We start from the raw sequence: 138,778 nt of genomic DNA on the forward strand, positions 1-138,778 counted from the left end.
AAACGATCAGAAAATCAAACAAAAACCCCCTGAACCTCAAATAATTCTTTTAAAAAGACACAGAAGGGGAAGGTTGACGTGTCCCACGGGGCAGAGCTGGAATTAAAAATCTCCTCCTCTTTGTATCTCCCGAGTTTGATCCAAATCCCTGTGTTCCAACTGACCCAGGGCCCACAGAGTCCCAAAAATCAAAGCATCAAACAAAAGGTATAAAATAGAATAAATAGAATAAAATCATGAAACTAAGTAGAATCTCAATCTATTAAAACTAAGAAGCTTCTGTAAGGTCACGATCGTATTTAGCAACTATGGGGAACATGGGGGAAAGTTTGGATCTTTATTTAAAAGCAAATTTTGGAGTAAACTTTGAGTTTACTCTCAGGATTTTGCTGTGGTAGAGCTGACATAGCCCAGACCAGTAAAAACCTCATGAGAGCAGCTTTAATTTCATAATTCAGATTGTGAAACGAGAGCTTGAGCAAGCCAAGGCTTCTCCCTTTCTCAGCTTCCCTTGTGCCACTGGTTTGCTGCTCAGAATTCCTAAAAAACCCTCAGGAGCTGCAAAAAACTGGGCCTAGGGGGTGGAGTTCTGCAAAAGGGAAGATTTAGTCAAGAAAAGAGAAGAAAAAAAGAAAAAAACCCCCACAGGTTTTCCTCATCTTTGTGCCGGCTTGGGCTCGGATTTGTAATTCATCAGCATCTGCCAGGCTGTGCTACAGCACACACAGGCAGGAAAAAAAAGAAAAAAACCCCATCAAAACCCATTAAAACTCGCTGCAAAATGCACGAAATTTAACTCGAGGAGAAGCTGCACCCCCAAAAAAAATCCATATTTAAATGAAGAGAAGCACCAAAAAGGAAGTTCTGAAGGGTGGCACAGCTCTGGCTCTGAGGGGAGGGGGCTGAACTCTTCCTCCTTCAATAATGGAGATTTTTTTTCCCTGTGGAATGTGGGGGACATTTGGTGTTTCTGACCGCCGAAATTAAGCTTTAAATGCTGGGATGTGGAGGCTCTGAGCACAGGGCTGTAATTACAGCAGCCACCTGAGCTTTGCTGCCTTGTCACGGGCAAATCTCCCGGCAGGGAGGATCAAGCCGGGCTCGTTCCGTGACACATCCCAAAAAAATGTTCCCCGGGCATCCAGCACCGGGGCTGTCACCAGGAATTTCCTCCCGCTTTCGGGTACAGGAGCTGAAAAGTTGGGTCTGGATGCAGCTGGAGCTGCAGGTGTTGCCTAAAACAACCCAAATTTCGGGTGATCCTGAGGGGGAAGAAGGGACGGGAGTTGTTCGTAACCCGATTTTCTGGGATTGGGGCTCCTGCACACCCAGCACATGGCGCTGGCTCTGCTGCAGGGCTGGGCACAGGGAAGAGCCGCGGTTCCCTTGGGAAAACACACCAGGAACCAGCGGAGAATTCCCCCGGCTCTGCCACCAAGGCCATTTCCTCCTTGCTGTGGCACGGGGACAGCGCAGAGCTGCAGCTTCAGGCTGAGGATTCCACAACTTTGGCAGGCAAAAACGGTGTTTCCCCCTCTCCTGGGCTTCTCCCGGGATTCCAGCATCCTTGGATGGCCCTGGGCAGCTCCCAGGAGCCGGGATCACGGCACAAAGCTCCCCCAAAGAGCCTTTCCCCCCGTTATCTCCCCACTGAACGGTGTTATCTGTCTCTTAGGCCTGCCTCATGCTCCATAATCCCTGAGGGTCTCCCAGACTTAAAGATTCCCTCATGGAATCTTCTGCTCTCCTCCCTGCTCAGGTGCCGGGGAGCACCACCCGGGGTAGGTCCACCTTGTGTTTTTTCTGCCCCAGAGGGAGGAATGTGGTGGGAATGTCGCTCCCATCTCTGCCATTCCAGCGGTGGTCTGGTGGGAAGGGCTTGGTGGGGGATCTCTGCGGGTTCCTTGGCTCTCTGCAGGTTTGACTTCACCTTCCAAGCTTCCCAGAGGTTCCCTGTGACCTTCCCAGCTCTGCTCCAGGCTCAGGATGCAGTGGAAGTCACAGAGTGCTCTTTGTTCCTTTAAGGGGTTGAGCCCAGAGCTCGTGTTTCCACCTGGTTTAAAAGAAATCCCGTGTTCTCCTTCTCTTCCAGAGTCTCCCAGGGCTCTGTTCCTCTCCGGGGGCTCCATCATGTCCTGCTTCTCCCAGCTGTGGCACTCCAGCACTCCGGAGTCTCCCACCAGCCCCGTGCCGGCGTCTCCAGGAGAAATCCCCATCCCCATCAGCCCCATCGTCGTCACCTCCCCCACAGATGGCAAAAGGAAGGGCAGATCCCCCACGGGCTCTCCCAGCTCTCCAAATCCCACCTCTCCCAAGCCAACCTCGCCCGTGGAATGCTCCATCTGCTTCAACACCTACGACAACACCTTCAAGACCCCCAAACTGCTGCAGTGCTCCCACGTGTTCTGCCTGGAATGCGTGGCCCGCCTGAGCACGGGGCTGCCGCCCAACCAGCCCGAGGACCTGCTGCCCTGCCCCTTCTGCAGGCAGCTCACCAACATCCCCCAGGAAGGAGCTCCAGCCCTGGAGACCAGCAAGGAGCTGCTGGCCACGCTGCCCCCGGAGCTGCAGCAGGAGAAGGTGCTGTGGATGGAGGGCACCAAGCTGTGCTGCCGGCGCGCCTCCGACGACCCCGAGAACCCCGAGTCGTGCATCTCCATCGACGTGGCCATGAGCAAACCCGAGAGCACGGAGGCTCCTCCCACGGGGCTGGCGGGGAGGCTGTCCCGCTGCGACCTGTGCGACGACTGGAAGCGCATCGTGCTGCTCTCGGCCCTCATCATCATCCTCTTCTGCATCATCCTGTGGCCCGTGCAGTGCGCGCTCAAGACGGGCAACCTGCGCTGCTTCACCAGGACTGTGGCCATGAGCAGGCCCGAGTACCTGCCCCCCAAAGCCACCACGGCGGCGGCTTCGGTCACGCAGCCGCCCTTCCAGTAGTGCCAGAGCCCCTGGATGTGCTCAGGGGTGAGGAACAGGGACAGGAACTGTGACAAAATCGCCTTCCAGTAATGCCAGAGCCCCTGGATCTGCTCAGGGGTGAGGAACAGGGACAGGACCTGCTTCTGGGACAGGAACTGTGACAAAATCCCCTTCCAGTAGTGCCAGAGCCCCTGGATCTGCTCAGGGGTGAGGAACAGGGACAGGACCTGCTTCTGGGACAGGAACTGTGACAAAATCCCCTTCCAGTAGTGCCAGAACCCCTGGACCTGCTCAGGGGCGAGGAACAGGGACAGGACCTGTGACAAAATCGCCTTCCAATAGTGCCAGAGCCCCATGATCTGCTCAGGGGCAAGGAACAGGGACAGGACCTGCTTCTGGGACAGGAACTGTGACAAAATCCCCTTCCAGTAGTGCCAGAGCCCCTGGATGTGCTCAGGGGTGAGGAACAGGGACAGGACCTGCTTCTGGGACAGGAACTGTGACAAAATCCCCTTCCAGTAGTGCCAGAGCCCCTGGATGTGCTCAGGGGTGAGGAACAGGGACAGGACCTGTGACAAAATCGCCTTCCAGTAGTGCCAGAACCCCTGGATCTGCTCAGCTCAGTGGGGACACAGGACAGGACCTGCTGCTCTGGACAGCTTCTGGGACAAAACCCTTTTCCAGTAGTGCCAGAGCCCCTGGATCTGCTCAGGGATGAGGAATAGGGACAGGACCTGCTCTCCTGAAAGGATCTGGGATACAACCCTCTTCCAGTAGCACCAGGAGCCCCTGGATCTGCTCAGGGATGAGGAACAGGAACAGAACCTGCTGCTCTGACAGCTTCTGTCACACAACCCCCCTTCCAGTAGGGCCAGGAGCCTCTGGATCTGCTCCAGGATGAGGAACAGGACCTGCTGCCCTGACAGGACCTGTGACAGAATCCCTTTCCAGCAGCACCAGGAGCTCCTGGATCTGCCCGGCTCCATCCCCTCCACGGGGATGACGAACAGGAGCTGCTGCATTCCTTGGATTGCTGGCAGACCCCACATCCCGCTCTCCCCACACTCCTGGGCCTCTGGAAGGTTCCCTCCGCATCCCGCTGCCACCTCTCCATGGAAACCGGGGCTGGGAAATGCACGGAGAGGTTTTTTCCAGGAGTGGCACAGGGCTGGATCCCCCGTGGCAGGGGGAAGCACCATTCCTCGAGCTCCCGAGGGAATAAAGGAATATTTTCTGCCAACTGGAGCAGCTCCATGATTATTCCCGTGAGGAGCTGGGATAGGGAGGGCGAGGACACGTCCGAGCTGGATAAACAGAGGGGAAACACCCGCATTCCACGGGCTGGGAAGGTTCCCGTGGTGCTGAAGGTGGAGCTGCTGCCTCCTGCTGACAACCCCGGATCCATCCCCACGAGCATTCCCACAGAACCCAGCACCCATTCCACTCATTTTTCCCAAGAAGATGCTTAAAAATCCCTCATTCCCAGCTGGAAGGTGATTTTATACCCAGGGCTGAGCTCTGAGAGGCACAAACCCAGCAGAGCCTGGAGTCACCACATCACCAAACCTCCCCCAAACCTCTCGCTGCTGCCAAAAAAATTCCTTTTTTTTTTTTTTTGGACAGCTTTTCCTTCCTCATCTTCCAAAGTGTCAGTACTGGGACCAGGCCAGTGGCTGACATTCCTTTTTATTGAACCAGGGATGTGCCAGGGATTCCCAGAGAATTCCTGGCAATGCTGGCTCCCAATTCCATGTTTTTATGCAGTATTGTGTGCAAGGACCACACTGGGATGGATTAAATTATGTTTTCTACAATTCAAGGTGTCCCTGTGTGGAATGACTCCCTGTTATCCCTTTTCCCTTGCAATTCCAGCTGCATTCCCAGGTCACTGTGAGCCTGCAGCTTTATCCTGAAAATTCACACTTTCTCCCGTTGTCCCAACTGAGAATTCCCTCTGTGCTTCCCTAATTTAACCTGGAAAATGAGAAGCTGCAAGACCTCTTCACCTTTCCCAGCTGATTGATGCTTCCAGTCTCCTTTTCCAGCAAAAAAAAAAAAAAAAAAATCTAATTTGGGATAAAAAAGGGCTGAAGGAATGGCAGGAGTAGCTCGAGTTGGTGCTGTGTGGATTTTTTGTGGAAAACTGGGCAGGTGTCGGCCACAGAAACGGCTCCAGGCACTGGAAAATCTCCTGCCAAAATCCCTGGGCTTGCCAGGAATCCTGAGGGGTATCATCCCACCCATTCCCTGTGCTTCCCAAGGAAAGGAAACATTCCCAGCACCAAATTCAGTGGGAAAAGGAACTCACCGAGGCTTCAGCTGGAGAAGGCACTTCCATTTTTCCTCAGTAATTTGGGATCAGCCCAAATCCCTGGGAGGGATTTATCATTCCATCTTCATCAGCACCTCCCTCTGAGGAGACCAGGGGAGAGGGAAGGAACAATCCCAGCCTCACCAAATCCATTTTTCCCATGGAAAAGGGGCCGTGGTGTTCTCACAATTCCAACAATTTTCCCAGTTTTCCATCACAGCATCCTCAGGGATGTTGTGTCTCTGCACATTCCCAGCTTTCCACGTCCTTGGAAATAAAGGCTGGAGGTTCAGCTCAACTTCCCACTCCTGGAGAGTCCAGGGAAGGGGGAAAAGGAGGGAAAACAAATCCCTGGACAGCAGAATTCGGCCATGGGGACATCCAGGATATGGCATGGGGAAAAAACCCATCCCAAACCCCAAACTACTTCAAAGAAACGGGAAAAAAAACCCTTGGGAATATCCAACATTTATTAAAAGTGCAATAAAAACAAACAGTTCTGACCCTGGGAGCAGGGAGAGGGAAAATCAGCCAGGAATTCCAGCCCAGGGATGTGGGGGATGTCCAGCCCTTGGGTTTGGCACTGACATCCCACAAATGCAGGCTCCATCCCACAAATGCGGGCTCCATCCCATTCCAGGGAAGCAGGAGGAATTCAGCACCAGCCCTGGGGCTGCTCTGGGGCTTCAGGCTGAACTTCAGACCCCAAAATTGCTCTGGGGGTTTAGGATTGGCCCTCAGACCCCAAAACTGCTCTGGGGGTTCAGGCACTGAATTTCAAACCCTAAAACTGCTCTGGGGGTTCAGGACCAGCTCTGGGACCCCAAAACTGCTCTGGGGGTTCCAGCTCTGGATTTCTGACTCCAAAACTGCTCTGGGGGTTCCAGCTCTGGATTTCTGACCCCGAAACTGCTCTGGGGGCTCAGGATTGGATTTCAGCCCCAAAACTGCTCCAGGATTTGGGCTTAAATCCCACTTGGAGCTCTGAAATGCTGGACCTGAGGAGCACATGGAGTTTCCCAACGTTTTACTAAATCCCTGAGTGGAAAACCCTGGGAAAGCTCGGAAGCAAAAAGCTGTTCCTGTTCCTTTCAACAGCTTGAGTGTAAAAAATACGGATTTAAATTAAAATAATAATTAATAATAATTAAAAAAAAAAAACATCAACAACAAAACAACCCTGAAGCTGAGCTTGGAGGCTCCAATCCATGTCCAGAGGCACTTCCATATAAATATCGACCTGCAGATCCTTTGGGAGAAGATCCTTCTCAGGAATAAATTAGGATAAGGCAGATTCCCAGGTGGATTCTTCCCTCCTGGCCAGATCCAAGGGGTTGGGGAAGGCGAGGCAGGCAAAGAAATCGTCCTCGGCTGCAGAACTTGGGAAGGGTGGATGTAAACACTGGAATTCCTGCATTCCAGAGGGAGGAGGAGGAAGAGGGAAGGGTTAGGAATGGGAGGGAAGTGCAGGGATGGGGTTCCAGAGCTGATATTCCCAGGGAGGGAATTGTCCCCGCTTTTTTGCACTCCCAGCAAAGCCTCATTCCCAGAATCCCTCAGAAAGCAGAATTCCCCCCTCCCTGTGGAGATCCCATTCCCTTTCTCCCACATTTTGAAGTTCCATCCCACTCTGGGATGTGCCCAGGTGGTGCCAGCAGGGTGGTGCCACCCGAATCCATCCACATTCCCACATTCCCACCTGGATATCCCTGCCCAGCTCACCTGAAGCTCCGCTACCGCCCGGAGCTGCTCGTTCCCGGAACCTTTGGGCTCTGGATGTTGAGGTTCTCGTAGATGGAAGCAGAATCCTCCTCCAGCCTGTCCAGGAGCAAAGCCCTGGCATTCCCAGCCTCCCCACTCCAGAGCTTTTCCCAGAGGGATGAAGTGGGAATGGCCCCGACCTCGTGGATGAGGCAACAGCAGCTCCCACTGCTCCCATTCCCTGTTTCCCCTCCCTCCTTGGGAGTGGAGCCTGTAAATGACACTTCCTCCCACTCCATCCCCCTCTCAGATATCCCATTCCTTAGGGAAAGAGGGAAAAAAACACCATTTGGGATCATTTATCCCTGCTCATGGTAGGAATTCACATTCCTCAGCCCACGTTCCCCTTCCACATGGATGCAAATCCACCTCTCCCCACCCTTGTCTCATCTTCCTTCGGATTTTGCTGGAAAAGTGACGGAGTTTCCCTCTCCAGAGGGAAGGGCGTTATTCCCTAGAAGTCAGGATCCATTTCCTCCCCTCCTTTCCCACACCACATCCAGCAACTGCTCAGGGTGGGATTCAGGGCTGGAAAAGGGAAAAATCCTGGGAAAACCCTGAGCTTACCCAGGCTGGCTCCGTGGGGCTGGGGGCTGCCCTTTGGCTCTGCCCTTTTCCACAGCAGAGTATCCAATGTTCAGGTAATCCCGTTCTTTCCTTTTATTCCTCTGGAAGAGAAAGCAAAGCCAAACAAATCCCACTGGAAGCAGGTCCAAACCAAACTTCCCGAGATCCCAAAAGCTTCCCAAGATCCCAAATGCCAGAGGGGGATGATTTTTGTGTGTTCAGGAGGTGCTCAAGGACGTGGCGGGGATCGATCCCAGCTTGGACTTTGCCGATTTTAACGATCCTGGAATGAATTCCAGGGAGAAGGTGGGAGTGGCTTTTTCCAAGGAATCCAGGGCTCACCTGCTCCTCTTCCAGCCTTTTCTGCTCAGCCTCGATGAACTGCTGCACTGCCATGTAAACGAACTTGTACTGAGCCTCCGTCTGCACCATGCCCGAGCGCTGCCTCCGGACCATCTGGATCGTCTTGGGAATGTCGATGTCGCAGTCCAGACCTGCCCAAATCCCACGGGATCACGGTTTTGGAATGGGAATTCACCTGGGAAAGTGTTTTCCCGTGGCAGCTCTGGGAGCTCTCAGGATGTGGGTGCACACAGTGATGGTGCAGCACTGGGATATTGGGAATATTGTGGAATCTCGGGGTCCAAGAGGATTTTTTTTAGCCCTGCCAGAGGATAAAAATGGCCTGGGAATGGTCATGGAGTGGGAATTCACCTGGAAAGTTGTTTGCCTAAGGCAGATCTGGGAGCTCTCAGGATCTGGCTGCTGTGAAGCCCTGGGATACTGGGAATATTGTGGAAGGATTTGGGGAATCTCTGTGTCCATGAGAGGATTTTTTTATCCCTATCTGGGAATATTGTGGAAGGATTTGGGGAATCTCTGTGTCCATGAGAGGATTTTTTTATCCCTATCTGGGAATATTGTGGAAGGATTTGGGGAATCTCTGTGTCCAAGAGAATTTTTTGATCCCTGCCAGAGGATAAAAATGGGAATGGCTGAGGTAGGATTGCTTGGAGCAGGAGGAGGATAAGGGAATTGGGTCTGTCCTGCAGCAACTTCCTCCAAATCCAGAGTTCCCACCCTTGGGAAGTTCCTGGAATAGGCACAACCCCTGCTGCCTCAGGACTCCTGGAGCAGACCCCAGGATTCCACAGAGATTTCTACAACTTCCAGGAAAGGGTGACAAAACCCTTCCACAGAGAAGAATTTGGGGGATTCCTTTTGAAATCCTGGCCCTGCTGATGCCACCAGGAGACTCCCTGGAGCTGCTGGAAGCACCTCCCTTTCCAGAGGGCCAGGGATAGGGATACACACCTTGCCTGTGGATTATATCCACCAGGATATCGATCACTATGATGGTGCCTGTGCGTCCTATGCCAGCACTGGGAAGAGAAAAGGGAAAAATCACTGTGGGAAGAAACATTCCCAGATTTAGTTCAGCTCCCAAACTCCTCCAGGTGCCTGGATTTGGCATGGATGGTGGGAGATCCAGAGCCAAGGACCCAGGGTATTATTCCCGAAGAGTCAGGATCCATTTCCTCCTCTCCTTTCCAAGGAAAATCCTCAGAATTTGTGAGGCTGCAGGAGAATTACTGACTCCAAACCAGGGCTGCTTTTCCCTGGAGAAGGGCTGGGATTTCCCAGGTGTGTTTTTATCCCCCAGATTTGGGTGGAACACAGAAAAAGAGGGATAATTCCATGGGCTAATTCCATGGGCATCCCACTGCTCCCTACCTGCCGTGCACAACCGTAGGCCCCGAGCCCGGAATGCTGCGCTGGGCCCGGTTCACCCGGCCCAGCTCTTCCCTGGGCTCCAGGGAGGCTCTGCAGAAGGGCTGGGATTTCCCAGGTGTGTTTTTATCCCCCAAATTTGGGTGGAACACAGAAAAAGAGGGAGAATTCCATGGGTGTCCCACTGCTCCCTACCTGCAGTGCACGACGATGGGCCCCGAGCCCGGAATGCTGCGCTGGGCCCGGTTCACCTGCTCCAGGAAGCTCAGGACCCCCCCGGGCTCGTTGGGAACGCCGTGGTCGGGCCAGCTGAAGTACTGGTAGTGCCTCACCAGCCGTGGGAGCTCGTCCTGCAGGGGGGAGCCAATCCCATGGAAATCATCCTCAGGGATCTGCTTCCAGAGGGGATTCACCTTCCCCGCTCAGGGACTTCCTCCTTCGCTCCTTGGGGACCTCCTTCCAGGGGGGATTCACTTTCCCTCCTCAGGGATCTCCTTCCAGGGGGGATTCACTTTCCCTCCTCAGGGATCTCCTCCTTCCCTCCTCAGGGATCTCCTTCCAGGGGGGATTCACCTTTCCTCCTCAGGGATCTTCTCCTTCCCTCCTCAGGGACCTCCTTCCAGGGGGGATTTACTTTCCCTCCTCAGGGACCTCCTTCCAGGGAGGATTCACTTTCCCTCCTCAGAGATCTCCTCCTTCCCTCCTCAGGGACCTCCTTCCAGAGGGGATTCACCTTCCCTCCTCAGGGACCTCCTCCTTCCCTCAGGGATTTCCTTCCAGGGGGAATTCACGTTCCCCGCTCAGGGATCTTCTCCTTCCCTCCTCAGGGACCTCCTCCTGGGGGATTTCATTTTCCCTGCTCAAGGGTCTCCACTTTCCCTGCTCAGGGATCTTTTTCTGGGAGGTTTCACCTTCCCTATTCAGGAATCTCCATGTTCCCTGCTCAGGGATTTCCTCCTGGGATGCTTCACTTTCCCTGCTCAGGGATCTCCTTCCAGGGGCTTCCCCTTCCCTACTCGGGGATCTCCTGGGATGCTTCCCCTTCCTTCATTCTCCTCCAGCTCATTCCCAGTGCCCCAAAACTCCACCAGGGTGACTTTTCAGTGGGCAAACCCAGCAGGGGGAAGCTCCAGAGCCCCCTCCCTGTGGATGCCAGCCCGTTCCTGGCCGGACTCACCCTGTCTGGCCGCAGGATCTCCAGCTCCCGCAGGAGGTAGCCCTGGGCCTCGCGCTCGCTCACGTGGTGCACTCGGATGGCCCCGAATTCCTTGGAGCAGCCCTTGTCCGGCCAGTACCGGAAGCATTTGTTCTGCAGGGACACCAGGGAGGGGATCCTCAGCTGAAATTGGGGAGCTGGAGGGGGATCCGAGCCCCTGGGATCTGGAGGGGGCAGCTCCAGCAGGGAGGATCCCAGTTCACATCCTGTGAACTGGGATGAACTGGGAAAGGCCGTTCCTATGGGATGTATCCCTGTGGGAATCTTCTGGGGAGAGCCTCTGGTGTGTAACGGGGGCTCCCAAAGCTCGAGAGGGACTTTTCACAAGGGATGGAGTGACAGGACAAGGGGGAATGGGCTCACGCTGACAAGGAGCAGGTTTAGGTTGGATATTGGGAAGAAATTCTTGGCTCTGAGGGTGAAGAGGTTATTCCATGGATATCCCATCCCTGCGAGTGTCCAGGGCGGGGCTTGGAGCAGCCTGGGATTGTGGAAGGTGCCTGTGCCCATGGTGGGAGTGGGATGGGGTGGGATGGGGTGGGATGGGGTTTAAATCCCTTCCAGCCCAAAGCATTCCATGATTCCCTGCAGCTCACCCGGCCCCTCTCCACCTCCCTGGTGGTCATGACGATGACGTGGGAGTTCTCCTGGTGCACCATGGCCCAGAAGTCGTTGACGGTGCCCTGCAGGCAGCCCTGGGTGGCGATGTAGACCTTGCAGTGCTCCGAGCTCTTCCCGTCCTCGGGGATGCTCTGAGAGATGGGAAAAACCCACCTTCAGCATTCCCAAACTTCCTGATTCCCTCAATCCTCCTCCAGTCTCAGCACCAGCCTCACCAGAGCTGTCAGCAAATGCTCTGCCAGCCTCTCCAGGGACATTTGTGCTGCTGGACAACGTCCCTGTGCCACAGAGCCTTCCCAAAAGGTGGAGGGGGCTGGAATGAAGCTGCCTTCATGGCTTCCCAAAGGATGGGGTGTAAATTCCAGAGCTGCCTTGCTGGAAACGCAGCTTCAGGCAGCTCTTGGCTGACAGATTGAATCCCAATGCTAATTTAATCCCATTTTTGATAATTTTCCATCACAGAAAGGCTCTGGGAATGGGTCAGGAAAGGAGGGGATGGAGATAAACTGAGATCCTTTGGGATCCCCAAAAAACCCCAGATTTGGGCTGGATCCAGCTGATCCTGAGAGTTTATTCCCTCAGATTTCCCACCTGGGGGATTCCCTTCCCCAAATACCTTGATGTAGTTGGCGTTGATGTAATCGGAGCCGGGCACGGCCCCGTCCACGTCCCGGAGCGTCACCCGTGTGGTGTCAACTGTGGGACAGGAGTGACAGCGGGGTCACACTGGGGTCACACTTGGGGATAGGAGTGACACTGGGGTCACACTGGGGGATCTGGGGTCACACTGGGGTCACACTGTGGGACAGGAGTGACAGCGGGGTCACACTGGGGGATCTGGGGTCACACTGGGGGACAGGAGTGACACCGGGGTCACACTGGGGGACAGGAGTGACACTGGGGTCACACTGGGGCTGGGGTCACACTGGGGGACAGGAGTGACACTGGGGTCACACTGGGGGCTGGGGTCACACTGGGGGACAGGAGTGACACCGGGGTCACACTGGGGGACAGGAGTGACACTGGGGTCACACAGGGGGATCTGGGGTCACACTGGGATCACACTGGGGACAGGAGTAACACTGGGGTGACACTGGGGGCTGGGGTGACACAGAGGGGGCTGGGGTGACACTGGGGTCACACAGGGGGGGGCTGGGGTCACACAGAGGGATCAGGGGTGACACTGGGGGACAGGAGTGACACTGGGGTCACACAGGGGGCTGGGGTCACACAGGGGGCTGGGGTCACACTGGGGGCACACAGAGGGGCACACAGAGGGGGCTGGGGTGACACAAAGGGGGGCTGGGGTGACCCTAACCCTAAACCCAGAATCCCACCCTGCGCCTGATTATTGATTCCAGCCTTTATCCCTGCACAGCCACCCCAAATTCTCACCCTGTGCATCCCTGGGAGTGTTGTCCAGACACTCCAGGAGCTCTGGCAGCCTTGGGGCCGTGCCCATTCCACCCTAAACCCGCCCTGGCTCAGCTCCACTTGAGCTCTGAAGCGTTTTTGGATTCAGGGAACAATTTCCCAGTTCCCAGGATAAAAAGGGGATGGAGAACACCATGACTGGACCATTCCACCTCCTCCCACCCCATAAAAAGCTGCAGGAATTGGGATCTAAACCCCAAAGCAGTTTCTGGTGGCTCCTTACAGGGCAGGATGTTCTTGTAGCGGTTCTTGGCCTTGTTCTCCGGCCGCTGTCCCTCTTTCCTGGGATACAGGAGCTTGCATTCCTGCTGCTGCAGCATCTGGGGGGACAGCAGAGGGGAAAAGCTGTGCCTGAGGCAAAGGAAAATCTCCTTGGAATTGCCAGTCCTGGGAAGAGCTGGCAGGAAGGGACAGGGAGCCGAGAAGCAGCTTGAGGAGAGAGTTCATGGAGGGAGTAAAGACAAATTCCTGCAGGGAATAACGGGAGGAACTGCCTGGGAAAGGAGTTCTGAAAGGAGCATGGAAAACAGGGAAAAGAGCAGGAATTAACACAGAAAACAGGGAAAAGGAGCAGGAATTAAATCAGAAAACAGGAAAAAGGAGCAGGAATTAACACATAAAACAAGGAAAAGGAGCAGGAATTAACACATAAAACAAGGAAAAGGAGAAGGAATGAACACAGAAAACAGGGAAAAGGAGCAGGAATTAAATCAGTTAACAGGCAAAAGAGCAGGAATTAACACAGAAAACAGGGAAAAGAAGCAGGAATGAACACAGAAAACAGGGAAAAGGAGCAGGAATTAACACAGAAATCAGGGAAAAGGAGAAGCAGTGCTGAGCAGAGAGCTGGAAAACCACAACATTCCCACCCAACCAGGATGTTCCTCACCCACAGGGATAACTGGGGAAGGATATGGGAGCATCCCATACCTCAAACTCTTCCCAGAATCCCTGCTTGGCCTTCTCACTGGGATCTGCCATTTTATTGAGCTCCCTCACCCTGTGCTCGATGTTGGCGGCGTTGATGCGGGTGGCGTTGAAGGGCTGGAAAATGGACACAAATCACTGCCAGCAACAGAAAACCAGGGAGTTTTTCCCTTGGAAAAAGCTGTTCCCAAATCCCTGGGGGTGTTTGCAGGAGCTGGGGTCATTCCTGCAGCTGCAGGAGCAGGGAGCAGCAGGATGAGGATTTGCTGGCAGTTCCCAAACCCAGCTATCCATGCCCTCTCCTGGGAGTTTGGGTGAGCCCAGAAGGAGGCAGAATTCCCACAGGAGCAGGAGTTACCTGCTTCAGGTGAACCACAGCTCCCGATTTCTCCACCATGGGGTTCTTCTTGTAGTGCTCCACCAGGTCCGTGAGGGTGTCGAACCTCTCTCCTCCGCCCACGTCGTACTTCCCGTCCAGCTGGGGGACAAACCCCCAAATCCAGGGTGATTTTGGGATTCCCAGCTCCCAGTGGGATCCCCCCAAGCCCTATTCCCACCTGGAAGTGGATCATTACGTGGGTCACGTGTGGCTTTCGGTCGCCGCTCTCCGTCTTGTCCTCGCTGGTGAGCACGGACAGCACGAAGTCTCCAGGTTTGCTCTGGCTCTCCCTGACCAGGAAACTTCCCGGTTTTCCCTTCTCTGTCAGCAGCTTCTCCGCCTCCTTCCCACTCAGGTGCCCGTGGTACCACCTGGGAGCAGCCACGGAGCCAAGGTCACCTCAGGAATGTCCCCAGACTGGGGCTGTGCTGGAAAATCATTCCCAACTCCCAGAGCCACTGGGGTTATTTTAGGAAGGGGTGGAGAGGTCCAGTCATGGTGTTCTCCATCTCCTTTTTCCCCTGGTTCTTTCCTGGGAAACTGGGAAATTGTTCTCTGAATCCAGAGAAGGGGGAGCCAGGAATTTTCCTGACCAGGACACTTCCAGGTGCCTGTGGGAGCAGCCTCGGAGCCAAGGTCCCCTCGGGAATGTCCCCAGGCCAGGGTTGGAAACCCATTGCCAACTCCCAACCCCACTGGAGTTATTAACCTGGGAATTCCTGGGAATGGCTTTTCCAGCTCTATCCTTGGGGTTAAATTCACAATAACCTGGGAATTCCCTGGGGGTTGCTTCTCCTGCTCCATCCTTGAGGTTGAACTCACAATAACCTGGGAATTCCTGGGAATGGCTTTTCCAGCTCTATCCTTGGGGTTAAATTCACAATAACCTGGGAATTCCTGGGAATGGCTTTTCCAGCTCTATCCTTGGGGTTAAATTCACAATAACCTGGGAATTCCTGGGAATGGCTTTTCCAGCTCTGTTCTTGGGGGTTAAATTCACAATAACCTGGGAATTCCTGGGAATGGCTTTTCCAGCTCTATCCTTGGGGTTAAATTCACAATAACCTGGGAATTCCCTGGGCATGGGTTTTCCAGCTCTAACCTTGGGGTTAAATTCACAATAACCTGGGAATTCCCTGGGGGTTGCTACTCCTGCTCCATCCTTGAGGTTGAACTCACAATAACCTGGGAATTCCTGGGAATGGCTTTTCCAGCTCTATCCTTGGGGTTAAATTCACAATAACCTAGGAATTCCCTGGGAATGGGTTTTCCAGCTCTGTTCTTGGGGTTAAATTCACAATAACCTGGGAATTCCCTGGGCATGGGTTTTCCAGCTCTAACCTTGGGGTTAAATTCACAATAACCTGGGAATTCCCTGGGGATGGCTTCTCCTGCTCCATCCTTGAGGTTGAACTCACAATAACCTGGGAATTCCTGCTTGTGGCTTCTCCAGCATTATCCTTGGGCTTAAACACACAAAAATCCCTTTCAAACCATTCCACGATTCCCTGTTCCCTAAAAGCTGGAGAAAGCTCATTGTTATGTGCTAGCACTGAGCAAGCAGCAGCTCCTGAGCCTTGCCAGCTCCTGACCCCCCCCAATCCCTGAATTCCTTGGAGGCTGGAAAAGCCCTCCAAGACCACCAAACCCACCGAGCTCCACCTCCACGCGTGGCCACACCACACCATCTGAGGGAGTCACAGACCCCGAACCTCACCAGATTCCAACCTCCTTCCCAGATCCAGCTGGGAACGCAGGGATTTACCTCTCGGAGGTGGGGTCCTGGCAGTTGAGGGGGTACTTGAGCTCGATGACGTTGCTGTTGCGCTCGCGGAGCAGGCCCTGCTGCTCGGTGTAGTGCTGCACCAGCTCGGCCAGGGTGGCGAATTTCTCGCCCCCGTAGAGGTCGTAGTAATCCCCCGTGTTCTGGATCTTGATGTGCGTCACCTCCTCGTTCCTCCTGGGCAGGGGAAGAGGTCAGGGAGCAGGGAAAAGCAATTCCGGCCTTCTGGAGAAGCAGCTAGTCCTGGGGGAGGAGGCTGGGGAAATTGATGGCTGGAGACATTTTGGGGGTGTGTGGGAAGGGCCTTGCCTTGCCCTGCCCCACAGCTCTCATCCCCACAGCCTCTATCCCATCCCTGGGATTCCACCACCACACCCAGCCCTGGAACCTGAATCCAGCCCCAAAGTAGCCAAATTCCCGGAATTCCCACCTGGGGGAAAGGCCCAGGGGGATTTAAGGCCTAACACAGAGCAATCACATCTTGGTTTCCCTCCTCTTGGAATTTTATCCTCCCTCCTCTTGGAATTTTATCCTCCCTCCTCTTGGAATTTTAATTTCCAGGAGTTGGTAGCTCCATGTGTGCTTTTCCATACCTTTTCTGTCTTTCTCTTCTTCTAATTCCCTCCTCTTGGAATTTTGGAGTAACTTAAAATTGAGCAGGAGGGAACAGGGAATCATTCGACTTTGCAAAGCTGCATGAAATTCCCAAATTAAAGCTTTGGGAAGTGTTTTATGTGGATTTAATGCTGCCCTAAACCTTTTGCCAAAGTTCCTCTGATTTCCTAGGTTTCCTAGAGGCTTTTTTTTTGGGTGTTTAGACCTTTTGGGGAATTTCTTGTAGGGATTTTTCCCATCTAACTCAGAGTAGGAACAGCCACTGCCTCCATCCCTGTTGCTCCAGAGGATTTTGCCAGTGTAGGATCAGCAATCCCAGTTTGTTCTGGGATGTTTTATCTGGCCCTGAGGAGATTTCCAGCTGGTCACAATTCAGTGACAGCTGAGCACGGACAGGGGCAGCATCCAGGGATGAACAGGGAAACACAGAAAAATGGGAAAAGCTGCAGCTGGATCCTGGAGAACAAGGCCTTGGAGACTGAACCCAGCCACCTGCAATAGGGGAAAGCGTGGGGTGGCACCTCTGGGTGCTCAAGGAGACAGGGACAGCTCCTCCTGGCACATCCCACTTGGCCTCCCACCCCAAATCCAGCTCTTCCACAGGCAGGGACCTCCAAATCTGCCAATATTTCCCTGCAGGAGCAGAACTCCGTGGCTGGGGATGAAACCTGGCTGTGAAATCCCCATCCCATCCCATCCCAGTCCCGTGGCAATTCCTGTTCTCCCAGAGGACTGGCACTCCAAGAGCTGCTGCCACTCACGGATTCCAAGCACAATCTGTTTTTTCCCCGAGTTTCCAATGCTCCCTTCCCTTCCCAGCCCCATCCCAGCCCACAAAGGCTCCGTTCACAGCCCTGGCCCCGAGGCCTTGGAGCCCTCCAGGGCTGGAAACCAGGGAAATAATCGAGATCCTTTATCCCAGAGCCCTGGAGGTCACCCTGAACACAGAGCACATTGATGCATCCCCATTTCCTTCCCATTTTCTTCCAAGCTGGGCTGCACATCCCGGGAATGAGGCCTGGAATCCCCGGCAGGGGGAATAAAGCACAAAGGAGGTGCCCAAAGCCCTGAGCTGCTTTCAGAGCTGGGAGAAATCAGAGCTCATGAACAGCAAATCCCATATTTTTTTCAGGAGTTGCCTCCATTCCCTGCTCAACTCCTTCCCACTATCAGCACTGATATCCAGGAGAATTTTCCTGGATCAAATATTCCCATGTGGGAATTGCAGCCCATGCTGCAGTGCCTGCCTGGTTTGGAGCAGAAGCAGTAAAACAGGACTCACAAAACACCCCCAAACAGACCCTTTTTTGTTCCTAAAGGCAGAAGAACCACTTCAGAAATCCCAAATATCTTTGTTTGCTGTGGCCCCAGAAGGATTTTTTCTGTCCAGGCCGAGCTGAGGGCTCTGAGAAGCTGCAAAAAGCAGCTGAAAACACCTCAAAAGCAGAAAATTCTCCCTCAGGGTTTGGAAATGTCACTGAATGTTTGGTTAAATGAGAGTTTGGGGCTCTGTGAGAGAGCCCATCAGCACAATCTGATCCCAAACTGAACGAGAGTAGGGTGAGATGGGATATTGGGATGAAATTCCTCCCTGGGAGCTGCTGGGATGGAATTTCCAGAGAGAAGCTGTGGCATCCCTGGCAAGTGTCCCAGAGCACCCTGGGACAGTGGGAAGCATCCCTTGGGTGGAACAGGATGGGCTTGAAATCCCTTCCAACCCCAAACCATTCCCAGATCCTACAAAATCGCCCTCATTGCATTCCTAACCTGCATCCAGAGTGGGTTTGCACAGGACTTTTGGGAAAAGAAACGAAATAAAAGCAGCTGGCAGCTCCAGGAATGCTCCGTGTTAATGGGGAAATCACTCCCAGGGCTGAGCTCCACAGGGAATTCTCTTCCCAGCAGCTCTCTGTGCACATCCAGGAGCCAGGAGAGGATCTGTTCCCATAAAACACATCCCAATTATCAAATTAATAGCAGCTCTGAGGGGTGGCTCTCAGCTCCTGGCATTTGTGGTGGCCACAGGCCAAGCCCCGCTCAGGCCAACTCCCAGCGTTGCCTTTTCCTTCGTTCCAGCTTTTCCCTGGCTCTGGGAGAAGCTGCTCCTGGTTTTTTTTCAGGAATCATTCTCAATATTTGGGCTCTGCAAAGGAGCTCTGGCAGATCCAGGTGAGGAAAATCGGGACAGCTGGAGAAATGGGGCATTCCCTGAGTGGGCTCCCACATTCCTGCCCCTGCAGCCCTCACTTTAAATGGATTTGGGATACAAATCACTCTTAAATTTTGGGATATTCCCTGGAAAAGCCAACTCACAACCAGGTCCCTGGAGGTAAAGAGATGTGACCTAGCAGAAAAGACAGGTGAGGATGTTTCTGCTCGCAATGGGCACAGAAATATTCCTCAGATCCTCCCAAAAATTCTGCTCCCAGCACCCAGAAGGGCTCCTAAATATTTATTTCGGGTAAATAAACACTGAAACACCTGCAGGGAAAGCACACAGGTCACCTGTAGACTCAGCTGAGGTTACTACAGCTTTACTCACAGCGCTTGCTCCACCCCTACTCTGCACTGAAGCTGCCAGACCCCTTCCCTCCCTCCAAAGAAATGCCCCAAAAATTAAAATGAGCCCAAAAAACCCCAATTTGGGCCCATGGTTTGAGCACCTGCCAGCAGTGTGGGATCAGAGCTGAGGGAAGAGGAGGAGAGGGGAGGAAAAAAAGGAGGAGGGAGGGGAAAAAAGGGAAAGACAAAGGAGCCCCCAAGGCTCAGGGCAAAGCTTTTCCTGATTCCTGCACTGCTGTTTCCTCTGGACATGCAGCAGGACGTGGGATGGAATTTGGGCAGCCCAAATTCCATCCTTTCCTGCATTTCCCTTTCCCTGCCTTTCCCAAGGCCTTGGAGCAGCCTAAGGGGGGTTTCAAAGGAGCAGGAAGAGGATTTATTGTTTGCTTGAAGGGACTTTCTCCTCCTGCCACCTCTATTTTCGGGACTTTCTCCGAGATATCCGAATTGTTTCCTCTGAAAGGCTTTGATTTCTCAGAAAGGAGGAAATGGAGAGAGGGAGAGCTGGCCAGGTCAGAGATAAAAACCCCTGGAAGAGCCCTGTCAGGATACAATTCCAGAGGGAATAATGACACATTGTTCATGTGTGCAACAGGGCCGGGGGGAAGGTGGCTGCCCAGGCTCTCAGCTCTCAGTTTTTATTCAATTTTCCAGAATTTATGCCCTTTTTTGGGGCCATAATCAGTGGGGGAAATGAATGAAATAGAAGCAAAACTGGTGCAGCTTCAGCCAGATAAGCAGTGAGCACCTGGCAAGGAAATTTTCCAGGCCCAAAACTACAGAGCAACCCTCAAGCAGGGATTTGGGAGGTAAAATTTTTTAAAATAATAACAGAGAGGGGTAAAAAAAATGACCTTTTTTGTAACCAAAAGCTCGACACAGCACGTGGGCCATGTGAAATGTCCTTTCCTGGAAGGTGTCACCGCTCTGGGGACACTTTTATGTCTCAGAACTGGGTCAGATTTTCCACTGCTGATGCTGCTCTGCTCTTAACTTGCATCTCATCGTTAATTAAGGGCATTAATTGGCTCCATTTGTAATCAAAATGTTATTAAACATAAAATGTTGAAGGAGGAGGAAGTGCTCCAACCTCCTTCTGGAAATGTGATTCTCCCTCCTTTCATTCCTCTCTTCTTTTTGCCCCAGAGAGAGCAGAAATGGGGAAAGAAATAACAGAAATGGGGGAAAATAATAATAAAAAAGGGGGGGAAATAATGATAAAAAGGGGGGAAATAATGATAAAAAGGGGGGGGAAATAATGATAAAAAGGGGGGGGGAATAATGATAAAAAGGGGGGGGGAATAATGATAAAAAGGGGGGAAATAATAACAGAAAAAGGGTAAAAAAAATAACAGAAAAAGGGTGAAAAATAATCACAGGAAGGGGGAAAAATAATAGCAGAAAGAGGGAAAGAAATAACAGAAAAAGGGGTAAAAAAATAACAGAAAAGGGGTAAAAAAATAACAGAAAAGTGAAAGGAGTGAAAGGTGATCCAGCTCCTCCTCCCCTCCCTGGGATCCCTCACGGACACAGCAAACAAACCCCAAAGCAGCCACGTTTAGGCCCTTTGGAATTTCAGGGAGGGGATTCATCCCTGCTGGCACCGAGCAGAAAATCACGGGGCCGCTGCTCTTCCCTGCTCTGGCATCAGCGTGGAATCACTGCCAGGAGCACGGGGATGGACAATCCAAGCTGGGAGATCTGTGGGGCTTCTGGGGAGATCCTACAGTGATCCTTTTATTCCAGGGAATACCTGGAAAGCTCCATCCAGCTCCTCCTCACCTGACAGAGAGGGTGAAATCCCCGGGGTTGCTCTTGCTGGGCCGGGCCAGGAAGCTGCCATGGACACCCCTGGTCAGGAGGAGCTTCTCGGCCTCAATCCCGCTGATGTTGGGGTGGAACCACCTGGAAAATGCAAAAGGGACACGGGAAATGAGGGATTCCTGCAGGCACGGAGCCCTGCCCGGCTCCTCAGCCCCTGCCAGGGAGCAGGATGTGGGGAAAAGGGAAGTGGAGAGGGAAATGCAGAAATGGAGGCTGGACAGGGTGGTTTCCACCCAAAAGCTGGGTTTAGGTAGGGATTAACTAAACGACGTTGCTAAGATCAGTTTTATGACCCTGTCATCGAATTCCAGCTTCAATCCCATCCCTGGAGACAGGAGGGAGGTGCTGGCCAGAGCCTCAGGAAGAGTAGAGTGCACATCCAAACCCCAGGGAGAGTAGGAAAAGCACTCCAGGAGCTTTTTCCTTCCAGAAGCAGGCACCACCCTCCTGGCAGGGACCTGGAGCAGCCACTTCCATTTCCAGGCTCTGGAGCCTCAGCTGGCATTAATTGTTAATTAATATAAATTCACAAGCAGGAGTCTGCACTCAGCCACTCCCGGTGATTCAGCCCCTTTTATCTCAATTATTCCAGTCCACGCTTGCCCCCTGGCACAAATCCCTCTTCCCATTCATTCCCCTCCTGGAAAAGCAGCAGCACATTCAGGATCTGGCACAGAAAAAGGTGGTTCAGGTGTCCAAAGCAAAGATTTTGCCCAGGAAATTCAAGTTTGTTCAATGGGGGTGACAACGGAACAGCCAGGAATCGCTGCAGGGGCGAGTGGCACGAGAAATTCCTGTCAGGAACAGCAGCCAGGGAAGGGGTGGAATCATCAGCAGGGCACAAAAAGCACCACCAGGACACAAAAAAACCCTCATCAGGAGACAAAAAAACATCACTAGGGCACAAAAAGCATCATCAGGACATGAAAATACCTCACCAGGGTGCACAAAAAACCATCACCAGGACACAAAAATACCTCACGGGAACACACAAAAATCATCACCAGGGCACAAAAAACCATCATCAGGACACACAAAACCATCACCATGACCCAAAAATCCCCTGTGCAGACAGGAAGGCCACATAGAACCAGAGCACAGAGGCCCCAGAGCGTGAGGGTGTGACCGGGGTGTCCCACAGGGGCTCAGAGGTGGCACCTGCAGCAGGAAATTCCCAGTGGGGCTCTCCCAGAGGATTTCTTTCCACGTTCTCCCCGTTAAAAAGGTGCAGCCCAGGCCCTCGTGGTGGTTTGGATGCCTCAGCCCCGAAGGAGTGGGAGATTGGCAATTTTTTGCCTTCGTTTTTCAAATGTTCTGATTTAATTCCCTCAATCCAACTGTTGAAATCCCTCTTTTCTACTCACTGTGCTCCACTTTAACCTCAGCCTTTCCCACTGCTCTCCAAAGCCCTAAAAGTAGGGGAAAAAATCCTTTAAAACTCCCTCTAATCAATGCAATTACCAGCCTGTGCATTACAGATGTTTTTATTCTCATCAAACAATTTAAAATTCAATTGCAGGCCCAGCTGGAGCATTAAATCACCACCCCAAAAGCAGCCCAGGTGTTGTGTGAGTGCCAGGCTTCCTCCTGGGGCAAAAAAAAAAGGGGTTTTTGAGCTTTTTTAGCTGCTTTGCTCTGGTCCAGTGGAGCAGAACAACCCCAGAGAGAGCAGAACTGGAGGAGCTGTTGAGATGCAGCGAGAGGAATGAGGGTGGTACAGAAATTTGGGATGCTCTGGAGGTGAAAGGGAACGTAAAACACCAATATTTCCATCCTCTGAATCCCTGGGAGTGCTGCAGGGAAGGAGGGAATGAGGGAACAAATTCTCAAGGAAAACTCCGCTTTCCACTCAGAGCCCCGAGGCCTCAAACGAGGCCTCAGCCACAGCCTAAACCTTGCCCCGGCTCCATTCCCGGTTTTCCCACTTTTCCTCACCCCTCATCCCTCCCAGCCTGGCCAAGGGATGGTTCCCCACCCCATTCCCTGCTCCAGCAGAGCCTTTCCCAGCTCTCACCCCACAAAACCTCGCTGCCCTGCAAGTTCAGGCCCCACAGAGCCCTCAGCACCTCCCACACCTCCCCGCTGATCCAATATGGTCATTTCTTCCACTTTTTCGCTACAAATCCCACCCGGAGGTGCCTCAGCACCCCCAAAATCAGGATGTGGAACCCCACGAGGGATTTCTCAGCACATAAAAAGGACGCTCAGGTGGGGCAGAGATAAAAGTCGAGTAACATCGTGCCGGGGCAGGGATCGCCTCTGCCGGGCTGCAGCAGCACCGAAACCCCCAGGAATTCATTCCTTAATCCCAGCACCCCCTTTCCCAGCACAAGCAGCACCCAGAGGGAATTTTGTAACTGGAGAACCATGCAGGGAATTCAGCGGTGATGCTGAGGAGCTCAGTAAACCCCAATTTCCACCCCTAAAACTCCCAGCCCTCCCTGATGTGCTCCCGTTCTGCCGCAAGTGTCACCTCCCTGTGCCACCCCACAGCCTCCCCACTCGGTCCCCTCGGTTTTTCCCCCTTCTCAGAGCAATCAAATGAACGAAAAACGCAATTCAGAAACACACAGAGAGAGCAGCTCCTACCTCACCATCCCCGGGCACGCCTCAGGGGCTCCTAAATCCACGGAAAACCACGGGAGAACCCCAAAAATCTGGAGGGGGGGGGCAGAGCTGCTTTAGGATGCAGGAGGAAATTTGCTGCTTCCTGCGGACATCGCAGCCTCCAGCATCCCCCAGGAGCGAGTTTCCTTGGGATTCTCCTTGGGATTCCCTGGGTTTCCTTGGTGTTTTGGGGTTTTTTTTTTTTGGTTGGGCTTTTTTTTTTTTTTTCGGGTACGGTGGCAGCAAAGTTTTCAAGCGAGGTGGCAGCGAGTTGTTGCCCCAAAAAAGCAGCTCGTGGTGGCAGGGACAGGGGTGGGGACAAGAAAAGGAAGCTCTGGGTCTCTTATCTCGGTCTCGGAGCTGTGAGCTGAGCGCTGAGGAGGGGACAGGAGGTGACAGCAGCTGCCGGGGCTGGGGGGAAAAGGAGAAAGAACCTAAAAACCACTCCTGCAACCAGCACTTCTCATCCCTGGAACACGAGGGGGACGTGGATTTCTCCTGAGATTATCCAGCTTTTCCAAAGAGGAAACAATGCCGGGAATAAAATCCTCTCTCGTGTCATTCCAGAGCTGAAACGCTGAAAACCAAGGAAGAGCTGAGCTGGGATGTGCTGATCCCGCTGTGCCCCAATCCTCCGGGGCTTTCCTAAAACATCCCGGCTTCCCTGGTGGCTTTTTGGGGTTTTAGTTTCGGTTTGCAGGGCCCTCCCTTTGCTCCCCTGAGCGGGGATCCAGCCCTTCCCTCTGCTCTGGGAGGATTTGGGGGGGGGATAGAGGGATTTTGGGGACACAGGGATTTTGGAGTGGGACACAGGGATTTTGGAGGGGGACACAGGGATTTTGGGGGGACACAGGGATTTTAGGGACACTGGGGTTTTGGGGGGACACAGGGATTTTGGAGGGGGACACAGGGATTTTTTGGGGACACAGGGGTTTTGGGGGGACACACAGGGATTTGAGGGGGGGGCACAGGCAGAACCCGTGTCCCCAGCCCTGCAAGAAGCCAAAAGTGACCGAGGACAACCCCAAACTTCCAAACCCAGCCCCTCTCGTGGCTCGGCCAGTCCCAGGAAATTTGGGATCATCCCAACCCTACTGATCCAGCATCTCCCTCCTGCCTAATCCTGCCCGTGCCTACTCTTCTTATTAAAACAATAATAAAAAATCATGATTAAAAAAAAACCCATATGAAAACCACACAAACCCTATTTTTAGGATGATGCCAAGGACAGGAAAATCCCAGAGGGGCTTTGAGCAGCCACCAGGCTGTGAGCAGGTTCCTCCTCAAATCCCAATTCATTCATTCATTAATTGATTAATTAATGAAATCCCTGGCTGAGGGAACGAGGCTGGAGCATCCCAGCTCATCCCACTTGGCACCGGTGCCAGAGGGAGGCCGGGACATTCCTGCAGGGTCATCCCTGCCCTGTGACCCCTCTGTGCCCCAGGAATCCTCAAATCCCGGGATTATATAACCCCGAGGAGCTAATTAAAAACCGGGAGCGTTATTCCGGCCCTGGGCAGGGTGACAGGACCAAAAATACGGGACAAAAATCCCGGAGAAAAATTCCCATCCCCTTTGAAGGGTGGCCAGGGCTATTTTTGAACCTGGCTGCAGCAGGAAAAACTGGAGAAGGGGGGGGGGGGGCGAAATTCCGTGGTTATAATTAGAATTTATAATTAGAATTTAATCAGGGATTCCAGAGGCTGCTGGGAATATTTTGGGAGGGTGGGAGGAAGCAGGAGCAGCAAACAAATAAATAAACACCTCCCAGAACAAATCAGATCCGATGCAGGGATGCTGCTCCAGGAATTTTTTGCTGCTTGGGAATCAAATCTTTGTCACCTTCCCACCCTCTGGAAATCCCCCGTGGCCAAAGGACACATCCCAAGGGGTAAAGAATCTCAATGATCCCAATTTTTGAGGTGTTTGGAGCTGGAGGAGGTTCCCAATTCCTGTCCTGGGGGTGATTCCATGATTGATTATCCCAGAGGGAACATCTCCAGGGGATGTTGCTGCTGCTCACTTGGGTTTTCCTTCTGTTTCTCTGCCTGGAGTCCTTAATGTTTAAAACACCTTCAAATCCCCTTCCTTTGGGATGTGCCTTTCCCTGCTGCCGGGGGTTTCCTCCCAGCACAGCAAATCCCAAATCCACAATCCCAATTCCCTTGGGAAGAGGGGGAGAGGCAGCAGCCACAACAAGGATCTGGTGGGATCCTCCCCACATGGAATATCCCCCCCTCATGGAACATCCCATCAACAAAATATCCCATAAAATATCCCATCAACAAAATATCCCATAAAATAGCCCATCAACAAAATACCCCACACATGGAATATCCCAGACACAGAACACATGGAATATCTCATCCACGGAATATTCCACGCATGGAATATCCTGGAATATCCCTCACACGGAACATCCCATCAACAAAATATCCCACACACGGAATATCCCACACAATCCCACACACAGAACATCTCATCCATGGAATATTCCACGCACGGAATATCCTGGAATATCCCTCACACGGAACATCCCATCGACAAAATATCCCATAAAATATCCCATTAACAAAATATCCCACACACAGAATATCCCAGGAGTGGAATATCCCACACATGGAATGTCCCGGAATATCCCAGACACGGAATATCCCACACAATCCCGTACATGGAATATCTCACCCACGGAATATCCCACACATGGAATATCCTGGAATATCCCACACACGGAACATCCCATCGACAAAACATCCCACACACGGAACATCCCAGAATATCCCATCCACAAAATATCCCCCTCCAAAATATTCCATCCCTGGAAGTGCCCCTGGATGGGACTTGGAGCACCCTGGGATAGTCAAGGTGTCCCTGGATGAGTTTAAATCCCTTCCATCCCAGACCATTCCACGATTCCATGAATTTTCCTACAAGGAACAGCCCCCTACTCCTCTGAGCCCCCCCAAATCCTGCCACTCCCAGTCCCAATCCCCAAAAAACCCCGGAGAGATCCTTTTCCTGCAGCTGGATCCTTCCCACCTGCCCGGGACACCGTGACAGCCACGGGAATTCCAACAGCCCAGGAGGGAATTCCAGGATTCCAGGTCCATCCCTGCCCGTGGCAAAGAAGATTTGGGATCAAACTGCAGCCACAGGAGAAAAATCCACATCCAGGAAGTCCCAGTTCCTAATTTCCAGCCCTGGCTCATGCCAAGAATTTCCTGCTTCCCTTGGATCCGTGCAGGAAGCAGCTCTGGGATGTGATCCCACACATTTCCTGGAGCTGGGAATGGCACTGAAGGAACCATTTTCCATTTTCCATCCCTCCCCAGGGCGCTGCTTTTGCTCCAAAGCCCCGAAATGAAACATTTTTTTACTGCAGGGAAAGGGTTCATTCATCCTTAAAGAACTTGGGAATGTTTCTTCCCATCAAATATCCCGGAGTGTGCGGCTGGGAATGGGGATTGGGGTGGAAATACAAACGGCAGGGTTTGGGAGATGAAGTTTTTAGGGATTGGGAAGCCCAAGGAATGAGGATCAGGGATGCTGTGGAGGCAGGGATGGAGAGTAAGAAATCAGGGGAAAATCAGGGAGAAATCCGAGGAAAACCAGGGATAAATCATGGGAAAATCAGGTATAAATCAGGAAAATCAGGGATAAATCAGAGGAAAATCAGGGATAAATCAGGGGAAAATCAGTGATAAATCAGGGATAAATCAGGGGAAAATCAGGAATAAATCAGGGGAAAATCGGGAACAAATCAGAGGAAAATCAGGGATAAATCACAGGAAGATCAGGGATAAATCAGGGATAAACCAGGGATAAACCAGGGATAAATCAGTGACCCGGGACAGGAAAGCTCCCAGCTCCGGGTTCCCACTCCCAGGACCCTCTGGAGAGGGACCAGGTTTGCTCATGGGGCCACAAAGGCCCTGGAAGAGATTTCCCAGAGGGAAAACCGGGAAAAAAACCCAGCTAAAATGTTGCTGCCCCATCCCTGGAAGTGTCCCAGGCCAGGCTGGGATAGGGGAATGTGCTGGGGTTGGAGCTGGATGGGCTTTAAGGACCCTTCCAACCCAAATCCAGGATTGGGAGAATCCCGAATCCAGCCTGGGATTCCCTGAAGTCCGTGACAGAAATGGGAACACTGGTGGCATTATCCCAAAAAACCTGGAAATTCGGTCCCTTCACTCCCAGCGTCACATTCCAGCCCCAGCATCCCACGAAAAACAGCTGGAAGGCAAATTCCGTCCCCAGGGCTTTCCAGGTCATCCTGAGGTGGGAAAGGACAGCCAGGAATCCCCCAAAAGCCCCGAACCCGGCTCGAGGAAACCCCCCCTGGAATGCAGCAACACGGAAGGAAAACCCCATTCCTTGGATATCCATCCATCCATCCATCCATCCATCCATCCATCCATCCATCCATCCATCCATCCATCCATCCATCCATCCATCCATCCATCCATCCCTTTGGAAAGCACGGCCGGGAAGGAGAAGCGGGCAGGGATGATGATCCCAAGTGCCCCCGGCTCCTGCCACAACCGAGGAAATGAAGGAACAGATGCTCCAAAGTCTCTTTTCCCCCCAGCTCGCGGCCCACGAGGAGATTCCCAGGAATTTTGGGAGCTCGGTGCCGTTCTGGCGGCCCCGCTCCAGCATCCCGAGCCTGCGGGATGGGATGCTTGGAGCTTCCAGAGGTTTTGGGGTGCTCCGGGGAGAAACCGCCGGGGCTGCGACTTCAGCACGGCCACCGAGCCCCGAGCGGCGACACCGGGAACACCGGGAATACCGGGAACACCGGGAACATGGGGATACCGGGAACACGGGGATACCGACACACGGGAACACCGGGAACACCGGGAATACCGGGAACACGGGGATACCGACACACGGGAACACCGGGAACATGGGGATACCGGGAACACGGGGATACCGACACACGGGAACACCGGGAACACCGGGAATACCGGGAACACGGGGATACCGACACACGGGAACACCGGGAACATGGGGATACCGGGAACACGGGGATACCGACACACGGGAACACCGGGAACACCGGGAATACCGGGAACACGGGGATACCGACACACGGGAACACCGGGAATACCGGGAATACCGGGAACACGGGGATACCGACACACGGGAACACCGGGAACACCGGGAATACCGGGAACACGGGGATACCGACACACGGGAACACCGGGAATACCGGGAATACCGGGAACACGGGGATACCGACACACGGGAACACCGGGAACACCGGGAACATCGGGAATACCGGGAACACGGGGATACCGACACACGGGAACACCGGGAACACCGGGAACATCGGGAATACCGGGAACACGGGGATACCGACACACGGGAACACCGGGAACATCGGGAATACCGGGAACACCGGGCACCGACCGGCACACGGGTAACACGGGTACACCGGGAATACCGGGAATATCAGGAACCCCGCGGAACTGCCGGGGGAGCGGGGACAGCTCCGAGCCGGTGCCAGCGGTGCCCGGGGGCCGCTGGTGCGGGACGCGCTCGCCGCGGGTCGGGACGGGATAAATTGGGATGGGATGGGATGGGATGGGATGGGATGGGATGGGATGGGATGGGATGGGATAGGATGGGATGGGATGGGATGGGATAGACTGGAGTGTCCGGCTGGGTGCGGGCTCGCTCCTCACCTGCGGGAGGTCATGGCTCGGTCCCGCTCCCGGCGCCGCTCCCGCCGCGACTGCCCCGCTCCGCGCCCGGCGGGCGCTGGGCCCGGCCCGGCGAGGAAACCCCTCCCTGTGACGCGAGGGAATCCCCGCCCTCCGCCCCGCCCGCATCCCGAGCGCCCATCCCTGAATCCCGAGTACCCATCCCTGAATCCCGAGTACCCATCCCTGAATCCCGAGCGCCCATCCCCGAATCCCGAGCGCCCATCCCTGAATCCCGAGCGCCCATCCCCGCATCCCGAGCGCCCACCCCCGCAGCCTCCGACCCGTCCCGGTGCCCGAGCGCCCACCCCAAAATCCTGGGCGCTCATCCCCGCAGCTTCCATCCCGTGCCCGAATCCTGAGCATCCATCCCCGCAGCCTCCAACGCATTCCCGGCTCCCTGAAGTCGTTCCCCGTCCAGCCCCGCGTGTTCCCGGTATCCAGCTCCATCCCACGCGGGGCTCGGCAGCACCGGAGAGTTCCCATCATGAACGGAGTCATGGAATTGTTAGCGTTGGGAAAGATCCCATAAAAGACAGAAATCCTCCCAAAGAAATGCCCCGAATCTGGCACCTCCCACGAATCCTGGGTGAGACAACAAAGCCAGCTGTCCAAGAGGGAATAAAAACCAGGACACAGCCACTGACACCCCCCCAGTGTCCCCAGCGGGTCAAAAATAGCAGGTTTGGAACTATAAAAAGACCCAGCGGATTCTGTGTCCATTCGGGGAATCCCCAGGGAGCTGCCAGGGCAGGAGCCAGCTCATTCCTCAGGGATGAGGGCTTGGAGGGTGGCACAGCTTCCCTGGATTGCTCCCGGGCCAAATAACAACCCTGGGAAAGGTGACCCCTGTCCTGCCCTTCCTGGTGTTCCTGGCACTGAGATTCCCAGTCCTGGGAGCTTCTCCCAGATCTTGGCTGGCTTGGTTTTGTCATCCAGGATTCGTGGGAGATGCCGGCTCCTGGGCATTTCTTTGGGGGAATTTCTGGCTTTTATGGGAAGCAGCATAAATTTGACACGAGCTGGGCCAGCCTGTACTCAACCCCCCTCCGGCTGTCTTTTCCCTCTTTTCCCAGGACAAGGACGGGCTTTTTCAACGCCCCTGGAAGAGGGAGAAGCTTGGCAAGGGTGGCACAATGAGGTCATTGTCACCACGAGCCTGGGGGTGCCTCTTTGTCCATTGAGGTTCCTCCAGAGCCGGTGGGGACACAACTCCATCACTGCCAGCATCCCAATGACGCCTTTTCCCAAATTAGCAGCTCCCAAATGGCAGGAATTCCATAGTTTTGCCTCACTTCACTCGGCCTGGATGGAGCTGAGCTCTTTGCTGGACAGAATTCCCCAATTCCCATCTTTTCTGGCAGGGAGGTGACAGCAATTCCAGCGGGAAGAGCTGGTCAGAGCTGGAATGTGGATGCTGGAATGTCGTGGGCGGGGGGGGGATCATTCAAATCCAACTCCTTTTCCTTGCATGGGACACCCCAGAAATCCCACCTGGAAATGTTTATCTCAAACCATGTCCTGCTCGAGGCTGATTTTCCATGGATTTCCAGCAGGGAAAACGCTGCCATCCATGAGGAAAGACCCCCAGGGGCAGCACCTCAGTGCTGTGAGATCCATGGGATGCAAAAATTCCCTGGAAAACGCCGGTAAAAGAGACAAAGAGGGAAAAGGGGAGACTCCCAAGAGCTGAAACCACTCCCTGACCACAGAGGAGAGGAAGGAAAGGCACAAAAATCCTGCAAAACCCTGGGATTGGGGTTGGAATTTGTGGGAAAAACTGAATTTAGGAGGCACCTGAAGGAGCCCCTCTGCTTCACCCCCTCTGCCCAGCAAACAGCACCCAAAAAAAGCAGGAATTTCCTTTTATTTCCAGGGAAAAAAAGAAGCACCAGGCCCCTTAAAAACCTCTTTAATCGTTTCCAAACTTTATTTCTGGGTGATTCGACGAAAGACACGAGTTAGTAATGGTTACATCATGCTGCTCCTCTACCGTGCATCGCCCTTCGGAATTCAGCCAGCAGCTCCCAAAGTCAGGAATTCCTGAAGCCACACGGACATCTCGGGGGTGTTAAATTAAAGAAAAAAGCCCCCCCCCAAAAAAATCAAATCTGGAAAAAACCCCCACGACCTCAATGTCCTTTTTTTTTTTTTTTTCTTTTTTTTTTGTGGTTTTGTTTTTGGATATAATGTTATGGAAAAAAAAAAAAGCCCACGGCCCTAAGGGCGCTGCTGGAAATTCCGGCTGCTCCCCCACGAGGACACAAAATTCCTGGTTTAAGGCATTTCCAAGCCCCAGTGAAAGCAGACGGAGTTTTTCGTATTTATTTTTGTTTGGTTGTGGGCTTTGTGTTGGGTTTTTTGTCGTTTCTTGGCTTCATTTCAGCGGCATTCCCAAAAATCAGCAGCTTCCCCGTCCCTCTGGAGCTGGCACATCCAGCCCTGGCTGAGCCCAGCTGGGAATCTCATTCCCAAAACATGGACTGGGAGCTCCCAGCTCCCTCCCTCCCATCCCACCCCATCCTCTTGGGATCAAAGCCCAGCATTTCCCACCAGGAATCCCAGTTTGGAGCCAGCAGCCACCAAAATTGGGGATTTTGGCACCCCCCAGGACCCCCCCAGCCACAGCAGAGCCCCCCTGGGAATATTTAACCCCTGGATTTTCCACAGGAATGTCACAGGTTGGGAATTCTATTTTTTTTAAAATCAAATTAAACAAAATAAAAGCAGATCCAAGTGGTTTTTCCATAGGTTTTTTCCCCCTTGGTTCCATCTTTGTTCAGAGCTCACCCTGAGAAAAGAAATTTCACTTTTCCTGGCTCAAAAGTTGGTGCCAAAACCCCCATTTTTGACAGAAATTTAGGGGGAAAGTGCCCAATTCTGGCACCTTGGGTGGGAATTACCACCCAAAACCCGGTGGGATCCTGCAGATGAATTCCCTAAAGTTGTTTTTCCACGGAGCAATCCCAGCTGCCAGCTGAGGGTGGGAAAGGGACACAGAGGCCCCAAAACACCAGGAAATCCTTCCCATGGAGAAGGAATCCCAGTGGAGGATGGGATCATTTTTCCAGAGCTTTGATCCATCTGTTCTTCTCCAGCTTCCAGGAGATCTGGAGGCTCCAGGCAGAGGTGCTGCCACTCCCAATCCCACCCCAGAAACTTCAAAACTGGCCTCAAAATTTTCCTTTCCAGGAAGAAAATGCTTAAAAATCCCCCCAAACACTCTCCAGCCCCATTCCCAATCCCTGTTGGAGCCATTCCTGCTGGGCTGGCAGCATCCAGAGGAGCATGGAAGACCCAAAAACTCCAAGTCCAAGGTAAAAATTCCAAATTCTCTTTGTGGGAGAGGCTCCGGTGGCAGCTCTGCATTCCCAGGCTGGGAGCCAGAGGCTGGAAAATGCTGTGGGTCATGGAAGGACACATCCAAGAGATGCCTGAAAAGGGAAAAGGGATCCTCCCAGCCCCTTTGGAAGAGGCAGAGCATTCCCAGCTCGGGGAGAGGAGCTCCAAGTGATCCCCAGCATGAGGGAGGCCGAGGCTTGGAGGCCTCGGGAAGAGCAGCCGGGGAGGGTTGGGACACGTCCGGATGAACACAAAGTGTGGGAATGAGGTTTCCCAGCTGCTCCTGCACGTGTCCAAGAGGAAGAGGAGGAGGAGAACCGCTGGAAAAATCCACATTTTTCCCCCTCCTGGCACCTCTCAGTCCAGCAAAGAGTCACGAGACAAGCGCAGAGCGAAGCTTTGGCCGCCTGGCCGGAGCAGGCCCGGCTCTCTCCCTTCCAGTGCGTGGCATCCCTGATGTGAGCAGAGCTCGAAGGAGAAAAGCACTTGAGATCCTTACACACATAAATTACAGTGAGAGGAACGGGGGGCAGGAGGAAATCGGGTGAACACAGCGCCAGGAGAAGGTTTGGAAGAGCCAGACCCCGGAGCAGGGCGGGAATTCCCCACACGGGAGGGGTCGGGGCCAGGCCGTGAATCCGTGAAGGCCTCGCCAGCACCAGCAGCGTTTCCCCCACAGGGGCACGAACAACGCCCCAAAAACACCAGGAAAAAGGAGGGAAACCCCCCCCCCCCCAAAAAAAAAAGAAGCTTCAAGTATGAAGAAGATTTTCGCTGCAGTGGGAGAGTTCTTCTGTCACTTCTCAGAGCCTCGAGGTTTGTTCTGTGTCGCTGCTGTTCGGGCCGAGTCTCACCGCCCCGCACGGGCTGCAACCCAAAGAACCCGAAAGAAAAAAGGGGTTTCCTGCCCTCCCTGTCCCCCCCCCCCCCCCAAAAAATATAAAAAGCAATAAGTTTACAAAAATAGAAAATAATTACAGCAATAGGCAGGAGGGAGGGGGAGGGAGGGAGGTCCCTGGGCTCTATTTGGCCGAGCAGTGCAATATCCGGGGCTGGTTCAGGGCGTCCTCCAGCAGGTGCAGCTCCCGGCGATCCACGAGCACGTCCCGGATGCAGCCGATGAAGCCGGTGCTGAAGGCCTTGGGCAGCCTGTGGGGCACGCTCGGCTTGTCCAGCCCCCCTGGAAAGGGCACGGGGACAGGTCAGGGCAGGGGACAGACAGACAGACAGACTGGGGACGGCACAGGGGGCAGGGGACAGATAGACAGACAGACTGGGGACTGGTCAGGGCAGGGGACAGACAGACAGACTGGGGACAGCGCAGGGGGCAGGGGACAGACAGACAGACTGGGGACAGGTCAGGGCATGGGGCAGGGGACAGACAGACTGAGGACAGGTCAGGGGGCAGGGGACAGACAGACAGACTGGGGACAGGTCAGGTCAGGGGGCAGGGGACAGACAGACAGACTGGGGACAGGTCAGGGCATGGGGCAGGGGATAGACAGACAGACTGGGGACAGCACAGGGGGCAGGGGACAAGGGGACAGACAGACAGACTGGGGACAGGTCAGGGACAGGGCACAGGGGACAGACAGACAGTCTGGGGACAGTGCAGGGACACAGAACAGGGGACAGACAGACAGACTGGGGACAGCACAGGGGGCAGGGGACTGACAGACTGGGGACAGTGCAAGGACAGGGGACAGACAGACTGGGGACAGGTCAGGGACAGGGCACAGGGGACAGACAGACTGGGGACAGTGCAGGGCACAGGGGACAGACAGACAGACTGGGGACAGGTCAGGGACAGGGCACAGCGGACAGACAGACAGACTGGGGACAGTGCAAGGACAGCCAGACCAGCCCCAGTGGTGGCACACACTCACAGTCACACACAGACTGTCCCCGGTGCTGTCACACACTCTGTCACACACTCGCCCCCAGGCACTGCCTCCCAACAGCAGGGAAAACCCCCTTCCCTGCCCATTAATAAATATCAATTAAATGAATTCATTTTATAAAAATTAAGTCGTTGTTTCCACTTAAATCACATCAGTTCCAACCAATGCCTGTCGCTTTCCTGAGGACACTTAAACCACTGACTTCTTTCTACTGGTATTTCTGTTTAAAACACTATTCTATTTCTACTCTAAAATACCGATCTGAGTCTCATCTCCTTGGAATTTGGCCCCAAATTCAAGCTGCATTTTGGTTCAGTGACTGCACTGCCGATGGTGGCCCATCAAACACGCTGAAGTTACAAAGGGCTGACTGCCAACACAGCCTGGGGAGGCCCAGGAAAAATTCCTCATGGAAAAAAAAATTCTGCTTTGCAGGTAACTTCTAGGTGGGCTTCAGAAGGAGAAATTTTGGAATATGAACTCCCTGTAGGTCAGATTAGACCTGAACTACAGGCTCAGACCAGGGAGATAAGCACAGATGCTTCCAGAAAGTGTGAGTAGAATCCAACCCTGTTCTTCCCTGTGAGGGTGGGGAGCCCCTGGGATGGAATTCCCAGGGAAGCTGTGGCTGCCCCATCCCTGGAAGTGTCCTAGGCCAGCTTGGAACACCCTGGGATAGTGGGAGGTGCCTGGGAATGGCACCGGAGGGGCTTTAAGGTCCCTTCCAACACCAGTTATGACTCTAATTCCCGGTTACCCCCTCAGGGGACACGGTGCCATGGCAGGGAGAGGCACTGGTCCCTCAGCATTTGTAGGAATTTTGAGGCCACGGTGTGATGCTGAAGGAAGGGAGGGACATCCCCATCATCCCATTCCAGCTCGGAATGCTCAGCCAGGGACACGGGAATGCTCTCCTTTCCCCCGGACTCACCCAGCCACAGGGCCCCATCCGTGTCCAGCTGGGTGGCCCCAAGAGGGGAGGAGCCGGCGATGGGAGCTTCATTCCCAACCTGGAGGGAGCCTTCCCTCTGGACCCTGCTCCCGAGGGAGAGAGGGAGGAAAACCAGCAATTAATGAACAGCCTCAGAGGGAAGGCCCGGAGCTGTTCCCTGCAAATCCCGACACCGGGAAGCACCAGTGCTTTTCCAGCTGCGGAGCTGAGCATCCCTCTGGATACAATCCTTGCCCCAGTGCCACCCAACCACGGGGACTGTCCCCTCCAGCAGCCCTGTGGCATCCCACAGAGCCACCACCCCAGCCCTGCCAGATCCCGTGGCAGGAATCCCTGGCACTCCAGGGGTGTGATCCCTCCCCGCTCCCACCTCCCATAAAAATAAAAAAGGGCCGGCTTGCTCCCACTGGGAACAGAATGTGAAACCCTCAGAGATCTCAAATCCAAGGCACGGCCCTTCCACACCTCCTGTCTGTCCCCTCTGACATTTCCCGGCGTGTCCCAGCAGGGCAGGGCCTGCCCTCTGTTCTCATCCAAGGAGAGATCCTTGGGGATCACCGCGCCGTGACTCAGCCGCCTCATCCCCATCCCCATCCCCATCCCGCTGTCCCCCCTCACCTGGAGGCTTTGATGTGGATCCACTGGTTGGTGTTGACGGGGACTGTGGAGCGCAGGGTGACGGGTTTGGAGCCGAGGTCGTAGCTCAGCTGCACGAAGCCATCCACGATGGCCAGGGCGATGTAATCCGACTTTTCCAGCCCCTTCCCGCTCCACAGGAGCAGCCCCTGCGTGGCCTCGGTTTTGATGCTGAGCTCGAAGTGGTTGGACTGCAGGGCCTTCTCACTGCGGGGAGAGCAGAGGGAGAACGGGGCTGGAAAAGCGACAGGCGGCTCCTGAGCAGCTCCTTGGAGCAGCCTCTGCCTCCTCCCAGGGAGCTGGGATAGCCTCCGTCCCATTCCTGGGATTGGGATACATCCATGGGGTCTGTCCCCACCTGCTGCCCTCAGGGGTGGCAGATTTTGGGATAACCTCCACCTCACTCCTGGGATACACCTCAAGAGTGACAGATTTTGGGATAACCTCCACCTCACTCCTGGGATACACCTCAAGAGTGACAGATTTTGGGATAACCTCCACCCCACTCCTGGGATTGGGATACATAGGATGGATCTGTCCCCACCTGCTGCCCTCAGGAGTGACAGATTTTGGGATAACCTCCACCCCACTCCTGGGATACACCTCAAGGGTGGCAGATTTTGGGATAACCTCTACCCCACTCCTGGGATAGACCTCAAGGGTGGCAGATTTTGGGATAACCTCCACCCCACTCCTGGGATACACCTCAAGGGTGGCAGATTTTGGGATAACCTCCACCCCACTCCTGGGATAGACCTCAAGGGTGGCAGATTTTGGGATAACCTCTACCCCACTCCTGGGATAGACCTCAAGGGTGGCAGATTTTGGGATAACCTCCACCCCACTCCTGGAATACACCTCAAGGGGGGTGGATTTTGTGCGATCAGAAGTCCTGTGGGAGTGGATGGGAAGCTCCAAACCAGGCCAGAGGATCCAAGGAGCAGCCCTGGAGGTCTCTGACCCAGCTGCCACTCTTGGGAACACCAATCCCCATCCTCCTGCTGCCCTGAGCGGGGCTGCTCGGCTCTCCTGGGATTCTCCCCAAGATCCAGATGGAGATTCCTTGTTTTTGTCCTCGTGGAGCACAATCCCTGCCAGCTGTGCCACGGCAGCCTGGGCACCCTGGGACTGTGACAGGAAGGGGATGGAGGCAACAAAACCTTCTCTAGGTCTTTTCCCAAGGGAGCAAGGAAGGAAAGATGGGATTTCCCCCATATTTGCATCCCGATTTTTGCCTCTGGAACAGGCACGAGGCTCCTGGCACAGAGACACAGACTGGACAACAGAGACAACACCGAGAGCTTTTTATCCCCATGGGATGCTGCATCCAGAGGGCAGGACAAGGCCTGGTGTCCTCACAGGGTCACTCAGCCTGGGTCCCCCCTCTGCAGAGCTCATCCCTCAGGGATAAAAAGCAGGGGTGGGGACACACAGGACACACACAGGGACACGGGGACATGCTGAGGCACGGGCACGGCACGAGACAGCGGCAGCCTGGCACACTCACCTGGGCTCCGAGGGGAAATCCAGCGCCTCGGGACTCGGATGGGGGAAAAAAGGGGAGCGTGCCATAAGCGCGGGGCAGCGAGGAGACCCTTCCCTTCCTGCCTTCCCTCCTTCCCTGCCTTCCTTCCCTCTCCCACCCCACTGGGAACAGCTCTTCACCCCACACAGCTTCCAAGCAGGAACTGCCTGGAGCGAGCAGGAGAGCCGGGAATTGTCCCCTGGATGAGCCTCCTCCAGCCATGGAAACACCTGTGGAAGTGGGGGCTGGGGCAGGGAGAGCGGGAGAATGGCAAGGAGGGAATATCCAACCTGTGCTGTGCACGGAGTCGGGTTCAGAGGGGCTGAGGGAGTGGAGGAAAGGAGCTCAGGAAGGACCTCTTTGCTCTCCACAACTCCCTGGCAGGAGGGGACAGCCAGGACGGGCTGGGGACAAGGGACAGAGGAGAGGAAATGGCCTCGGTGGAGGTTTGGATTGGATATTTGGGAGAATTCCCTCAGTGGAGGTTTGGATTGGATATTTGGGAGAATTCCCTCAGTGGAGGTTCGGATTGGACATTTGGGAGAATTCCCTCAGTGGAGGTTTGGATTGGATATTTGGGAGAATTCCCTTAATGGAGGTTTGGATTGGATATTTGGGAGAATTCCCCCAGTGGAGGCTCAGATTGGATATTTGGGAGAATTCTCTCACTGGAAGGGCTGCCAGGCATTGGAACTGGGGTGGAAGATGGAAGTGTTCACAAAACCACATCCAGAAGTGCCACATCCACACAACTTCTGAACACTTCCAATCCCTGACCGCCCTTCCAGAGAAGAAATTTTCCCAAATATCCAACCCAAACCTCCCCTGGTGCAGCTTGAGGCCGTTTTTCCTCCTCCTGCCCTTGGGATGCTTTGGGATGAGCTCCCCTCTTGGACGTGGAATTGTCACATGTGGCCTCTGAGTCAGCCCTGGGGCACTCGGAGGACAGGGAGTGCAGGGAAAAGGGGAAATCCAGGAGTGCAGCTGTCCCTGCAAGTGTCACAGGCTCCAGGTCCTGCTCATTCAGCCCTAAATAAACGTAAACTATAAAAATGGATGTCCCAGTAAAAACCAGTACGGGCATGTCAGGGCTGGAGGAGCCATGGGAATGTTGGTCCTGCCCTGGGCATGCCCTGGAGGAGAAAAAAATCCACTTTTATGGGCAGCCCGCAGCCTGGCAGGGCTGCAGCCAAGCCCAGCAAGGGGAACTGGGAGAAGATCCCTCCCAGGATGGGGCAGCACAGCCCAAATTGGCTGGGAAAAGGCTGGGAATGGTGACATTCCCTCTGCAGGGCACTGGGCCAGGCAGGGTCACTGGCAGGGCTGTGGCTCGGGGCGGGGAGTGCACAGGGACAGTTGTGAGGCCACAGTGCTGGAGGGCACTGCTCAGTTTAGGAGGACACTCAGGATAATCCTAAAAATCCTAAAAATCCTAAAAAAGCCTTCCCAGCCCCTCCCGGTGCTGTGAGCATGCAGGTGATGACCCTGCAGCCCCCCATGCACAGGCACAGCTCAGCCCCCACGGCCCTGCCCGCACCCAGTGGGCACAGAATGAGGTGGGATGGGATGGGATGGGATGGGGCAGGCAGGGATCCCTCCAAATTCCCCCTTCCCACAGCAGGGAATGCTCCTCCTGGAGCAGGGCTTCCCTTCCGTGCGGGACAGACACGCAGACAGCACATCTCAGCTGCCCAGGCATTTGGACTTCTCCCCATCCTCCTGCCCTGACCCTTTTTCTGACCCCTCATCCACACCGGGGATGTTTTGAGGGGTTCCCAGTGCCCAGCCCGGCCTCCTCCAAAGCCACATCCATGCTGGAAAAATCAGGGCGGGATCAGCATCCTGAGTTTGCATCGCCAACACCTTCAGCTGCTGCCGGAGCAGGGAGCCACAGGAGTTTTCCTTCCCTATGCTCGTCCTTAAACTCTGTTCAAATCGTGCTTACTAATTAAATTAAGGCATGCTGGGGGGACAACAGCTGGATGTGGCAGGGCTGGGACAACAGCTGGATGTGGCAGGGCTGGGACAACAGCTGGATGTGGCACATCCAGGTGAAGCAGCTCCTGTACAGCCCCACGAGCTGCTGTCAGCACCCGAGTCCTCCTCCCCCCTGGAATGGGAATATTTTCCCCCAAAAGATGCCGGGAGCAGCCCCAGATTCCTCCCCCTCCTCCTGCCCGGAGCTGCCCCGGTGTTTGGGGTGGCAGTGGGGACGCGGTGAGGGCGGGTGGGCGCGGCGGGGCCGTACTTACGCTGGGATCTCATTGCTCAGGTGGCTTGAAAACAGAGAAACAGCGACATTGAGAGGGGACAGACACACAGACAGGGACAGACAACAGCTCCACACGGACACCCCCCGCAGGGCTGGGAAACTGGGAATGGGACAGGCAGATGGATGGGATCCCATCCAAGACCCTCTCCCAGCGCCCTGGAGGTGGGAATTAACCCCAGTGGGGGGGAGGAAGGGCACTGAGCAGAACTCCCAGGAGTCTTCTGAAGGAGGAATTTGCAGCCTGGAGGACCTCAGGCAGCATTCCCAGAGGGAATTCCCAAGGACCAGCACAGCCATGGACACCACAGGGTCCTCCCCAGCACGGGGGACGAGCAGAGGTTGGGACAGTCACAAGTGTCCCAAAGCAGAGATGTCCCATGCTGCTGGCAGCACCATCCAGCCCGGGACACGAAGGATCCGGCTCCATCCCATTCCCAAACCCGGCTGGGCTAAGCCAGGAGTTTCCTCCAGGCAGCAGAACCACAGCCAGGCCTGGAGCTGGGAATGTGGGGGGAAAACGCTCTGCCAACAGGGCAGCTCTGCAGGGAAGGACCGGGAACAACCAGCCCCGGTTTGGAGCTCCTGGATCCCAGCTTTTTCTCCTGGAATCAGCCCGAATTCCTGGTTTGGGGCTCGGCTCAGGCCAGCAGCCAAGGTACCTCTTGGTGACGGCGTTGTGGTACTCCAGGTACGTCCTGCCATCGAAGGCCACGGCCTCGGCATCCCCTGCTGCCTTCTCGATGATCACTGAGGGGGGAAGAACAGGGAGGTGGGAAAAGGAGCTGCCAGGGAAAGGCAGAGAATTCCTGTCCATGCTGGGACTCTGGGAAAATCCCCCGTTCCTCACTGAGCATCCCTGACACACCCAAAGCTGTGTCCCCTGCGAAATGTCACCCCCTGAGAGGTCTGAGCGGCTTTAGAACCTGGGATTTGCAGCATTTCCCCATTTGGAAGCCAGGAAAGGTCGGTTTGAACTGGAATTTTGATTTATTGGGTTTAAATGGAGAGAGAGGAGGTTTAGGTGGGATATTGGGAAGGAATTCTTCCCTGGGAGGGTGGGGAGGCACCAACACAGAGGAAGTGTAGATGGCCCATCCCTGGAAGTGGATCGGGATTGCTGGAGCAACCTGGGATAGTGGGAGGTGTCCCTGCCCATGGATGGGGTGGGAAACGATGGGATTTAAGGTCCCTTCCAACCCAACCCATTCCATGATTCCCTAGCCCAGCTCTCCAAGGGTTTTTCTCTCAAAGAACATCCTGATTTGTGCTCCTTTTCACCCTAACCCTTGCTGGATGCGCTGAACTTCTGCAGGAGCTTTTCCAGGTTTTCCATCTGATTTAGGATCCCTGGGACAGTGGGAGGTGTCCCTGCCCATGGAACGAGAGCAGCTTTCAATCCCTTCCAACCAAACCATTCCGTGATTACAGGAAGGACAAGAATTCCAGCTTGGCCTCGACGTTGTCCTGCTGCCACCAGGACAGCTCCAGTGCCATGTGGGTGAGGGGCCACCTCCAGCTCCCTGTGCCACCTCCAGCTCCCCATGGCTACCTCCAGCCCCCCATGGCCACCTCCAGCCCCCCATGGCCACCTCCAGCTCCCTGTGCCACCTCCAGCCCCCCATGGCCACCTCCAGCTCCCTGTGCCACCTCCAGCCCCCCATGGCCACCTCCAGCCCCCCATGGCCACCTCCAGCTACCTGTGCCACCTCCAGCCCCCCATGGCCACCTCCAGCCCCCCATGGCCACCTCCAGCTCCCTGTGCCACCTCCAGCCCCCCATGGCCACCTCCAGCCCTCCATGGCCACCTCCAGCTCCCTGTGCCACCTCCAGCCCCCCATGGCCACCTCCAGCCCCCATGGCCACCTCCAGCTCCCTGTGCCACCTCCAGCCACCCATGGCCACCTCCAGCCCCCCATGGCCACCTCCAGCCCCCATGGCCACCTCCAGCTCCCTGTGCCACCTCCAGCCCCCTGTGCCACCTCCGGCCCCCCATGGCCACCTCCAGCCCCCCATGGCCACCTCCAGCTCCCTGTGCCACCTCCAGCCCCCTGTGCCACCTCCAGCTCCCTGTGCCACCTCCAGCCCCTGTGGCCACCTCCAGTCCCCCATGGCCACCTCCAGCTCCCTGTGCCACCTCCAGCCCCCCATGGCCACCTCCAGCTCCCTGTGCCACCTCCAGCCCCCTGTGCCACCTCCAGCTCCCTGTGCCACCTCCAGCCCCTGTGGCCACCTCCAGCCCCCCATGGCCACCTCCAGCCCCCTGTGCCACCTCCAGCCACCCATGGCCACCTCCAGCCCCCTGTGGGCCCTCACCCTTCTCGCAGTGGGCCCCAGAGAAGCCCCTCTGGCAGGAGCACTCGTAGCCCTCCATGCTGGGGCTGCAGGAGCCCCCGTTCTGGCAGGGGTTGGGTTTCTGGGTGCAGGGGTGGCCCCGGAACGGCGAGATCTCCATGGCACTGCGGATGTTGTGCTCCATCAGCACGGGCACCCCCTGGACTGAGATCTGCAGGGGGGAGAAACGGAGTCAGTCACGAGCTGCCCAGGCCCTGGGATGGATTTCCCGGAGGAATTGTGGATGTCTCATCCTTGGAAGTGTCCAGGACCAGGCTGGATGGGGCTGGGATGGTGGAAGCGTCCCTGCCCATGGCACAGGATGAGCTTTGAGGTCCCTCCAACCCAAACCAGTCTGGGACCCTCTGATGGTCCTTCACCGCCACCTCTGGTGCCGTGGGGGCACCGGGCAGTGTCCTTGGGGACGAGAGGAGACGGGAACCCTTCCCTAAGATGGGAATCCATCCCCAATTCCCACACGTTCCTGTGACCTCATGTTCCCCTCCTGGCCACCACTGGTGCCACTTTTCGACCAGGTGTGCTCCACATGCCAGGACAGCTCCCAGCTCCATCCCAGGGCAGGTGGGACAGCTCCCAGTGGACACTGGGCTGGCCACCAGCACCTCAGCCTCTCACAGCTCCCAGTGCACACTGGGCTGGCCACCAGGACCTCACCTTCTGCACAGCTCCCTCGAAGCCGCTGGAGATGGCGGCTGCTCGAGCCAGCCTGGAGAAATCCGGGGCTCCCCCCACATAAAACGGCTCCTTCAGGTTCAGCACCATGTGAGGCACCTGGGGAAACAGGGAAAATCATGGAGAAGGTGTCAGGGTGTCCCTGGATGTCCTGGGCGGGGCCAGGAGTTGGGCTTGATGATCCTCGTGGCTCCCTTAATTTGGGATATTTTATGATGTTTCATTTTATGATGTTTCATTTTATGATGTTTTATTTTATGATGTTTTATTTATGGTTCTATGGATGGAGCCTCCAGGAAACCTCCTCATGCCAAGGACTGCGAGGTCCCACCCCCGGCGGGCACCTGGGAAAGGTTTCCCATGGATTGAATTTTGGGGAGAGGCTGTCCCAATGCCCTCGGGCCTGGAGGGGGGCTCTGGTTTCGTGCGACCCCAAAACTCGGGTACCCAAACATCGCTCCGAGACTCTGCAGGGCTGGAGCTCAATCCCAGCGCATTCCAGAGGGATCCATCCTGGCTGCTCCAGGTTTGAGGGGGTTCTCCTGCACCCCATGGCTTGAGGAGGTTCTCCTGCACCCCACGTGGTGTTTTTGGAGGAGGAAATTCCCTCCTTGCTGTCGCTCCACTGGAAAATCCCAGGTGAGGCTCCAGCCCCAGGAGCGATGCCCATTCCTGGGAATGCTCTGGGATGGAGCCAGGGCCACAGCAAAGACGGGGTGATATGGATCACTAACGAATGTTCCGTGGGATTAACACAAAAAAAAATGACCGGATTAATTGGAATGCTCCCGAAACAGAATGCAACAACTGGCTGGGAATGAGGGAGGAAAAGGGAATGAGCGGCTCTAAACTACAGGGATCCTAAATCAGACGGGAAAGGGACGGGGTGGAACACTGAGATCGGGATGGAAAACACAAAAAAAAGGAACGAGGTGCCAATGGCAGATGAGATGGAGGCGTGGGGGGGGTCATACTTATCTGTACCTTACGGGATTTCTGGGATCCAGACAGCAGGGGAGGGAAAAATACAAAGGAAAATCAAAGGGAGAGAGAGAAAAAAAAAAAAGAGAGAGAGAAAAGGGACATCAGTGGGGTGACATGGCAACAGGCAGGGCTGCCACACCCCCGCTGCCACCGCGGCTGGGTGGCTCAGGGGCTGGCAGGAGGTGGCAGGAGGGTCACTGCCACCCAGGGAGCTCGGAGAGGAGCTTCAAAAGAGCAGAGCGAGGGGAGGAAAAATCCCTGGTTTTGCAGGAATGCTGCGGTTCCGGGTGGATTTGGGGATGAGTTCAGCGGCAAGAGGGGCTTTTCCTGCCTTCTCAGCTTCCTGGCTGGAAAGGGGCAGGGAGGGAACCCCCAGGAATGCAGCGACAGAAGCGCGGAGGGACAGGGGATGGGGAGAGGTTGGAGCTGGAGAGGGAAGCTCCAGCTGGGACAAGAGGAGAGGAAGCACCCATGGATGCAGCAGCAGCAGCAGCACGAGGCTTTCCCTGCTCCATGAGCTCCTCCCTGTGCTGGGGGGCTCCTGACACCCCTTAATTAACGATGCAATCATTGACCCACGGGTGCCTCACGTACCTGTCCCAACACAGGGATCTGAAATAAGGGATGGGGGCTCCGTGTGAGTGTGGGGGGCTCATCAAAGGCATTCCTGAAACCTGGCTGAGCTCTGTGTGCAGGGACAGGGAGGGACAAGGGGCTGGAAGCTCCTGTCTGGCAGGAGATCCTTCCCTTCCCGGGTCCTGCCCACTCCTCCACCCTCAAAACCACGACTGAAAACCCAAGAGCCTGGGGAACTCCTCCCACACGTGCCCAGAGCCCTCCCGGAGCCCCCAACTCACCGGGGACTCCCCCATCACCCTCTCGCCGTTGTTGACCCTCAGGACGCCCTTGCGCCCGCTCCTCTCCAGCAGGACGCTGATCCAGGTGTTGAGGGGCACTGGCTCCTTGCTCCTGGGGGGGAAAATGGGAAAAGAAGGCTCCCAGGTGAGAGCTCTGCCCTTGGAGCCTGCAAAGACAGCACTGGAAACCTGCCCTGAGCAGGCAGGGCCGCCCCAGCTCACCTGAGCACGGCTGCCCCTTTGCCCAGGTCGTATCTGTACTCCAGGTGCCCCTCGTGCAGCGCCAGGGACACAAAGTCCCCTTTGCCATCGGTCTTCTGGCCATTGTAGAAGATCATCCCGCTGGGGTTCTTGGCCAGGAACACCACTTCCATGGACATCTTGTTCCTGACAAACAAGGATTATGGATACCCTCCCCTCAAGCCGCCCTCACGCTCGGTTTCTCCATCCCTGTCTCCCTTGGGATAACCCTGCCAGCCTGGGACTGTGGCCATGGCACGGATGCCAGCCCTGCCAGGTGAGGGATGACCCTCACGCTCAGGGCGCTGTGGGGTGGGGATTTCCCCCTCTGCTGCCCATCCCTGGCACTTACTGCAGGTCAGGCACGAAGCTCTGCAGCCCGTTCAGCTCCAGGTAGGAGAAGCCGTTGAACTCGGGCAGGAAGGGCATGGAGTGGTCCTGCTCCGTCACTGGGCACACAGGGGGCGAGGTGAGCGACACGAGGCACGTCCCCAGAGCCTCACCAGGCTGGGGACATCAGCACCGGGATCCCGCCCCGCCCCAGGGGATGCCCCGTCCCACCTCGCTCGCAGAACTCCCCTTCGCGGCCCATGGGGCAGGCGCACAGGGCCCCCTTGTCGGGCAGCACCAGGCAGGTGGCAGAGACGTGGCACGGTGAGGGCTCGCACGGGTTCCTCTCGAAGGCGCACGTGGGCCCTGCGGCAGGACAGGCAGCTCGGCACCAACCCACGGCCACCAGCACAGACCCGTGTCCCCAGTGCCCCCAGTGTCCCCCCTCCTGGCTCAGGTGGCTTTCCACGAGCTGGGAAATCCCACAGAATCCCAGAATGAACCTTTGGGATCATCAAGTCCAACCTATGACCCAGCACCTCCTCACCAAGCAAACCTCGGCACTGAGTGCCAGTCCAGGCTTTGTTAAACCCCTCCAAGGACGGTGACTCCACCCCTCCCTGGGCAGCCCATTCCAGTGCCCCATCCCTCTTCCAGTGAGGAATTTCCCCACAGTGAACCCCACAAACAGCAGGGCACCACACCCCTAAAATACCTTATGGGGACATCATTTTACTGCCTCTAAAGGGGACTTTATTTGGGGCACGAGAACACCCAGATCCTGACCCTTATCACCCTCACCAGACATGGCTTCACCCTCCACCACAATCCCAAAGGTTCTGGGATCCTGGGGCGGGGGGGGGTGAAGACCCCGCAGCGCCCATCCCCGTACCCGTGTAGGCGTCGCGGCACTGGCAGTGGAACATCTCTGCCTCCTTGGCGTGGCAGATGCCGCCGTGGTGGCAGGGGTTGGGCTCGCAGGGGTCGTTGCCGCACTCGCCCACGGCGCTGCCGTAGAGGACGTCGCCGGCGCCGTCCCGCAGGTCGTACACGCGGTTGTTGATGCCCAGCACGCGGATGCAGCCCCGCAGGCCGCCCGTGGCCGTGGTGCGCTCGGCCACCCTGAGGGGACACGCGACGGCGGTTTGTGCCCATGGCACGGTGGGCAGTGGGGTCGGGCTGTGCTGCCCTCACAGTGCCAGGGGTGGGAGAGGCTCCAGGGTCGAGTTCAAGGTGGGAGCTGTCCCTGCTTTGGCACACTCACAGGGGCAGTGCCACCCTGACGGGGACAGTGCCACACTCATGGGGACAGGGCCACCCTGAGGAGACAGTGCCGCACTCATGGGGACAGTGCCGCACTCATGGGACAGTGCCGCACTCATGGGACAGTGCCATGCTCATGGGGACAGTGCCACCCTGACGGGGACAGTGCCACACTCATGGGACAGTGCCACACTCATGGGACAGTGCCACCCTGAGGGGACAGTGCCACCCTCATGGGGACAGTGCCACACTCATGGGGACAGTGCCACACTCATGGGGACAGTGCCACCCTGAGGGGACAGTGCCACCCTCACGGGACAGTGCCACCCTCATGGGAGCAGTGCCACCCTCACGGGACAGTGCCACCCTCACGGGACAGTGCCACCCTCATGGGACAGTGCCACCCTCATGGGAGCAGTGCCACACTCACGGGGACAGTGCCACCCTCATGGGGACAGTGCCACTCTCATGGGGACAGTGCCACCCTCACGGAGGCAGTGCCACCCTCATGGGGCAGTGCCACCCTCACGGAGGCAGTGCCACCCTCATGGGGACAGTGCCACCTCCCCAGGCCCAGTGCCACCCCGCAGGCCCAGTTCCACCCCCCCAGGCCCAGTGCCACCCCACAGGCCCAGTGCCACTCTCATGAGGCAGTGCCACCCCCCCAGGCCCAGTGCCACCCCCCCAGGCCCAGTTCCACCCCCCCAGGCCCAGTGCCACCCCGCAGGCCCAGTGCCACCCTCACAGTGCCATCTGGTCGTCGGGCGCTCCCCCGATGAACAGGTCGGTGTCCAGGTTGAGGCCGTCGGTGCCCGGGGGGCTGTCCCCGCTCACGTGGGGCTCCCCATCCACGGCCAGGGCCCCGCTGCGCCGGTTCCGCGTCACCACCAGCTGGTGCCACCGGCCCGGCTCCACGCGGACCCGGCTGGTGACGGTGCCGGTGCCGGAGCCGGTGTTAAACCTGGGGGAAAAAAGCGCTGTTTGTGCCCAAAGGTGCCAGCTGGGCCATGCCAGGGGTGGTGTGGCACTGGGAGCACTTGGGGACCCTCTCCTTCCCTCTCTCCTTCTCTCCCTCTCCACCTCTGCCCTCCCCATCCCCTCATTCCAAACCCATCCCATTTTGGAATGCAAAAAAAATCCCACTCTGCTGCTTTCCTCCCTTTCCTTCCCCCCCCCTCACTCTCTGCATTTCTTTTCCCAGCTAAAAAAAAAACCCACCAAAAAAAGATCTCCTGCTTGCCCAAAACAACCAACCTCCCACACCTCGGAGCTTTCTGAAATTCAGAGGGAGCCAAGTGAGTTCACTGTGCTGAGAAGAGGGAATGAGCTCCCTCAGTATTCCAGCCACATCCCAAACCAAAAAAACCCCTGATTTTTGTCCACTTTGAGGCCTCTTTGGCTCAATTCAACCCAAATTCCCCCTCCTGGCTGTGCCTCTCACCTGAGCTCCACGAAGCCGCCCACGAGCGCCAGCGAGATGAAATCCTTGCCGTGGTTCTGGGCGTTGTAGAGGAGCAGCCCGCTGGGCTCCAGCGCCCGGAATTCCATGGAAATCCTCACCGTGTGGTAGGCCTTCATCATCTTGAAGGCCAGGTAGGACTTGCCCCCGAAGCTGGGGATGAAGTACCTGATGGCTGCGGGGCCGGGGAGGGGACACAAGGACAGAGCAGTGAGCGCCTGGCACAAACCCGGGAATGTTTTCCTGCCTGTGCAGGAAAGGCCAGGAAGGGCCCTCCGAGGCCACATTCCTGGGAAATGATCCCCCTGAACGCTCACAGTGCTGCCCACAGACCCCTCCGGTGGTGCCATTTCCCCCAAAAATTGGGATTACTTCATCCAGAAGTTTCCCAACCAGTTCCTCCCAGTTCAAAATCAGCGCTGCTGGTCCTTCCCATGCCCTGCTCCCACAGCTCCTCCAAACTCAGCTTCCCTGCTCCTTAATTTTCCTCTCTCGTCCCCAAAAACCTGACAGATTCCCATCCATCACTCCTGACTTTTCCTCACTGCAGCCGACGTTTTCCAAAGGATCTGGGCGGCCAAATCCCATTAAAACCAACAGGGCTGGACACCCACGGCTTGGAGAGCTCCAGGTGACAGCTTTAGGGACAAAGCTTTTTGGGAATGAGCCCACCCAGAGCCCCCGGTGTGACCCCAAAGTGCCTGGGGGAGCTCCCAGTAAACACCAGCAGTGCTACTGGGATCCAGCTGCTTCCCGAGCTTCTCCATGGGCTGGGAAACGAGCCTGGATCAGCAGCACCCCAGTCCTGGTGCTGGGGAGGGTGGGCAGAGCCTGGCTGGGTGATGCTGGGTGACACTGGGTGATGCTGGGGGACGCTGCCACGAGCTGGGACAACAAAGCAGCAGCTCCCAACCTCCCAGTGCTTTGGGATCAGGACAGAGCCAGGGAGGAATTGCTCCTCACTCTTTGCAACCTCTCTGCTCACTTTTTCCACCCACTTGTACCCACACAAGCTGCAGTGGCAGAGCTGGGACAGCCGGTGACACCAACCCCTGCCATGCCAGGGCCGATTTTGGGGCTGGTTTGCACGTCCCCCCCATCCCTCTGTCCCTGCTCAGTGGTTTTGTGCTGTTTCCCATCTCTGGAAATGTCCAAAGGTGGCATCCCTGCCCCAGGCAGGGGCTGGCAAGTGATTCCTCAGGCCCTAAATTGGGGATTTTTGGGAGCATCACCTACGTTTCTCACACACAGCCCCTCCTTTCCCCGCCGGGCAGCTGCAGGTGAAGTCCTGGCCGTCGTCCTCGCAGGTGCCACCGTGCAGGCAGGGGTGGGACTCGCAGGGCCGGGGGGGTCTCCTGGTGGTGCCAGGGGGCTGCCGGGTGGGCTTCCTCCTGCCGCTGCCAGGGCTGCTGGAGCTGGGCCTCCTGGTGCTCACCACGCCCACGGCCTTGGGGCCGGCTCTGCCCGCGGGGTCCGGCCGGTGGCCGAGGGCCGTGGTGGCCGTGGGGAGGCGGCGGGTGGTGGCCGGGGCCATGGTGGTGGCCGGGGCCATGGTGGTGGCCGTGGTGGTGGTGACGGTGGTGGTGAAGAGCCGGGGGATCCAGTCTGGAACACGGCAGAGGGGTGGGGTCAGGTGTGGGTTAGGATTGGGGTTAGGGGTAGGTGTGGGTTAAGGTCAGGTGTGGGTTAGGATTGGGGTTAGGGTCAGGTGTGAGTTAGGATTGGGGTTAGGGTCAGGTGTGGGTTTGGATTCGGGTCAGGTTTGGGTTAGGATTGGGGTTAGGGGTAGGTGTAGGTTAGGATTGGGGTTAGGGGTAGGTGTGGGTTAGGATTGGGGTTAGGGTCAGGTGTGAGTTAGGGTCAGGTGTGGGTTAGGATTGGGGTTAGGGTCAGGTGTGGGTTAGGATTGGGGTTAGGGATAGGTGTGGGTTAGGGTTAGGGTCAGGTGTGGGTTTGGATTAGGGTCAGGTGTGGGTTAGGATTGGGGTTAGGGGTAGGTGTGGGTTAGGGTTAGGCGTGGGTTAGGGTCAGTTATGGGTTAGGGTCAAGTGTGGGTTAGGATTAGGGTTAGGTGCGGGTTTGGGTTAGGGTTAATTATGGGTTAGGGTCAGGGTTAGGGTCACATGTGGGTTAGGGTCAGGGTCAGGTGTGGGTCAGGGTTAGGGTTTGGTATGGGTTTGTTTTAGGGTTAGGGTCAGTTATGGGTTAGGGTCAGTTATGGGTTAGGGTCAGGGTTAGTTATGGGTTAGGAGCAGGGTCAGGTGTGGGTTTGGGTTAGGCGTGGTTTAGGAGGTGGATTACGAGCAGCCAGGGTGCTCCTGGCAGGACACCAGGAAGGGGAATTTGCAGCCTAAGCAACCTCAAAGCAGACAAAAATCGGTGGTTTTTTGGGATGTAGCTGGAATGCTGGAGGTGAGGGCTCTGCCTGTTCCAGTCTCTGTGTCCCTGCTTTTCCTGGGAATTCTGGGGTGTGTGGAGTCCCACACTGGCCACCACCTCCGGAATTCCAGGATGGGTTCCCTTTCCAGGGCAGAGCTGCATGTCCTTGAGTGGCACTGACCATATTCCATGGAAAAGGGGGGGAATTTTAACCCTTTTATGGTTTTCCTGAGGGAAAAATAATTCCAGGCCCAGGGATTTTACCCAGAGGGTGGAGAGGCCCTGGGATGGATTTCCCAGAGAAGCTGAGGCTGCCCCATCCCTGGAAGCATCCACGGCCAGGCTGGAGTACCCTGGGACAGTGGAAGATCCCTGCCCATGGTCCAGCTGATCTCTAAGGTCCCTCCCAACCCAAACCATTCCATAATTCCATGATTCCTCTGCGCCCTGGCACCGCCTGGGGAAGCTTTTGGTGCCACAGCTGCAAAGCCCTGGCAAGGCCAGCAGAGCTCCCCTGGCATTTTGAAAGCCTAAACCAAACGAGGGGCAGTCGGCACAGCCCCAGGGACTCACCAAAATCCATGAATTTGATGTGCTCCTGCTGGGGCTTCTTCACCAGGATGGTTTTTTTCTTGGAAGCTCGGATCTGCTTCAGCAGGGCCCCCTGGATATCGGCGGCCGTGTAGGACGTGGCTGATCCCAGCCAGGAGGGGGGAAGGAGGGAAGGAAGGCAGAGTGAAGATTCAAACAGGAATTTCCCTCCCAAGTCCCTCTTCCCAAGGAAAAGAATCCTCCTTTCCCAAGGAAAAGAATCCTCCTTTCCCAAGGCAAATGCTCCCAGCTTCCTCAGGGAGCAGCTCCTCCCAGCTCTGCTCACACTGAAGTTTTTCAGGACAGAAGGCACAACCCCAGGGAATTTTAGGATGGTTCTTTCCTTCTCCTCCCCAGACAGGGTTCTCCAGCTGGAATTCCCGCTGGGAATGCCCCAGGGAATGGCCCTACCTGGGTCAAAGTGGGCCTCCACGATGACCCTGACGGCGCTGCTCTGCCCCAGGTCCCGCACTCGGATGCTCTTGAAGTCCTTCCTCACTTCAGAGCCACGGAAAAGCTCATCCAGCTGTGGGGGAAGGAGGAAAGGGAACATCCTGGTCAGTGGGAAAACCTGGGATGGGGATCCTGCCAGGGGAAGATCCTGACTCTCAGCCAGCCTTGGATTTGCTTCCAAGCCCTTGCAAGGCATCCCGGTGACAGGGAGGGAACAGGGGCGGCTGTGCTGTGACAATTCCAGCTGGTCCCTGTTCCTTATGGCCAAGGGAAGAGCAGGATCCATAAATAAAGTGGGACAGGGAACCACCCCTGAGGTGAGCAGGAGCAGAACCGAGCCAGAGCGGAGCCACCTCGCAGCTCATCCCGGGATTTTCCCTTGTGTGGCATCCGAGTCCTCCTGATCTCTCCCAAATCCACGTAAAGCTGCTCAGGCACTCGGGAAAATCCCGCAGAGCCCCGCTCTGCATCCTTAAATACCCGCCTGCCTTCCAAAGCTGGCTCTGGGACGCTGCAGGATTTGTCTGGAGGACACGGTGACAGCGCAGGATCGGTGCCAGCGCCGCCAGCTCTGGCACAGCCAGGGCCACCAAACCTTCCCCTGGCTAAGGCTGGAATTCATTATTTCATGATCCCACGGTTTAGTTTTCCCCTTTCAAGCGGGAATAGTGACCAGAGGGGTCCAGGGGCACGTCACACCCGTGGCATCAGGCAGGTGGCACCGGGGACAGGTGTCTGCAGCCACAGGTGGCTTTTGTGCCGTGGTTTTGTGTTTCCATGGAAAACCAGAAAGCGGCAGAGTCCCGGAATGAGTGAGCCAAGGATTTTGGGAGCATTCCCACCCTCAGGCACACGGCAGTGACCTGGGGACCTGCAGTCATGGGGACTGCAGCAGCCATCTGGGCCCTGTCCATCTGTTCCCAGGGCTGCTCCAAGGGCTTGGAATCAGCTCCAAAGATGTTCCTGCCCTTGCAAAGATGGTTTGTGGTTGCTCTGCCACCCAGCACTGCCTCAGCATCCCCAAACGGACAAATTCCCGCCCAAAATCCACCTGCTCCCACAGCTGGAAGTGCAGGGGGTTCTCCTGAGAGGTGGGAGAGTGGATTTACACCAGGAGTGTCCCAGAGTTGTGCAGCTGAACTGGAGGGAGAAGGGGGTTTGGATGGATTTGTCTCAGGGCTTATTCCTGGAGATAAAACACTTTGGGAATCCCAGGGGTGTCTGAACGGTCCCAACATCGAGGCCAAGCTGGAAAAGGATTTCTGACCCAGCATGGAATGAAGGGAAGCTGTGGCCAGGTGGGGTCAGGCTCTTCTCCCAGGGAACAAGTGACAGGATGACAGGAAAGGGCCTCAAGTTGCACCAGAAGAGGTTTAGGTTGGGTCTCAGGCACTGGCACAAGCTCTCCATGGCAGTGGTGGAATCACCATCCCTGGAAGAGCTCCAGGACTGTGAGGATGTGGCACTTGGGAACGTGGTTTGGTGAAGTGGCGGCGCTGGGCTGGGTTTGGTGATCTTGGAGGGCTTTCCCAACCTCGATCCTGCGATTCCCTGACTCCAGAATTCCCTTTTTTGCCAGATCCCGGCCGTGCCCCCGGCGAGGGGCGCAGAACTCACCGCGCCCTCGATGCTCCGCGCCGTCTCCCCAAAGAGCTCCGACTTGGGGTCGGCCATCTCCGGGGTGTAGAACAGCTCCTGGCCCTCCACCTCCTCCAGGATCAGCACTCCTTGGAACACCTTGGTGGCTGCAGGAGGGAGGGAACACAAGACAAAGCCCTTTAGCTGGGCAGGGGAGGCGAGGGGCTGGGAGAGCGCCAGAGTCCCTGGGAAGGGGGATGGTGGTGTGGGGGTAGTGCCAGTGCCAGGTTAGTCGGGATGGGACGGGACAGCCATGGAGGGTTAGTGCTGGAGCAGATGGCAAAGACCAGGCTGGACGTGGCAGCTTTTACCAGACGGGATCCTGCGAGCTCCGGCCCCGAGAGCAGCCCCCCTGCACCGCTGGGTGACAAGAGAGACACGTTAGAGGACACGCCGTGGCCCGGGGCACCCACGGGCATGCACGGGGCACAGCGGGGCCAAACGGGGCTGGGGGCGAGGAGGAGACCTGGCACAGGGGAAGCCAGGCCTGCCAAACCAGCCTGGAACTGCACCAGGAATGCCAGGGGTGGATCCCTTCCTGGGGACGCAGAGGACGGAGAGATCCCGCTGTGGGAACCACACAGGAAGTTCCTTTCCCTTTCTCTTTTCCCCTTCCCTTCTCCTTTCCCATTTTCCTTTTCCCTCTGCCTTCACACAGGCGCTGTCCTTTGTGGGTTAAAAGGGGAAAGTGCTGTTTTCCCAGAGGAAAAGGGGATGTCCCACTGGAAACCCCAAGGAACAAGGAAAGACCTCAGTGAGGAAAAATCTGGGACACGGCCCCAGAGGAACAATTTTCAGGATAACAAGGGTGTTCTAACGGAGCAGAGGTGTGGCTGTGCTTCCTCAAATTGTGGGAAGGAGGGGAGATCCCAGCTGGATCAGGGAGCAGGAAACACCGCTGGGAACCCCAGGAAGCCCAGAGGGGACATTGGGGCTCCAGCTGCTGTCCCTGCCCGCACCAGCACCAAACTGGTCCCGATCCCAGTTCCTTCACAGACACAGGGAATCCAAGGAATTCCCTCATCCCCCCTGATGCCCATGGTGATTGGGCACAAGCCTGGGCAAAGCCGTGGTCAGGTTTTTAGGGCTGGAGCAGTCCAGGGACAGGGTGGGCACCTGAGGGGAGAGAGGGGCAGAGCTCTGGCTCTCGGGGTGACCAGCAGTGCCCACCTGGGCACCTGGGCTGGCTGTGGCAGAGGGGACAATGCCTGCCAGTTCCTGGGGTTCAGGACATGCTCAGGGACACCAGAGTGGGCACAGGACCAGCTGGGCAAGCACAGCACCGTGCTGGGCAACTCTGGCATCCCCCCTGTGAGATTCCTGATTCCTCTCCCCAAAGTGACCCCAGACCCTTCCTCCATCCCCAGTTCACCCGAGCAGCTCTTTGTGTCATCCCCCTTGAGAGATCCCCAACTCCTGACCCCAAAGCGACCCCAGACCCCTCCCCAGCCCCGAACTCACCGGGGCAGTTGCTCCCCTCTGCGTCGGCAGCCGCGGTTTTGCCGTCGGAGCAGCAGCCCAGGGCGGTGTTGTAGCACGTGGCCCTCTCGATGGCAGGCGTGGCTGTCACCTGGCCCTCCTCCAGCTCCTCCTCCCCTGGGGGACAGCAAGGGGACACCAGCAGTGATACCTCTGAGACCGGTGACGCCCCGGCTCCGCCCGCAGTGACACCCGGCGGTGGCTGGAGCCCCCCGGAGCCGCAGGGGTGGCACTCACCGGCAGAGCCCGCCCCGCTGGACTCCTGGTCACCGCTGGTCCCCATGTCCTGGTCCCCGCTGCCCTCAGCGCTGCCGGACTCGCCGTAGCCCGGCTGGCTGGTGGCCACCACCACGGGCGCGGTGGCCAGCGGGCGAATGGTGGCCTTGTGCACCCCGTGGGTGACCCAGGGCGTGGTGGCCGGCCTGGCTGTTGTCACACGCCTCGTCGTGGGGTGGCTTCGCTCCGTGGGCTTGGCTTCCAGCGGCACGGAGCTGGTGGCCACCCCTGTGGGCTCCGGGGCCCGCGTGGTGGCCTGAGGGGGCGCGGGCAGCAGGAGCCGGTCCGGGGGCAGCGTGGGCAGCGGCGTGGGGGGCACGGGGGGGCTCGTGTGGGGGATGGACTCTGCAAGGAGCGGACACAGGAGGTGAGGAGGGGGAAAAGGCAGGGACAGCACCAGGAAGGGGGTGACAAACCCTGGGAAGGGCATCGGCTGTGCCAGGGGTGTCCCAGAGGCACAGGGGGCAAGGGTCAGTGTCAGGACAAGGGGGTGGCACTGCCTGGGGGACACTCAATGGCACTGCCCTGGGGACACTCAATGGCACTGCCTGGGGGACACTCAGTGTGGCACTGCCCAGGGGACACTCTCCAGGGGACACTCAGTGTGGCACTGCCCAGGGGACACTCTCCAGGGCACACTCAGCATGGCACTGCCCCAGGGGATACTCAGCATGGCACTGCCCAGGGGACACTCTCCAGGGGATACTCAGCATGGCACTGCCCAGGGGACACTCTCCAGGGGATACTCAGCATGGCACTGCCCAGGGGACACTCTCCAGGGCACACTCAGCATGGCACTGCCCAGGGGACACTCTCCAGGGGACACTCAGTGTGGCACTGCCCAGGGGACACTCTCCAGGGCACACTCAGCGTGGCACTGCCCGAGGGACACTCTCCAGGGGACACTCAATGGCACTGCCCAGGGGACACTCAGCATGGCACTGCCCGGGGGACACTCACCGTGGCACTGCCCCACGTGCTTGACTGTGATGTGCTGGCCCTGCCTGCAGGCGATGGTCAGCAGCTGGCACTGGTCCCCGTAGGTGACACCGTCGGAGCCACACACCTGGGGGCACAGGGGACACCGCAGCTGCACCTCTGGGCCCCTCCCAGCAGCGGGAACAGGGCCCTAAAAGCTGGAAGTGTTTCTGGGGGGGCTCCTGTGGGGCACAGAGCAGCTCGGAGGTGCCAGCGGGGCACAGCATCCCCAGCCGGGGGACACGTGTGACCTGCATGTCACCAGCAGGGAACAATCTCCTGCCTGGTTCTGTGGGGGAGAGACATCAGAACACCCCCAAATGTCCCTGAGCCCCCCCAAGGGTGCTGTCCCCAAACCTTGGTCGTGTTGGCCTCGGAGCACAGCGGGGACGGGCACTCGCAGTGGGCGAAGCCGTTCACCTCCACGCACGAGGCCCCGAACTCGCAGCGCATCTCCTCGCAGGACGTGGGGGCTGAGGGGTCTGCGGGGAGGGAAAGGAGGTGATCAGTGAGAATCCCAGTTGTGCAGGAGCCAAAATCTCAAATGCAGGAAGCAAAAATCCAGACTATACAGGAAGCAAAATCCCAAACACACAGAAACCAAGTCCCGGTTATACAGGAAGCAAAATCCCAAGTACAGGAAGCAAAATCCCAGTTCTAGGAACCAAAATCCCAATTCTAGGAACCAAAGTCCCAGTTATGCAGGAACCAAAATCCCAATTATACAGGAACCAAAATCCCAGTTATAGAGGAAGAAAAATCCCAAAGAGAGGAACAAAAATCCCAGTTATACAGAACCAAAATCCCAGTTATGCAGGAACCAAATTCCCAATTACACAGGAACCAAAATCCCAGTTATACAATCAAAATCCCATAGAGAGGAAAAAAAATCCCAAAGAGAGGAACAAAAATCCCAGTTATACAGAACCAAAATCCCAGTTATGCAGGAACCAAATTCCCAATTACATAGGAACCAAAATCCCAGTTATACAATCAAAATCCCAAAGAGAGGAACAAAAATCCCAATTACACAGGAACCAAAATCCCAGTTATACAATCAAAATCCCAAAGAAAGGAACAAAAATCCCAATTACACAGGAACCAAAATCCCAGTTATACAATCAAAATCCCAAAGAGAGGAACAAAAATCCCAATTACACAGGAACCAAAATCCCAGTTATTCAGACACCAAAATCCCAGTTATGCAGACACCAAAATCCCAGTTATGCAGGAACCCCTGACCTTTCTCACAGCCGGCAGTGCCCAGTTTGCTGCCGTTGGGGCACTGGTTGCACTTCATGCCCATGATGCCCGTCCTGCAGGAGCACAGCCCCGTCATCTGCTCGCAGTCATCCCGCACCGAGCCCACGGGGTCACAGTTACAGGCTGGCAGAGGGGAAATGCAGTTATAGGGTGGGAAATAGGGGAAAAACCACTGTTACAGGGTGGGAAAGGGAGAAAATGGAGCTGTAGGATTGAAAAGGGGGAAAACCCCACAGTTACAGAGTGGGAAATAGGGAACATCCCCGCTGTTCTGCCGGTGAATGTGTGGAGCCAGGGATTCCCTCAGGAATCCAAGGGAAGAGCGAGGAGAAGGGGCCAGAGAAGCCCAGGATGTTCCGAGCTGCTGCCACCCCTGCCCCGCTCAGGGGGTGGTGATGTCCCACCCCTGTCCCACTCACAAGTGGTGGCCCTGTCCTTGCCCACACTCACAGGGGGTGTTCCAGCCCTGTCCCCGTGCCCCCCGGGTCACTCACGGGTGCAGCCGCTCCGGCCGTCGGTGACGATGCCGCGGAAGTTCCAGAAGCCGGGCTCGCAGCGGTCGCACTTGAGGCCGCCCACGCCGGGTTTGCAGGAGCACTGGCCCGTGCCCGGGTCACAGGAGCCGCCGTAGGAGCCGTAGGGGTTGCACTGGCACGTGCCTGGGGGCAGCGAGAGCAGGGACACCCCTGTGGTCACCGGGTGCCACCAGCTGCTGCCAGCGCTTCTCCTCCGTGCCAGCTCCTAGGGCTGAACCCGCTGTCATGGAGAGCTCCTCTCTCATTTACATCAAAGGCAAGGAAGCCATTAGAGGCTGATTATTAATTCATTAACGAGCAGCTTGATGGAGGGGAGGCAGCCAAAGACAGACAGGGAGACGCTGTCCTGGTCCCAGCGGGAAAGGGACAGCGAGGGACACCTGGGGAGCACAGGGAGGGGGGGGCTGAGCACATCCCAGCGCTGCCGGGCCAGGGAAAGGGAATGTCCATGGATAAACCTATCCCAGGGGATTCCAGCTGCTCCTTAAGTGGTGATCATCCCCTGAGGGATGTTTGCTGCCAACCCAGGGACACAGGTGGGACACAGACGGGTGGGATCTGGGCTCCAGGCAGCTGGGAAGCTGAGTCCATGGATTGGGGGCAGGATTTCCACTGGAAACCCTGAGGATCGTCACTGGAAATGCTCCTGTCACCTGGAGGATCCCCCTAGGCAACACCCCTGCAGCTCCCAGCTCATCCCACAGCCCACCCCACACAGCCCCCAAAGCTGAAGTCACACACGCAGGCCATCCCAAGCTGCTGCTTTTCCCATTATCCAGCTGCTTTCCCCATTATCCCAGCCCAGGAACACCAGGAATTGTGTCTCCATGGGCTGATGTATTTCCCCCACCAGGCAGCCACAGCCTCAGCTGTCCAGAGCCTTTTAAAATGCTCGGATAATTATGGAATAAATATTGATGAGCCACTGGCCAGCTCAGCTTCCTGCACAGGAGGTCACCCACCTGTCACCGGGCCTGGGGTGGCCTCTGGGAGGTCCCCAGGTGAGGCATTTCCCACCATGGAATATTCCTGTCACTCAGGCAGGTGGAAATCCCTGAGCCCAGCCACGGGTTGAAAGCACCGAGGGCACAGCGTGGCCCTGGAGGGACCTTTGGGGACATCCCAAGGGGACTCCACCACCCTGCCCTCCTGCATTCCAAAGGGATTTAGGCCTGGAAGTTGGCTCAGGGCTTTTGGAAGGACGGGAGCATCACCTGCAGTGGGAGGTTGTGGCCGGGTGGGGTCAGTCCCTTCTCCCAGGGGACAAGGGACAGAAGCGGAGGAAAAGTTGCACCAGGAGAGGTTTAGGTTGGATATCTGGGAAGATTTGCTCACTGAAAGAGTGGCCAGGCATTGGAACGGGCTGTCCAGGAAAGTGGTGGAGTCACCATCCCCGGAAAGGGCCAAGAAACCTGTGGATGTGGCACTTGGGGACACGGTTTTGTGGCAACCACAGCGGTGCCGCCACTTGGGAGAGCTTTTCCGACTTTCATATCCCACGATTCTGCAGCTGGGGAGCGTCCAGCCTCACCTCCCCTGGGACAGGACCCCAAACCCTCCCTCCAGCTGCTCCTCCAGCCCGCCCCGAAGGTCCCCCGGTGCCCCCCGAGGTGGCACTCACTGGGGCATCCGGCAGCTCCCACACCCAGCGCCAGGGTGACGTTGTCCGGGCAGCAGCCGTAGACGGTCTGGCTGCAGTGTGGCACCAGCAGGGGCGGCGGGGTGGTGGCCAGGGCTGCAGGGGGAGGACAGGGACACACGGGTCACTTTGGCACCCGCCACGTGCGCGTGGATCCAGCGGCATTCCCGCAAATCCTCGTGGAGGTGCTGGGAACAGGAGGTGAGGTCCGACCCTCGGCCAGGGGAACACGGGAGTGGGAACAGCAAAGGGACAGGGACAGGGACAGGGACAGGGACAGGGACAGGGACAGGGATGGGGATGGGGACGGGGACGGGGACGGGGACGGGGACAGGGATAGGGACAGGGACAGGGATGGGGACAGGGACAGGGACAGGGACGGGGACGGGGACGGGGACGGGGACAGGGATAGGGATAGGGACAGGGACAGGGATAGGGATAGGGACAGGGACGGGGACAGGGATAGGGATAGGGACGGGGACGGGGACGGGGACAGGGATAGGGATGGGGATGGGGATGGGGACGGGGACGGGGACGGGGACGGGGACGGGGATGGGGACAGGGATAGGGATAGGGATGGGGACAGGGACGGGGACGGGGACGGGGACAGGGACAGGGACAGGGACAGGGACGGGGACAGGGGGGTGTCCCCAGTGAGCAGTTCCTGCTGTCCCCAGGGAGAGGGCACAGCCGGGCACACAGCCAGGCACACAGCCGGGCACACAGCCACCAGGGAGGAGTGGCTGCCCTCAGGGGACACACACAGGTGGCTCCCCGGGGGGACTCACCCCGACAGGCTCCCTGGCTGGTGACAAAGAGCTCCTGGCGTTTCTCGCATCGCGTCTTCTTCAGCTCGCACTCGTTGGCGTAGGTGGCACCGTCAGAGCCACACACCTGTGCCAGCACAGCGAGGGGACGGCTCAGCGCAGCCCCTGGCACGGGGTGCCCGCGCCGGGGATGGCCTGTGCTGCCTGGGGAGGGGACAGGAGGAGGGCAGCGCTCACCGGGCTGCGGGGCACGGCCAGGCACGTGAAGTCGCACACGCAGGGCTCGTCCTCGGCGTCCTCGTCCCACCAGCCCCCGAACTGCCGGCACCGCTCCTGCTCGCACTCGCTGCCATCCCCCGAGCCAGAGCCCCCCGAGCCACACTCTGGGGACAAGGACACCACGGTGACACGGGGCAGAGCCGGGGGGACAAGCAGGGCACCGGGGACAAAGCCCACTCCTGGCTCGAGGACGTGCCCAGCACATCCAAATCTCAGCAGGTTTCTCTTTTCAGCCCCAAAATCCTGGCCCCACGCGGAGTGGGATCTGATGCCGGGGCTACAGGGAGGATCCCAGATGTCCCACTGCTGGCACGGTGTTGTGCCAATCACACTGCAAAGGGGCTTCGGCAGGTGGCCTGAGCTCCTCCTCCTGCAGCAGGAGCCAAACCAGGGCCCTGTGGTTGCCCAGCTGCCAGGAGGGGCAGCTGCCACTTGCTTTGGTGACAATTGCACTCCATGCTCTGACCCAGCCTCTTGCCCCCATCCCAAACCCTCCACGCACAGGGAGATTGTGGATGGTGGGGAGCTGGGATTTGGGTTTGGAGGTTGGGGTAGGGAGAGGTTTGAAATCCCTGAAGCTCTGCAGGATGCTCCGAGCTGCAGCAGCGGCAGAGACGTGGCTGATTTCAAAGGCTGCTGGAAGGGGAAAAGCAGAGGGGGGAAGGGGAACCTGGCCCTTTTTCTGGAGTGATCAAAGGCTGCGCCTTGGCATTACACAGAGAATTATTCAGGCTCTGCTTCCGGAGGGACAGCAACCTGGAATCCCCCGGGGAGGGCTGGATCAAACACCCTGTTCTGTCTGCTCTCCCCCTCTCTGATGTCCTTCCCAGCTCCTTTACCATGTGTGCCATGGGCCAGGGAACCTCAGCTCCCTCCCTGTGCCAGCAGGAATCCGCAGATTCCCAGAGATTTCCCAGAGTGGGAAAACTCAGCGGCTTCTCTATTTTTAGGCTCACCAAGCAAGGTGCAGCCGACCCCAAAACCTTCCCTGGGGCTCTGCTGAGTCAACAGAGCCACGGGATGGGTTGGAAGGGGCCTTAAAGATCCAGTTCCAAGCCCTGCCAGCGGCCAGGATGCCAGGGATGGCATTGGAGAGGGAATATTTACAAGGGATGCAGAGACAGGACAAGGGGGAATAGCTTCACACTGAGAAAGGGGAAATTTAGGTGGGATATAGGGAACTGATTCCTCCCTGTGAGGGCGGGGAGGCCCTGGCACAGGGTGCCCAGAGAAGCTGTGGCTGCCCCTGGATCCCTGCAAGTGTCCAAGGACAGGCTGGATAGGATTGGAAAAAACTGGGATGGTGGAACGGGGGTTGGAATTTGAAGGGGGCTGGCACAGGAGCTGCTGTGCAGGGGGTTTTTGGGGTCTCACAGGGCGCAGCGGGGTTCCATGGTGAGCACAGAGGGGCAGCAGGGAAGCGTGGCTGGCACAGGACCTGCTCTTTTGGGGCTTTTGGGGTCTCACAGGGCGCAGTGGGGTTCCATGGTGAGCACAGAGGGGCAGCAGGGAAGCGTGGCTGGCACAGGACCTGCTCTTTTGGGGCTTTTGGGGTCTCACCGGGCGCAGTGGGGTTCCATGGTGCTCACAGAGGGGCAGCAGGGAAGCGTGGCTGGCACAGGACCTGCTCTTTTGGGGCTTTTGGGGTCTCACCGGGCACAGCGGGGCAGCGAGGGAAGCGCAGCGCACGAACCCTCGGCCCCCCCCTCCCTTTCCCCCGACCCACGAAGAAGCAGGACCAACCCACCGTCCTCACAGGGTCCCATCCTGGCCACCTCGATGCTCTTCTGCAGCTGGCACGAGGCCACCTGCAGCTGGCAGGGGCTGTCGTAGGTGACGCCGTCGGTGCCGCACACCGGGGCCGGGGGCTGGCGCTCGCAGCGTGGGCACAGGCACTGCCCGCCCACACAGCGGCTGCCGAAGGAGCACACGGAGCTGCCACACGACTCTGGGGCACAGGGAGGGACAGGCTCAGCCACCCGAGCGGCCCCCGTGGCCACCAGTGCTGTGTCACAGAGCTGGGGACACCAATGCCATGTTATTCCTTATTTAATCCACGCGAGCTCTACGAGGGTCGGGTGCCCACCCCGAGCATTTCGGATTCCCAGCAGCTCTTTCTGGTGAAATAAATCCCATTGAAGCATTTACTCTGGGAGTCAGCTGCCATCCTCACCCATCCTTCCTTCCCCAAACCCCCGGAGAATCTCTCACCCCTGGAACATCCAGCCCCAGCTGGACAGGTATTTATGAGGCTCCAATCATCACCGCAGCTTTTGGCCTAATGAAGAAGCCGAGCGGGGCTTTTAATTCATTAAGAAATGAGCCCAGACGGCTCCCCGGGCTGGGGAGTGGGGAGGAAACCAGGAACAAAGAGGAATTAACCCCAGGGGATGGAGGGGAGGGAAAGGCAGGGAAGGATCAAACGGAGCCTGGTGCTCTCCGTTCTGCCGCTGGCTGTTAACGCGTTTTCAGCCTAATTCCCGACTCGGCCCCACGGACATTAATCCAATTTCTTTGCTCGGCTCAGACAAATAACACGGGGTGCACTCCCCTCCGTGCATCACCAACCAGCTGGGGCTAAAAACCTGCTGGAGAGCCTCAAAATATCCAACCATTCCTAAGGTAAAATCACCCGGGCAAGGGGGGAGGCGAAAAACCTCGCGAGTGACCAAACCCACGGGATAACCAGGCTGCGGGATGACCAGAGCGGGGCCGAGCATCCTCTGCCTGCGGGATGTGGCGCGGGGGACAAAGGGGACGCTGGCACACTCACTGCAGTCCCCCTGGGCGGCCACCAGGATGTTTTTCTGCTGGGTGCAGGCTCGGACGTGCAGCTCGCACTCGCTGCCGTAGGTGTTGCCGTCGGTGCCGCACACGGGCTGCGACGAGGGGACGCACTCGGTGGGGCACACGCAGCGCCCCGTCTCCGCCTCGCAGATGGCCCCGAACTGGCATTTGCCGCAGCGCTCTGGGCACAGCAAGGACAAAAGCGGCGTTAAAACAGCGGGGAAGGCGTTGCTGGCTCGCGGTAGAGCTCGTGGAACTGTCTGGAAGCAAAGCTCATCTTTTTTTAAGGGACACCTTGCGCTGTCCCAGCTGGCTCCAAGCCCCGGCCAGCCCGGACGTTTCCAGGGATGGGGGAGCCGCAGCTTCTCTGGGTAACCTCCCCACCCTCCCAGAGAAGAAATGAGTCCCAAAATCCCATCCAAGCCTCCTCACGCAGCTCTAAACCCCAGTAAGGCAGAAATAAAAGCTCGCTGCACCCTCCTCCCGCTGCACGTCCCCGGGGCGAGGCAGGGATGCAGGAGCAGGGAGAGGCTGGAAAAAAAGCAGGAACTCCTCCTAAAAACCATCAGGGCCAGGAGAAAGGGGCTAAAATGTCACTGTCGCCGTGGTTCTCAGAGCTAAAGAGGTGGGAGAGAGCACAATTACGGGGAGCAATAAATCAGCCACGGGCGCCGGGGTGGGGGGAGAGAGGCAGCAGATTCCCACAGGAAGAGGCGGTGGGAAGGGGGATTCCACCTCCAGCTCGATTCTTCTGCTGGCTGCAGGTGGAACATCGCACCTGACACGCTGACAGCCAGGCTGGGGGCACAAAAACCCCTTTATTTGGTAAAAATTCCCTCTCCAAGCAGCTCTCCCTCCTGCAGGAGACACCAGGCAGCACAGCCCCCGACTCCTGGGTGTTCACTGATTCATCCTCTCCTTCCAGCACCTCCCTTCCCTCCCTGCCAGCCCCATGCCTCCTCCATTTTGCCAGGAATTTGGCTCCAAGGTGCTTTTCCTGCTTTTTCTCCTCCACACAGCAGCTGCTGCCTTGGCATGGGGGAGGAGGAGGCACCAGCCCCCTGCTCGGTTCGTGCTGGTGGCCTGGAGGTTTTTATCCGTGGCACAAATCCTGAGCCACACACGGGATCTGCAGCTCAGGACAGGGGATGCTGAGGGCAGCCAGCTCCTCATTCCCAGCCGGAGGGTTTGGGGCAGAAAATCTGTATTTGATCAATCTGCAATTAGCCCAGCTCTGCCTGAACGTCCCAAAGATTTGGTTCTGGGAGAACCAAGCTTAGCCCAGGCTGTGCCCGGCTGCAAACCCTGACTGGCAAAGCTGTGCTGGCACAGGGAGCAGATGGAAGTGCCTGGAGCAGGGAATGGGCACGGCCCTGAGAGCTCCAGGAGTGTTTGGACAACGCTCCCAGGGTGGGATTTTGGGGGTGGATTCAGGGATCCCTGCGGGTCTCGCTCAGCTCAGACATTCCGTGGCTCTGTGCTGTGGGAAGGGCTGAGCTGCGTCTCCGTGGTGGGATCTCCTTAGGGATCGGGATGGATCCCGCTGAGCTCACCCCTGAGGCAGAGCCTTCTCTGCAGGGCAGCTCGGGGAGGGTTTGCTGGGTCAGGGGACAGCGCCAGGCCTGGTGTTCACAGAAGGACAACTCCCAACTCATCCCGAGCTTTCCCACTGCCCCGCATCCCTCAGTGAGGAAGGAGCACCCAGGGTGGAGCCTGGATCCTCTCCCAGTGCCCTCCTAGGAGCTGAAACACAACCCAAACCTGTCTGTCCCCACGGGCAGTGCCACCTCTGTGCTTGGGTCACTGTCTGTCCCTGTGTGCCAGCCCGGGCTGGGGCGAAGGGAGGAGGAACAACAATGGCAAAACAACAACGACAAAACAACACCAATCCCAGCCCAAATCTCACCACAAGGCCCCTCATGCTTGACCCTGGTGTCCCTCTTGAGGTTGCAGGCCATGAACAACAACCAAACAACAACAACAACCAAACAATAACAAAACAAGACCCAGCCCAAATCCCACCACAGGACTCCTTGTCCTTCACCCTGGTGTCCCTCTGGAGGACACAGGCCAACAACAACAACAAAGCAACAACCCCCACCCGAAATCTCACCACAGGACCCCTTGACCTTCACCCTCCCGTCCCTTTTGAGGTCACAAGCCAACAACAACAGCACAGCAACAAGAAAACAATCCCCCAGCCCACATCTTATCACAAGGCCCCTTGTGCTTGACCCCAAAGTCCCTCTTGGGAGAGCACAGGCCCTAAACCACAACAAAACAACAAGAAACCCCCAATCTTACCGCAGGGCCCCTTGTGTTTGACCCTGATGTCCCTCTGGAGCACGCAGGCCATGGCGTCCAGCTCGCAGGGGTTGCCGTAGGTGCGCTGGTCGGTGCCGCACACGGGGTCGTAGCGGCCCTGGCACTGCTGCTGGCACTCGCACACGGCCTCCTGGTTCTTCACCACGCAGGTGGCCCCGAAGGAGCACTCCACGCTCAGGCAGGGGCTGGGCGTGCCCAGGTCTGCAGAGGGGACAGGGACAGGCGCGGGTGGCTCGGGCGGGTGCCGGCGCGGGTGGCGGGCGCTGAGCGGAGCAGGACGTGCCAGCGTCCCCAGCCACGGGGCCACCTGCCTGCCCCGAGCCGTGGCACACGCACAGAGCTGCTGGGCTCACCCCCGGGCCCCGTCCCCTCCATGCTGCCCCACCATGCCCGGCTCAGCACGGTCCCCATGCGTGGCAGAGGTTAGGGATGGGCAGCAGGCACGGGATCGTCTCCCTGCATGCCAGGAACAGGATTCCCACCCCGTCCCCTCCATCCTGGGCAGAACCTTCCACAAAGCTCCCACAGGGAGAGCTCCCTTCCCTGGGATCCGCACCCTCGGGATCACACTGGAAAACTCATGCTGGCACCCCCCGTGGGATTCCCCAGCAGGACCTGGCTGGAGAGGACACACACAGCTCCAGCACACTGCTCATCTCCCAGGGAGCTGCTGTGGGGCAGCATGGGGACATCCCGTGCCCTTCCTTCATCCCAGCCCTTGGGAAATGACTCCAGCAGAGCCCTGAGGCTCCCAGGGATTGGTAATCCCACAGAAGCAGCATTCCCTCTGGATCCACCACCCCAGCCGAGCAGTGGCACCTCCCCTGGGGATGCTCAGCAGTGACAAAGTGCCAGCAGAGAGCACAGGCCATGTCCCACTCCCTGCTGGCAGGGAAATCCCAGGGATTCCTCCCCATTCCCAACCAGGAATTCCCTCCAGGAATCCCCCCCCACCACCACCCAGGAGCCAAGGGAGGAGTGGGGACAGAGCCAGCACTGCCCAGTGACCCTCCGGACAACGGCCCCGAGGGGCTGGGGCAGGGAAAGGACACCAGGGATTCCACCTGTGCTGGACAGTGACAAGGACACAGGACAAGGACACGGGTGGGGACACACAATGCAGCCCAGAGGAGATGGAGCAGCAGCAGACACAGCGCAGCCCCGGCAGCGAGGCAGGCACGGAGCCGTGAGCTGGGAAAGGTCCCTCTGGAGCGGCCCTGGGCACCTCCCCGGCTGGCACCACGGCAGTGGCACCTCTGCAGGGCAGGAGCCGGGCAGAAGCCCTGTGCCAGACGCCGGGAAGGGCCCGGATCGGGATCTGCCTCTCTGGGAAGCACCTACCAAGTCACAGCCTAGAGCCGAGGGTCTGCAAAGAACAGGGAAAGGGGGACAGTTCAGGCACAGGGACACGGCTCCAGCCCCTCTCCAGCTCTCTCCCCAACTTCCCAGCAGCTCTGAGCACTTCCCAAGGACCAGGAATTGCTCCCTGGGGTGCTGCTCCCATCTCTTTGCCTCCCTTTTTTCCACGTCCCCCCAACACGCAGACACAGCTTCCACGGAGAAATTCCCTCCGATGGACACGATTTTCCTGGGCATGAAGCAAAGATAATCCCTGGTTTGAGATCCAGGCTCACATTCCTGCCTCGGGAAGCACGGGAATGGGAGTGGGAGCACAGGGAGAGGCCAGCCCTGATGGGGAACCCAGCCCTGACACTCCCTGTCCTTCTCCAGCAGGAAACCTGCAGAGAGGCAGCACATGAAGTCCCAAATCCCAGCCTGGAATATCTCGCACACAGCCATGAGCCACCCCCAGGCATCTCTGGGGGGGTTGGCACCAACTTTGCTGTGGGTGGGAGCAACGAGGACCTGCTGGGCTGGGCTTTAATCAAGACCTGCTTTGGTTCCTGGCCCTGCCCCATCCTGGAGGGAGGGAAACTGAGGCACGGGGAAAGCAAAGCGCTCTTTGTGCACCCTGGGTGATTCCAGTGCGTGATCCTTTACCTGCTGCTGAGCCTGGAAGTGCTCCACACCAGGCTTGGAGCAACCTGGCATAGCAGGAGGTGTCCCTGCCTGTGGCAGGGGGCTGGACCTAGATGATTTAAGATCCCTTCCAACCCAGCAGACACCTAACGAAGCCCAGGGATCTGGGAATCCCAGATTCTGGGAATATCCAGGGAATACTGAGCTCTCCTGCCAGCTCAGCTGGGGGTGCCCATGGAGAAGAGGCACTGAAGTCACCTTGGAACCCACCCATCCACGCCTGGGACACGCAGTGAGCTCCGGCACCGCTCCACGGGGAAATATTCCCGGAATGGAGCCACTTCCGAGCACAGCCAGCTCCTCAGAGCCTGGGAGAGGGAGCCGGGATCTCTGTGGAGCTGGGATCGGCAGGGACAGGCAGGACACACAGCTGGGACAGCACGGGGAGAAGCGCCACAGCCCCGGGCAGGCAGGAACTCCGGGAAGGAGGAGGTGGGGAAGCCAGGGGGGTTAGTCAGGAGCAGGAGGAGAGGGAAGATCAACCAGGAGCAGTCCGGAGTGATGCAGCAGCCCGGGGGGGGCCGGCCCAGGAGTGGAGGGCTCCCAGCACCCACCTCTGCTCCCACTCTCCTTTGCCTCGAAGGAAGCATCGGACAAGAGCCCAGCAATTTCCATTCCAGCAGGAAGAGTTTGGGGCGAGGGATGGGACAAACCCCAGGGCAACCTCTCCGTCCTGGGGGGCTCTCAGGCCAAACTAGAGAGAGGTGGGAGCAGTGAGAGGAGGCCAGGAGTGGCCCTGGCCACGGAGGAGGGGCAGAGGCGAGCTCCCAGCAGAGATGTCCGGGCAGGGAGCAGGAGGGTGGTGCCAGGACAGAATTCCTTCCTCCACACAGGCAACACTGTAAAACACAAGACACAGACGAAACAGGAAAGAGAGAGAGAGAGAGAGAAAGAGGGAGAAGAGAAGAGAAGAGAGAGGCAGGGAGGAAAAGACAGATGCAACTACAGAAACCTTCCTTCCTTCCCTGCTGTGCACATCAGCCTCATCCCATCCCTTCTTTCCCAGCTGCACCATCACAGCGCTGAGAGAGGTAAAACCAAGGCTTGGATGGTTTTGTTTGGCTTGGATGGCTTTGTTTGGCTTTGCCTCCCTGGCCTGGCTGCTGGGAAAGGCAGCAGAGCTCAGGGTTTGTCAGACGGCTGCTTGTGAGAGGTTCAAGTGCTGCCAGCCCCTCCCATTCCCTGCCTTTCCCAGCTCCCTGCATGCTCTGCATTCCCACAGCATCGAGGCACGGATGAGCACCCCAGCACTGAGCTCAGAGCTTCTCCTTTTCTGAGCTGATGGGGATCAAAAATCCACTCACACCTCCCAGGGACGGGCAAAGGACTGCCCGGATCTGTCACGGGCACTCTGCAATCCCAGGTTTTGGCAGACAGAGCCCTGGCTTTGATTCATTCCCCCCCTTTTTTTGCTCCTATCCCACCAGGATGCAGCTCCTGGAAGCAGATGTGCGCTGGCCTGGAGGGAGGGGAGTTGGGAGGGAGCTGAAATAAAGGAGAGGGAGATGGAGAGAGGAACGGCAGGTGCAGCAGGAGCACATCCTGCAGCTCCTGGCCTTCTGCCACGGAACACGGCGGAAACGATGAGTGGCTGGTGCTCAGGAGCAGCGTGAATTCCCTGCTCTTCCCAGAAATTTGGGAAGTTTTGGCCTCTAAAGGAGGCACAGGGGAGGGTTTGAAGAGAGCCCAGGGAGCCAGGGCTGCAAAAAATCCCCCTCCTGGGATCACAGCCCTTCCCACAGGGAAAACTCAGGGAATTGACTCCCAACCATTCCCTCACCAGAAACACGGGGAAATGGATGCTTAAAAATAACAGCTGTGGTTATTCCGAGTGGGATTTTGGGAGCCTGACAAACTCTTTTCCAGCAGCTGGGTCTGGCAGCCTCGAAAGTCTCCAGCAGGAGCACAAAGCCAACAAAACCCATCCCCACCATGGGGTTCTAATTCCCAAGTACTTCAGGAGGTTCAATCCAGCTGATACCTGATAAAACATCAGCTCAAAAGAACAGGACGCGATTCCAGAGGTGGGAAAAACCAAACTGAGCTGAAATGAACGACCTGTAACTCATCCAAATCAATCCAGTGGCTGCTTTAACCTCCTTCACTTCCTGGGGGAGAATCTTAACGCTGGACATTCCCAGCATCCTAAGGATCCAAAGCCCCATCCTATCCCATCCTCCTCAGAAAGGTCCATGGGGAAGCTTCTCCTAGAGACGAGACAAAGACACAGTGAGAGCTCCAGAGAGAGCACAGTGGGAGGAGTTCCCGGCGGAGAGCACCTGGAGCTGAGAGAAGCAGGCAGGCATGGAAGGGAGGGCATGGAAGGGGTTTGGAGACTGGCACTACCCTGGGAGGAGTGGGAATGGGTGGCATGGACAGCAGGGAATGTGGTGGGGAGTGAGAGAGACCAGCTGGACATGACAGACACGTGGTTCAAACACGGAGTGTCCCCCGTGTCACACACCAGACAGAGACAGACCACGGACAGCGAGACGGGCACACACCGGGGCTGCTGGAAGGACAGAAACACGGAACGAGGGACATTCCAGGCTGCCTGGACACAAGGCTGAGCCCGTGGCTTGCTCAGTGGGCACCCATTTGCAGCTTCCCAGCATCCCACCCTGCCTGGAGAGGGATGGGAAGCGCCATGGGGTGGGTGAGGGACCAGCATCCCCATGGGATCAAGGGACCAGCATTTCCCACAGGACAGGGGCGGACCAGCACTCCTGTGGGATGATCTGGGAATCAGCATCCCTCCCTCATCCCAGGGTGAGCAGGACCAGCATCCCCATGGAACAACATCCCTGAGGGATGATTTGGGGACCAAGATCGATCTGGGGACCAAGATCCCCACGGGACAATTTCGGGACCAGCACCCCCGTGGGAAGGAGGGCCCGGCACCCCCATGGGCTCCCTGCCGGCGGTCTGTCCTTACCGCAGGGCCCGCTGTGCTTGACGGGGATGGCAGCCTGCTGCTGGCACTCGGCCCGGCGGCGCTCGCAGTCGCTGCCGTAGGTGCGGCTGTCGCGGCCGCACAGGGGCCGGAAGGCGCCGTCGCAGGTGAGGCGGTCGCAGGAGCAGCGCGCGGCCCCGCGCCGGTTCAGGCACACGGCGTTGAACTTGCACTCGTCCTTGCACTTGTCTGCGGGGGAGGATGAAGCCGTTTTGGGGGTTTTTGTACCCTTTTTTCTTTTATGTATATCGTCTGTATTCTTTACTTGTAGCCTGTTGTGCTGGGGGCTGGTTTTCCCAGCACTTTTCCATGCCCTTTCCCTAGGCAGAAAGACAAAGCATATTCCAAAGCCCCTATCCTATCTCGGTTCTCCCTGGCTACCAAGGCTCAAAAATAGCTCTTCGGACACGTTTCCAGCAACAAAACGCTGATCCAGCTGAGCTGGATCTTTCTTGGTCCCAGAGGATTTCTGGAAGCCTCATTGTCCCATCTGGGGTGCCAAAAAACTGGTGCCTGAGGTGGCCACCTAAAAACAGAGGCCAGGCAAGGACAAGGGAATAAAGGTAGGTGTTTATTGGAAGGGCTTTCAAAGGTGCACCCTGGGCGGGCCAAAGGCTCCACCCGAGACAGACCCTGGGTCACGGGTCCTTCACACTTTTATAAGTTTGGTCCATTTGCATATCAGGGTTAATTTTCCAATTATAACCTCAGTTAATGATGTCATTACCCCAAGTTTGCCCTTGCTCTTCAGAGGCTTTTGGTTTACACATTTTGGGGCCTGGGACAATCCGGGTGTCCTTGGAGAGCAAACCTAAAGAGAGTTTGTTATGTCTGACCAGCACGAGAGAACAGCAGCTGAGAGGCCACAGGAAACGTCAGAGTGACCCAGCAGGCAGCGCGGGGTTTGAAAAATAGAAAAGTTAAAACCTAAGGCATCAAAAGTAAAGTCCCATCCGAGGGGGGGAAGACTTAGAAGGGCCTTGACCCGGGGCAGGGGAATTGCATCACCACTTCTGCTCCTAATTGGTGCTTTTTTGTCAATTATGCTAATTCACCAAACTTATCAAACTGTGTGCACCCCCGCTGGGGGCTGGGCTTTCGTGAGCCCTCTCCGTAAGCGCCCCTGGAGGCCTCCAAACAAAGATCCACTTTTAATTTACCTCCTCACCACAATTAGCTCCAGTTTCATTTCCAGGTTGGGAAAAAGGCAACAGGGACAGGCCAGCAGCGCTCACACCCGCCCTGGGCACAGCGGGATGGGGGTCAGGGGATGCTCCCGCTGCCCCGAGCGCTGCGAGGGAGGAGGAGGAGGAGGAGGAGGAGGAGGAGGAGGATGGCAAGGCACTCACCCTGCTGCTGGCACTGCCCCGAGCGCACCTTCTGGATGTCCAGCCCCCGCACGGCCCCCGAGCGCCCCATCACGCACTCGTTGTCGTAGGTGACGCCGTCGTCGCCGCACACGGGGTCCCTCCTCGGGGGGCAGCTCTCGGGCCGGGGCAGCAGCTCCGCCTGCCGCGTCCGGGGGTTCACCCGGCACACGCGGTTCGGGTCGGAGAGGACGCTCTTGCAGGGGTCTGGGAAGGGAGGTGGGAGCAGGGAGTCATTCCCTGCCCAAATCGGTGCTTCCCAGGCTCTGCTCCTTCCCTGCATGGCCCCAAAAGGCCCCCAAAGATCCCCTTGTGCCCCTAAGGACTCGTTCCTTACTGAGGGTACCTGACCTTTCCAAAGGGAACAGTGCTGGGATAAACTCTGCCTCTCCTCCATCCCAAGCTGCCCTCGCACCCCTCTGCCCCTTTCCTGGGATAAACTCTGCCTTTCCCCCATCCCGAGCTGCCCTCGCACCCCTCTGCCTCTTTCCTGGGATAAACTCTGCCTTTCCCCCATCCCGAGCTGCCCTCACACCCCTCTGCCCCTTTCCTGGGATAAACTCTGCCTTTCCCCCATCCTGAGCTGCCCTTGCACCCCTCTGCCTCTCTCCTGACCCACACAAACCTTCTGAGTCCAAGGAATGTTTGCAGGGTGCTTGGGACTCCCACCCTGCTCTTTATCCCTCCCTGGCTTCCCAAAGTGCTGGGAGAGCCCTGGAAGCAGCCAGGGCCCCATGCTGCCATGCCCCACATCTCTAATCCAGGTTTAGGCTCTAATCTAGGTTTATCTGGATGCCCATCTCTGATGAGCTGAGCTCACTTCAGCACACCAAAAACACGGGGAAAACAGGTGCTGACTGCTCCTAATCCCGAAGGATTTTCCCTCCCTTGCCAAGCACCTGGGGAGCGCTGATTCCTTGTCTGCAATTCCAGAAGCACCATGGGATATTCCCACCCTTTAATCCCTGGAATCCCTGCACTGAGAAGGGCAGGAAACAACAACAATAATCGGGATCTCCCTGTCTGCCATCCCCACACCCCATGGGAATGGTGTAGGACAGGGTTCCAGCTGGACTTGTCCCTTAAGGCTGGTCTAGGACAGGGTCCCAGCTGGACTTGTCCCTTTTAGCACGGAAATGAAGTGACCCCCACTGTCCCAAAGCACATCCCAAACCTTTCAGCTCACCCAGGAGCCCAAATTCCTTCAAGCACTTCCAGGTCCTACAGCCCTCCCTGAGCTCCTGCTGCTTCCCAGCTAAAACCAGGAGCTCCTGGAAGCTCCAATCTTATTCTGCACCCTAAAAACCCCGGAGCTCCCAGCACGACATCCCCTCCCTCCCAGAGCAGTGGGAGCACCACCCAAGCTCTCCCAGCTTCCCAGCCCGGCCCCAAAACGCTGCCACGCTGCTTCCCCGGGATCAGTGCCTGGCGGGATGCTTTAATCCCAGGAGCTGTTTGGGATTCTGGGGAGCAGCAGGCTCTGTGCCAAAAGCACAGCCAGGGGCCTCCAGGGAGCAGCAGGAGGGACAGAAGGTGGCACAGATGCTGGAGTTGCTCTCTGGGTCAGTGGGGCTCGAGCACAAACACCCCGAGGGAAGCGGTGCCTTGGTCTCAGTGTCAGCAGCTGTCACCCAGTGACCTTCTGCTGCCCAGAGTGACCTGTTTGTGCCCAACCAGACCCTTCTGCTGCCCAGAGTGACCTCTGTGCCCAACCAGACCCTTCTGCTGCCCAGAGTGACCTGTTTGTGCCCAACCAGACCCTTCTGCTGCCCAGAGTGACCTCTGTGCCCAACCAGATCTTCTGCTGCCCAGAGTGACCTGTTTGTGCCCAACCTGACCTTTCTGCTGCCCAGAGTGACCTCTTTGTGCCCAACCTGACCTTTCTGCTGTCTAAACTGACCTCTTCCTGCCCACACCGCCCTTTCTGAGCTCACAGCAAGCACGCAGCCCAATTTCTCCTCAGCCCTTTCCCACCGCTCTTCCCTCCAACACTCCCACCTCAGCTGGACGCATTTTTAACCCCCTCATCCCCGGGATATTTCAAGCCCCCGGGGGTGCCAGGGGACTCACCACAGGGGCCATCGAACTTCTTGAAGACGTTCTCCTGCTTGTCGCAGGCGTGCTTGTTGAGGTGGCACTGGCTGCGGTAGTCGCGGCCGTCGCTGCCGCACACGGGGCTCTCGGGGACGCCGCTGCACGACGAGGGACACACGCACTTGGCCGCCTGGCCATCGGGGGAGGGGACACACGTGCTGCCAAAGCTGCAGGTCACCTCTGCACAGGGGTCCTTGGAGCCTGAGGGACACGGGAGGGGACGCGGGTGAGGGCACGGCAAAGGTCGCGGTCTCATTCCTCTCACGGAATAACCCCGATATCCCCCCCCAGATCCATCCCTCTGAGCACCCCAAAAAGAGCAGCAATGGATCATTTTCCACCAGCTCCAGCAGATGCCAGAGGCAGAGCCGTTCCCTGCTCCTGAGCAGCGAGTCCATCCCCCCCAGTGCCCACCCACCATGGGGGCTGTAGGATCATTGTGAACCCTCGGCACATGAGGAAGGAGCTCTCTCCCCTCCTGGCCCCTCTCTCCTCTCCTTTCCCACCCTCTCCACCTCTCCTGCAGCCTCTTTTCCCTACAAATGCTCCCTGAGAGCTCCAGGGTCCTCAAGGCCCTTCCTGCAATCCCCAGTCAGAGGAAGAGCTCAAGGAGCAATTCCCTTGCAGACAAATTTGTTTGCCACCTTTTTATTTCCCCCCCCTTTATTTGTGGCTTTCTGATGATTGTTAATTATTACTTGGAATCCGTCTCTCCGTGCTCCCTCCCCTGCACAGGAGCCCCAGCAGGAGCTGGGTGTGGATTCACTGCACAGCCACACAGAAAGGTCAGGCTCATTTCCTGGGAGCTGAGGAGACTGGAGAGGGCTCGTTCCCACAGCTCCGGGCTCGCAGCTGGAATGCCAGCCTGGGGAAGGGCTTTGATCAGCCCCACTTCCAGCTGTGGCAGATGTTTCCTGCCCTGCAGAGGTGCTGGGGGGCAGCGGGGATGTCCCAGAGGGGGTTGGTCCCCACGGGGTTTGCCACACACCCCTGGACCAGCCCTTGGCCAGCATTTTTCCAGCATTTTCCTTTCTTATCACACTCTGCTGACCCCCAAGGAAGAGCTGGTGATTCCCTCAGTGTCCCCTCCCATCCTGTCCCCATCCCCAGGACATCAGAGGTGTCCCAGCACGGGCTGTTCCTCACGGGGCTGTCACACACCCCTGGCTCAGCCTTTGGCCATCCCTTTTCCATCATTTTCCCTCCTTGCCCCACTCTGCTGTCCCCCAACAGAGCGCTGACCATCCCCTCAGTGTCCCCAGCGCTGTCCCCACCCCCTGAGCTCATCCCGGGTGTCCCTGCCCACCCTGGGGACCCGGCACCGCCACTCACCGCAGGCTCCCTTGCTGACCACCTTGATCCTCCTCTGCTGGTTGCACTGGGCCCTGTCCAGCTCGCACTCGTTGCTGTAGGTGGAGTGGTCGGAGCCGCACACCGGGGCCACCACCGGGGCACAGGGACCCTTCCTGCACACGCACGAGGCCTGGCCCGGCTCCGAGGGGCTGCGCTCGCACACGGCCCCGAAGCCGCACAGCATCCCCCGGCACCCTGCGGGCACACGCGGGGACATGGTGGGCACGGGGACACACGGGGGACGTGCAGGGGGCACGGGGATGCATGGGCACAGCGGCGGGCACGGGGACACGCAGGGGGGCACGGGGACACGTGGGGACACACGGGGGATATGCAGGGGGCACAGGGACACGTGAGGACACGTGGGGACACACAAGGGACACGCAGGGGGCATGGGGACACATGGGGACACACAGGGGACATGCAGGGGGCACGGGGACATGGGGACACATGGGGGACACTCAGGGGACACTCAGGGGGCACAGGGACATGGGGACACATGGGGGACACTCAGGGGGCACGGGGACAGACAGTGGGGCACAGGGCTCAGACGAGTGACCACAAGGACACACGGATGGGCACACTAGGCCAGGTGACCACAGGGCCCACACAGGTGGGCACAGAGCCCCAGGGGAGCACACTGCCCACACAGATGAGACACAGTGGCCCAGGTGACCACACGGGTGACCACGCTGCCCCAGACGACCGGAGAGCAGCATCCCCAGCACTCCAGAACGCTCCACCCAAAGCTTTTTTTGGCATTCTTCACACCCCAGCGGCGTTTTCTGCTCCCCGGCGAGCGAGAGGGGAGTCACGGGAAGGAGAAACGTCCTCACCTGAGCGGGCCAGACCTTCCCCCAGCGCTCAGTTCAGACATTTATTGCTCGCTGCTTACGCAGAGCAGCCGCACCCCGTGCCCGGAGCCTCCCGAGGAAATCAGGGATGCGGGAATCTCTTTATCAGCGCAGCTGAATTGCCGGTGGAGCGGGCACGGGTGACTCCCCACGGGTGACAGTGAGAGGTTTGTGCTCCCAGGGCACAGCCTGGCACCCACAGCAGGCGCTGGGGGCAGGGGAATATCAGGGAGTGGTGGAATTATGGAATATCCTGAGCTGGAGGGGACCCACAGGGATCAGAGTCCAAGGGGACTCCGCCCAGACACCCCGAAATCCCACCCTGCATCCCTGGGAGCGTTGTCCGAACGCTCCTGGAGCTCTGGGACATTCCCGGGGAGCCTCTGGGGAGGAAAACCTTTCCCTAAAATCCAATTTCCCCCTTCCCTGGGACAGCTCCGGCCGTTCCTTGAGGTGTTCCCTGCACCAGCATCGCCAGTACCCGCTCCCAGGACACCCCACACGCCACAAACAGAGCCTGACCCACATAACGAGGGAAAAGAGGAATCCTAAAAGGCGAAATCCAGCGCTCGGCGGCGCCTCATTTACACTTCAATTCCCAGGCGTTTGCCTGGAGATTCCGGAGCGGCGACAGCGAACCCAGCACGAGATAAATCCCGGGAAATCAAAGGGAAAAGGACTCTCCTCCTCTCCCGGTATCTGAAGGGATTTATCGTTTTTATGAAGAGCTCCGGGTGGAGTCGGAGTCTCTCCCGCACTTCCCGGCGCTGCTCTTTCCCCCTCTGTGGGCTTTTTTTTGTTAAAATAAAGATGAGCTGTGAAAATCAGAGGGTGCAGGGGAGGCGTCCGGGGGAATGGGAATTGCGGGATTTATCCCGAGGAATGGGGCTGGGGAGCGGGAATGGAGCTGGGGAGCATCACCAGGTGGGCTTGGAGCTGCCTTAGAGGGGAGGGGAAGGGAAAAGGGGGGGAAATGGGGAAAAAAAGGGGGGGAACATCCATGGAATAACCTGTGCCAGGGCCTCACCACCCTCCCAGGAAAGAATTCCTTCCCAAGATCCCACCTAAACCTCCTTTTTTTTCGTTTAAACCCCTTCCCCTTTGTCTCATCCCCCGGTAAATCCGAGCTCCGGAGCTGCCTGGCAGAGCCACGGAGGAGGTGAGGGCAGGGCCTGGATCCAAACCCGAGCTCTGGACCCAAACCCGAGCTCTGGATCCAAACCCGAGCTCTGGACCCAAACCCGAGCTCTGGACCCAAACCTGAGCTCTGGATCCAAACCCGAGCTCTGGACCCAAACCCGAGCTCTGGATCCAAACCCGAGCTCTGGATCCAAACCCGAGCTCTGGACCCAAACCCGAGCTCTGGATCCAAACCCCAGCTCTGGATCCAAACCCAAGATCTGGATCCAAACCCGAGCTCTGGACCCAAACCCAAGCTCTGGATCCAAACCCCAGCTCTGGATCCAAACCCCAGCTCTGGATCCAAACCCGAGCTCTGGACCCAAACCCCAGCTCTGGATCCAAACCCCAGCTCTGGATCCGTCATCCCCGCGCCGCAGGCTCGGGGCACAGCGAGGAGTTTGGCAAACAGTGAGATCTGCGCTCGTCTGCAGCCAAAAAAAACCTCGGAGCTGCCCTTTCCCAAAGCTCCTGAGCCGCCAGGGATGAGGGGGAGCCACCAGGGAATAAAAGGAGGGATCGCTGTCCCCCTCCAGCTGAGCCTCTCAGCAGCGCTGGAGCAGGGACAGGATCATAAATAACAACAAAAACAATAAAAACATCTCCCGGGGAAGGAGGGGAAGCCAAAGGTGTCGCTGGAAATAATTCCCGGCCGGTGTTCGCATCCAGAGCGATTCCATGGGCAGGGAAAGCAGCTCCTCTGCTCTGCCCCAGCCCCAGGCTGAGCTTTCCCGAGCAAAAAGGGCTTTGGGAAGAGATCAAGGCTCAGGGAAAAAGCTGCCTGGGTTCAGAGCCCCGGCTGCAGCTCAGGTGAGCTCCGAGGATCCACCTTTGATCCCGCAGGGAGAGAGCAGAGCAGGAGGTTAATGAGGGGTTCCTGTCCTCTGGCTAATTGGGGAAGGGCAACCAGGCCTCTCCCTGAGCAGCCCAGACAAAAGGAAGGGCACAGACATCCTGAAATCCCAGCCTGAGCATCCCTGGGAGCGGTGTCCGAACGCTCCTGGAGCTCTGGCAGCCTCGGGAATGTCACCGTTCCCTGGGGAGCCTGGGCAGTGCCCAGCACCCTCTGGGGAAGAGCCTTTCCCTAAAATCCAACCTGAACCCCCCTGGCACAGCTCCATGGCACAAGAAAAGGGGGAAAGGAGGGAGGAGACAAGAGAGGAACCTCTGGGGACCCATCCAGGCCCGCTGCACCACCAGAGCTGAGCTGCTCCTGCAGGAACAACACCCCACAGCTCCAGGGCAGTGACACCAACCCAGCCCCAAACCTGACCCCTCAGACACCCCTAATTAGCCCAGCTTCGTTAGCAGGGCAGCCTCTGCCAAGGGGCAGCTCAGCCTCTCCCTGAGCAGGTGCTGGGGCTCCGCAGGAGCTGCCAGGGCAGATGGCACCGGCTCCACCTCCCCGCGTCCGACGGCGCCTGCAGATGTCCAGCAGGGCTGGAGGGACAGCTGGGAACGGGATGGAGCCGTCGTGGCAGAGGGGAAGGGCAGGGCCAGCCTGGGAATGGCCACGAGCCACGCTGGGAATGGCCATGAGCCACCCACAGCTCTGCTCTGCACAGGGAGGGGGGAGCCGGGGTGGGGAGGCAGGAATTGGAGTGGGAAGCTGGAATTGTGTCAGGGTAAGGAGGCAGGAGTTGGTTTGGGAATGCAGGAATCGGTCTGGAGAGGCTGGAATTGGGGTGGGGATGCTGGAGTTGGGGTGGGGAGGCCGGAATAGTGATGCAGGAGTTGGTGAGGGGATGCAGGAGTTGGTTTGGGGATACTGAAATTGGTGTGGGGATGGTGGAATCGAGTCAGTGTGGGGATGCAGGAATTGCTGTGCGGACACAGGGAGAAGGCTCCTTGCCCAGTGCCCTCCTTCAGTCCCTGCCTCCCCAAATGCAGCTCCAGGCAGAGCAGCTCCTCCATCCCTCCCCATCCCACACAGCCTCTGAGCCTCCTGGCGCAGAACGGGGAGGATGGAGAGCGGCTCCATTCCCCATCCTGGGCTCTCCCTTGACAAATCCCGCAGGAAACAACCCCCAGGTCACCGGGAAGGAGCTCGGATTGAGGAGGGATTAACTCCAAGCTGCCTTCGAGTGCTCCAAGCTCTCGAGGAGCTCGAGTTAATGAAGCCCCGAGCTCTCCCACTCAAATGTTTCTGCAGCTTAATAACAACAGTCACAAGTGGAACGGCAACATTGCTCTTCTGCAGTGCACGGAAAAGAGGGGAAGAAAGCTCCTGGAACGGTCTGGGGATTGCTCACAGCTCCCTGCCAGGTCTGTCCCGTATTCCCAGCATCCCAGCAGTGCCTGGACACTGGGAATGGCACAGGAGAGGGGCTCTGGTGGCCACACGGTTCGAGCTTCCCCATCAGCAGGAGCCTTGCCAAGGGCTGAGGAAGGCCCGGAGCGCTCAGGGATGAGGGGGAAGTTGGGAAAACAGGGAGGCAATTCCTGCCTGCTGGAGGCACCGTGGGCATTTGCCAGCCTGGCCCAGCTCCAGATCCCGCGGGATCCCAGCCCTGGGAGGAAAACCATCAGGAAAGCACAGCTGGGAGCTTAATTACGGCGCAGGGGTGGGATGGACCGGCTTCCACGGCTCCGGGTGTCACCGGGAGAGGGAAAAGGCAGGCAAAGGATCCCAAGGAATGACGCTGCCAGGCACAGCCCCAAATCCCGCACAGGGAGGGGGTGGAGAAACCTCCCCTGCAGCACCCCTGGGACCTGCTGGAGCATCCACAGCATTCCCTGCCGGCCCTGCGAATTCCCAGGAAGAGCCCGGACCGAGGAATTCCGTGCCTGTGACAACCACCCCTTTAACCCCGCGCTGTTCCACGGATTAAAAACTGTCGGGAAAACCGCGGGGAGCTCCCCTGCCGGAGCCACGGAAAGCATTCCAGCCGGGAATACAAACCGGCAGCAGGGGATGCATCTCCCCCCATGCCCAGCGCTGCTCCCCAAGGGATGGGCATGGGGGGCACTTTTGGGGCTTTCCCTGTGCCAGAGGGGCAGCGGGAATGGCCGGGCCGGGCATTAATTCCGCCTGAGCGAGGTGCCCGTTGCCATGGAGAGCGGCTGGGCTGGCGCCGGCGGCTCCTGTCCCCCAGCCCAGCCTAGCCTAGCCCAGCCCTGCTGCCATCAATATTCATCGCGCCTCGGGGAGAGACGACGAGCCGCCCAATCCCTCTCCGAGCGCTGGGAAGAGCCACGGGAAGAGCCGGGAATTCATCCCTGGGCGAGCATCCCCCCTCCCGACATCAACCGGAGCCCGAAATCAGCGGCAGGAAAAGCTGGGAGCACAAAGCTGCGCCCAGGCACTGCTGCTTGGGCTCTGCTCCCTCCGGGACACGCCGGCCCCACGTCCCCAAGCCCTGGTTTTGTTCATTTTCACCCATTTCCTGCTGAAACCGGGCCAGGAAAAATCCACCTGGGAGGGAGGTTTGAACCTGGGAGGTTTTCACACGCAGAGAGCCCCAAAATTCCTCACAGAGCCAAGAGCAGGGAGGCAGGGAAAGGCCAGGAAAATCCCACCTGGGAGGGAGGTTTGAGCCTGCTCTCACCTGCCTGCACCCCAACACACACAGAAACAGCCCCAAATTCCTCACAGTACCGAAAGCAGGGACCTGCCCAGATGGGAGGCAGCTCATGGAAAGGCAGGGTCAGGAAGGGAGGGAAAAACCAGGACAATCCACGTGGGATGGAGGTTTGAACCTGGGAGGTTTTCACACGCAGAGAGCCCCAAAATTCCTCACAGAGCCAGAGCCCAGGGCAGGGAGGGAGGGAAAATCCCCGCCCAGCTCTGCAGCCCCGTCTGGGAGGGGAAAGGGCCCCCCCAAATCCCAAACTGGGGATCCCCAGCTGGCAGAGCTGGGCAGGCTGGAGGAAGGTGAGGACCTGGCCCAGAAAATCGAGAGGTGACAACGCTCGGGGAGCCCAGAAGAAGCCAGGCAGGGGCCCTGCTGGCTGTCCCCAAGCACTCCCTGCCTGCCAGGACCTGCCTGATCCTCACCCGCTGCCTCTCTCGGGGCAGGGAGCCCCTTCCTTCACCCCAAACCCGAGCTCTGGCTTTGCCAGGCCGGACAATGACCCTGCCCCACCAAACCTCCGGGCACAGTTCTGGCTCCCACAGCCCTTTAGAGCACCCTGAGAGCAAACCCAGGCCAGGAGATCCCAGCTCCCGAGCACACCTCAGCCCAATCCCAACCATTCCCAAGCTCAGCCTTGTCCCAGCCTGCCGAGGACGCCCAGAACCACATCAAATCCACCCCAGGGATGATCAGAGCACCACCAGCACGAGCAGAACCAGCAAAACCCATCCCCTTCCCTACCCTCTTCCCATGTTCCCTGTCCCCCTCTGCCTCCTGCACCCCACACCAGGAATTCGCTCCCCGGGAGCCTTGGCAGCCCCCCAAAAGTGGGATTTTTTTTTTTTTTTTCCATCTCCTGTGGGGGCACCGGGGACCTTTTGGGAGTCTGGCATCTGGCTGGGCCGGGCCGTTCGTATTTCGGAGCCCTGAGCAAGGAGTTCCACCCACGGAGGTTTTTATTTTGCGCTCGAGATGCCTTCCCCGGGCCAATTTTAGATTAATCACATTTTTATCTCGCATCCGTTTTTTCCCCCCGCCTCCTTCCCCACCCCCGGCAGGGGAGGCAGGGGAAAAAAAAGCAAAAAAAGGCAACAACGGGGTTATTAATTGGCTGCTGATTTCTGCTGGGCTCTTATCTGTGCACGTGGAGGTGGAGGCAGAGCCTGCCAGCAAAGGCAGGGGTTTTAAGCCTGGTTTTTAAAGGGAACAAAGCTCCTGTGATGGTTTTATCTCAGCCTGGGCTTGCCTGCCCGGCATCCAGCAGCTCCTGAAGCTGATAAGAGCATCATTATAAAAATAAAAACCCACCGAAGTTCCTCCTCTGCGAAACCAGAGGAAAGGTGGGAGAGGCAATTCCAGAGGCAGGGATGGCCCAGGGCAAATGGAAGCCTGCAGGGGCTTCCAGGCAAGGACCTTCTGCAGCCTTCCCCTGCTTCCAGCTGGGAAAACCCCTGGAGAAAGGGAGCACTGGGGGACACCTGCCCTCGCTCCACACCCAAACCCCGCGTCCCTCAGCGCTGGCAGGGATGTGCTGCGGGGCTCAAACGGATCGGGGGCTCGGGAGACTTTTCCCTGAAGGAAAGGGCAGCGCTGGAGAGGCTCCCGCTGTCCCCAAGCCCCCCCCGGGCACAGGGACAGCTCTGCACTCACCATCCCTTGGCGGCGGCGGCGTCTGCGTGAAGTAACTGTTGGGTTTGTCTGCAAGGGAACAAAAACACGGAGCTGTCACAGCTTCCTGGGCACAACCCCTCCTCTCCTGCCCCCAGCCCTCTCTTGGGATGGCGTCTCCTCCCTTCCCGAGCAGGTTTGACTCCCAGGAGGTGCTGGAGCCGGGAGGGAGCGGCAGAAACGGGAGCTGGGATCACCAAAAGCTGGTTTGGGAGCCCAGGTATCGATGGAGCATCTCTGGTGTGGGATGTGGGAGCAGCCCCCGGCGCCTGGCAGGGCTGGGATGTGCCTCGGCCTGTCCTGCCCCAGCTCCTGGGGGCTGTGAGGCCGATCCTGCTGTGGGTCACCCCAAACACACCCCTGGCCACGGGCTCAGCAGGTCATCCCCGAGCAGGGCGCAGCGGGGATGCTGAGGCCTCCAAAAAGTGGCAGAGAGGGGTGGCAGGAGGTGAAAGCTGCCGTGGGTGTGACCACAGGGCCCAGGCAAGGGTCACACCTTGTCACCTGCCACCCCTCTGTGTTTGGGGGTGCAGGTGGGAGCTGAGCTCCACTCAGGCTCCAAAATCCTGAGTGGGAAACACCCAAAGCCTGGGATTTGTGATGTGCCCAGGGCAGCAGAGCCAGGCCGTGCAGAGATAACCCCGCCCCACCACGCTCCATCACCTGGCCCTGCTCCTGCCCGGCTCCCTGAAGCCATCCATGTGTTTTCCAGCGTTTATTCCCAACCCAGGGAAACGGCGGCGCATCCCAAAGCCGGGCTGGAGGATCTGCCTGCCCCCCGGGGGCTTTTCCCACAGCAGGTGTTCGGCACTTCCCAGCTCAGGGAGGTCAAAGCCGGCCCTGGATGATGGAATTTTCCTCCACAGGCGTCGGGAAGGGGAGCAGCCGTGCCGGCAGGAGGTGATGGAGCCTGACAGGAATACCTGGATGCATCCACACCCAAGGGTGGGATCTACTCAGCTGCACCAGGGATCAGATTAACAGCCAAACCTCAGGGGGAAAAATTCCCCCTGTTTGCTGGTTCCTCAGAGCAGGGATCCTGGAGCAGCCCGGGAGACACATTTCCCACTCTCTTGGGCTCCAAGGTCCAGCAGTTTGCTGGGAATGAGGGAACACCAGAATTCCTGAGCCAGGGCAGGGCTCCCAGGAGCCCATTTTGCCCCTCACCTCCCACCAGCCCTGCCCAAATCCTCACATCCCCCCGGATCATCACCCCCAGCACACCGGGATTTGGGGTGGGACCCCGCCGGGAGCGGCAGCGGGCGGGAGCTGGGCTGGCCCACGCACGGCCGCCCTCACAACTCTGGGCCAGCATCTGACAGGGGAAAGTGGGGCAGAGCCACGCAGGGAGCTGGCAGCCCCTGGATTGTCCCCAACGGAGCGAGGAGCTCCAGGAAAAGCCGCGCTGGCAGCACCGGGAGCCCCCCAAACGCCACCTGCCTCGCCCTCCCCTGCTCCAGGGACACCTACAGTTATTGAGGAAGAGCAGCACGGCGAATCCCAGCGTGGAGGTGGCCAGCAGGATGAGGCAGATGTTGCAGGGGATCATGAAGTAGCGCACGACCAGGGACACCTTGTGCTGGTACAGCCGGTCCCGCTCCAGGGCTCCTGGCGCCATGGGGTACTGGCACGCTGTCATGCTCGGTGTCACAGCCCGCCCGCCGGCCAGCCAGCCCAGAAGGGTCGCCACGAGGCTCGCATGGATCCCTTTCCCCCCTCCCCGCTGGTTTTCGGCAGCCTAAGTTGTCCCAGAGGTTCCCATCTCGGCTCGCAGCCGGGCTGCGGGCACCTTCAGGAGTTTGTGCCCGGCGCTGCCATGGCAGTGGCGCAGCCGCGGGTACAGCTCCCAGCCCGCTCCGGAGGGCTCGGCGAGCCCCTGGTCCAGCCCGGAGGGTGTCAATCCACACCTGCCCGCAGAAAGCAAACGCAAATCCCGGCGCTGAAAGCTCTAAATCCGCGGCCGAGCCCACCAGGACAAGGACGAGCTGCTGCTGGGGTGGGAACGGTGGGAATGTCACGGCGGCGACGCGCTCCCGGCGGCAGCGCTGGGACAGGAGCCCTCCCAGGCCCGGGAATATCCGTATCCTCCGGGATATCCTCTCACATCCACGCCGACCTCGCTCCGGGGACGCGGAGCTCCCTCCGCTGTCCAGCGGCTCCTCTGGGACAGCTCCGGCAGCCTCTGACCCTCCGCAGGTCCTCGCAGGCGGCAGCAGCCGAGATTCCCGGAGAAACCCAAGATTCCCGGAGAAACCCAAGATTCCCGGAGAAGCCCAAGATTCCGGGAGCAGCCCAAGATTCCCGGGGATTCCGGGAGCAGCCCGAGGTGCAGCTCAGTCGTGCCACGCTCCAGCCGAAGGCAGCCGCTCCCTCTCCCCCTCCGAGGCTCCGCTCAGAGCCGCGGCAGCTCCATCCCCGCTCCCTCGCCGCCCCTGCCCAGCCGAGCCCAGCGCCGGCTCTCCGGCACCTTCCCAACCCTCCGGCCAGCGGGAAGGGGCCCGGCTCGGCCCGCTGGGCACGGGCACCCTCGCCGGAGGGGGCCAGCTGCCCGCCTCACGCCGCTGGGACATGCCAGCCCTTCCCGGCGAGACCCCAGCTCCGCGCGGAGCCCGGCATGGAGCGGCGGGGGAGCGCTGGGAGCGGCGGCCGCCCTGCCTGGCTGGGTGGGAGGGTGGATGGGAGGGTGGATCCTTAATCCCGGTGGTCTCCGTGCGCCCCCCGCGCAGCGTCAGACAAGGGAGCGGCAGCGCGGAGCGAGCCCGGAGCGCCCGCCCCACGCCCCGGAGCTGCCCCCCTTCCCTCCATCCCTCCCTCCGCCCGCCCCTCGGCTCGACCCCGGCGAGGGGGGGGCACGGCGAGCCCCTCCGAGCGCCAACAAAGGGGAGCGGGGGCGCAGGGGCGCGGCGCAGACAAAGAGCGGGGGCGGCGGGGGTCGCGCAGGAGCCGCTCCCCCGGGACACGGCGCGGGCAGCGCGGAGGGCGCGGCTCCGCCCCGCCGGGGACCCCCCCCCCCCCCACGACCCCCGGCAGCCCCCCGGGATGGGCAGGGAAGGGTGGGAGGGGGTGGAAGGGCTCGGGGGGGTGGGAGGGGGTGGGGGCTCAGAGCCCCGGCCCAGCCCCTCCGCGCACTCGAGATGCCGGGAGGCGGAGAGAGCGCTCACGCCTCGGCCGGCATCGCCCCCCGAGAGACCCCCGGGGACGGCAGAGCCACGGGGAGAGCAGAAAAACCCCCGTTATGATTTTTTTAGGACGTTTTTGGCAAGAGAGGGGCACGGACTGGGCACAGCCTGCCCAAAAGCAGCTGGAAAAAGGACCAGGACCCAGTGCTGGGACCGCAGGGAATGAACTGCCCCCTCCCTGCGGGCTCCTGCCCTTTCCCTGCTTCCCTCGGGCAGGACGCTGCCAGCCAGGATGGGAAAGGTGCCACCAGCAGAGCCGGGTGAAAGCCAGAGGGAGGTCAGGGCCAAAAGTGAAGGTCCGACAATGGGCTGAGAGCCCTGCCACAGCCCCGGGCAGGGATTCCTGGTGCCCACATGCCAATTCCAGGCTGCCAGGAGCTCACTCTGCCCTCCCTTCGGGTGGAGGCTCTGCCAGGACAGCATTCCTGGCAAAACACAAACACAGCGCCCCGCAAGCCGTTCCCTGCCGCTGTCAGCCCACATTTGGGCCACCAGGACCTGCTGGGTCATTTCTCAGCCACCACAGCCGAGCTCTTCCTCGCCAGGGAGGAACTGGGCAGCACGAAACCCCTCAGGAGGAAGGTGCTGGGGTCACAGAGAACGCACAATTCCTGCTTCCCGCTGAATTCCTGCTTCCCACTGAATTCCTGCTTCCCACCCCTCCAAAAGGCAACAACTTGGGAGGATCACCCTTGCCAGGGGCAGCTTCCCCTCCCAGCCCTTCCAAGGATCCTCCCCTCACCTTGGCAATGCACCTGGAGCCCGAGGGACACAAACATTACGGAATCCACCCACCCTCCCCTCCCACACGCGGGGGACACTGGGTGGTCCTTATCAGGGCACCCCTGGCTCCAGGAGCCTCCAGCTTCCTGTGGGATGGGCACAAGTTGCTCCCCGGCCGCCCCACGAAGCCGCCCCACTCCTCTCCGGGGGCTGGGAGCATCCTGGCGGTCCCGAGGTGCAATTCCAAGGAAGAAGAAAAGCAGAGGAAAGAGGGGAAAAAAACCTCAAGATTGCTCCTCTTTAAACCTGCCCGGCTCCCTGGGGACTGGCAGAACACGATCCCAACGATCCCAGCACTGGGAGGCACGGGCTGCATCCCAAACACCCAGAGAGCCCCGGGCCCAGAGAGGTTCACACCTCTGGGAAGTTCCCCTCACACTCACACCAAGGCTGGGAGAGCCTCTGAGAGCCCAGGAGCCACGAGGGCTCAGCAGGAAACTCTCTCCAAGCCGTTCTTCCCACCGGGATCCACCGCAGGAGCCCCCTCAGAACCCTCTGCCAGGGAGAGGCTGGAGCCCCCCCTCACATTTGCCTTTCCAAGCAGGAACTCCAATCCCTGTCACTGCTCCAGAGGCCTCCCCGGCCACCACTTGGGAACTCCTGGAGCATCGCACAAGGATCCAAGACATTCCCAAAAAACGAGCCCTGCTCCTCTGCTCCGCTTGGTCACTTGGTAGCCAGCTCAGCCTGCCCCTGCATCTTTTCCGTGACAGCTCCTGCATCCTTCCACTTCCAGCTCCTGCATCCTTCCATTCCCAGCTCCTGCATCCTTCCCATCCCTTCTCCTGCATCCTTCCACTTCCAGCTCCTGCATCCTTCCCATCCCTTCTCCTGCATCCTTCCACTTCCAGCTCCTGCATCCTTCCATTCCCAGCTCCTCCATCCTTCCCATCCCTTCTCCTGCATCCTTCCACTTCCGGCTCCTGCATCCTTCCACTTCCAGCCCCTGCATCCTTCCCATCCCAGCTCCTGCATCCTTCCCATCCCTGCTCCTGCATCCTTCCACTCCCAGCTCCTGCATCCTTCCCATCCCTGCTCCTGCATCCTTCCCATCCCTGCTCCTGTATCCTTCCCATCCCTTCTCCTGCATCCTTCCACTTCCAGCTCCTGCATCCTTCCATTCCCAGCTCCTCTATCCTTCCCATCCCTTCTCCTGCATCCTTCCACTTCCAGCTCCTGCATCCTTCCACTTCCAGCTCCTGCATCCTTCCATTCCCAGCTCCTGCATCCTTCCATTCCCAGCTCCTGCATCCTTCCCATCCCTTCTCCTGCATCCTTCCACTTCCGGCTCCTTCATCCTTCCACTCCCAGCTCCTCCATCCTTCCACTTCCAGCTCCTGCATCCTTCCACTCCCAGCTCCTCCATCCTTCCCGGCACACAGCTGCCGAATTCCTGCCCGATGCCCTCACCCGGGCCCTGCCCTGCTGCCACCGCTCCGGGACCATCCCTGTTCCATCCGGGCAGGGCTTCAGAGCCACAGCTCCGCCAGCAATCCAGGATAAGGCCCAAGGCCTGGCTTTGAACAATTCCCAAAGGGAAGCGCGGGCATTTGCATCCTCCCCGCGCGTGTTTTCACATGCAAATCACCCCGGCACAGGCGGCCCTTTCTTCCCAGGTCTGCGGGGCTCTGTCCCCTCCAGCCATTGCGGGGCCGCTTTTAGGGGCAGCCCCGCGTGGATCTGAGCAGCCTTTGTGTCCCGGAGCTTCCAGCTCCAGCACGGCCAGACCGGCTCCTCATCCTCTTAGGAAAGACAAACACCGCGCCCCTTGCGAGGATTTGGGATGGGATTTGACAATCCGAGGATCCGTTTGCCCTGGGGTGACCCCGCACCTGCCTGGCCCGTCCGTGTGGGGTGGCATTTTTGTCCATCAGTGTCCCTGTCCCCAGAGCCGGCCGCTTGGAGAGCCCCTGTCCAGCTGCCACGTCCTGGCCACATCTTTGGTGACAGTGACAGCAGGGACACCCCGTGTGCCACCTGCTCCCTCGGCCAGCCAGGAACATCCAGCCCTTCCCACAGCTTGGGATGTGTCCATGGGGAATGAAGGGCCAGGCAGGACAACCCAGCAAGAGCTGGCCAAGCAAAAAAAAGGACATAATGGCAAAAAACAGGCCATAAAAACAGAAAAAAGGGCCGTAAAAGCAAAAAAAAAAAAGGCCATAAAAGCCACCTTTGGCTCCGGAGAGGGCAGCTGGGGACAGCAAATCCAGGGATCCAGGGCGGTTTGCCTGCCCAGAACCTGGATATTTGTCTCTGGATGGAGCAGGGATGGATTCATCCCTCATCCCTCAGCCACTGCCCATCATCCCCCCTGCACCGACAGCCTTCCTCCCCTTCCTCCTCCTCCTCCTGGGAGCGGCCTCCGGGTGTCCAGGGGACCGCTGAGGGACAGGAGGCACAAATTCCCTGCGGCTGCCAGGACGGAGGAGGGAGGGACAAGGGCCAGGTGCCAACTGAACCCCTCACACGCAGCTGCTCTTCCCCTGCTCCAGGCAAAAATCCATCATCTCCCAGCTAATCCACATCCCCCTGCCCGAATTTTTTCATGGAAGTGCTCCGTGCACCCAGGGCTGCGTGCGGTCAGCGGGCAGCTCAGAGCTGGTGCCACTCCTGGCTGCGTTTCTGTCACAGCCGGGGTGCCAAGGGTGGCACAGGAGGGGCTGGGGGCAGCTGGCTCGGAGGAGCCGGGCACAGGGGAGGGATTATCCCGCTGTTCCCGGAGCCTGGAGCCGGCAGGAGATGCAGCTCCCCGGGCACTGCAAGCAGCAGGAGCCTCACACGCTCCGGTCCCTCGGGAAGGGACGGCACCAGCAGCGGCCTCGGCTTAAATTCCTTCCCATTTCTGCCTCCCAGATTCCAGCCTGAAGCAGGCAAAAAAAAATCGGAGCTGCTTTGGGAGATGATTGACAGCTGTCAGTCACCCCCTCCTCACCCAGCTCCTGCTGTTGCCAGGCTGATTCCCCACCTGGCTCCCTTCCCGCTAATCCTGTTTGGCAGGGAGCTAATTGGGATTTATCTGACAGCACCCAGGGCCTGCAGAGCCGTTTTCTGCTTCCTCCGGGGAGGCGGAGGAGGAGGAGAAGGAGAAGGAGGAGGAGGAGGAGGAGGAGGAGGAGGAGGAGAAGGAGGAGGAGGAGGGAGCCTGCAGAAGGCGTTCGCTCCTTCTCCCTTTCCCCCTCCCCTCCCGCAGTTTTCCCGGCTAATTACCGGCGAGAGGAGCGGGAGGTGGGGGGAGAAACGCGGGGATTTTAATTATTTCATTTAACACTTGGCAGGACCCAGCTTTGACTCCCCGCTGAGCAGCGCTTGGAAATAAAGAGCTTTTAAAGGCTCTCCGCGGGAGAGGAGCGAGCGGGAGTGGGATCCGGGGCTGGGGCGGCCGGGCTGGCGTGTGCAGGGCGGGATGGGGACGTCCATTCACGCCATTCCCAGTGAACATTCCCAATGAACATTCCCAATGAACGCTGCCGCTCCAGGAAGGGCTGGATAAGCGCGGTCTCTTCTGAACAAAAAAGGGGTTTTCCCCACTTGATAACTTTGTCTGGAAGCGGATCCAGCACTGGACCAGGCAGCGCCTTCCAGATGTGCTCAGGGATGGAAAACGCCTGGGAAAGGGATGGAAAAAGCTCCAGCGTGGAGTGGGCCACGCATCTGGTGCCCGGGGACTCCAGGTCCCCCCTCTCCCAGCCCTGCAGACCCCTCCCTGCTCCCCAGAGCTGTGCTCCTGCTGCCTTGCCACTGCGATGTCCCCAGAGAGACCCCACAGATCCCACCCAGCTGGGGGAAGGTTCTGATGCCTCTGCCTCGCCCCTAAAAAAACCAGAACCTTAACCTAAACCAGAAAACTCAAACCGAGGTTCGCCCGCGGAGCTTGGAAGGTCTGGAAGGACAAAACGCTGCCCCAAAGGGGACACGGAGCAAAGCCAAAGGCACCCGAGCGAGGGGAAGCATCTCCGAGCCGAAGCCGCGCAATTCCCGCTGTTCCAAGGACTCTGCGCATCCCTGGCGGCGGTGCCTTCCCAAAGCCGAGCTGCTGCCCTGGGCGCGGCTCACACGGAGCGCTGGGAGCCCATTCCCAGGAGGATTTGGCAGAGAGAGTGAGGATTTCACCCCCTCAGCGGGCACCGCTCCCGGGATCAGCGCCAGGACAGGGGGACAGCGGGGCGCTGCTGGGGACAAGCCCCCGAGTGCGTCCCCCGGCCGTGCTCCGGCTCCTCCGCGGGCTCACACCGCCACCTGCCGCCCTTCCCGACCCTCTCCTGCCGCCGGGAATTCCAGCCGAGCCGCAGGGAGCTCCAAAGGGAGCGGGGCAGAGCCTGGAGCAGCTCCCCGGACAGGGATGGGCTGCCCAGGGCAGCTCCAGGGATCCGCACGGAGGAAGGGACAAACAGGGGGACAAACAGGGGGACAAGCGGGACCTTTCCAACACTTCAACCCGCCCTGAACTTTTATTATCTGGTGGCTGCTGTTCCCCTCCACCAGAGAGAGCCTCGTGAGGCTACTGGAGCCACTGGGAGTGACTGGGAGCGACTGGTCCAAGCCTTCAGGCTCTCCCCGCACGGAGCTCAGCCATCCCTTCTCCCAAACCTCTCCCAAACCCTTCCAGCTGGCTCAGCTGTCAGGATCAGCCGGCAGCGCAGGATTCCTGCAGGATGTGAGGGATGTGGTGGGTGGGAATAGGAAGAACCAGCAGAAAACGGGGATGGAACCACCCCGGGGCACTTCCCTGCAGCAAAGCCCCGGCGGGATAAAATTTGGAGGCGTCCCTGGCGCTCCGGATCCCTTCCCAGAGAGAAAGCAATGAGTGACATCCCGCAGCCGCAGGGTGGCTCAGGCTGGGGGGGCTGCCAGAACCCTAAACCCGCATCAGCAGAGCCCCAAAATCCCATCAATAGAGCCCCAAAACCCCAGCTGGTGAGAAAACTCCTCCTGCCACAGACCCAGACCATAAAGCAGAGGGATCTCGGCAAAATCCCCCAATTCCAGTCCCCCGGGGGATCAAGGGGTGGAGGGACACAGGAATGCCCAGCACATCCCTGAGCCAAGGGCATTTGTCCCTGGATCCGTGGCCACCACCCCTGGGCAGGGACAGAGCTCCCCCAGCTCTCCCTGCACCTCTCGTGGGCATCGGAGAGAGCCCAAAAATGACCCAAATTCACCCCTGAGCCTGCCCTGGGACAGGGAGGGGAGAGGGGAGAGGGGAAAAGGGGGGAAAGGGGGGAAAAGGGGGGAAAAGGGGGGAAAAAAGGAGGGAAAGGGAGGGAGGGAGGGGGGGAAGGGGGAAAAATGGGGAGAAAAACGGGGGGAAAGGGGGGAAAAAGGGGGGGAAAAGGGGGGGGAAGGGGGGGAAAAGGGGAGGAAAACGGGGGGGAGGGGGGAAAAGGGGGGAAAAAACGGGGGGAAAAAAGAAGGGGGGGAAAAAGAAGGGGGGAAAAAAGAAGGGGGGAAAAAGGGGGGGGGAAGGGAGGGGGGGAAAAAGGGGGGAAAAAAGCCTTTCCCCTTCCCCCCTGAGCAGCTGGAAAATCGCCCCCAGAGGGGTTTGTGTGCTGGATGGGGCACAGCAAGGAGAGCGAGCATCCTCAGGAATCCAGACCCTTTCCCAGCTTCCCACCAGCTCCGGGAGAGCCCGGGAGCAGCCAAGCCCCGGCTCCTGCCCCTGCCAGCCTCACCCGGCACCCGCAGAGCGCCGAGCAGGGGCACCAGGATTGATTCCCTGCATCCCTGAGGAGCGGGAGGCCCGGGAAGCGGCAGCCAGCAGAGGATGCTGTCGGCTCGGAAAAGTTCCCCGTGCTCCTCCCGCGGCCGGGAGCGTGCGGCTTCCCAGGAAATTTGGGCGTCCCTGTGTCCCCTCTGCAGCGCCGTGGCAGCGGGGCACGTTTCCAGCAGAAGGCTCGGCATTCCCGGCGGGATCAGCAGGGCCCAGCCCATGGATCAGCACAGCCGGGGCCGCGGACAGGGTGGAAAACCCAGGAGCAGCGGTTTTATGGAGCTCCCTCCACAGCTGGGACACTCCTGGGTCAACCCCTTCTCCCCGGCCCCTTCGGCACTCGGGGGCAGAGCTGGCACAGCTCTGTCCCACCCCAAAAGGCTGCTGTGGGGTCGGCAGCGATCCTAAAGGTCCTGGAGTGAGCACAGGAGCTCGAGAGTGGGAAGAGGGACAGCCCCGAACCCAAATCTGGGGCAGTCCTGGTTCAATCCCTTCTTCCCAGCTCCAGGGGTTTGGCACTGCCAGCACAATGCCCAGCCCAAGGGCAGCTGGGCTGGCACGGCTCTGTCCCATCTCAAATCACCCCAGAAGCTGCTGTGGGGTCAGGAGCAAACCTGAAATTATTGGGGTGAGCACAGGAGCTCGAGAGTGGGGAGAGGAACAGCCCCAACCCCGAATCTGGGGCACTCCTGGTTCAATCCCTTCCCCCTGGTTCCTTTGGCAGCTGAGCCGGCACAGCTTTGCCCCACCCCACACCACCCCAAAAAGCTGCTTTGGGGTCGGCAGCGATCCTAAAGGTCCTGGGGTGAGCAGAAAAGTGGGAAGAGGAGCAGCTCCAACCCCAAATCTGGGGCACTCCTGGCTCAATCCCTTCTCCTCGGCTCCTCTGGCAACCGAGCCCCATCCAGCCTGGCCTTGGACCCTTCCAGGGATGGGGCAGCTCCGCTGGGCACCCTGTGCCAGCGTTTTGCCACCCTCATTGTAAGAATTTCTTCCTCGTACCCGGTGTGAGCCCACCCTCCTCCAGCTCCAGCCCATCCCCACTGGTCCTGCCACACCTCCCTCGCTTTTCCTGGGAGATTCCCAAGGAATTGCTCCGCTTGCCCCACACCTGGAGCACCCCAGCTCAGCCAGGACGAGGACAGGAATTCCCTCCTTCCAAACCACCCCCCCGCCCCAGGCCAGCTCGGCAGCCCAGTCCTCCCAGTTTGCCCCAGTTCGAGCTCCGAGAGCTCCGCCCGCCCTCCCCAGGCCGCAGGTGAAGGTGAGAGGCTGAGCATGGAGAGGAAGATGAAGCAAGCGCTACGTGAGGAGTCCTTAGATCACAGTTCCGCACCCCCAGCGCTCCGGGGGATCGGTGCCACCGCCCTGAGGCCGGGGACAAACCGGGGACAAACCCAAGGAGCCGGGCGGGGCACGGAGGGAGGAGCCGGGAGCTCCCCAAACTGTGATCTAACAGCAATAGCGGCTCGGAGGTGTGAGCACAGCCCCGAGGGGCCGGGGGGTGCTGCACACCTCGGGAGGCTCCTATTGCTCCAGCACATCCCGAGGGATGGGGATGACAGGGACTAAGCCAGTGGATGGAGAAAATGGGAATTTGGGGGTTTTTTTTTTTGGTGTGATACCCCCACCACTTACCGGCGAGAAGCTTCCTATGTTCTTTAGAAAGCAGAGGAGGAGAAAAAGGAGAGAAGAAATCAGTTAGAAGCAGGAAAACAGGAGCAGCCCCCAAGCTTTCCACCTCCCCAAGCCCCCTCTGCCACCTGAGGTGCTTCCAGGTGTCTCTCCCAGCCCTTTCCAGGCTGGATCCTGCCCCACATCCAGGCAGGATCGAGGAATTCTTTCTCCCTCTTCCCAGCGATCCAAATCTCACAGGTGAAAAGCAGGAGGAACTCCCAGGGAACCGACCTGGGTTCTTTTCCCACGTGCAGCAGGTCCCGGAAGGGAATCCAAGGCCAAGCTGTGCCCTGGGGACATCCACGTGGTCCAGATCCGGCTGGGAAGGACCAGGGGCAGAGGGACACAGGACTGGCACTGCCACCTTCGGCTGCAACACCCAGAAAACCCCAGAGCTCACCCAGAAAGCCCCAGTTCTTCCCCTGTTAAGCCTCACTTCGGGAGTGCATTCCCATCCCCACCCTCCAAGCACACGGATTTGAACACGTCTGAGTGGCACAAGGAGCTCCCAAATCTGCCGGCAGCCGGGAAACAGCCGGATCCTGCTGATCCCGATGATCCCACACACAAATCCTGCCCAGCAAAACCAGGGGGAAAGAGCCCCAGGACACCGAAACCGTGCCAAGCACAGCACAAATCCCACCAGGAGCGTCCCAGCAGCGACTCCTGACCACCCTGACCACGCTGGATCTGATCCACGAGGAGCTGGCACTCGAGGAGCTGCTGGGGAATATCCCAGGCACAGAACTCCCATTAACCATTAAATTCCACGGATTTTCTGGGCAAAGGGATGAATTTCTGAAAGCAAACCACAGTCCAGGAGCTAAACCTGCAGCTGCCATGGCTTCAGATGTTTCCCTCTCCCATCCCAGCCTGATCCCTCCTCTCTGAAGGAGAGGGCTGGAAGCACTTTTGGGGCTGAGGGAAGCGGAGCAGGGGATGAAACGAGGTCCTGGCAGAGGTGACGAGAGAGCAGGGCCAGGGTTGGCAGCTGAGCATTTTAAGGGCCCTGAGGAGCCTGGATTGTCCATCCAGGGAATCGGGGAACTCCCGTGAGCAGCATGGAATGCTGCCTGTGGAAGCGGGGTCCCCGTCCCACGGGGGGAATCCAACCCCTGGCCCCTCTCCTCTATTCACAGAGCCCCAGGGGTGTGGATGGACGGAGGGAGGGAGGGAGGGATGGATGGAAGGATGGAGGGTTGGAAGGATGGATGGAAGGATGGATGGAAGGATGGAGGGATGGATGGATGGAGGGATGGAGGGATGGAGGGATGGATGGATGGATGGATGGATGGATGGATGGATGGAGGGATGGATGGATGGAGGGATGGATGGATGGAGGGATGGAAGGAGGGATGGAAGGATGGATGGAAGGATGGAAGGATGGAAGGAAGGATGGAGGGATGGAGGGATGGAGGGATGGAGGGATGGAGGGATGGAGGGAGGGATGGATGGAGGGATGGATGGGCCAGAGGTGCCACCTCCTCTGCCAGGTGACAACAGCACGGATGGAGGCAGCACCATCCCCGTAATTTGAATTTAGAGGTGCCGGAGCTGAGGGAGGCAGAGCTGGAACTCCGAGCTGGCCACAAATATTCCACCTGCCCCAGGCCACGGGGGCTCGGCTCTCGCTTCTGTTTTCCTTCCTCTTTTTATAAATCCAAAATCCCAAAATAACTTAGGCTGCTCTGGGATATTTTCCAGCTGTTTTTTTCCCCCCTCTCTTCCTTTCTGCTGGCGCTGATTTAGGGCTGCAGGACACGATCCCAGAAGGGCCTTGGGATGCCCCCACAGCCAGACTGGACACTTGGCCCTGAGGAGCCACAAGCCAGGGGTCACTCACAGGGACTCCAGACCATTCCTGTGCTCAGCCACATCCACCCACAGCTCCGGATGGACATCCCAGCCCCTTCCCACACAATTCCCATCCATCCCATGGCTCCCTGTCCCTCAGGAGACCCTCCCAGCCAGACTGGACACTTGACCCTACAGAGCCACAAGCCAAGGGTGACTCCAGACCTCTCCTGTGCTCGGCCACATCCCCCCACAGCTCCGGATGGACACTCCAGCCCCATCCCACACAATTCCCATCCATCCCTGTCCCTCGGAGCCCCCCCAGCCCAGCAGGGCCCAGACGTTCCCCTCTGATTTTCAGAACAAAAGTGCAATTGAGCCGAGCCACCCCCGAGCCTGACCCTCCCTTCAACTCCAGCAGAATTCCCGGGGCTTTGATTTTCCCCTTCACGGAGCTGCGGCTCCGCGAGGCCGCTGAGAACATCAAGGAGAGGCAGAGAAGTTTGTTTTACTCGGGATTAAATAAAACAAAACCCGAAAGGAGAGCGGGAGGCTCCGTTCCAAGGTCAGGCACTCGCCTGTGGAAACTTCCCCGGCCAGCAGCGCGCTTGGAGCAGGGAATATTCCTGGGAAGAGAGGCAGGGCAGGAGGATGGTGCCGGAACAAAGCTGCCCTTCCCTGCTTTTCCCTTCCCTTCCCTCCCGAGGCACCCAGGATGCGCCTTTGAGTCACTCCGGGTGTCTGGGACAAGTGGCACTGCTGGGAAGCCACGTGTGGCCACCCCCCGAGGCGGCTCCTGAGTCACTCCCAGGGTTTCTCCCGGGCCACTTCCTGGCCAAAGCACGGGGCAAAGCTCAGCCAGGCACGTTGTTCCCTGGGAAAACCCTGCCTGGAGATCCCCGGCCTGGAAAGGAGGCTCTGGGAAGTGGCTTCAGACCAACCATGGGCAGGGCAGAGAGTCCCTTTCCCGGTTTTCCTTCGGAAGGGAAGCTGCTGCCTTCCAGGGAATGGGATTGGGGTGGGTATTCCCCACCTGGGAGGGTCCAGGAGCCGGGAGGAAGGGCTGGGAAAAGTCGGGATAGCCACAAACAGCTCCCAGCAACTTCATACTGAAATCCCTCCGCAAACGCAGCCTGGGAATTCCTTTTCCTGGCGCTCGGCAATGAATTCGGGAATTTTCGGGAGTCTGGGGCCACGCTGTTGTTAATTACACACTAATTAAGCACGTTACACCCACTCTCAGACACAGATCAATCAACTGGCAGCGCATCAGCGTCCTGCGAGCCGCCTCCCTGCAGAGCCGCGATTTTGGGATTGGGATTGGGATGGGAGCATCCCCAGAGCCACGCCGGGAAGAAGGGAGAGGAAGAGGCCGGGATTCCTCCACCTTCCTCCCTTCCCAAGCTCTGAAAGTCCCCGAAACGCCGCCAGGATTGGAACCAGATGTGTAGGAAGTGTCTCATTAGCGGTAATTGCTTCGCGAGGATTTGAGGTTTCCCCTCTCCGCCACCACCAAAAACACTCGGAAGGAGCTGCCGTGGGTCCGGGACAAGGGGAAAAAAAAACCCCTCAGGGCAGAGTTTGTGCTGCACAAACGTTTGGGATTGGCGGCAGGGAAAGTTTGTTCAGCGGGGGCTGAGGGATCTGATCCCATCCCGGCAGATTAAGCTGGAAAAACTCCGCCTAAATCCCACTTTCCTGCCTCATCGCGGCCAAATGATTCGTGAAATGGGCTCACAGTTACGTGCCCTGCACCCTCCCGGCTTCCAGAGGGGGAAAACAGGCACGGGGCACTCCGGGAGCTCCTGCCCCACAGCCCGGGGCTGGTCGGGGACGTGGCAGCGGCTCCAGGCTTCCCCAGCCATCCCCGTGCTCCACCTGCAGAGTGGTTTTCCATGGATTGCAGGGCTGGAGCGGACAAATCCAAGGGATCAGGGCAGGCAGGTCCTTGCAGGGAACAGGCTCAGAGCAGGGAGACCCAAACCAAGGCAGGTTTCATAATTTCTGCAGGGACTGGATGAGATCCAAGACCTTTCCAAGGCCCTGTGGCATCCAGAGCCAAGATTTTCCTGTGCTGCACGAGCTCCCCACACCAGGGGCGATTTCCCACCTCTTCCCTAAATCATCTCTTGGTTCTTGTGCTGAATTCCCACTTCTCCACAGAAAACCACCACAGAATTCCCAATGTATGGCACAAACCTCTCCACGATTCTCCTCCCTGCACCCTGCCGGCGCTGGATTTGATCCCTCCTCGGGGAGCAGAGGGAAGCAGAGCCACCCTGCTGTCCCCCCAGTGCTGGATCCCGGCGGGCTGAGCCATCCCCAGCCCCACTGAGGGGACCGGGGAAGGTGATTACAGACAGCAAATCCCGGGAAGCAGCTCCCCGGACCCTAAATCCCACCAGAATCTCTCTCCACGCATCCCTCAGGGACAGGACCGAGCTGTGAGGACACAAAGCCGCACCAGCCCTTTGTGGTGCCATCACTTCGGCACCTCCCTGAGCAACATCCGTGTCCCGAGCGCCATTCCCGACACCGGGACAGCCCCAATCCCGGCTGGGGCACAACCCCGGCCGCTCTGGCCCCGTTTCCTCCCGCAGCCCTGGGGACAAAGGCGCCTTTGCCGGGCACGACGCCGGGCTGGGGTCAGAGGAGGAGCCGCACCCGCTTTATTTTTGGTGAGAGCGGCGCAGTGGCGATGCGCGGATCTCCCAGGCTCCTCAAGTGCCACCAGCGGGGCGGTGTCCCCTGTCCCCAGCGGGGCTGTGTCCCCCATTCCCAGTGGGGCGGTGTCCCCCATTCCCAGTAGGGCGGTGTCCCCCATTCCCAGCGGGGCGGTGTCCCCTGTCCCCAGTGGGGCTGTTTCCCCCTGTTCCCAGTGGGGCTGTGTCCCCCATTCCCAGTGGGGCTGTTTCGCCCTGTTCCCAGTGGGGCTGTGTCCCCCATTCCCAGTAGGGTGGTGTCCCCCATTCCCAGTGGGGCTGTGTCCCCCATTCCCAGTGGGGCGGTGTCCCCCATTCCCAGTAGGGCGGTGTCCCCCATTCCCAGCGGGGCGGTGTCCCCTGTCCCCAGTAGGGCTGTGTCCCCCATTCCCAGTAGGGCTGTGTCCCCCATTCCCAGCGGGGCGGTGTCCCCCATTCCCAGTAGGGCTGTCCCCCCCATTCCCAGCGGGGCTGTGTCCCCCATTCCCAGCGGGGCTGTGTCCCCCATCCCCAGTGGGGCTGTGTCCCCCATTCCCAGTGGGGTAGTGTCCCCCGTTCCCAGTAGGGCTGTGTCCCCCGTTCCCAGTGGGGCTGTGTCCCCCATTCCCAGTAGGGCTGTGTCCCCCATTCCCAGCAGGGCTGTGTCCCCCATTCCCAGCGGAGCGGTGTCCCCCATTCCCAGCGGGGCGGTGTCCCCCATTCCCAGCAGGGCTGTGTCCCCCATTCCCAGTGGGGTAGTGTCCCCCGTTCCCAGTAGGGCTGTGTCCCCCGTTCCCAGTGGGGCTGTGTCCCCCATTCCCAGTAGGGCTGTGTCCCCCATTCCCAGCAGGGCTGTGTCCCCCATTCCCAGCGGAGCGGTGTCCCCCATTCCCAGCGGGGCGGTGTCCCCCATTCCCAGCAGGGCTGTGTCCCCCATTCCCAGCGGGGCGGTGTCCCCCGTCCCCAGCGCAGCCCCGGCGCTCACACAAAGGCCGCTTCTGTTGGAGCCCGGCGCTGGTTCCTGGGAAGGGAGCCAGGCCTGGCAGCTCCCGGCAGCGGGAATCAAAGCCCCGTTTGTGCTGCCGAGCCCCCCGAGCCGCGCTGGGGCACCCGCGCAGGGCGGCAAGGCCGGAGCAGCCGGCCGGGGACAGCGACACAGCCCCGCGCACAGATGGGGACAGCGGGGGGACAGCGGGCACGGAGCGGGACAGGAGCCAGCCTTGGCCGAGGAAAAGCTGTGCCACGGGCGGGACGCTGGGCAGCCCCCCCAGGAGCCCCCCGAGCCCGGGAGCAGCGCCCGGGGCTGCGGGAAGGGGGGAGCGGGGAGGAGCCGCGGTGCCCGCCGCGGGCAGGGGGGCACGGCCGGAGGGCTCTCCTGAGGGTGCCCTGCTTTGTCCCTGCTCCTGCTTCGCCGGTTTTTTATCCGTTCTCCTGCTTTCTCCTGCTCCCACGCTCCCGTTTTCTCAGTCCCAATCCCAGCTCCCGTTCTGGAATGCCACTGCAGCATCCTTCCTCAGCCCTAAACTCCCGTGTCCGGTGTCCCAGTTTCCCTGCACTGGAGCGAAAGGCAAATCCCCTGCAGGAATCCACGCGGCCTCTCCTTCTCCTCTGCTCTTTACGCCGCTTTTAAGTCGCTTTTCCGCTGTCCTGAATAATTGACGGGGACATGAAAATTTAAAGTCTTTCAAGATCCCATTAAAATTCATTTCCCTTTCCCTTCGGAGAATTGCCGTTGCTGGAGTCCCATGTAGGGCAGCTGCCTCCCTTCCCAGGACTTAACTCCGGAGAAAATTCCCTGTCAATTGTTCCATGGAGACCCTGGAATGACATCCCTCATCCCTCTCCATCAGCAGCCTGCTCATCCCATTCCCTCCTGATTCCAGCACCGATCCCGCAGCTCTGCCTGCTCCAACCCGCTCAGCATTCCCATGGCAGGGTAATGGGATCCTGCTCTGATCCAGGACTGCAGCCCCTCATCCTCTTCCTCACAGGAATTTGGGGTGCGATTCCCAAAATCCCTCTTCCCCAGCTATTCCTGTTTCGCATCCCATCTTCCCTGAGCCTGGGGGTGAGGTCTGGGATATTCCAGCAGGAGAAATCCCAATAAACCATCCAGGGTCCCTTCCAGGATGCCCAGTGCTGGTGGCCATGGTCCTTGGCACACTGGGAATACTGGGAAGCGCTGGGGGAGAGCATCCAGGCAAAGCCAATCCCTGGAGCAGCATGGCCTTGGAGAAGTGTGGGATTCACAGGGAATCCCGCCCAAGGAATTGGTGGAGTCTCCATCCCTGGAGATGTCCCAAAATCCCAGAGAGGTGGCACGTGGGGGTGTGGCTCGGTGGCCACCACGGCAGTGCTGGGTTAAGGGTTGGATTCCATGATCCAGGAGGGCTTTTCCAGCCTTAAACCATTCCATGGTTCCGTGACCGGAAAGGTCTTTTCCAACCTGCACGGGTTCTGTGATCCCAGGGGTCTTTCCAACCCTAAGGATTCCATGATTCCATAAAAGGCTTGGCCCATTCCCTGCCTGGCCCCTTCCTAACACTGACCCATCGCATCCCATTAAAATTCCCAGGAAGAGAGCGACCCTGGCCTGGGAAGTTTAGGACAGATGGCCCTGGATTTAGGAACATATTCCTAAATTCCTCCAAATTGTCATTAAAAGGCCAAAGCTGTGTTTCCCTGGAGCATCTGTGACGTGGGAGGAATAACTCAGGAATAACCTAAGGAATAACCTAAGGGAACCATCACAAAGCATCAGGAAAACAGTAAAAAAATGAAAGTTTGAGCTGCTTTTAGTGCTCTTAAAATGCCACCAAGGCCACCAAACCCTTTTCTGGGAGCTGTTCCCAGCTTTCCTCTGCTTCCCAGCCGCTTCCCAGCTCTCCAGAGGCTGCCGGGACCGGCTCGGGTTTCCCACGGAACTCCTGGAGTTAATCAAGTGTCACAACCTTGGGCAAAGCTCTCCCAATTTCCTCCACTTGACCAAATGATCCCGAGGATTTGGAGCAGGCTCCATAAATCCCAAAGCCACGTGGGGTTTGTTTTCCAGGAGGGAATTACCAGGGGATGCTGGGTGGGAAGCTCACACTTCCCTTTCCAGCAACAGGAGAGTCTTTTTTTCCCCTCTTGGAAAAGGAACAAGGGCTTCAGAGCAGGCTCCAGAGGGATGGGATGGGATGGGAAATATCCTGGGCTAGAAGGGACCCACAAAGATCCCCGAGTCCAACCCCAAACTCCCACCCTGGACATTCCCACTTCCACAAGGAATTCCCAGAATCATTCAGGCTGGAAAATCCCTCCCAGCCCATCGAGTCCAAGCTCTGCCCCATCCCCGGAGCGCTTCCATGTCCAGGCATTCCTTGGCCGCCTCCAGGGATGGGGATCCCAAACCTCCCTGGGCAGCACATTCCAAAGTTCTCCCACCTTTCCCATGGAGCAATTCCTGCTGCTGTCCAGCCTGGCACCAGCTCGAGGCCGTTTCCTCTTGCCCCGTCCAAGCCAGGACCAACTGCAGGCAGCGGTCGGCGCCGAGGCCGGGGCTTACGGAGGGAATCCAAGGAAAACACGGAACACAGGGCGAGGACGCGTTCCCAGGGCAATTCCTTCCTCATCCATGGAGGTGGGAGCACATCTCCCACCCCCCCTACAGCTCCTGCTGCCATAGGATCTTCTGGAGCAGGGCTGGGATCCAGGGGAGCTTCCCAGCCCTTCCCAGGTCCATCCCGAACAGCGAAATCCAAGGGGCAGATCCTGGGATATGAAAGTCCCAAGGAGATCAGGGCCTTTTTAAGGGAACGATGAGGAAACAGCTGGGAGAGTGCCTGGCACGAAAGCCATGGAAAAGCAGGAGATGGGAATGGATTTGGGGTCAGCCACAGGGTCCAGCATGGCTGGGAGGTTCCAGGAAGGACTCAGAGCTGCCCACTCTGGGGTTTTGGGGGGAAAACATGGAAAAATCCCAAATAAAACCCTTTAAGAACGGCTCCAAGCGGCACAGAGGAAAAGCCTGGCAGTGCCCAGCAGCAGGATCTCCCTGTCCTGCTCCAGAATCCTGCAGCTCCCGGAATTTCCCTTCCCTGTCCCTGTCCTGCAAAATGTCTGCAGGATCAGGAAGGATCAGCACCATTCCTGCCTGCAGGAGGGTCGGGAAGAGGAGCTGGGATCTTTTCCAGGATCAGGGAGAATTAACGATCCTCACGGGAGGCTGAGGAGGCCAAATCTGAATTCTTTCTTCCCCAAAAAGAAGCTCCAAAGCCGAACAGAGTCTGATCCATCCCCAAGGGATGCCCGGCGTGGGTGGCAGCAGCACTGTTCCAACACTCCTGCTTTAAAACCTTCCAGGTATCCCAATCTCCACCCTCACGATCCCTGGGATTCGGGCACATCCCGCTTTTGCCAGGGAATTTTTATCCACACCCTAACCAGGACAGAGGGGGTTTTTTCTCACGGCAGGGGACAAAAGGGAGGAGCTTTTCTGTGCCCTCCATGCCCTGCTGCCACCTGCCAGGAACAGGCGGATCCAAGATCCAAGGAATCCTCCTCCCACACACGCCCTCGGAGCCGGGAATCCCACAAAAGCATCCTTGTGGGGCCGGCCCCAAAAGAAGAGAGGAACAATGTTCTTACCTAAGGAATGATCCACGGGGGACGGGGCAGCACATGGAAAAAAAAAAACACAGGGAAAAAGGCTGGATCAGACCTGGGAAAATCCTGCTGGGAAAACAGCCCGGCCCTGCTCCTCCCTGGGCAGCCTGGGCTGGTTCTGATGGGAATGGGGAGGAGCTGCACCCTCACCCCAAAAGGCTGCGATTCACCCCCAAAAATCTGCAGTCCCCCAGAGCAGAGGGTAACCCCAAAAAGCTGCAGCCTTCCAGATATTCACCCCAAAAAAGCTGCAGCCCCCCGAGGAATTCACCCCAAAAACCCCACAGCCCCCCCAGGCCTGTTCCCTACAGCCCAGCCCCTTTTCCCCTCTACCACAACCCAAAATTCCCTGTGGGAAGGACAACGAGGACCTGACAGAGCCAGGGAAAGGCTCCTGTCCTTAAAAAGGGTGACGGGGGAGCGAGGGTCCAGGAAAAGCAGGGAAAAGCTCCTGTCCCAACAATCTGAGGCTGAAGGGGCAGTGAGGATTGAGAAAAAGCAGGGAAAAGCTCCTGTCCCTAAAAGCTGAGGCCGAAGGGAAAACGGGGGCTGGACGAGGCCGGAACAGCAGCAGCAGCTGCTGCCAAGGGCCGTGCCAGGGTTGCCAGGGCTGCCGGGCTCTGTTATCCAGCAACAGCCTTTGAAGTCAGGGCCCAGGAATGTGCCCGGCTCTGCTCTGCCAGGGAAGGAGGGACAGCGCTGCCGGAGCCGCCGGAGCCGCCTCGCTGCTCCCCGGGAGCATCCCCGGTGCTCATCCCGTATCCACATCCCATATACACATCCCGTATCCTCATCCCATATCCTCATCCCGTATCCTCATCCCGTATCCTCATCCCGTATCCACATCCCGTATCCTCATCCCGTATCCTCATCCCATATCCACATCCCGTATCCTCATCCCGTATCCTCATCCCGTATCCTCATCCCACAGCCAGTGCTTCGAGGAATCCTGCTGCTTTCCCCTGGAATCCGCTGCTTTCCCCTCTGGAATCCCACTGCTTTCCCCCTGGAATCCCACTGCTTTCCCCTCTGGAATCCCATTGCTTTCCTCTTCGTTTTCCAGGAAAAAGCCCCCGGAAGCTGGAGATGGTCCCCACCACCCCGGCCAGGCCGCACTGCTCATCCCATGTCCCCAAACGTCCCCTCTGCAGCCCCATCCCTCTTCCAGCCCCTTCCCCACGGGAGGGACCCCACTGCACACTCCCTCTGTTCAGCCAGGCTTCTCCTGAACAAATTCCGATGGATTTTGGGGTGTTGGTTCCCACGTGGGCGGCTCTGGGCCCGGGAACAACGATTGCTGTATTTGGGCACCCCCGGAGCGTTCCCGGGATTTCAGCTGCCTGGAGCTGCAGGTGCGGGGCTGGAGCTGGGATTGGAGCAGCCACCGACCCCTTGGATGAGTTATGGGATCATGGAACGGCTTGGATGGGGTTTAAATCCCAGCCAGTGCCACCCCTGCCGTGGGCAGGGACAAATCCCTCTGTCCCACGTTGCTCCAGCCTGGCCTTGGACACTTCCAGGGATGGGGAATCCCTGGAATAACCTGTGCCAGGGCCTCCCCACCCTCCCAGGGAAGGATTTCTTCCCGATCTCCCACCGAAATTCCCCCACTTTCACTCGGAACACCTCGTTGTGGTGCAGCTGGAAGGATCCAGCAGAGCCAGCTATCCATTCTCTGTCCATTCCAGAGGCGAGATGTGACTTTTCCCACCCCCCTGACCCCACCACCCACGGCCTGGATTCCGGGATCGGTGCCCAGGGTGACCCTGAGCTCCCCCAGGGCGCAGGGAATGCGACACATGGAGATGCGGGACACGGGAGATTTCCTGGGAAGGGAAAGGCTTTCATCTGGAGCAGGCTCCAAACGAGTGCCAGCTGCTCCCAGCTCCCTCCTGGCACACGCACGGGGCCGGGGCAGGGCACATTCCCACATTCCCACGCGGATCCCACAGGCCGGAGGCAGAAGGGTGCCAGTCTGGGGTCAGGTGTGACGTTATCCCGCAGGGATAGAGCCACGGGCAGGCTCCGGGATCCCCACAAACCCTTCCCTCCCCAGGCCAGATCCAGGATTCATCCCTGCCTCCACCATTCCGGCACGGAGACCCCAAATCCCTCCTGCTGCTGGCACAGAACTGAACGGGATCAGCTCCCAGTGGGAATTCTGTGAGCCCACATTCCCAGCACGGACACTGCCCCAGGCAGCACATCCCAACTTCCCAAAACCCTTCCTGCCCAGCTCCAGAGCCTTTCCAGTGTCCCAGTTTCCCTCCAGGAACCCGTGTGGCCTCTCCTGAAATTTCCTTTGCTCCTTGGGGGGTTTAAAGTCGCTTTTCCTCCTCCGTGGCACAGGGGTGGCAGGAACGGGCACGGGGCACGAGCAGCGATGCCACTTCCACAGGGACCCTGGGCCGTGGGTTTGTGACAATCCCGGGAGCCCTGGGCCAGCCCGGGAACGGCACCTGGCAGAGCAGGGAGCAGAGCCCTGGAATCCCACACTGGGATCCAGGGAATGCCACAGGAGGAAAAATTCCCCCCCTCCTGTCCTGGCCATGCCCCTCTATGAGCATCAAGCAGCAAGAAAATCCCAATCCCGATTCCCTTCCACAGCCACTGCAGCATCCTTCCTCATCCCTAAATTCCTGCTTCCAGCAGGAATCTCCCAGACCTCCCCTCCCTGCCCCTGGAGCAGCCAGAGGGGTCAGTCCCCACCCCTCAGTGCCACCCCTGTCCTGCCCTGGCCACCCCCCTGGGAGCCCTCTGGACAGATGGACAGCCGGGAAGCGTCCGTCCTGCAGATCCCAGGGCACGGGGCCAGGGTTCAGAGGTCTCAGGGAAAATTCCCGCTGGAAAACAGAGCAGAAGGCACAGACTGCGTGTGAAAAACGGGATTCTGCCTGAGGAACGGGATTCAGAGCTGGATCTTCTCTTATCACAACAGACGTGGCAGCCAGAGGGTCCCCAAGATCCCCAGGGCAGCAGCTCCAGCCCCCTCTGCTGCTTCCCGGGATGGATTCCAGCGCTTCTCCAAAGGGTTCCCACGCCTGGGCCGGGCGGAGGGGCTGGAACGTCCAACATCCTCCCCCGGGGCCGGAGCAGCGCTGGTCACTCACTGCGGCTGCTGCCCAGAGGCCGTGGAAACGCCAGGGCCCAGCGCTCCCAGTGCCCCTGGCCAGCGGGAGGCTCCCAGTGGGATGCTCCCGGAGAGGAGGAGGAGGAGGAGCAGGGATAATCCACAGGCTGCAGCTGCAGGAATGTCCCAGCACCCTCTTAAAACCCCTTTGGCTTCCTGCACTCCTCCTTTTCCAGGCGGGAAAAGCCCGGCCTGAAGGGTGAAAACCCCATGGAAAAGGAGAATTTGGGATGGAGGGAATCCAGAGGGAGCCCCACACCATCCCCAGCCCTGAGCCTGCAACCCCGAATCCACAGGCAGAGCTGTGGGATGGGACATTCCCGAGGCATCCCTGGCAGCCTCCAGGGAGCCAGGGTGCTTCCAGAGGCTGGGAAAGGCTCCCTGGGGCAAAGAAAGTGCAAGTGCAAGGTGTGAGCAGGGCTGGAGCCTGAGCGGGAGCTGCCAGGGGGGAAAGGAGCAGCTTGGAAAAACAATTCCAGCTGGGATTGCTGTCCCTTGCCTCAGCCTGGGAACTGGGGCCCGGCCAGCAGCGCTGAGCTCCGGGCTTCTCACGAGCCGCAGGAGCTCGGGGTGGGATCAGCTGGAGGCAGGAGGAGCCTTGGGATGCAGGCGGAGTTCAAAGGGAATGTGGCAGGGATGCTGCTGCTGCCGCCACCCGGGCATCCCCTCCCGAAAAGCTCCCGGCGGTTTTTCCCCCATGGCTTCCAAATGGAAGAATCCCCGTGGTGTCCAAAGCGATTCCCCACATCCAAACCCAGCCCGGCCTCCAGGCTCAGCTTCCCGTGCTCTTCCCGAGTGAAGTGGGTGGGAAAATCCAGCCTTTGATGTTGCACCGAGCGAGCGGCTCCAAAACAAAGCTGGGCCACGGGAGATAAAAAACCCCAAACAAACCTCGCCACGGGACGCATCCGGGAGACGGAGTGGGAAAGAATTCCATGCCCGTGGAGGGCACGGCTGCGAGAGCTCCGTGGAAAAACCACAGGGCAGCTGTTTTCCACTCCCAGCACAGCAGCAGAGTCCAAAATCCAGGATTCTGGGAAAAAATCCCCCTAAAAATGCTGCTCTGGGCAAGGCAGGTGCTTCCCCAGTATTGCCCTCACATCGCTGGGAATCGCCCTGAATTCCCTGGAAGAGGCACCAGTGGAGGTCCCCAATATCCCCCTCACTTCCCTCAAAATTGCCCAAATTCCCTGGAAAAGGCACCACCGGTGCCTCCCCTAATTTTCCCTTCACACCCCTGGAAATTACCAAAATTCCCCAGAAAAAGCACCGGTGCTGCCTCCCCAATTTTCCCTTCGCACCCCTGGAAATTGCCCAAATTCCCTGGAAAAAGCAGCAGTGGCACTCCCCCAGATTTCCCCTCGCAGCCCTCGGCGAGCTCTGGCAGTGCCCAAATTCCCTGGAAGAGGCCGGGAAGCGCCTGGGAGCTCCTGGCTCCTTTCCCAAGGGAGGCTGCCCCGGATCCTGGGGCGCTCCAGGGATGCATAGCTGGAATTCCAGGCTGGCAGGGCAGGAGCCGTGCCAGGACAGGTTGTGCAAACATGGAAGGGGCAGGGAGAGAGGGCTCGGGAAAGGGGGAAAGGCTGGAGAAGGGAAAGGGGGAAAGGCTGGAGAAGCAGCTGAGTCTCCCTCACACTTTTAAGGGTTCCCAAATCCAGGGCTACTGGGCAGGGACTGGTCAGTCCAGGGCTACTGGGCAAACACTGACCAGTCCAGAGCTCCTGGGCAGATTAAAACTGGTCATTCCAGGGCTACTGGGCAGAGACTGACCAGTCCAGGGATGCTGGGCAGGGAGAGACTGGTCAGCCCAGGGCTACTGGGCAGAGACTGACCAGTCCAGGGATGCTGGGCAGGGAGAGACTGGTCAGCCCAGGGCTACTGGGCAGAGACTGACCAGTCCAGAGTTCCTGGACAGGAGGAAACTGGTCAGTCCAGGGCTACTGGGCAAACACTGACCAGTCCAGGGCTCCTGGGCAGATAAAAACTGGTCAGCCCAGGGCTACTGGGCAAACACTGACCAGTCCAGAGTTCCTGGACAGAGACTGACCAGTCCAGGGATGCTGGGCAGGGAGAGACTGGTCAGCCCAGGGCTACTGGGCAAACACTGACCAGTCCAGAGCTCCTGGGCAGATTAAAACTGGTCATTCCAGGGCTACTGGGCAGAGACTGACCAGTCCAGGGATGCTGGACAGGAAGAAACTGGTCAGCCCAGGGCTACTGGGCAGGGAATGGTCAGTCCAGGGTTACTGGGCAGGGAGAAACTGGTTAGCCCAGGGCTACTGGGCAAACACTGACCAGTCCAGAGCTCCTGGGCAGGGAGAGACTGGTCAGCCCAGGGCTACTGGGCAGAGACTGACCAGTCCAGTGTTCCTGGGCAGGGAGAGACTGGTCAGTCCAGGGCTACTGGGCAGGGAATGGTCAGTCCAGGGTTACTGGACAAACACTGACCAGTCCAAGGCTCCTGGGCAGAGACTGACCAGTCCAGGGATGCTGGGCAGGGAGAGACTGGTCAGTCCAGGGCTACTGGGCAAACACTGACCAGTCCAGGGCTCCTGGGCAGGGAGACACTGGCCCTGCAGCCCCCGAGCTGCTCCTGCAGGGAAGGGCAGCGGGATGTGCCAGAGCAGGGCCCGGGAGCCGCGGCAGAGCCGCCGCCTCCCACTCCGGATTAAAATTCCTCAGGAATTTGCTAAACAAATGGAGCTTCCCGGCTCCTGCCACAGGCCCGGGGGATGTTCCACATTTCTGCCACGCCAGGGACCGAGGGGAGGGACCCTGGGGTTGGGGACAGGGCTGGGACAGGGCTGGGACAGGGCTGGGACAGGGCTGGGGGGCCACTGCAGCACTGAGACACCAGCGCTGCATCCAGTCCCTGTCCAGCCTGGCCTGGGACACTCCAGGGAATCCATGGAATACCGACTTCCAGGGCTTCCCCACCTCGCAGGGAAGGGTTTTTTCCCCCAATATCCAGCCTAAATTCCCCCTGTTCCAGCCTGAACCCTTCTCTCCTTCCTCCTGCTGAGGAACCCCTCTCCTGGTGGGATCCTCCAGCTCCTGGGAGGCCGCTCCGAGGTCTCCATGGAATTTCCTCTCCTCCATGCTCTTCCCAGAGCGTTTTCCATGGCATCCCTGAGAGGAAACCTGCTCCAGCCCCCGGAGGAGGCGGCAGGAAGGGGCCCCCAGGGCTGGATTTTCCCCTCTCCACTCCTTTTTTTCCCTGTTTCCCACATTTCCCAGCTGCTGGAGAACTCCATGGCCCTCCTGGGACAGAGGTGTTGATGCTGCTCTCGTTATCTCTGATGGAAAACAGAGCCGGGGAGAGGAGGAAGGAAAGGAAAAACCACTTTTTTGAGGGAAAAACCCACACATCAACCCCTTCCCTGCCTGCTCCGGAGCACAGGGAGATGCCAGGGACGGATTCAATGGAATTGCAGGGGTGGAAAGGGCGAGCAGAGCACGGGAAGCGAGCACAGCCCCAGCCACCTCTCCCAAATTCCCGGGAAGAGAGGAGCCCTCTGAATTCCTGGGAGCCTCGGGAAGGAGCCTGGAATGGGAACTGAGCTGCTGTGCAGGGGCAAAACCAGGAGAAAAGTGGGAAAAGAGGCAGCGGGGACGGGGCAGCTCTTCCCACAGGGATGGGAATCAGGGAAAGGCTCTGGAATGGCTGCAGTTCCAATGAAAGGGACTTTTTTCCACCTGTGGAGCACCTGCAGCACATCCCGAGTTTTTTCATGGAGCAGAATTTCAAAGGCTCCTGAACTCTGGTCACAGCAGTGCCCCAAAAATGCCCACAGTGTCCTCAGAATGTCCCAGAGCTGCTCCTGATGTCCCAAACCAGCCCCAAAACTGCTCCTTGTGTCCCAAATCAGCCCCAAAACTGCTCCTGAGGTCCCAAACCAGCCCCAAAACTGCTCCTTGTGTCCCAAATCAGCCCCAAAACTGCTCCTGATGTCCCAAACCAGCCCCAAAACTGCTCCTCGTGTCCCCAACCAGCCCCAAAACTGCTCCTGATGTCCCCAATCAGCCCCAAAACTGCTCCTGATGTCCCCAATCAGCCCCAGAGCTGCTCCTGATGTCCCCAATCAGCCCCAAAACTGCTCCTGATGTCCCCAATCAGCCCCAAAACTGCTCCTGATGTCCCCAATCAGCCCCAGAGCTGCTCCTGATGCCCCTGAACCCCACAGAAATTCCCCTCCAGGCCTTTCCACCACAATTAAACCTCCTGGAACTCCTCTGCCTCCCCTCCAACCTGCGCTGCCTCCCGGGGGTGCCCTGGGCTGACCTCCCTTCCCAGACAAGACTCGGATGTCTCGGATTTTTCCAAGCTGGAGCCACAGGACACGAGGATAAACTCCCAAACATCCGCGTTTTTCCACTCAGCTGCCTCCATTCCTCCAATTCCTTCTGCAAAAAGCCCTCCAAGGTTTGTTTGGAAACTCCAAAGTGCAGCAAAGAGCAGCTCTGCTTGGAGGAGCCGATGGGAAAACGAGTCCTGGAGCTGAATTCCCAGCCTGGGAGCTCGGGAATGCTCACCAGGGTGGCAGGAGCAGCTCCTCAAGCCTGGCTTTTCCCGGATTTCCAGGAGCTGGGTGGGCTGGAAGGGATTTGCAGAGGGCTCGGGGGGAGGGGACTCAACACAGCGAGAACTTCCAAGGTGCGGGAAGAGCGGGAAATCCGTGGAATGTGACCCCAAGGAATGGCTTTCCCAGGAAGAGTGGAGCAGCTGCCGAGTCAGCTGGATGCCAAAATAAAAATCCCACCTGCCCTGAGCAGCACCCGGAGCTCCCTGGGGTGGGAGCGACTCAAAGCCCCCCGGTTTTGGGATTTCTCGCAATTCCAGCGGTTGGGAGAAATCAGCTCCGGCACAGGGGGGGTGTCCAGGTGCTTTTCCAGCCCTTCCCAGTTCCCACATTCCCACAGCAGCCCCCCTGGCACGGCAGCAGCATCCTGGGGAAGGGGGAATTGCTGAGTTGAAGGGACAAAGTCTGCAGGAAATGATCCCAGGAAATGTTGGGAAGAATCAGTGGCTGGCACAGGGCAGGGAATGAGGAGAAATCCTTTGGATCTCTGAGGATTGGGAATTAAAGCTCGGAGGGAAGAGTCTGGACATGCCCAGGAGCAGCAGCAGAACCCTTCCCCAAAAATGCTGGATGGGAGGGAAGGGCTGGGGCCAGCCCCAGCCACCTGTCCCAATCCCACACCAAATCCATGGATCCCGATCCCTCCTCAGCTCCTGAGGGCCTGAAGGGACGGCATGAAGTGGTTGGGGTTGGAAAAGACCCTAAGGATCATCCCATTCCACGGGCAGGGACACCTCCCTCTATCCCAGGGTGCTCCAAGTCCCGTCCAGCCTGGCCTGGGACACTCCCAGGCATGGATTCCCAGGAATCCATGGAATACGGACTTCCAGGGCTTCCCCACCTCGCAGGGAAGGGTTTTTCCCCCAATATCCAGCCTGAATTCCCCCTGTTCCAGCCTGAACCCTTCTCTCCTTCCTCCTGCTGAGGAACCCCTCTCCTTGTAGGATGCTCCAGCTCCTGGGAGGCCGCTCCGAGGTCTCCACAGAATTTCCTCTCCTCCTCCGTCCTTCAGCACCACCCCAGCTCCCAGCAGGACACGTGAAAAACCCCAAATCCCAGCGGGGAGGGCAGAAACCTCCCCAAAATTTGCTCCAAAAGCCCCACTCACACTCACACTCCTCCCTCCCTCCCTCGGAGCGAGGCAGGAGCAGGACTGGCGCTTCCCGGGATAGGGCAGAATTTTAGATCCCTATTTTTATGGGTGTTTTGTATTTATAGCCCCATTTTTCATCGTGGGGATAACAAAAAATTCTCCTTCCCTCTCCCAAAATCCCACCCAGGGCAGCCTCTCTTGAGCTGCTGACCCAGAGCAGGGTCATTCCCCCCGTCAGCATTCCCAGCTGGAAAAAGGGGTTATGGCCTCCCTGCCATGGATCCGAGGGGAGGAGGGAGCCAGTCCTGGGGTTTTTTCTGTTGTCCAAGCAGAATTCCTGCATTCCTGGCCCTGTTCACTCCTCTGCTCTCGGGACACGCTCAGCAAAGGCTTTGGGGGCTCCAAAATCCCATTAGGGACCACCATAAAACTGCAGGATGATCCCAAATCCCCTACCCATCAACCTCTGACCCCAAAGCCTGTTCCAGGACCCACAGCCCAGAGCGACCCATCCTAAACACACACACACAGAGAACTGCAGGATGACCCCAAATCCCCACCGACCCCAAAATCAGTGCCAGCACCCCCACCCCGAACACACCCAAACCAGCAGGACGCCCCTTAACCACCCACCCCTCGCAGAGCAGGGGAAAAATCCCGGAAAAATCCCGGAAAAATCCCGGGAACAGCCTCACCTTCCACGCAGTGCTCCACCTCCTCCAGGTTGCGCAGGGTGATGCGCATCAGGCTGGAGTTGAGCATGAGCTCGTTGCGGTGCGCCGGCCACAGCGCCTGCGGCGCGGGGTTCACGAAGAAGATGCGCGTGTCCCCCGTGGCCACCTGGTTGTCACAGATCAGCGGGTCCCCGAAGCCCCCGATCACCACCTTGTTGCCCCCGTCCAGCAGGATCTCGTGGGTCACGATGTCTTTGCCCTTCAGGTAGCGCCAGACCCGCACCTGGCAGGGGAAGGGGAGAGAGGTCAGGGGGTCGTCGGGCTTCCTGGGCTCCCATTTCTTCTTCCTGGGCTCCCACTTCCCCTTCCTGGGCTCCCATTTCCCCTTCCTGGGCTCCCATTTCCTCTTCCTGGGCTCCCACTTCCTGGGCTCCCATTTCCTGGGCTCCCATTTCCTCTTCCTGGGCTCCCATTTCCCCTTCCTGGGCTCCCATTTCCCCTTCCTGGGCTCCCATTTCCTCTTCCTGGGCTCCCCCTTCCCCTTCCTGGGCTCCCATTTCTCCTTCCTGGGCTCCCACTTCCTCTTCCTGGGCTCCCATTTCCCCTTCCTGGGCTCCCATTTCCCCTCTCTGCCCTCCTCTTTCCCCTCCCTGTCCCAAATCATGGAGGATTCAGCCAAGGGAGCCCCTCTCCCTTTACCCATCCAAACTTCAGGCCACAGGATGCCCTTCCCAGTCCTCTCTCCCAGTGTTCCCAGTGTCCCCAGACTGGCTCGTCCCCCTGCGCCCAGAAATCCACCCCACACAGAGGAAGCAGCAGCTGCCACGTGGCTCTGAGGGCACACAGGACACTGGGGACACATCCCCATCCTGTCCCCATCCTCTCCTGGTGGGTGAGAAATCCCCCGGGCAGGGAATCACAGAATCCCTGGAATGGGAACAGCTCACCGGGGCTTTGTGCTGGGCTGTCACCACAGGTGTCCCTCCTGCCGCAGCCCCGAGGGCACCTCAGCACCCAAAGCCTTCAGGGAGGGGGTGGCTCCGAGATTACGGGGTCTGGAGCCCCTCTCCAAGTCAGGACACCTGTCCCCGCTTCCAGAAGGGCATTGCCAAAGGGGAAAAGGGGCAGGGAATGGATATTCCCACACGGCCGGGCAACCAGGCATCCCCCACCCTTGGGGGACACTGGGGGTGGCGGTGGGGACACGGTCCAGGAGGGGATTTAGATCCAGAGCAGATCTAATCCTGCTGGAAAAGGAACAATTCCCAGTTTTCTGCCTCTGCCCCGGTGGCCCTTCAGGTGTCCCCTCCCTGGATCCGAGGGGCTGTTCAGACACAGAGACTTTTCTGCCAAATTCCTCTCCATCCCCTCCCTCGGCGTCTCCAGCCGAGATCTGAGGCTCCAGAGTTCAGATTGGGGGTTGAAGCCTCGCTGGGGGCTCTGGGGAATGCAAATCCTGTGATCCGTCATCAATCCTGGAATTTTTTTTTTTTGCAGCCCTGACTCCAGAATTTCAGCCCAGCTCTCAGCCCTGATCGAAGAGGCTTCAAAGCTCACCCTGAGCCAAGCTCCTGCACAGCGTCCCTGGCAGGACTGGGAGGACTGGAACAGGGTCATTCCCACATTCCCTGTGGCCACAGGAGCCACAGGACGGGGCCAGAGCCTCCTGCTCCGCACCAGCCTCACCTGCTGAGCAGGAAAAGGGAACGAATCCAGCACCGCCTGTGCCCTGCAGGCACAAATCAAGGCTGAGAACCAAGTTTAGGCCTTTATTTCTCCTGTTTTCCTCACACTTTCTCCCTCTGGTGAAACATTTGGAGCGGAACCCCGGCCTTGGTGGGGGCGGGGGGGGGGTCTGAGCTCCCAGGCGGCGCAGCCATCCCAAAAAGGCAATAAATTACCCCAATTATGATCCCAACAACTGCGCCCTGCCCTGCTCCCCCGCATGCCTGAGCTGCACCAGCACCCCAGGTGTAAGCGGGACTGTGACAGCAGCCGCACATGCCTCGGCTGCTCCCAGGCGTGGAGAGCTCGGCCCCGTTCGGGGCAGCCACGTGTTCCCCACACCCCTTCATCCTCCAGCAGGAACGGGGCCGGCCCCCCGGGGGTGCTGAGCCACCCCACAGCTCCAAAACACACGGGATAATTCCTCCCTGGGATGTGTCCCTGCCCGCACAGCCCAAATCCAAGCTGCGGGGAAGGGACAAGGGACAAGGGCAGGAAAGGTTTTGCGCCTCCTGCAAAGCCGCGGAGGGGGGTGGGATGAGAGGGTCTTGAAAGGCTCCAACTTCCTCAGGAGGGGCGGCTCCGATCTCTGCTCCCTGGGAGCAGCGACGGGAGCTGAAGGAATGGCTGGAGTTGTGCCAGGAGAGGTTTAGGGTGGAAAGCAGGAACATTTCTTCCCCCAGAGGGTGGTGGGGCACTGGAGCTTCCCCAGGAGCTCTCAGGGATGCCCAGGGTGGGACTGTGCGGGGATAAAAGTTGGACTCTGCTCCCTGCGGGTCCCTCCTGCCCCAAACCATCCCGCGACTCCCTGAAGAAGCCTCGGAGATCTTCCCGGATCCCACAGGGATCGCAGCACCCACAGCGACATCTGTGGCAGGGGACAGCCCCTCCCGAGGCCACCAGCGGCCGTGGCAGCCCAGGTGAGCCTGGAAAAGCTGTGAAGGGCTCAATCCTGCGCGCACAACCCCCTCCTGCCTCCCCAGCTGCTCCTCCAGCCTCCTCCCCGGGCTGGAGCTGCTCTCTCCCCGCAGTCAAGTCAAGACACCTTCCCGCAGCCCCACCTCCTCCTGCTGCTGCTCCAGCCCCAGGGCAGGCTCCGGAGGAGGTGAGCAGCAAACCAGGGCGAAAAACCTGCCAGACAAAGGAGGAAAAAGGGGGGAAAAAACCTCCTCCAGCAGGCAGAAAACACAGCCCGAGGCTGGCGCTGAAAGGCGCGCGCGGGGCGTTTTCATAGCTCGGTTTTGGTTTCTTTTTTTCTTTTGGAGGGGGGAAAAAAAAGCGCTGAATTCTCCCCCAGCTCAGCAGCAGATGGTAATTGGCGTTAATTGGCGTTAATTGGCGTGGCTGCTGCGCTCCGAGCCAGGCCACAGCACTCCCCGAGAACATCAAGAGTCCGGCGGCCTCGTCCCCGCCCTGCTCCCTAATGAATGGATGCGCAGGCACCAAAGCCCCGCAGTTACCTGCGGGCATCCCATTCATCAGCGCCGCACAATTAAGACTTTGTCACCGCTGACTCACCGGCGGCAGCGAGGATCGCGGGGAAGAGGAAGGGAGAGGGAGGAAAAAATGGGGCTGGGACCTGTTTGGAGGAGGACCCTTCCCCGGAGAGCTCTGTTTTTCCAGGGAGAGCAGAAAACGCTGGATTTTGAGGGGGTTTTGCAGCGCCGGGGAGGCAGAGGAAGAGCAGCCACAACTTTATCCAAGCAGATCCTTGCACGGGCGGGTTTTAAGGGCAGGAAAACAAATGAAATAAACAGAAATGAAAGGATTTTCCAACGTGCCACGGGGTGTACCCCATGATGGGGAAGGGGACCACCTGTGCAGGAACATTCCCGCCGGGAATACGCTGCGGGAAACGCCAGGCTTGGCTTTGTAAAGCCAGGTGAGAAGCTGGAGCAAAGTCCCCTCTGGAGGAGCTGTCACTCGGGGTGGGAAGCACCGAACGGGGTCGTCACTGAATTTTGGCAGTTTTGGGAGATGAAAGCCAGAATCCACTCCGCTCCCAACCTTTCCCTCTCCCTTTTTTTGTCCCTCTCTGGGCCTTTCCCTGCCCTTTCCCCAGGACCCAGCAACTCCCGACAAAAAACCCCCCCAAAACCTGGCCTCTATTGTCCGGAACAGGATCCACATCCTTTTCCACGCTTCCTACAGCACTCACAGAACCTGGATTTGTCCTATAAATAGCAGCTGCCTTCCTACACATCGGGATAGCCCAGAAAAAGGCGCTTCAGGGGGTCAGAGCAGGAAGGGACAATGCCAGCACAGAGGAGCCGCAGCAGCAGCAGCTTTGGGAAGAAGTCAGAAGCTGCAGTCAGGAGTGTCAAATCCCTTGGAAAAACAGCACGGCAGCCACTTTTTGGGAATGCTGTCAGCCTTCCCCAGCTCCCCTGGCAGCGCAGGAACGGCTGGCAGCGATTTCGGGGTGTTTATCTAACCTTAACTTCACGTTTCTCCTCGCGCTTATCGGCGTCCATCAAAGCCCTCAGCTGGGAGGGTTGGGAGCCGAGCTGGGGAGAACAATGCCCCAGTGAGGAATTCACAGATCCCCGCGTGCCCGCTCCCTCCCGGACCACCCAGCTCCGGGAATACTCGGGATTTTGGGCGTGGAACTCCCCGCACACGCTGGGCCCTCGCCTTTCCTCTGCTGATAAGGAAGAACCTGACAGGAGATAACGGCGGGGTCTGGGGAGCAGCGACCAGGGCAGGACAGCGGGGATTGGGGCAGGAATTTCCTCAGCAGCAAGGTCCTGGATTTATCCCAGCTCCGCAGGGGCAGTGCAAGGACAGCAGGAGCCGGGGGTCAGGTTTAATCCCGAATTGCTGTTGGAATTTAAGTGTTTGGTTAAAAAAAAACAAAAACAAAACCGCAACAAAATAAACGGCAGGGGTGGCCAATCCAGCAAAATCCACACAATTCCAAGAGTTTGGGAGATGTTAGGAGGGCGAGAAGCCAAGAGCTGCTGCAAAGCTGCACATCCCCAAGTCACTGCAGTGACGGGAGATTTATCTGCGTCCAGCTCCTTGGGACACCCCAAATCCCATTCCAAAGCTTTTTTCCCTGCAAAGACACCGTGAGACGCCACTAAAAATGCCACGGGACGGGCTGAAGGGCAGGGAAAGGGACAGGGAACCACTGTCCTGGGGAAATTCCCGAATGTCACAGCACTGCCGGGATGGGATGGGATGGAATGGGATGGGGAGAAAGCTTTCCTGCTTTCCCTTTTACACGACTCCAGGGCTGGAATGGTGTCTCAGGAGCACATTCCGGCTCTTCTGTGCTCTGAGGAGACCAGGAATGGGCAGGAGCAAAAATCCCAAACTCCAGAGCAAGCAGCACGAACCTCTCCTGGGCGCTGCTCAGGGAAAGGCCGGGAAGAGATTCCCTTCCCAATTTCAGGAATACGAATTGTGCTTCTCACAAAGCCACCACGGGCAGCTCCATTCCAGTCCCGGCTGCTCCAGCTGGGGCTGGATTGCACCTTGCAAAGGCAGAGCTGCTGAGCAGGCAGCTTTTCCCATCCCAGCTTTTCCCATCCCAGCTTTCCCTGGCCCAGAGTCCTGCCCTGCTGCTGCAAGCTGATTTTCTGCCAGGCAGACACCTCGCTGCGAGTCTGCGGTGGGAGAAAAAGGGATTTTCTTTCTCAGCCGGGCATTTCTGCCTCGCCACCAGCGTGGCAACCTCGCGCCGGCCTCAGGTGGCCACATGCATCTGTGCCCCGCTGCTGGCAGCAGCTCATTAATTCTCCGCGGAGCACCCAGGATGTGCCAGACACTGCAAACAGACGGTGCCTGCTCTCGCCTGGAGGGGCTGCGATCCCATCCGCGAGGTGCAGATGGGTCGGGGGGCGCTGGGAGCGGGCACCGGGCACCAGCTGGGCGGGCAGGGGCTGGGGGATGCTCGGGGGATGCTGCAGGGAAAGTTCACCTTCCCCTCTGCCACCACAGCATCACCCCCGGCCCTGCTCGGCGCCAACCGCGGGGTTTTTTGGAGGAAAAGGGGAACGGGGAGAAGAAGGTAAGGGAAGAGCGTGTCCTTGCAAGCGAGATTCCTGCCCCGGCAAGGGTTAAGGCGCCCGGCACGTTTTCTGTCAAGCGGGCGGGTGGGATTTCAGGTTGCTCGGGACTTCGCCGCCTCGTAGCTTCGGGGGGAGATAACAAAACCCCATAGCCCGAGGCCAGGTTGGTGGTTAAACAATAGCTCGGGCTGCAGGAACTCGAGATGCTGCTAAAGTCAACAGCGAGCAGCGGCTGGAGGCAGGAGAGGCTCCCAGCACCTTCCCGGCAGCCGGGCACGGAAAGTTGGGAGGCAGCTCCGCATCTCGCCTAAGAGGGAAATGCCCATAAAAAGCAACCTCCGGAGATTCCCCCCCCCCCCCCTCCTCCGCCGGCCGCAGCCGCGGGAGCCGCTCCGCAGCCTAAAAACCCCCAATTCCACCCCAAACCGCACGGGGCCAAAGTTCCCCCCCCGCGGCTTTACCTTGCAGGAGTAGGTGTGGTGCACCGGGTCCACGTTCATGATCTCTTCCACCGTGCCCGTGAGCACCACGTTGGCCTCCTCCTCCCTGCGCTCCAGCTCCCGCTCGGGGCAGCTCGCCAGTGCCAATCCCAGTGCCATTCCCAGCGCCAGCAGCGCCAGCAGCGCCCGGCCCCCGGCCGCCCGCGGTGTCCCCATGGTCCCGGCGGCGGTGGCGGCCCGGTGGCGGTGCCGGTGCCCCGGCGCTCCGCGCAGACAAAGCGGCCCCGCTCGCAGGCAGCGCTGGCGCAGCCGAAAGGGCCACTTTTGTTCCAGGAGGTGAAAAGGAGGAAAGAAAGAGAGGAGGGAGGGAGGCAGCGAGGGGAGGGGAGAGCAGGGGAGGGGAGAAGGAGGAAAATCCCAGGAGGAGGAGGAGGGATCTGGCTCCCCGAGAAGCGCTCGGCGCTCGCTGCCGTGGCCCTGGAAGAAAGCGCGCAGATTTGCATGCAATCTGAATTGCTGATAAGGAGGGAGCGGGGGTTAGGGGGAGAGGAGGGAGGGAGGGAGGAAGGGAGGAAGGGAGGAAGGCAGCGCGGCCGCCCGCCCGCCCGCCCTGCTGGCAGCGCTCGGTGCGAACGCCGCCCCCAGGAAAGGAGCTCGCCTCGGTTAATGGATAATCAGCGCCGCAACGTGAGGAGACTTTTAAAGGTGTAGGGACCGCAGCCGGCCCCGCCGCCACCCCAGTCCTGCGCGGCAGCTGTCCCCAACCCTGTCCCGGGCTGTCCCTCCCTCCATCCCGCACCCCCGAGATGCTCCAAGAGGGGAGGCACCCCGGCCTTTCCCTCCCTGTCACCCCCCAGCCCGAGCAGCAGCTGTCCCCAGCCCCGTTCCCTCCATCCCGCACCCCACAGATGCTCAAAGAGGGGTCGCACCCCGGCGCTTCCCTCCCTGACACCCCCAGTTCCACCCCCGGCGCTGGCACCAAGGATACTCCCGGGTTTTCCCTGCGGGGAAACTGAGGCAGGGTTGGTCCTGCTCCGCAGGGACCCCACGGCTCCATCCCGGGGCACAGTGAGGGACCCGCGCCGGGGACATCGCTGTCACCGCGGTGCCCGGGGCTGCCCGCGCTGTGCCCCGCATCGAATCGTGGAGTGGTTTGGGTTGGAGAAAGACCCTAAAAACCACCTCATGCCACCCCCTGCCTGGGCGGGGACACCTTTCCCCACCCCAGGTTGCTCCAAGCCGCCTCCAGCCTGGCCTGGGACTCTCCCAGGGACTGCGGGTGTCCGTCCCCCGCAGCACCGCGACCTCGTGCCCCGGCTCCCCTCGGGGGCTGCGGGGCGATTTCCCCAGATGTCCCGAGCAATTAGGGCAGATATAAATGAAGAGTTAAGTGGCACCGGGGGAGGGATGTTGTTCGTGCCCTCCATAAATCAGCCGGCCCCGGAGGCGCTTTACGAGGCTGCTCCACTCGCTCGCCCTAAACAAGCCCCGCGTGTGACCCGGGCCGAGCTGCTGATCCCAGGGTGAAGTTTAACCACGCCGGGTGCCACCTGCCAGCCCAGGATGTGACACATGGCGTGTCCCCGTGTCCTCCCGCCGCGAACAAGCTTCAGCAACAGCAGCATCCCGCCCCGAGCGCCCCCGTCCCTCCCGAAATTCCCGAACCGTCCGTTCCCTAAATTATCCCGAGCGCTCCGTGCTGTTTGCCCCTGGGGATGTCGCACTCCCTTTCCCTCTCCTCCTCTCGTTTCTTTCATTTCTAGAAACAAATGAACCTTGCTGAGTGTTCCAAAGGCTCCCTGAAAAGGACGGAGCGCCAGAGATCCCATAAATCTGCCTGGAGATATCCCAGTTCCTGTGGGGTTTGCAGGGAAGGCACCCTGGACATTTTCTGTGGCGTTCCCACAGTCATTCGGGGCTCTTCTGGTAACCCCACAGCTCCTCCCAGGATTCTTTCCACTCAAAACTTCCATTTCTCCCCCGGAAATGTGAATTCCCCAGCCCAGCGCCGAGGGAAGGCTCCTGATCTGAAGCAGGCAGGGTTTGATCACCTCAGGGATAAAATCCTTGCCAGTGGTGGCTTCAGGCCCTATCAAAAACGTTTTCAGGGAGATCCTTTTCCCAAAAAAAAAAAAGTCGCTCAGAGCCTGCTCAGGTGTGCAGGAAACCCAGTAGGGAGTAACTTCCAAACCTGCCAGATTTCCCACTCCTGTAAAAGCCCAAGAAGCTCCAGCACAAAGTGACCCGAAGAAAATCCACATCATCCCATTTTCTCACCGGAAAACTTCCCTAAAAAGCCTGGATTTTTGGATGGGGTGCACCGGGAAGCCTCCATCCCCCAAAGCCAAGCCCAGGCCCCACAAATCCTGGCAGAGGAGCTCCATTGCTCCATTTCTGTAGTTGTTATAAACTCCAGCAATCAGCTAAAAATATTTCACTGCCCTGGCAGCTGATTTTTTTTTTCCCCCCTGCTGTTTTAATTATTAATTTTTATTGTATTCCTCGAGCTCTGCTGGAGTGGAAATCCCAGGAACAAGCTCAGCTCGAGGTGGAAGGAACCAGCTGGGACTCCCTGCTCCAGCACCTCGTGGGGAGGAGAGGGCAGGAATTATTTCTGCTGGATTTGGACAATTTTGTGGTTTTGAGTTGTCTCCTTTTAGCCCCACCCCTCCATCTGCTTTCAGGGCTGGGTTGTGAGGAGAGAAATGGATTTCACAGCTTTTTTTTTTTTGTTGTTGTTGTTTTGATGTTTTTGCCCCAATCTGGTGTGGTTGCAGTGGAATTACTGGGCCTCGAGGGGTGGTTTTTGGTGGAGGTGAGACGTGAGCAGCTCGCTCTGATCGTGGAGGGTTATGGGGTTCATAAGGAGGAGGATTTTCCAAAAGGCAGGAAAAGAATAAAATCACCCCGAGCACCCTTTTGGGGAGCAGCACATTCCCACAGGGAATTGCCGGACCTCACGCTGATAAAAGGAGGAACAGGCAAAAAAAAAACCAACCTGGGATGTTTCTGTGGGAAAACTTGAGGCGAATTCCTCGGCGAATCAGAGCCCAGGACAAATAAACAGCAGCTCCCAAAAATACACAAAACACTGGGGTTTGTCCTGGCTCTTCCTGGTGAACCTGGAGCTCAGGAAAACTTCCGGGAATGTGTTTGGAGGTGGCTGGGTCTGGCTGTGGAAAATCAAAATATCCTGGAAAAATCTGCAAGGAATCAGGCAGGGTTTGCTTCCTCATGGTTGTGCGTGATTTTGGGGTGGGGGTTCCAGGGATTTTTTGGAGGGAGTGGGGGTTAAATGGAGAGGGGAGAGGGGAGAAGGGGAGAAGGGGAGAAGGGAGAAGGGAGAAGGGAAGGGAGGGCCTGGAGCTGCCCACAGGTCAGAGCAGGAACCCCTCAGGGTTCGGAGCCCCGGAGAGCAAAACCCGGCCCCAGGGGTGACAGCAGCGTCCCCATCCCCGATTTCCAGCGTCCCCATCCCTGCTTCCTTCCCTATGAGCTTCCCTTCCCTCCTGCTCCATCTCCATAAGCTCCCAGATGTGTTTTAATGTGATTTTTTCCCCCCCTTTCCCCTGTTTCTCTTTCAAGTTTAATCCCTCCTGGTTCTTCCTGCCGCTGCCAAGCACCTTCTGTGCCCTGTTAGGAACCCTCTGGATGTCCCTCCGGAGCGGCTGCCCCTGGGATGCTCCGTGTCTGCCCGGGTAATGATTCCCAAATTAGTAAATCTGTTAATTGGAGCGGGGCTGAGGGCTGGGCCAGGCCCCACTCGCGGGGGTTTCACCCCACAGCAGCTTCACCTCGGCCCCTGCAGCATCCAAAGGGGTCACTCTGTCCCTCTGCTGCCCTGGGGGGCAGGAAAATTGGGCCTTTCCCAAAAAAAAAAGTCAGGGAACACCCAGGGGTCTGTCACATCCTGGAGAGGCAAATTTGAGAATTCAGCGTTTTCCTCCCCAGATGGGGCTGGCAGCCTTGGATTGGGTGAAAAGCGGGGTTAAAACGGGGTTAAAAATTCCCGGCTGATCTCCTGGAATGCCAGATCGGGAGCCACTGGGATCCAGGCTTTGCTGCACAGGCAGGAAAAGCAGGGAATTGTGCTGAATATGCCCAAATTCCCGGGACTCCGGGAGAAAACCCCAAACCACGGCGAGTTCTGAGCTGTAATGACAGGGTGGGAGGAATCCAGCCTGGGCTGGGATCAAGGGCTGGGGTCCCCCAGGGATTTGAGGGATTTTTGGGCCCGAATCCTGAGGATCAAAGCTCCCCATGCCCCTACAGGTGTTTTAGGGCTGAGTTTAGGGCTGAACCTCCGGCAGGGTTCAGAACTTAACCCCAGCTTGGGGGCAAAAGCACCAGGGCTCCCTGAACCACAACGGAAAGAGGAGAAGGCAAAGAAGCAGAAGGAAAATCCAGAGTGGATTTGAGGGCAAAGGATGCCCCAGGATCAAATCCCATCCTCAACAACGCCTGGGGGCCGGTGGAATTCCTCCTGCTGGAATTCTCCATGGCCATGGAGCCTCCCTAATGTGGATTGATGGCCTCAATCTGCTCTCCGTGCAGGGAGAAGAGAGGAAAAACCTTTCCTGGCCCCTGATAGCCATTTTTTCCCACCCAGAAATGCCAGCTGAGTGGATTTCCCTGTGCCACTTCCAGGAGAAAGACGACTCCATCCATTCCCCCCCCCCTCCACCCCGACAGGCAGCAGCAGAGGGAAGCATTCCCACCTAATTCCTCCCTGGATTGATTACAATCAGGCCAGGATTAATTGGGGAGAGTGAAAATGCTTCTCCAGGCGATCAATCTTCCCCCGGTTCCCTCACCTTGTCATCCACTAATAACTGGGAAATCAAAATTCCCCTCCTGGCTGCCTCGAGCCGGCAAATGGATTTCTCGGATGCAGTGCTGGGAATCCTTAAAAGGTTTTCAGGAGCAGCAAGGAAGACAAATGGGATTAGCTGGGCAGGGAAAGTGCAGCCACAGCACTTCTGCCTTCCCAGCAAGGGGGAAATTCGGCTCTTCCAGGCTCAGGGGGTGAGGGAGAGCCCTGGGGCAGGGCTATGGAGCAGGATTTGGGGTGGGAGTCATGGATGCAGAGGGGTGGGGCTGAAAATATTTGGAATTGAACACGTGAAGCCTTTGCTGGTTTAAATTCCAGAGGATTTTGGACCCCACGTTCGGTGTAAGGGGCGCTGGGAATTTTCTCCAGCTGGAATTGGGCATCCCCGGTCACTGCTCTCATCCCACCCCAGAATTCCCTGGATTTGATGTGGGGGCCATGGATGCAGAGAGGAAGAATATCTGCAGCAGAACACCTAAAACCTTTCCTGCTTTAAATTCCAGAGGATTTGGGACCCCACGTTCGGTGTAAGGGGCACTGGGAATTTTCTCCAGCTGGAACTGGACGTTCCCAGCCCTGCTCCCTTCCCACCCCAGATTTGGCTGTCCCAGTGTGTTCCCAGCTGCTTGGGTTTGGATTTCCCGGCGGGCCACGCCATGCCAAGGACACTTGGAGGATGTCACCATCTCCGGGATGGCTGGAATGTCACATTTGGCTCAAATTCATCACAAAGAGCCGAGAACCCGGCCCTGCTCCTCCATGGAATCTTGTCCCAGGGAAATGGGGAATCCTGGGATGGTTTGGGTGGGAAGGGACCTTAAAACTCACCCCATCCCACCTGCTGCCTTCCAGGGACACCTCCTGCTGTGCCAGGCTGCTCCAGCCTGGCCCTGGACACTTCCAGGGATGAAGCCACAGCTCCTCCGGGCAAATCCCATTGATTTCCTTCTGCCACCAGCTCTTTAAAACCACGGGAATCTGGGAAATGCCGCACGCAGGGCAGTCCCAGTTCCCACCAGTGGCATTCCCTGCGCTGGCAGGGGGCATCCCAGGGGGTTCCTGTGGGGTAAGCGGGCACAGCCATCCCGGGCCCTGGCTGATCCCATAAAGACCCCCGAAGCTTCCCGGAGCTCCCCGATGGAAGACACGGAGCGTGCTGGGAAGCAGGACTCGACCTGAAAGAGACAAGATTAAGATTCAGAGCATGCAGGGATCCAGATTTTCCCTTTCTCCCTCTTTTTTTTTTTTTTTTTTGGAGGAGCGAAGGAGCCAAGGTTTTCCCAGTCCCTCCGAGGGCGCTTGGCAACCCCTGGGAAGCTGCTGGAGCCTCTCCCGGCAGGGCTGGAATGCCCAGGGGTGGGCACGGAGGGACTGAGCCCTCCCAAACCGTGGTTTCACACTCCCCTAACCCCATTCCACACTCCAAGCAGGATTTATTGGGCCAGGCTCTCCAGGAGAGCGAGGCTTTTGTGCGGAATTTTATCCAAAACCCTTCCTGCAGCTGCTGCGTGGGCATAAAAAAAAATATAACAGAGAGAAGGGAGGGGAATAAAAGAGAAAAAAGAATCGAAACTGAGCTTTGAAAAGATTTCTTCTCTCTCTGAAATCAGTTTGTGAGTCACACACCGGGAATGACCAGGGAATATTTCATTGCCGGGGATCTCAGCCTGCCCAAAGCTCGGCTCTGCATTCGTCATTCCGCACACACACGGAGCGGGGAGTGGGGTTTAACCTCTTCCTGCCTGCTCTTCCCGGGATTCTGCCCCTGGGCCAGGCACTGGCCGGTTTCCTCCTGCTTTTTCCTGGTTAAAATGCGGACAACGCTGAGGGTGCTGTCCCAGAGAGGCTGAAATTCCATCGGGAGGGCACCAAGAGCACGGGAATCATTGCCAGCCTCACTCCTGGCTCAGCTCAGGCCATGCAGGGAGAGAGGGAGCAGGAAAACGGGAGCTGAGGGTGCTCTGCACCTGCTGGCCTGGGAATGAGCGGGATTTGGGGAGGAATCCCCTCCGCAGGGATGCAGTGTCGGGAAAAGGCAAGGAATGGCCAGAGAGAGGTTAGAGAGGGTGGAGGGATGGAGGGAGGGAGGGAGGGATGGATGGAGGGATGGATGGATGGAGGGATGGATGGAAGGATGGATGGAGGGAGGGATGGATGGATGAATGGATGGATGGATGGATGGAGGGATGGATGGATGGATGGATGGATGGATGGATGGATGGATGGATGGATGGATGGATGGATGGATGGATGGAAGGAGGGATGGATGGAGGGATGGATGGATGGATGGAGGGAGGGATGGATGGAGGGATGGATGGATGGAAGGATGGATGGAGGGAGGGATGGATGGAGGGATGGATGGAGGGATGGATGGATGGAGGGATGGAGGGAGGGATGGATGGATGGATGGATGGATGGATGGATGGATGGATGGATGGATGGATGGATGGATAGATGGATGGATGGATGGATGGAAGGAGGGATGGATGGATGGATGGATGGATGGACGGATGGATGGATGGAAGGAGGGATGGATGGATGGAAGGAGGGATGGATGGATGGATGGATGGATGGATGGATGGATGGATGGATGGATGGATGGATGGAAGGAGGGATGGATGGAGGGATGGATGGATGGATGGATGGATGGATGGATGGATGGATGGATGGATGGACGGATGGAGGGATGGATGGATGGATGGATGGAGGGATGGATGGATGGATGGAGGGAGGGATGAGGATACCCTGCCTAGCTGGTGCCCAGTGGGCTTCCCAGAACCCTCCTTTCCCTGGATCTGCCTCTTGGATCCACTGTAAAATGCTGAATCTGAATTTTACAAAGCCGACAAAAAGGGGCGGGAGAGGACGGGAAAAATCCGGGGGAAACTTCAGTGTAGGGGGGTGGGACTGGATGACCCCTAAAGGTCCCTTCCAGCCCAACCCATTCCATGATTCTCTGATTCCTTCCCCTCCAAAACTCCTTTGCTAATCCAGTCTGGGGCAGGACAGAATTTTCCTTCCGCTGCCGCACCCGAGGGAAGCCCCCTCACCCCTGCCAGTCCCCAAACCTGCCCTAAATTCCCAGCTAAGCTAAAAACCACCTGGAAAAGCACCCCGGTCCCACCAAGGCCACCGAGTTTGCTGCAGGGAGCGGGAGAGGAGCCAAGAGCCGAGCCCAGCAGTGCCGGAGCCTCCGGATTCCGCGTCAGCTGCTCAGGAGCTGTCAGGGCAGCGCATCCTGGCAGAGCCTTTCAATTATCCAAAGTGCTCCCAGGGAGCTGCAGCCTCATCCATTAGGGCTGCTCTGACTCAGCCCCTCCAGACTGGCCCTTCTCCCCCTCCGCCGGGGTGTTCCAGCCGGGAACGGGGGGAACAGGCAGCGGGGAGAGGGGAGGGTGAAGGCTGTGAGGGGGGAAAGCTGAGCCCACCCGGCAGGACCCGAATTTCCCAGCCCCAGGCAGGCTGGGCTCGGTTTTAGCAGCAAGAGCGGGGCTGGTGCAGCGTCCAGGAAAGCTCGGGAATGTTTTGGGGCCGGTAGGGAGGGGGATGCCAGGGGGACAGAGCCTGTCTCTGCCCCGTGGGTGCCACCCCGAGTGCCCACACCCCCCCGAGGGGCAGCGCGGGGGGTTCCGGAGCCCCTCTGCTCCCGGCTCGGCTGCAAAGCCCGGTCCTGTTCTTGTCCATGAAAGTGCTCTTTGTTAGGCGAGAGCTGGAAAACAGCTGCCGAGGGCTTGTCCAGACACATAATCCCGGCTGCGGAGCCGAGCCGGGCCATTCCCGGCGCTGGGAGCGGGGCAGCTCCTCGGCCCCGCCCGTGTCCCCGTGCCCGGGCAGGGACAGTGGCACCATTCACACCCCGGGGAGCTCCGCGGGCTCTGCCGCTGCTGCCAGGGGGGCACAGGAAGGGATGGGGGCAGGAGGGAGGCTCTGGGTGAGCTGATGGCAGCCGCTGGAGCTCTGCTCCCACTCCAAGGAGGGCTTCTGGCTCGCTTTCCCCCCGTTTTCGAGGGCTAAAAGAGCTCTAGGTGAGGGTGGGGAGGCACTGGGATGGATTTCCTTGATAAATCGTGGCTGCCCCATCCCTGGCAGTCTCCAAGGCCAGGTGGGAGCACCCTGGGACAGTGGGAGGTGTCCCTGCCCGTGGGAATGGGATGATCTCAAAAGCCCCTTCTACCCCAAACCATCCCGTGACCAGGAATAGGATCCTGTCCTGCAGAGCTGCTGGATCTGGGAGTGGTCCCTTCCCACTCACTGGATGGCCGAGAAGGGGAAAAAACCAAAGGAAAATATTCCAACATGGACCAGAGGCAGAGGTTTGAATCCGGAGGCTTTGATGGGAGGAGGAAAGGGAAACAAATCCAGCCTTGCTGAGCTCGAATCAAAGCTCAGCCTGGGACCAGAGCCTTGCCCAGGGCTTGCTCCCAGTCCAGTCAGGCCGGATTTGCTGCAAGCAGCTCCCTCTCTCCTGGCTTTGTAATCCAGTCAATCCAACCCAGTGCTGGAAAGCAGGAGCGGCCTGGGAATCTCCAGGGAAGGGGCAGGCGGCTGCTGCAGGGATGCTGCTCCCAGGGAAGCAGCAGCAGGGCTGAGCTCGGCCTGGGAAAGGCTGGCAGGGAGCAAAGATTAAATTATACCTCTGCTTTTTATAGCAAGCGTGGCCAAACCAGGCTGGCTGCTGCTGCTGGGCCCAGCACAGAAACTCTCTGATATCCTGCTCCACCCCAGCCAAAAACCAGCTTAAAGTGGAGCTGATCCTTCCTGAACTGGTTTTCTCCCAGTTTGGGTGGTCCAGGCCAGTCCAGGACAGAGCAGGAGCTGGGGGCAGCTGGGAGCAGCATCTCTGCCCCCTCCCGTGCTCCCGAAATTCTGCCAAAGCCAAGGAGATGCCTCAGGATGAACCCAATCCCGGTGCTGGGCCTGGATTTGGGATCAGAAGGGATCAAGTCTGATGTGCCAGAGCGATCTGAGGGAAGAGGCCCCGGAGCAGAGCAGGCAAAGCTCTCTCCAGGTGAAATCCCCTCACTTGTTTTCATGGAATCAGGGAATGGGTAGGGTTGGGAAAGATCTTGGGGATCATCTACTCCACCCCTGCCTTCCAGGGACACCTCCCACTATCCCAGGCTGCCCCAACCTGACCTGGAACACTTCCAGGGATGGGGCAGCCACAGATTCTCTGGGAAACTTGTTCAGTGCCATCAGGATCTGTCACCTGATCCCGTTTTCCTCAGGACTTTCCCTTTCACTCCCCTCCTCCAGCCCCGCTGAAGGTGGGTCCCTCTTGAAGGCGCCGTCCCCGGCTCAGCCAGTGCCACTTCCATCCTTCCCCTTCCTCGCAGCCCTGGAAGCAGCCCAAGGCTGGATGTGCAGCAGGGAGACGGGCAGAGAACGTTCAATTAAGGATCAACACGGGGCTGAGCCAGGAGATTTAATGGAGCTAAAGTGAAGGGCTGGCTGGGGCCCCTGGCAGCGGCAGAGCTGAGTGGAGCAAAATCCCATAAACCTTGAGCAGTGGGAACAGCCACAGCGCCAAGACGTGCGAGGGTTCCACTCCCAGGGATTGGGATAGGGATGGAAATGGGGGGCTTGGGATAACGAAGGTGCTGGCACAGAGGGGACACTCGGGAGAGGAGAAGGAATGGGGAGGGTGAGACCAGCCCAGCCTCCCTCGGCTCCCCAGCGGGATTCACAGGATCCCGGCATGGCTCAGGCTGGGAGGGAACCCAGAGCTCGTCTCAGCGGGGCCATCCCCCAGCACAGGGCACGGGATGGTGCCCAGCTGGCTCTGGAATATCCCCACCCCTCTCTGGTCTCTGCTCAGGGCTGGGCACTGCCCAGGGAAGTTCTCCCTCCTGCCCAGGGAAGTTCTCCCTCCTGCCCCCCGAAGCTTTGAATTCTTCCCACTCCGACTCCCGGTGCCCTCCTCTCTCCTGGGCACAAAAAGCCACCTGAAGGGGCTCCTGCCCTCCTTCCCCGGGTCATTCCAGCAGGGCACAGTGGGAATCACGGGCTGGGAAAGCTTGGAAGGGAGCGCAGTGGATCTGGGATCTGCTCCAAGCTCTCTGCAGGGCCATCCGAGAGGACATCGTGTCCAGATGCTTCTGGAAGTGTGGACTGGAAGGGGCAGGGGGCTGGAATGGGATGAGATTTAAGGTCCCTTCCAACCCAAACCATTCCGGGATTCCGAGATGAGGTTTTCCCACAGCAGGAGACGCTGGATTTGCTGACCTGGGGTGAAAACCTCCAGGGGTTCTCTGATCCCACCTGGCTCTCGCTGCCCTGCAACGCCAAAGGAATTCTTTAAGGAAGCCGGGCAGGGGGTAAAACCCCAAGAAAAACTCCGGAGGAATTTCTTACCAACTCCTCTCCTCCCCGCATGGAGCAGTGAGGAAAAGCCGGGAAGGAGCCGGGCAGGAGAGCCCAACCAGCCACGAACTGGGAGAAACCTCCAGGTCCCTCTTCCCAGCCTTTCCCTGGCGCCGCAGGAGCAAACGCGAGGGGAAAGTGGCCTCTCGTGGATGGAAACTGTGCTGCAGCTCCAGGAAAAACCGCAGGAAAACTGCGCCGCGCCTGGAAAAAAGCTGTGGAGCAACAGAGGGACCCCAGGGCGGGAACGGTGGCACACAGGTCCTGCCAGCAGCAGCCAGGGAGGGATGTGAGCAGGGAAATTCTGGCACTCCAAGGTGGCCATCCCCATCCCGGAGTAGGAGAGCTGGGAAAGGGCAGATCCAGGCAGCGCTGCTCCACCAGATCCATGGGACAACCACAGGATCGTGGATTGGGAGGTTTAGGTTGAATTCGAGGAAGAAAACCTCCCCCGTGAGGTTGCCCAGAAATTGTCCCGTCCCTGGGAGTGTCCAAGGACAGAGCTTGGAGCACCCTGGGACAGGGGGAGGTGTCCCTGCCCATGGCAGGGCTGGAATGGGATGAGCTTTAAGGTTCGTTCCATCCAAACCCTTCCAGGATTCTGTCACTCAGCATTCCCACGGCTGGGCTGCACCTGCATCCCAATCCAGCCCCGATCCCCTCTGGATCATCCCTGACGTTCCCGATGCTCTCCCAAGCTCCGCAGAGCACCCGGAGCACGGGCGGAGCCAAGCGGGATTTAATAAATCAGGGAGCCGCAGGCGGGACCAGGGGATCCATCCCCGCTCCCCGGGGAGCAGCGCACAGCGGAGCCCCGGGAAGCACCAGGAATCACCGGGAATCACTGGGAATCACCGGGAATCATCCGGAAGGGACCGGCAGAGGGCACGAGCGGCCCGCGGCTGCCCGGAGCCGGGGGGAGCCCCGCGGGATGGGGCGGTCACTCCGCAGCACCGACCCCAATCCCTGCCCGGAGCCGGCTCCGGCCGCCCGGCCATGGATCCACGCCACATCCCTGGGATTGTTCCTTGTCCCCAAGCTGGATAAAAGCGGCTGTAAACCAAACTCCCGCTGCCTTTGGAGCACACGGAGCTCCGGCTTCAGCTCATCTCTGGCAGCAGCGTTATTAAAACATCAGCCGGGACAGGAACCAGCGGGGTTCCCTCCCTCCGCGTTCCCAGATCGCCGCATTCCCGGAGCTCCCGGCCGCTCCACAGGGGACAGGAGCAGGAGCAGGACACGGCTGAGCTCTGCACTCGGGAATTGCAGCGGGAAGAGCTCTGGGAAGGGATTCCAGGGATTCCCGCTGGCGCGGGTCCTGCTTGTCACAGAGCAAGGAGCTGGAGAGGCCACCGGCGAGGGGACGGGATCCACTGGCAGCATTCCCATTCCCAAAAAGCCCCCCGGGAAGCCCAGACGTGGAGAGGGTGGCCAGGGCACAGGGCAGGTCCTGCACATTCCCAATTTGCAGCTCCTTAAAGCTCCCAGGGCACCGCCAGGTCAGACTGACAGAGAGGGGTTCCGGTGGGATATTGGGAATAAATCCTTCCCTGGGAGGCTGGGGAGGCCCTGGGATGGATTTCCCAGAGAAGCCGTGGCTGCCCCATTCCTGGGAATGTCCAAGGCCAGGCTGGAGCAGCCTGGGATGGTGGAAGGTGTGGGAAAGGTGGCAGGATGGGATCCCATTTCCAACCCAAAGCATTCCACGATTCCAGGCGCCCGCCCCTCGCTGGGGCGCACGGTGCCCGAAGAAAACACATTGGGGGCTTCCAAAACGCCGAATATTTGGCCCAAAGAATTCCTTTGCCCGTCGGCATTCCAGCCTGGAAGCCCCATCTCCAAGGAAGAGCCACAATTCCCTGCCCTCCTCTCCTCCCCTGGCACAGGGATGAGGCACCGCGGCCCCGTGAGGGAAGCGATGCGATGGGAAAAGAGGGGAAACGGGGAAAAGCCAAACCTCAGCACCCACCGCAGCTCCCCGCTCTTGTCCGAGGGAGGAGGAAGTCGGGAGCCAAAATCCCGCAGCTTCCCGGGATTCCTCGGGGAGGCGGCTGCTGGCACGGAGCCATCGGTGCCAGGGGACAGCGGGGCCACGGCGCTCCTTAATCCCGTCCTCCCCAGGAGCCCGGCCCATCCATCAGGGCTCGGCCTCGGAATTCCCGAGCTCCGCCGGTCCCATGGCATTCCCAGCGGGACACCCGGCGCGGGGACGAGGCGTTGCTGGGACAACGCTGTTTGCCGTTCCCCCAGATGTCAGCCGTGTGCTTCCATAAAAAAGCGGGGTTGTTCCCGATCCATGGAGCCGCGGGGCGCCTTCCCGGGCGCTGGAGCAGCTCCTGGCTCGCAGATGTTGGCGTGTGCGCCCCTGGAGCAGCTTCCTGAGGACGGGAAGGGGAGGGACAGCTCCGATCCCGGCTCTCTGTGGCAGAGGCAGGAGCCAGGGAAGGGCTGGAGCTGTGCCAGGGAGGCTGGGATGGATTTTAGGGAAAGGTTCTTCCCCAGAGGGTGACTGGGCTCCCCAGGGAATGGGGACATTCCCAAGGCTGCGTTTGGACACTGCTCCCAGGCACCGGGTGGGGTTGTTGGGGTGTCTGGGCAGGGATAAAAGTTGGATTTGGATGCCTGTGGATCCCTTCCCGCTCCCCCTGACCTGTCTCACCCTCTCCGTGGGTGAGATGGAGACACCGGGATTTCTCCATCCTTCCCAACCTCCCCCTGAGGCAGGAGCCTGGATATCCAATTCCACAAACCCTTGGGCCTTCCTGGGACGCTCCAAGCTCCCTCAAAGCTTCAGCCCCATCTGCATCCCACAGCCCAAGGGAAGCTCCAGAGGCTGAGGAAAGCATCAAAGCCTGGGAGCGAGAGGGCTGATTAAAGCTTTTTCAACACGGGCATTAATTTAATTAATTTAATTAATTTAATTAACTTATTTATTTGCCTCCCTTGGCTTCGGAATCCTCCCCTCCACGTGCTCCAGACATCTGCGGAGCACATGGAACTGGGAATCCCACACGCCCCCCGTATGGGTGGCTCCCCAGGGAGGGCAGGGCAGGCCAGGAACGCTTGGGAAGCTCTGCCAGGGCTACTGCTGGACTCCCTGAGCAGCACTGCGGCCCCGGGATGGGCTGGGAGGGACTCCCAGCCTGGAATTGTGCTTGGCTTCCATCCCCAGGCTCCTGCTTGGCTCCTAAATCCCAGCGGGGTGCAGGCAAAGGGATGGGCTGGGTCGGAAGGGACCTTAAACATCCCCTTATCCCATCCCAGGGTGCTCCAAGCCCCGTCCAGCCTGGCCTTGGACACTTCCAGGGATGAGGCTTCCATGGAATAACCAGTGCCAGAGCCTCCCCACCCTCCCAGTGTAGAATTCCTTCCTAAAAATCCATCTAAATCTCTCCTCTTTTAGTTCAAACCCTTTCCCCACGCCCTATCTCCATCTGCCCCTGGAAAAAGGCATTTCCCGCTGGTTTTAAGCCCCCTTTAGGCTCTGGGAGGGGCTCCAAGGTCTCCCTGGAGCTTCCCTCTCCAGGATGAGCCCCCCCCCAGTTGTCCCACCCCATTCCTGGGTGGGAGTGGAGCTGCTGAACTGGCCTGGCTCTGCTCCCCCCTTCCCGACTGAACTCCCTTCCCTGTCTCCAAGCCCAGGTGATTCCCAGGTTTTCCCTCATCCGTGGAGCCGGCAGTGGGATCAGCACGGGATTAGGGCCGGGAACAGGTGCCTGATCCCCTCAATAAATCCTGGTGACTCCAGCGCTGCTGCTGCTGCTGCTGCAGGAAGGTGTTCCCAGTTTCCAGCCACTGTTTCCAACTTCCCGGTCACTGCAGGGCGGGAATGGTGATTCCTTCTGCTCCAAGGGATACTGGGATGTGGCTTTCCTGGCCCTCAGCACAGCCCAGGAGGCAGAGTCAGCACTGGTGCTGTCCTTCCCTCTGAGCCCGAGGAGAGCCAGATCCCTCCTCACCTCTGAGTGGGAGCACGAATTCCAGGTGGGAGCACAAATTCCAGGTGGGAAAGGCCCCACATTCCCCAGGCCCTGGAGCAGAGCAGGTGAAAAGCGGTGCAAAAAGAGAGAAAACAATAAAATCATGGGAAAATTCAGGTTGGGAGGGATCTTAAAGACCTCCCAGTGGAGGGCCAGATGCTCCCACCCACCCCAGTGGCACCTCAGGGGCGTCAGGCACCAGCTGCTGCTCCCACCCTTCACATGCCCCGTCCCTCTCCAGGGATTTCTCCGGGAAATTCTCTCCACGGAGCCCTCGGGAAAAGCTCTTTCCTTTCCACTTCACGCTCGAGCTGCCACGGCCGGAGCCGAGCTCGGAACGAAGCCCCTGTGGAGCAGAGGGAGGGTTCTCAGAGAAGGGGGAAAACGAGCAGGCAGAAAACCCAGCTCGGATTCCCTTTCCTCACTCTGCTTTACTCTGGCCCCGATTTATGCCGGAATGTGTGAATTTCCTGGGATTCCTGAGGCTCTGGGCAGTCGGTTTAAATTCTAATTTAATCCAGGTCGCACCCCCTGCGCCCCTCACTCAGACTGGGGGGGCAGGTGCTTGTCTGGCTGAAGTCTGGGGGGAAATCCAGAGGTTATTCCCATCCTGGAGCAGAAATCCAGGGGTTATTCCCATCCTGGAGGGGAAATCCAGGGGTTATTCCCATCCTGGAGGGGAAATGCAGGAGTTATTCCCATCCTGGAGCGGAAATCCAGGGGTTATTCCCATCCTGGAGCGGAAATCCAGGGGTTATTCCCATCCTAGGGAGGAAATCGAGGGGTTATTCCCATCCTAGGGAGGAGATCCAGGGGTTATCCCCATCCCGGAGGGGAAATCCAGGGGTTATTCCCATCCTAGGGAGGAAATCGAGGGGTTATTCCCATGCTGGAGGGGAAATCCAGGGGTTATCCCCATCCTGGAGGGTTATTCCCATCCTGGAGGGGAAATCCAGGGGTTATTCCCATCCTGGAGGAGAAATCCAGGGGTTATCCCCATCCTGGAGGGTTATTCCCATCCTGGAGGGAAAATCCAGGGGTTATTCCCATCCTGGAGGAGAAATCCAGGGGTTATTCCCATCTGGGGGTGGAAATCATGGAGTTATTTCCATCCTGGGAATGAAAATCGTGGAATTATTTCCATCCTGGGGGGAGGAGATCATGGAATTATTCCCATCCACGCCAATCTGAGGCTGCAAACGAGCCGGCCACGAAGGCAGGGCAAGGAAATCCTTCTCCAGGCACCAGGAAAAGCCCACGGAGCCTCTCCAATCCCGCTCTGGAGCAAGGCAGGGATGGAAATCGGCTTGGGGAGAAGGCGTGAGGATGTGGGGACACCCCGGGCTCATTCCCAGCTCTCCCCGAGCCGCCTCAGCTCCCTCCTCCACCCCTCCTGTCCCCACCTGGAACACCGGGACGAGTCCCACGGAAGCAGGAGAGGCCGGAGCAGCTTCTCCCCCGGCGCGCCGCATCCCCACCCTCCTTTCTCCCCCTCTTTTTATCCCCCTTTAATGAGATTAATTGGGAATAAATTATGCAGAGCCCACCCCTCGCTGCCCGCTCCCACCCCCGCCGGGCCGCGCGGCGTGGGCGCTAATTAGCATCGTTAATGAGGCTGTGACAATCAGAGCTGTCAGCCGGGCCCTGAAGCGTCCCGGAGCTTTTGTCCCCAATTTCAGTCCCCTTTGTGCCGGGCGGGAGTGGAAGAGGAGGCTCTGCTTTGCCTGGGGCCACCAAAGTGCCACCAAAATGCCACCAAAGTGCCACCAAAGTGCCACCAAACCCTTCCCAGCGCCGGGATTTTGCCCTGGGATGACGCAGAGCGCCGCTCGCTCCCATCTTTCCCCCGCCACACCGCGCGTTTTTCCGTGGAATTCCCGGCTCGCCTGGGATAAATGCAAGCAGGTGGCCACTCCCGTGCCCCGCGGGCTGGCCCTGGTGGCCGCGGGGGTGGCACTGTCGCCAGCCCGGCCCTAATGAGCAGCGCGTTGGGAGCGGATGTGTTAAAGGTTTCTGGTTCAGCGGAGGGAAAAATCCCCACAAAGGGAGGTGTACAAATATTGTGGGAAATCTTTTGGCCCCTCAAGATTTGATGAGGGCCGGGGCCATTGAGGGACGGAGAATTCCCCAGCGAGGTCTCCATTCAGGCGGCGTCAATGGGAAACTTTTAATTGAGAGGCTCCTCATTCAGGGCCCGCGGGCATTCAGAGCCGGGGGCTTTCAGTGCCGCGGCTTCCCGAGCTGGAATCAGATGGGAAAGAAAAAAAATCCCCTCTGCTTCCTGCTCCGGGAGCTTGAATGCTGAAGGATTTTAATCCCCCACCCCGAAGGGAAAAGTGATTCCAGGTTTTAAGATTCATTTCTGAAATAAAAACAACAACAAAAATTTTTTTTAAAAAAGGGGGAAAGGATAAAAAAAGGGAGCAGGCAAAGGATGGGGCTGGGCTGAGCTCCAGGGGTGGGTCCGTTTTTGCTGGGAAAGAGGCTGGATGCTCTTCCCTGTGAGCAATTCCAGCCTGGAGGGGCTGGCTGCTCCCCCCAGGCTGCTCCGAGGTTTATCCAACAGGGAAACGGGAGAGGAGCAGGCCTGGCATTAGGGGAGGTCATTGTCCGGCCTTGGGGTCAGCAGTGACCTGCAGGGTGTCGGGGAAGAGTCCCAGTCACTCAGAGACCCCAAACCTCTGCTGAGCCCCCTGACTGGGCCACCACGACCGCCCTGCCACAGCCACGGCCTCACTTTCTCCCTCGATCCCCTTTGCCAGGAATATTTTCCTTTACTCCAACCTTTTCTCCCCATTTTTGGGGGGGTGGGAGATGCCGGTGGCCACTTCCCCTTTTTTGAGGCGCCACAAGGCAGGACAGGGCCGGGCTCCAAAGGGGCACCAGGACATCCCGAGCCTGTCCCTGCTCCCGAGGGCAGGAGGCTGCAGCTCTGCTGCGCACGAGGAGGCAGCAGGAGCTTTTCCTTCCCCTCCGGAGAGCTCTGGAATGGGATTCCAAAGGCGGCTCCCTCCACCCTCACTGCTGAGGAGCAGAACAGGGGGCTCAGGGCCAGAACAGGGGGTTCAGGATGTCCTGGGAATGCTGTGTGTCCCAGGAATGAGCACCACGGCCCCGGGAAGGTGCTCCCAGGGATCCCCAGGGGATGGAGCTGGATTTCCTCGGCTCTCCTGGCACCAGGGCAGAATTCCCTCCTGGTTCTACCTCCCAGGGATCCCCGGGGGATGGAGCTGGATTTCCTCGGCTCTCCTGTCACCAGGGCAGAATTCCCTCCTGGTTCCACCTCCCAGCTTCTCCCAGGGAGCAGCTCCAGGCTCGGGAGCAGCAATGAGCTCGCCCTCCGCGGGGACCTCGGGGCCGTTGTCCCTCCTCTCCCCGAACCGACCCGTTGGGATGTGCCTTTGGAGGCTGGGGACATCCCGGTTTTCCAGCAGCACGGAGGGAGCGCCCGTGGAGCCGTCCTGGAGCGCCTTTGGATGTCCCCCTCTCCAACACATCACTTAAACACCGTTTTTTTTTTTTTTTTTGGGGAAGAGCCGAAAGAGCAGGAAACAGGATCCAAGGGCTTTTTCCCGCCCTGCTTTTCCCGAGGATCCCCTCTGGGACACGCGGCACCCTTTCCATGACCTCCTTCCCTCTCCCTCCCCCTCCAACGGGGCCTCTCCATAACTTACGGCGGCAGCTGCCTTAAACCCGAGCTTTTCTAAGGCCGGGCGTCACCAACCCACAAAAGGCCGGGCTTTGGGGCTGGGGGGGGACTCCTCGGCCTCATCCAAAGGAAGATGAGGAAGGAATTACAGAGCAGCCGGAGGGAAGGAGGGAGGGACCCCGCGCATTGTGTCTCCCACGCTGCGGTTTCCAGGGAGACGCTGCCGGCGCTGCATCCCTCTCCCGTCCTGCTGCGGCCCTTTGGAAGCTCCAGGAGTGGCGGCTGCTGTTTTCCCTCTGTTCCCAGCTGTCTGCCAGGCGGGAATCTGGCCCAAGGTGGGCTGGACACCATATGGAAAGGGAGGGGGGAAAAAAAAACCCCAAACCCCGGCGCTTGTGAGCTGTTTGGAGAGGGAGGTCGAGCCTGGAGAGGCTGGGACGCACTTCCAGGGAGGGGGAAGGACCTCCCTGTGGGACCACAGGGAGGAAATGGGCTCGGGAATTTCTCTGTGAATTCCATAAGAATATTCCCAGTGCTGTGCTGGGGAGTTGTTACAATTCCCGTAGGTCAGATCGTGTCTGTGATCCGTGGGGGGGTTTTTTTTGGGAAGAGGAGCCAGCAGGAAGCACACGGTCAGGATTCCAACCGGCCAGAATTCCGCCAGGAATTGTCACAGGCAGCGCTGGGAGTGTCCTAGGACTTGGAATCAGGATTTCTCCAAGATCTCCCACCTCTCCCAGCCTCGCTCCACCCGTGCCAAGTCCCTCTCTCCAGGCCTCTGGACGTGCAGGAAAATCCCAGGCTTCCAGGAGACTATAAAATCCTGGAATCCCAGACTGGTTTGGGTGGGAAGAGACCTTAAAGCCCCTCGTGTTCCCACCCCCTGCCACGGGCAGGGACATCTCCCGCTATCCCAGGATTCACATCCCATGGGAAAGGTGAAAAAGGGGATCCATCCCCGCTGGAAAGCACGGAAAGGTTCCCAGATTTCCACCTCCACGAGTTCTGCTTCTGTCGTGCAAGGCAGACCCAGGGCGCTGCCTGGGAACACGGAAAGCCATCAAATGCATTAATTAAATGTTAATTAAGCATAATTTACTGAGCTTTTTTTTTCCCCTCTGGATCCCCCCCCTCTCAAGTGCCTCTGAGTCGGTTTGAACGGCCTGGGTGGGTTTTGTTCAGATTCCCAAAACCAGGGGAGTCTCCAGAGGTTGTGGGTGTGTCCTGACACAGGAATTACGGATCCATTAATGAAGCAAAGATTCCCGAACTTCCAGCCGAGCCCTGACCTCCCCATCCCATGGACAGCTCGGGAATGCAGCCTGGAGAAGGGAACGCTTGGGAATTCTTGCTTGAGCTCACCCAGCTGACATCTCCCGCTGCCAAAACCCCTCCGGCCCCAAGAAGGGAATTTTGGGGAGCATCCCTAGGGGGATCCCAAATCCATCCAGCCCCACCCTGCTAATTTATGCACGAGGGCCCAATCAGCACGTGCACAGCACCTGAGGAGCCCCACGCAATTAATTCATGTTTGATTGCTCAATTAGGCCGTGCTCGAGCTCCCGATGAGTTCGTGTGGGAGCTCTTTGCTCCCAGCCAGGAC

General features: G+C 58.7%; 3 protein-coding genes across 5 annotated transcripts; 1 reads left to right on the plus strand and 2 right to left on the minus strand.

Moving 5' to 3' along the window:
* The first annotated feature begins 1,729 nt into the window (after positions 1-1,729).
* Positions 1,730-2,997, plus strand: RNF223 (ring finger protein 223). The gene is made up of 2 exons (XM_069035124.1): positions 1,730-1,781; positions 2,093-2,997. The coding sequence occupies exons 1-2, from the start codon at positions 1,730-1,732 to the stop codon at positions 2,938-2,940; spliced, it is 900 nt and encodes a 299-aa protein (XP_068891225.1). The 3' UTR covers positions 2,941-2,997.
* A 2,688-nt stretch (positions 2,998-5,685) lies between these two features.
* On the minus strand, positions 5,686-29,025 carry LOC138121475 (tyrosine-protein phosphatase non-receptor type 11-like). Its single transcript, XM_069035030.1, has 16 exons — positions 28,951-29,025; positions 20,612-20,734; positions 15,635-15,829; positions 14,048-14,240; positions 13,849-13,968; positions 13,494-13,607; positions 12,787-12,883; positions 11,746-11,825; positions 11,105-11,260; positions 10,470-10,601; positions 9,488-9,642; positions 8,876-8,943; positions 7,904-8,055; positions 7,562-7,662; positions 6,956-7,051; positions 5,686-6,644 (listed from the first exon to the last, which is right to left on the minus strand). The coding sequence occupies exons 1-15, from the start codon at positions 28,962-28,964 to the stop codon at positions 6,967-6,969; spliced, it is 1,785 nt and encodes a 594-aa protein (XP_068891131.1). The 5' UTR covers positions 28,965-29,025; the 3' UTR covers positions 5,686-6,644; positions 6,956-6,966.
* A 1,843-nt stretch (positions 29,026-30,868) lies between these two features.
* Positions 30,869-118,821, minus strand: AGRN (agrin). 3 transcript variants are annotated; one of them, XM_069034767.1, is made up of 37 exons: positions 118,374-118,689; positions 112,193-112,454; positions 93,534-93,554; positions 82,209-82,256; positions 74,930-75,145; positions 73,574-73,798; positions 71,486-71,710; positions 70,119-70,325; positions 65,123-65,344; positions 62,805-62,999; positions 61,779-61,979; positions 59,990-60,135; positions 59,774-59,879; positions 58,968-59,081; positions 57,305-57,469; positions 56,790-56,933; positions 55,905-56,029; positions 55,530-55,635; positions 54,531-54,914; positions 54,276-54,410; positions 52,794-52,921; positions 51,135-51,249; positions 50,706-50,825; positions 48,990-49,358; positions 47,736-47,928; positions 47,040-47,255; positions 45,924-46,153; positions 45,263-45,397; positions 45,054-45,150; positions 44,684-44,848; positions 44,462-44,573; positions 42,603-42,719; positions 41,910-42,099; positions 40,256-40,343; positions 35,782-36,006; positions 35,143-35,246; positions 30,869-33,490 (listed from the first exon to the last, which is right to left on the minus strand). In XM_069034767.1, the coding sequence occupies exons 1-37, from the start codon at positions 118,566-118,568 to the stop codon at positions 33,333-33,335; spliced, it is 6,204 nt and encodes a 2,067-aa protein (XP_068890868.1). In that variant the 5' UTR covers positions 118,569-118,689; the 3' UTR covers positions 30,869-33,332. The 3 variants fall into 3 exon arrangements, with proteins under 3 accessions (XP_068890868.1, XP_068890867.1, XP_068890869.1); XM_069034766.1 differs by lacking the exon at positions 93,534-93,554 and having other exon boundaries at positions 118,374-118,821; XM_069034768.1 differs by lacking the exons at positions 93,534-93,554; positions 112,193-112,454; positions 118,374-118,689 and adding an exon at positions 82,890-82,952.
* Positions 118,822-138,778: the final 19,957 nt, after the last annotated feature.

Source organism: Aphelocoma coerulescens, chromosome 21 (assembly GCF_041296385.1).
Source record: "Aphelocoma coerulescens isolate FSJ_1873_10779 chromosome 21, UR_Acoe_1.0, whole genome shotgun sequence".
Classification (NCBI taxonomy): Eukaryota; Metazoa; Chordata; class Aves; order Passeriformes; family Corvidae; genus Aphelocoma; species Aphelocoma coerulescens.

What these genes read in the sequence shown, in the direction of transcription:
- AGRN (XM_069034767.1), bottom strand. Translation starts at nt 118,568, where the DNA reads ATGGGGACACCGCGGGCGGCCGGGGGCCGGGCGCTGCTGGCGCTGCTG. An exon ending in CAAGCACAGCGGGCCCTGCG is followed by an intron (nt 65,345 to 70,118) that starts GTAAGGACAGAC and finishes TCCCCTCTGCAG; the next exon opens with ACCTGGGCACGCCCAGCCCC. An exon ending in GGGAGCTGCCGGATGCCCCA is followed by an intron (nt 57,470 to 58,967) that starts GTGAGTGCCACC and finishes CGCTGCCCCCAG; the next exon opens with GCACGTGCCAGTGCAACCCC.
- LOC138121475 (XM_069035030.1), bottom strand. An exon ending in GATTCTGGGAAGAGTTTGAG is followed by an intron (nt 12,884 to 13,493) that starts GTATGGGATGCT and finishes CTGTCCCCCCAG; the next exon opens with ATGCTGCAGCAGCAGGAATG. An exon ending in AAAGGCTGGAAGAGGAGCAG is followed by an intron (nt 7,663 to 7,903) that starts GTGAGCCCTGGA and finishes TTTCTCTTCCAG; the next exon opens with AGGAATAAAAGGAAAGAACG.
- RNF223 (XM_069035124.1), top strand. Translation starts at nt 1,730, where the DNA reads ATGGAATCTTCTGCTCTCCTCCCTGCTCAGGTGCCGGGGAGCACCACC. An exon ending in GCCGGGGAGCACCACCCGGG is followed by an intron (nt 1,782 to 2,092) that starts GTAGGTCCACCT and finishes CTTCTCTTCCAG; the next exon opens with AGTCTCCCAGGGCTCTGTTC.